Source organism: Mya arenaria, chromosome 6, assembly GCF_026914265.1.
Source record: "Mya arenaria isolate MELC-2E11 chromosome 6, ASM2691426v1".
NCBI lineage: Eukaryota > Metazoa > Mollusca > Bivalvia > Myida > Myidae > Mya > Mya arenaria.
Window position 1 is genome coordinate 82,989,114 of NC_069127.1, and position 144,179 is coordinate 83,133,292.

A 144,179-nucleotide genomic window follows, 5' to 3' on the forward strand; every position below is an offset into this window, starting at 1 on the left:
TTTCACTCAATGGTATTTTATACCATCATTTTATGGCATTATTAATAAATATGCCCACTTTTCATTCAAAGCTGTGTTTGTTTTTCATCTTCATCCATGTATGATACAAGTTTGACATGGCCTATGACTTTGCAACCTTCACCAAAGACATTACACATTTATTGATAGTCTATACAGCACACCAAGGTTTAAGCCAGGTCACTGAAGGTTATATGCTTGAAAACCTCATGTTAGGAAATCTGAGGCATGACCATGTCAGGCTTTTAATCTCTCAGTCAGAATAATAACAAAACCAAAATGAAAGTGCTATATTTAAATGGCTTTTCACAATCTGCAACACAACAAATCCCATACTTTAACTTTTCATTTTATCATCCAAATTTATTTCACATAACTGGTCTTACAAAAATAGCATTTAAAAAGTTAACATTACCTCAAGTTCAACATTGGTAAGGAAACATTTCATTTCAGGACTATCTTGGACAGCACTCTTAAACAACACAACAGTATATAATCTAAGATTTATTTAAATTGCATTTAAATCTGTAAACAAAGTCTTCTTTAAAGTAATATCAACTAAAATACATCCGGTGAGATTCTAAATAGATATAAAAGAATATTTCTGTGATGATTTAATTACAACTGTACCGACTGTTATGAAAATCTCTATTATGTTATGTTCACTTTTTACAATAAATGTAAATAGTTTTGTACATGTAGCTAATGATTAATACAAACATTTGAGGAACTATTGTAATACATTGTATGCAATCTGAATAAATTAAAGTATTCTGTATAAAAATCAAATTACTGGTAAGTACCAGATATTACATCCAAATACAATATTCACATTTAAGAGTGCAAACTTTCAAATGTTACCAGTTATAATCTTGAATGTATAAAAAGGACATATTAAAGTATTCACAATGCTATTTTTATTTGTGTTGCCAATTCGGGCAGGAAGGTGTCGAAATGAATTTGCCCAAAGCCACTTTCACTTGCCCAAAGCCACTTTCACTTGCCCAAAGCCACTTTCACTTGCCCAAAGCCACTTTCACTTGCCAAAACACATTGTTAACATGATTGGATTTTTTCCAATGTCTTTGAAGACAAGATCTGTTTACTATATTTGTATTTTGTTGTTTTTTTCCCATGATAAAAGATGTCCAATCATTCAATGAGGTTGGCAACAGCAATTTGCTATAATGCTAGTATAAAATGTGCTTTGATATTGGCACAAAGCCTTTATTTGTACCATTCTTATTGTCTTTATTCTGATTATTTTTTCCTGTCTGCACTAAATCTTTTAACTTACACAATCAGACAAGCTGATTTGCCCTTATGCAATTTTGTTTGTCCTGAGCTTTGGGCAAGTGGTTTATCTTGAGGATTGGACATTATGTTCATAAAAGGGCAAAGGCGTAAGCTTAAACAACTTTACGATATTACACAGCCAATACATTTAAACATTAATATATGATTGAAAATGAATTTTAAATAAGAAAAAATCTGACTAATATATATATTTGAATACGAACACCGGCCATTATATTTTCATTGTGGGTCTCAGAGTGGCCCTGTGTTAGGGGAAATAAAGGTTCCTTAATGATATTTAGCTCTGGTTAGTAATTCTTTGAAATATAGCACCTGGGTAATAATTTGTTTATTCTTCTTTAACATTTTTTTAATTGTAATCTCCAAGCACAGGCCTGAAAAACACTTAAAATATTGAAATGAAAATATTTTGTAGCAATATTTTCAATTTTGCAACAGGAGATACATGCCAATGCTTGATCATTTCTTTACAGTAGGTCAAAGGGCATAACTTGACATATATTAAGCCCAGAAATATGGGCCTTCTACTCATACAAATAGACTTGTCATTGGCAACATGTGCACTTAATTTCATGTAAACAGCTTGAAATCTTTGAGATTAAAAGCCAAGTGTGAAATCATTTAAAGTGAGTGAGCAACAAATAACAGTCTGAAATATGAATTCTGGATAAAAAGTGAAACCATTGTTGGCTGTCTTTAAATAATTAATTTGATTTTCATATCTTTTTTGTGTGAAGACATGTTCAATGGGCTAAACTTCATTTACTACAGTTTTGCTTGACTTTTAATGATTTCTTCACATTTACTTTTTGATTCAAATCCTTTGTGGTTGAGTTGTCAATGTTTTTTTCTACATTCTACAAACAGTTCATTTCATAATATTAGCTCTTTAGAAAATATTGCCCTTTATAGCCACTATCTTAGGGACTACTTTAAACAACACAATTCAATATCATAATGAGAGAGTTTCACAAAAACCTTTGACCATAAATAAAATCAAAAATACTTCCATGATGCAGCAACCCTGAGCTCATAGAATTTAGCTTCAAATACATAACATTTAATATAATGACTTAACACAAAATCAAGTAAAATAAAAACAAAAATAATAAATCTGCTTAATATCCCCTGATCAAATACCATTTGATTTCATCTCATTAAATTATGTTACATCATAGTTTGCTTCTGTTTGCTTATATCAGCTTCAAAGTCCATTTTGATTTTTTCAAGTAGACTTTTATCTCTGTAGATATCCAAGGCAGTCAGGGCTAGAGCTTTTGCCACATCGAGGGTGTATTTCTGTGCCTTGCTATCACCAGCCACAGCGGTAAAGTCCTTTGAGTGATTACTAACAAACGACCCAATGTGGAACTTTGGGTGAAGACTGGGAATAACGTGTGACACGTTGCCCATGTCTGTCGAGCCCCCCCAAACTTTCTCTTTCTCTCCTCATCTGTTTCGATCGCCGCCCCAACCTCTGCAAAGTTCCTTTCATAGATTTCCGCTAGTGTGTTGTTGGATATAAGGTTGGAGTAGGATTTCTCACTGAACTTGTAATCAACCTAAAATCAGAAAAAAAATCCTTTTCACGGTTCCACATACAAAACACTCGTCACAAGTATGCTTATGTATGTACTGGGGGTATAAAGATACAAAAATGTACCTAATAAGACTCAATGAAGAATTTCTTTTTTATCCATGTTAGTTTTTGTTTTGTTAATGAAACAACAAATTGTACCTCATGAAGTTAAAATGTTTAAAGAATAAAAATCCATAATGATGACACTATATATTTAATCTGCCATATTGTCACTCTATTTTTAATTAAGAGGCTAAATTTCATAGACGCCTACATACAGTGCATCCTGTGGCCAGTGCGGCACCCTCAATACACCCGGTGACCTTCTCTCTGAGTGTAACCATCTCCGGGTCAGTCGGGGTACGCAGGTAATATTCCAGTTCTGTCTCATCAGGGATGATGTTAGGCTGCAGACCACCATTTTTTATGACTCCTGGATTTTTACAAGTTATTTTTTTTATACATCATTTTTAAGCAGATGCCACAAAGTTAACTTTAAAATAATTGAGCATATCTCAATAAGGATACCTTAAAATCAAGTAATTCTTTGTATTTCATTTTAAAGAATGTCTCTTGGTTTAATGCCATTAAATCCACTGATTAATAGCAAAACAGAATTTTACTTGAATATGGCAGATTTTAATCTTGTATTAACTACTTAAAAGACACCCTACCATCACAATGTCCAGATCAAGTTAATATTACCATGCACTCTCCAATCGGGTCTCATCTGTTGTCGGGCGTGTGAGATGTTGGTGTAACATTGTACAGCAGCATCCAGCGCATTGAAGCCATCCCAGGGGTGCGAAGATGCATGGGAGGCCTTGCCATGATACTTGATTGACAATCTGGGAATATCAAACGGCAGATAGAATAGTATATAATTTTATTGTTGGCCTAAGTTTTCATTCTGTACAGATGCATCCAGAGCATTAAGGCTGTCCCGGGGGGGTTCATTGGAGGCCCGGCCATGGTATTTGATTTACAATTTTAAGAATAATTTTTAAGCCAATATATAGATAATATTGTGCAATAGTTCAGTAACTTTCAAATACTCATTCTTGCAGGGATAATTTAAAGCAAACTCTTTTTTTTTAAACTGTGCAATCATGTAAGTGTTTTTTTCTATTCATAAAATTGTTTTGTGAGATATCACATAAGATGCCTCACTTACGGTGTCATCGACACATATCTGGGCCTGGAGAGGTTGAACTGTGATGGATGGGCCATCAGGGCAACATCAACACCTTCAAATGCCCCAAGGCGTAGCAAGTCAGATTTGCCACATAGACCCTCCTCTGCTGGACAGCCAAGAACTGTGAGCTTTGAAATACAAAATCATTTATCGAATGAAAAATTGTTGCAGTATTTTCCAAAGAAATATTTTAAATGGCTGACTGCAGAAATTTTGTTTTATTTTCTCTGGACATGATAATACAGCCCTACTAGTACGCCCCTTTGTCTTTAGATATATAACTGATTACCATGCTTGATTTATGAAATATGTGTATAATAGTTATATGCACACAACACTGTAAATACCAGTTACAAGAGCAGTCTAAGAGACAACGCGCTTAACTTTTTACACCACTTTTAAGATTAAGGATTGCAAAATCTTGAGGAAACATGAAATTAAAGGTCACTGTAAAATTTGATAACATGCAAAACCTTAAACAGGATTTCTAAGAAAAAAGGGCAAAATTTGCATTATATGCAACATATAATAATCATACTTGACAGTAAAAAAGTTTCATTGTAAAAATGTAAAGTCATAAAGTAGTTGCTGAGTTATTGACTTAAATTTGCTTACAATGCTCAACCTTACCCAGAACTTCTTAGTCAAATAGTAAAGGGCAATAACTTGCATTTTATGAGGGATTAATCAAATAGGTTGGATAGTTGGGAACACAGTGGCTTGGATTTTGGAAATAAGATATCGTTATTTTTGTCAATAATTGTGTAGAAACCATCCTCGAGGGTTCATTTCAATCACAAATCAAGCAATAATAAAGCAATATCAAAATGTGTACCTGATACTCCTAGCTATAATCCATTGGATTTTTTTTATTTCTATATATTATTTAATCCAAGCTAATGTGGTAGAGCCTGTGTATTAAGTTTCAATGCAATAATTGATGTATTTGCATATTGCCTTGAATGTGGTTACATACTAAACCTTAACCAGAACTTTTAAGTTGGTTTAAACAATACTTATTTCAAAAGAACATTTAAGGATACACAAGGTTAAAGTATAATCAATAATAAAGGATTTTCTGAGGTAATAATACATGAAAGGTTAACAAGTGATATGTGCACAAAACAAAATAAATCTCGACAGAATTGAGAAAAAAGCTTATTAACTAATTATATTATGCCTTACTTCTGTAGATTTTTAAGTTGAATATATGTATAAATAGAAATTGCACGAAAAACTTAAACTAGCATTTCTAAGAAAAACAAGGGTATTTATATTCATTATATACAACACAGAGTTGTCTTCCTTCATTATTTTAGTCTACTTTAATAGGTGTGATAACGTGGAAGCCTTGTATAAAGTATCATTCTTATACATCCATTGGTTACAGAGATGTGGCCTTGACAGTTACATGATATGTTGCAAGGGTGAGTAGAAATGACTCTCCTTATTCTTTGAAGAGTCAAGCTATAAACTATCCTAATTATATGGTCACACTTGTAGCTACAATAATGAGCGATCAGGGATACTTTTTTATTATTTTGACATTTCATGTGTATCCCTGTAACCAGTCTGCCATAGTCTAAAAATCGTCAAAAGACTCAATGACGGCCATTTAGGTGGACTAGTCACACTTGGTATACATTGTATGTCATTAGATGCATATAGATGTAATACCATGAGTGTATGCTTTGAATTTTTTCAATAACACTTTGTTTATGTTATAAGCCTACAATGGGTGTAGTTTTATGAATGTTGAATGAGCATACAGTTCCAGTGAGATTCTCTTCCTGTGCTGCAATCATGGCTTCCTTTACAGCCAACCCTGCTGCCACACCAACCTCAGCAATCAAATTGTGACCACAGGCATGACCGATGCCAGGCAGGGCATCATATTCACACAAGATGGCAATGTTAGGTCCTGATACCGCATTATCTGTTTTATATGTTGCTCTAAAGGCTGTTGGCAGATTGAATGATTTCTCTACTGTAAACCCTAAGACCTCCAGAAAGTCAGTGAGCTCTGAGTGAGCATGGAACTCGTTGAACGCAAGTTCCGGGTTATTCCATATTGATTGACTTATTCTGTTCAATTCTGCAGAATTTTGATCGATGACATCGCCTACAATAGCCTTTATGTCGTCCATAGTTTAAAAGACCAAAATCTGTAAAAAGGATTATATTTCAATGGTAACTGATACTTCCGCACCGGTTAGATATCAAGCTCTCGATGATCCAGACGTGGAAGTTTTGAAAGGGTAACCATTTTGATTGCATCTCATTTAAATTGCGTTTAGTTAAAGTAATAATTCATTGATATGCATATTTTGTTTATAGCCACACTTTTAAATTAACATGACAGTCTTAGTATCTGACGATTAATCATAGTTTTGTTACAACTCGAATGTAATAAGCTTCTGTAGATAGAGATCACCCTTCCCACTCATATAATATCTTGTGACTCTGTCTCATATACATGTACATGTAAATACTTGTCCTGTTTCACATTCAGACTCTCACTTGTGAAGTGTAAAGACACATATTCATAGACTCAACATGCTTGCCGGAGGTGCTGGTCCAGTTCAGAAAGCCAATGATGATGTCAAGGCAGTCTGTAATGAGGTTTGTACTGTAGTCTGTATATAAAATTAACTGAACATTTTAAAATTATATTTTTTACATATATTTAACAAAATGTGAATATTTACTTGAAGGGGCGATCAAACAGTTTCCTCAGACTAAAATTTTACAATTTAGACAATGACAAAAACTGCTAAAAGTAATTGCATGTTTATTGTATATAATTATACATGTTCAAATGTACAATACATAGTCTTAATATTACTAAGCATATACTGCTCTTAAAACAAAATAGTAACTTATCTATATTTTTAAGGCAAACTATGTTATCTTTTTTTTCCTTTGATCTTTTGCTCCTACTTTTAAGAAATTAGAGGAAAAGTATTTTATGTTTTCCAAGTGACCTCTCCTATTTTTTTATTTATTTAAAATGTCCTTTTAAAAATTCATTGACTGAATTAAAAAAAATTTTTTATACATATAACTTGAAGCATAATACATTCAATAAGAGTTATACAACAGTTCTTATTTGTACAACAATGTTTTTATGTGGTTTGTGTAACTAAATAAATAAAATTAACATATGAAAATACTTTTAGCTAAAGGCAGAAATCCTGCAGAAAGCTGAGAAAGATGCAGTAGAGATTTTCGAAGCGGTCTCGTACAGAAGCCAATTGGTAGCTGGAACTAATCTCTTTGTAAAGGTATTATTTTTAATTGATTCACGTTCTGTACTGATTAAACATTAAATAAATTTATCTCAAGGGTAGGTCGGAAATTTTTACTTTTACTATCTGCTGGCATAAATAATATCAAATTAATATATAAAAGCATACATATATCTATGTAATTTTTAGGTTGTTAAATTTGTACTGATTTTGAGGTACACAAGCAGTGTGTTAAGAGTTTTCAGTTATGCAGATTTTTACAAGTACTTAATATTATTTATATATAGAGAAGAAAAGAGGTGATTTGTTATATCTAGTTATGTGTTTGTTGATTACAAAAATTGTTAAATACTAAATAAGTAAACTCCTTGAGGGGTATATCCCAATTTGGTATACGTGGCTTTATTTTTAACACCTCAGTTCATGTTTTCCTCAGGTGAATTTCATATCAAATTGAATACATGTAACTGCATGTGGAAAATTATATAATAGTTTATTCTGTAATAATGAATTTCTTCCTATTAATGCTGATTTGCCTCTAGAGTCATCATTTCAGAGCTATCTGTCCTGGCAAGTCAAGTCAATATTCGTTTATTGTCTAATCTCATATAACATATCACATGGCACATGTCATTATTTGTAATTCTGAATCATTTTAATGATATTTTGTCTGTACTCATAATCTTCATTTAATTCTTGCAGATCAAAGTGAATTCAAATGGAGAATGTATTCATGCCCGGATCTTCCAGCCCCTGCCATGCAATATAGAGGATGGCGGCAAGTAAGTGTCAGACAAACATTTTCAAATTATAATATTTAATAGTTATCTTGAGCTTGCCTGTTGTATATTATGTCAAGATATTACCAAAGCCTTGGTGTTGTCATTCAAAAACCGTTAATTTTAGCCAGAAGTTTAAAAGCATGGTGAAGACATTGTTATAAAACTTTGAACACAATCATGTTCTAAATGACAATGTGCAAATGTGTAGCAAGTCTTATCTCTCTGGCTAAAATATTGAGTAAATATTTCAGGCTTGCATGGTGGCATAACTCTGTCTTCATATCCTGACTTGAGTTATGCCCCTTGATTTATTGAAAAAAACAAACCCACAAGCATTGACACTTGCAGCACTAGTATCATTGTCATTGCTTCTGATGTAAGATACAGTTGTTCAGACACAGACATCCATTAAAATTAAATGTTAAAATGTATTTTTGAATATTTGCAGAACGGCAGAGCTTCACAGCGTACAGAAAGACAAACAGATGGCAGATGAAGTGGCATACTTTTAGACACTTTGCTAAACGTTTGTCATGATTAATTTTTGAATTATCATGAGGTTAAACATTGATTGTATAAATCCTTTCTAAAAGACAACTTGTCTGACAAAAGATTATAATGATTGCCATTCAACATGCATTTTTTTCCATGGTTTTTATTTATATACCACTACCAGTTATGAAAATTGAATACTGGGCAGCTGTGTCAATTATATCACTTTTTTAAATCCTGCATATGATTTTTTTTTCCTTTTTATTTTGACCAATTATTTTTTATTACTACCGGTATTATACCTGTACATGTAAAGGAAATTTATCATAATTTAATACTGTTATTTTGTTGATGTTGAAACTTACATGTTATGTTTGACTATTTTTTCCTTAACATTAGAAAATTTGAATTATGCCATAAACATTATACAGAATTTGACTGGTAATTCTCCTGTAGTGTTATATGAAATTCTAAAATACTCAAACTTCAGTGTAAAGTGTAGTTTTTATTTTACTGTAATATAAAATAATATGTTATTCAAGGGCAAGTAAAAATCTTGTGCAATGTTTATTTTTGTAGCTTTTTTCATAAGCATACATTTATATAGCTTGTATTTTCACTTTCAAGTTATTTGTAAATGGTATTGAAATAAAATATAGTACATATTGAATTGTTACTATTGTATTAAAGAATATAGTTATGTTTTGATATGTTTAAAAATAATGTTTTGGATAATATAAAAGAAATTTTTATCGACGAGTTGATGCATTATAATGATTGAGAGAGTGTCATGGGCTACGTGTTCCTTTACCAAGAGGCCTGGATATGAACCCAGACAGGAGCAGTTTTCAGTGGTTTTTCAAGTGGACATTTACTTTACGCAAGTGATTATGCACTGATAAGCTAAATTGAATTTGATGAATAGTACAAGTCGTGTGTGTTTTATCTATTTTCATTATTATTTTTCTGATAAAATTAATACATCTGTCCTTGGTTTAAGTAGTTCAGGAAGTTATAGATAGCACTAGAGTAGTTAGGCACTGTCTAAATGAAGGCCTGTGTAAACTTCCTTACATCACCGGATATATTTTATATACCAGCTTTTGTCACTTGTGTATTCTGAACACTAATGTACACTCACTGTCAAGGAGCACATTTTCCTTGTATACTTAGCAAAAACTTTGAAGAACACTTTTTACTTTTAAAGCTGCACTCTCACAGATTGACCGTTTTGACAACTTTTTTTTATTTTTTGCCTTGGAACGAGCCAATTTATGCGAAATGTACAAGAGAACAAGTAGATCAGAATATGAATGTCTTGCACAAGTACACTGATGATGTTGACCAATTTACAAATCCCATTAGCCTAACTGTCAGAGGTCAGCAGCAGAAATGGGTGGACAGTTAGTCAGCAGTACTGACAGGACAGTGAGTCAGCAGGACTGGACAGACAGTAAGCCAGCAGTACTGACAGGACATTGAGTCAGCAGTACTGGACGGACTATTAGTCAGCAGAGTACTGACAGGACAGTTAGTCAGAGTACTAACAGGACAGTGAGTCAGCAGTGTTTGGTGGACAGTTAGTCAGCAGTACTGGGTGGACAGTTAGTCAGCAGGACTGGACAGACAGTAAGTCAGCAGTACTGACAGGACATTGAGTCAGCAGTGTTAGGTGGACAGTTAGTCAGCAGTACTGGGTGGACAGTTTGTCAGCAGTGCTGGGTGGACATTTAGTCAGCAGTACTGGGTGGACAGTGAGTCAGCATGACTGGACAGACAGTAAGTCAGCAGTACTGACAGGACATTGAGTCAGCAGTGTTTGGTGGACAGTTAGTCAGCAGTGCTGGGTGGACAGTTTGTCAGCAGTGCTGGGTGGACATTTAGTCAGCAGTACTGGGTGGACAGTGAGTCAGCAGGACTGGACAGACAGTAAGTCAGCAGTACTGACAGGACAGTGAGTCAGCAGTGTTTGGTGGACAGTTAGTCAGCAGTACTGGGTGGACAGTGAGTCAGCAGGACTGGACAGACAGTAAGTCAGCAGTACTGACAGGACATTGAGTCAGCAGTACACGACGGACTATTAGTCAGCAGAGTACTGACAGGACAGTTAGTCAGAAGTACTAACAGGACAGTGAGTCAGCAGTGTTTGGTGGACAGTTAGTCAGCAGTACTGGGTGGACAGTGAGTCAGCAGGACTGGACAGACAGTAAGTCAGCAGTACTGACAGGACATTGAGTCAGCAGTACTGGACGGACTATTAGTCAGCAGAGTACTGACAGGACAGTTAGTCAGAAGTACTAACAGGACAGTGAGTCAGCAGTGTTTGGTGGACAGTTAGTCAGCAGTACTGGGTGGACAGTGAGTCAGCAGGACTGGACAGACAGTAAGTCAGCAGTACTGACAGGACATTGAGTCAGCAGTACTGAACGGACTATAAGTCAGCAGAGTACTGACAGGACAGTTAGTCAGCAGTACTAACAGGACAGTGAGTCAGCAGTGTTTGGTGGACAGTACGTCAGCAGTGTAGGGGGACAGTTAGTCAGCAATGTTGGGCGGACAGTTATTCAGCAATGTTTGGGGGACAGTCAGTCAGCAGTACTGAGCGGACAGTTAGTCAGCAGTGTTTGGGGGACAGTCAGTCAGCAGTACTGAGTGGACAGTTAGTCAGCAGTGTTTGGGGGACAGTTAGTCAGCAGTGTTTGGCGGACAGTTATTCAGCAGTACTGGGTGGACAGTTAGTCAGCAGTATTGGGTGGACAGTTAGTCAGCAGTGTTTGGGGGACAGTTAGTCAGCAGTGTTTGGCGGACAGTTAGTCAGCAGTACTGGGTGGACAGTTAGTCAGCAGTACTGGGTGGACAGTTAGTCAGCAGTACTGGGTGGACAGTTAGTCAGAGGTACTGGGTGGACAGTTAGTCAGCAGTGTTTGGGGGACAGTTAGTCAGCAGTGTTTGGGGGACAGTTAGTCAGCAGTACTGGGTGGACAGTTAGTCAGCAGTGTTTGGGGGACAGTTAGTCAGCAGTACTGGGTGGACAGTTAGTCAGCAGTACTGGGTGGAAAGTTAGTCAGCAGTACTGGGTGGACAGTAAGCCAGCAGTACTGGGTGGACAGTTAGTCAGAGGTACTGGGTGGACAGTTTGTCAGCAGTACTGGGTGGAAAGTTTGTCAGCAGTACTGGGTGAACAGTTAGTCAGCAGTACTGGGTGGACAGTTAGTCAGCAGTACTGACAGGACAGTGAGTCAGCAGTACTGGGTGGACAGTCAGCAGTGTTTGGGGGACAGTTAGTCAGCAATGTTTGGCGGACAGTTAGTCAGCAGTGTTTGGGGGACAGTTAGTCAGCAGTGTTTGGCGGACAGTTATTCAGCAGTACTGGGTGGACAGTTAGTCAGCAGTACTGGGTGGACAGTTAGTCAGTAGTGTTTGGGGAACAGTTAGTCAGCAATGTTTGGCGGACAGTTAGTCAGCAGTGTTTGGGGGACAGTTAGTCAGCAGTACTGGGTGGACAGTTAGTCAGTAGTGTTTGGGGGACAGTAAGTCAGCAATGTTTGGCGGACAGTTAGTCAGCAGTGTTTTGGGGACAGTTAGTCAGCAGTACTGGGTGGACAGTTAGTCAGCAGTGTTTGGGGGACAGTTAGTCAGCAGTGTTTGGCGGACAGTTAGTCAGCAGTGTTTGGGGAACAGTTAGTCACCAGTACTGGGTGGACAGTTAGTCAGAGGTACTGGGTGGACAGTTAATCAGCAGTGTTTGGTGACAGTTAGTCAGCAGTACTGGGTGGACAGTTAGTCAGCAGTACTGGGTGGACAGTTAGTCATCAGTGTTTGGGGGACAGTTAGTCAGCAATGTTTGGCGGACAGTTATTCAGCAATGTTTGGCGGACAGTTAGTCAGCAGTGTTTGGGGGACAGTTAGTCAACAGTGTTTGGGGGACAGTTAGTCAGCAGTGTTTGGGGGACAGTTAGTCAGCAGTACTGGGTGGACAGTTAGTCAGCAGTGTTTGGGGGACAGTTAGTCAGCAATGTTTTGGGGACAGTTAGTCAGCAGTGTTTGGCGGACAGTTAGTCAGCAGTACTGGGTAGACAGTTAGTAAGCAGTGTTGGGTGGACAGTTAGTCAGCAGAACTGGGCAGACAGTTAGTCAGCAGTACTGGGTGGACAGTTAGTCAGCAGTGTTTGGGGGACAGTTAGTCAGCAGTACTGGGTAGACAGTTAGTCAGCAGTGTTGGGTGGACAGTTAGTCAGCAGTACTGGGTAGACAGTTAGTCAGCAGTGTTGGGTGGACAGTTAGTCAGCAGTGTTTGGGGGACAGTTAGTCAGCAGTGTTTGGGGGACAGTTAGTCAGCAGTACTGGGTGGACAGTTAGTCAGCAGTACTGGGTGGACAGTTAGTCAGCAGTACTGGGTGGACAGTTAGTCAGCAGTACTGGGTGGACAGGTAGTCAGCAGTACTGGGTGGACAGTTAGTCAGCAGTACCGGGTGGACAGTTATTCAGCAATGTTTGGCGGACAGTAAGTCAGCAGTGTTTGGGGGACAGTTAGTCAACAGTGTTTGGGGGACAGTTAGTCAGCAGTGTTTGGGGGACAGTTAGTCAACAGTGTTTGGGGGACAGTTAGTCAACAGTGTTTGGGGGACAGTTAGTCAACAGTGTTTGGGGGACAGTCAGTCAGCAGTGTTTGGGGGACAGTTAGTCAACAGTGTTTGGGGGACAGTCAGTCAGCAGTGTTTGGGGGACAGTTAGTCAACAGTGTTTGGGGGACAGTTAGTCAACAGTGTTTGGGGGACAGTTAGTCAACAGTGTTTGGGGGACAGTTAGTCAGCAGTGTTTGGGGGACAGTTAGTCAACAGTGTTTGGGGGACAGTCAGTCAGCAGTGTTTGGGGGACAGTTAGTCAGCAGTTCTGGGTGGACAGTTAGTCAGCAGTGTTTTGCAGACAGTTAGTCAGCAGTGTTTTGGGGACAGTTAGTCAGCAGTGTTTGGGGGACAGTTATTCAGCAGTACTGGGTGGACAGTTAGTCAGCAGTACTGGGTGGACAGTTAGTCAGCAGTACTGGATGGACTGTTAGTCAGCAGTACTGGGTGGACAGTAAGTCAGCAGTGTTTGGCGGACAGTTAGTCAGCAGTGTTTGGGGGACAGTTAGTCAGCAGTGTTTGGGGGACAGTTAGTCAGCAGTACTGGGTGGACAGTTAGTCAGCAGTACTGGGTGGACAGTTAGTCCGCAGTACTGGGTGGACAGTTTGTCAGCAGTACTTGGTGGACAGTTAGTCAGTAGTGTTTGGGGGACAGTAAGTCAGCAGTACTGGGTGGACAGTTAGTCAGCAGTACTGGGTGGACAGTTAGTCAGCAGTACTGGGTGGACAGTTAGTCAGCAGTGTTTGGGGGACAGTTAGTCAGCAGTGTTTGGGGGACAGTTATTCAGCAGTGTTTTGCAGACAGTTAGTCAGCAGTACTGGGTGGACAGTTAGTCAGCAGTGTTTGGGAGACAGTTATTCAGCAGTGTTTTGCAGACAGTTATTCAGCAGTACTGGGTGGACAGTTAGTCAGCAGTGTTTGGCGGACAGTTAATCAGCAGTGTTTGGGGGACAGTTAGTCAGCAGTGTTTTGCAGACAGTTAGTCAGCAGTGTTTTGGGGACAGTTAGTCAGCAGTGTTTGGGGGACAGTTATTCAGCAGTACTGGGTGGACAGTTAGTCAGCAGTACTGGGTGGACAGTTAGTCAGCAGTACTGGATGGACAGTTAGTCAGCAGTACTGGGTGGACAGTTAGTCAGCAGTGTTTGGCGGACAGTTAGTCAGCAGTGTTTGGGGGACAGTTAGTCAGCAGTGTTTGGGGGACAGTTAGTCAGCAGTACTGGGTGGACAGTTAGTCAGCAGTACTGGGTGGACAGTTAGTCAGCAGTACTGGGTGGACAGTTTGTCAGCAGTACTGGGTGGACAGTTAGTCAGCAGTGTTTGGGGGACAGTTAGTCAGCAGTACTGGGTGGACAGTTAGTCAGCAGTACTGGGTGGACAGTTAGTCAGCAGTACTTGGTGGACAGTTATTCAGCAGTGTTTGGGGGACAGTTAGTCAGCAGTGTTGTGGGGACAGTTATTCAGCAGTGTTTTGCAGACAGTTAGTCAGCAGTACTGGGTGGACAGTTAGTCAGCAGTGTTTGGGAGACAGTTATTCAGCAGTGTTTGGGGGACAGTTATTCAGCAGTACTGGGTGGACAGTTAGTCAGCAGTGTTTGGCGGACAGTTAATCAGCAGTGTTTGGGAGACAGTTATTGAGCAGTACTGGGTGGACAGTTAGTCAGCAGTACTGGGTGGGCAGTTAGTCAGCAGTGTTTTGCAGACAGTTAATCAGCAGTACTGGGTGGACAGTTAGTCAGAGGTACTGGATGGACTGTAAGTCAGCAGTACTAACAAAAGTGGGTCAGCAGTGTACGGTGGACAGTTAATCAGCAGTGTTTGGCGGACAGTTAGTCAGTAGTGTTTGGTGGACAGTTAGTCAGCAGTGTTTGGCGGACAGTAAGTCAGCAGTGTTTGGCGGACAGTTAGTCAGCAGTGTTTTGGGGGACAGTCAGTCAGCATTGTTTGGGGGACAGTTAGTCAGCAGTGTTTGGGGGACAGTTAGTCAGCAGTACTAACAGGACAGTGAGTCAGCAGTATTGGGCTGACAGTTAGTATGCAGTTTTAGGCGGACAGTTAGTCAGCAGTACTGGATGAACAGTTAGTCATCAGTACTGGGTGGACAGTTAGTCAGCAGTTTTTTGGGGACAGTTAGTCAGCAGTGTTTGGGGGACAGTTATTCAGCAGTACTGGGTGGACAGTTAGTCAGCAGTACTGGGTGGACAGTTAGTCAGCAGTGTTTTGCAGACAGTTAATCAGCAGTACTGGGTGGACAGTTAGTCAGAAGTACTGGATGGACTGTAAGTCAGCAGTACTAACACAAGTGGGTCAGCAGTGTACGGTGGACAGTTAGTCAGCAGTGTTTGGCGGACAGTTAGTCAGCAGTGTTTGGGGGACAGTTAGTCAGCAGTGTTTGGGGGACAGTTAGTCAGCAGTGTTTGGGGGACAGTTATTCAGCAATGTTTGGCAGACAGTTAGTCAGCATTGTTTGGGGGACAGTTAGTCAGCAGTGTTTGGGGGACAGTTAGTCAGCAGTACTAACAGGACAGTTAGTATGCAGTTTTAGGCGGACAGTTAGTCAGCAGTACTTGGTGGACAGTTAGTCAGAATTGCTGGGTGGACAGTTAGTCAGCAGTGCTGGGTGGACAGTTAGTCAGCAGTACTTGGTGGACAGTTATTCAGCAGTACTGGGTGGACAGTTAGTCAAAATTGCTGGGTGGACAGTTAGACAGCAGTACTGGATGAACAGTTAGTCAGCAGTACTGGATGGACAAAAATATCTGGTTGTATGCAACAGATTCTTTTGCCCAGTTAGTATGCAGTTTTAGGCGGACAGTTAGACAACAGTACTGGGTGGACAGTTGGGTAGCAGAGTTGGGCGGACAGTTAGTCAGCAGTACTGAGTGGACAGTTAGTCAGCAGTACTGGATGGACAGTTAGTCAGCAGTACTGGGTGGACAGTTAGTCAGCAGTACTGGATGGAGTGTTAGTCAGCCGTACTAACAGGACAGTGAGTCAGCAGGATTGGGCGGACAGTTAGTATGCAGTTTTGGGCTGACAGTTAGTCAGCAGTACTGAGTGGACAGTTAGTCAGCAGTACTGGGTGGGCAGTTAGTCAGCAGTACTGGGTGGACAGTTAGTCAGCAGTACTAACAGGACAGTGAGTCAGCAGTAATGGGCGGACAGTTAGTCAGCAGTGTTTAGCGGACAGTTAGGTAGCAGAGTTGGGCGGACAGTTAGTCAGCAGTACTGGGCGGACAGTAAGTCACCAGTGATGAGTGGACAGTTAGTCAGAATTGCTGGGTGGACAGTTAGTCAGCAGTACTGGATGGACAGTTAGTCAGCAGTACTGGATGGACAGTTTGTCAGCAGTACTAACAGGACAGTGAGTCAGGAGTGTTTGGCTGACAGTTAGTATGCAGTTTTAGGCGGACAGTTAGTCAACAGTACTGGAAAGACAGTTAGTCAGCAGTGTCTGGTGGACAGTAAGTCAGCAGTACTGGGTGGACAGTTAGTCAGCAGTACTGGATGGACTGTTTGTCAGCAGTACTAACAGGACAGTGAGTCAGCAGTGTTGGGCGGACAGTTAGTATGCAGTTTTGGGCGGACAGTTAGTCAACAGTACTGGGTGGACAGTTAGTCAGCAGTGTCTGGCGGACAGTCAGTCAGCAGTACTGGGTGGACAGTTAGTCAGCAGTACTGGATGGACTGTTTGTCAGCAGTACTGACAGGACAGTGAGTCAGCAGTGTTGGGCGGACAGTTAGTATGCAGTTTTGGGCTGACAGTTAGTGAGCAGTACTGAGTGGACAGTTAGTCAGCAGTACTGGGTGGACAGTTAGTCAGCAGTACTGGGTGGACAGTTAGTCAGCAGTACTGGGTGGACAGTTAGTCAGCAGTACTGGGTGGACAGTTAGTCAGCCGTACTGGATGAACAGTTAGTCAGCAGTACTGGATGGACAGTTAGTCAGCAGTACTGGGTGGACAGTTAGTCAGCAGTACTCGATGGAGTGTTAGTCAGCTGTACTAACAGGACAGTGAGTCAGCAGTGTTTGGGGGGCAGTTAGTCAGCAGTACTGGGTGGACAGTTAGTCAGCAGTACTGGGTGGACAGTTAGTCAGCAGTACTCGATGGAGTGTTAGTCAGCCGTACTAACAGGACAGTGAGTCAGCAGTGTTTGGGGGACAGTTAGTCAGCAGTGTTGGGTGGACAGTTAGTCAGCAGTACTGGGGGACAGTTAGTCAGCAGTGTTGGGTGGACAGTTTGTCAGAATTGCTGGGGGGGGGGGGGCAGTTAGTCAACAGTAATGGGTGAACAGTTTGTCAGCAGTAATGGGTAGACAGTTAGTCAGCAGTACTGGACGGACAGTTAGTCAGCAGTGTTGGGTGGACAGTTTGTCAGAATTGCTGGGGGGGGGGGGGGGCAGTTAGTCAACAGTAATGGGTGAACAGTTTGTCAGCAGTAATGGGTAGACAGTTAGTCAGCAGTACTGGACGGACAGTTAGTCAGCAGTGTTGGGCGGACAGTTAAGTCAGCAGTAATGGGTGGACAGTTAAGTCAGCAGTAATGGGTGGACAGTTAGTCCGCAGTACTGGACGGACAGTTAAGTCAGCAGTAATGGGTGGACAGTTAAGTCAGCAGTAATGGGTAGACAGTTAGTCAGCAGTACTGGACGGACAGTTAGTCAGCAGTGTTGGGCGGACAGTTAAGTCAGCAGTAATGGGTGGACAGTTAGTCAGCAGTACTGGGTGGACAGTTAATCAGCAGTAATGGGTGAACAGTTGGTCAGCAGAAATTGGTGGACAGTTAGTCAGCATTGCTGGGTGGACAGTTAGTCAGCAGCACTGAACGGACAGTTAGTCAGCATCATTGGGTGGACAGTTAGTTAGCAGTGTTGGGGGGGACAGTCAGCAGTGTTAGGCAGACAGTTAGTCAGCTGAGTTCGGTGGACAGTTAGTCAGCAGTGTTGGGCAGACAGTTAGTCAGCAGTACTGGACCATCAGACTTATTGTCAGCAGTACTGGGCAAAAAGTTACCCAGCAGTACTAGGTGGACTGAAGTTGGCATTGTTAGTCAGCAGTACTGGGCAGATAGTTGCTCAGCAGTACAAGGCAGAATGTTAGTCAGCGGTGTGGCAGACTGTAAATCAGCAGAACTGAGCTGACTATGAATCAGCAATGTTGGGCAGACAGTACTGGGTGGACAGTTGGCTATACTAGGCAGACTTTTAATCAGCAATACTGTGTCATCTGTATGTCAGCAGTACTGGGTGGACTGTGAATCAGCAGTGTTGGGCAGAATGCAAGTCGGCAGTTATGGGTTGCAGTTAGTAAGCAGTACTTAGTAGATTGTTAGTCAGACTATTAGTCAACAGTACTTGGTGGACGGTAAGTCAGCAGTACTTGGCAGACTGTTAGTCAGCAGTAATTGGTGGACAGTTAGTAAGCAGTGCTGGATGGACAATTAATTAGTAGTACTGGGCAGAATGTAAGTCAGAAGTGTTGGGCAAACTGTAAGTCAGCAGTACTGGGCAGACTGTTAGTCAGCATGATTGGTGGACAGTTAGTAAGTAGTGCTGGATGGACAGTTAATTAGCAGTACTAGGCAGAATGAAAATCAGCAGTATTTGGCAGAGTGTAAGCAAGCAGTATTGGGCAAACTGCAAGTCAGCAGTATTGGGCAAACTGCAAGTCAGCAGTATAGGGCAAAATGTTAGTCAGCAGTACTTGGCAAAATGTTAGCCAGCAGTACTGGGCAAACTGTAAGCCAGCAGTACTGGGCAGAACAGCAGTACTTGGCAAAATGTTAGTCAGCAGTACTTGGCAAAATGTTAGTCAGCAGTACTTGGCAAAATGTTAGTCAGCAGTACTGGGCAAAATGTAATCCAGCAGTACTGGGCAGAGTCAGCAGTACTGGGCAGAATGTTAGCCAGCAGTACTGGGCAAAATGTAAGCCAGCAGTACTGGGCAAACTGTAAGCCAGCAGTACTGGGCAGAATGTTAGCCAGCAGTACCAAGAAGAATGTAAGTCAGCAGTACTGGGCAGAATGTAAGTCAGCAGTCCTGGGCAGAATGTAAGTCAGCAATACTAAGCAGAATGTAAGTCAGCAGTACTGGGCAGAATGTAAGTCAGGAGTCCTGGGCAGAATGTAAGTCAGCAATACTGGGCAGAATGTTAGCCAGCAGTACTGGACAGAATGTAAGTCAGCAGTACTAAGCAGAATGTAAGTCAGCAGTCCTGGGCAGAATGTAAGTCAGCAGTACTGGGCAGAATGTAAGTCAGCAGTCCTGGGCAGAATGTAAGTCAGCAGTACTAAGCAGAATGTAAGTCAGCAGTACTGGGCAGAATGTAAGTCAGGAGTCCTGGGCAGAATGTAAGTCAGCAGTACTGGGCAGAATGTTAGCCAGCAGTACTGGACAGAATGTAAGTCAGCAGTACTAAGCAGAATGTAAGTCAGCAGTCCTGGGCAGAATGTAAGTCAGCAGTACTGGGCAGAATGTAAGTCAGCAGTACTGGGCAGAATGTTAGCCAGCAGTACTGGGCAGAATGTTAGCCAGCAGTACTGGACAGAATGTAAGTCAGCAGTACTAAGCAGAATGTAAGTCAGCAGTACTGGGCAGAATGTAAGCCAGCAGTACTGGACAGAATGTAAGCCAGCAGTACTGGACAGAATGTAAGTCAGCAGTACTGGGCAGAATGTAAGCCAGCAGTACTGGACAGAATGTAAGCCAGCAGTACTAAGCAGAATGTAAGTCAGCAGTCCTTGGCAGAATGTAAGTCAGCAGTACTGGGCAGAATGTAAGCCAGCAGTACTGGGCAGAATGTAAGTCAGCAGTACTGAGCAGAATGTAAGTCAGCAGTACTGGGCAGAATGTAAGTCAGCAGTACTGGGCAGAATGTAAGTCAGCAGTACTGAGCAGAATGTAAGTCAGCAGTCCTTGGCAGAATGTAAGTCAGCAGTACTGGGCAGAATGTAAGTCAGCAGTATTGGGCAGAATCTAAGCCAGCAGTACTGGGCAGAATGTAAGTCAGCAGTACTGGGCGGATGTACGTCAGCAGTACTGGACAGAATGTAAGTCAGCAGTACTGGGCAGAATGTAAGTCAGCAGTACTGAGCAGAATGTAAGTCAGCAGTACTGGGCAGAATGTAAGTCAGCAGTACTGGGCAGAATGTAAGTCAGCAGTACTGAGCAGAATGTAAGTCAGCAGTACTGGGCAGAATGTAAGTCAGCAGTATTGAGAAGAATGTAAGTCAGCAGTACTGGGCAGAATGTAAGTCAGCAGTACTGAGCAAAATGTAAGTCAGCAGTACTGGGCAGAATGTAAGTCAGCAGTACTGGGCAGAATGTAAGTCAGCAGTACTGGGCAGAATGTAAGTCAGCAGTGATGGACAGAATGTAAGTCAGCAGTACTGGGCAGAATGTAAGTCAGCAGTACTGGGCAGAATGTAAGTCAGCAGTACTGGACAGAATGTAAGCCAGCAGTATTGGGCAAACTGCAAGTCAGAAGTACTTAGATGCTGTATAAATATTACAAAAGTGTATGCTAATGCGTTGTCTTTCATTCAATAAAGTGGCATATCTAAATGATTATTAAAGCCGGAGTTTTTGGCCATGCTATAAATGTTGGAATTGTCTCTGGCATTATGTTTATCAGTTTCATTTGAATATCTTTAATGTTTTAAAGGGTATTGCAATCGCTAAAGTTTTGACCACACCACACAAAACCTCTTTCTGTGAAAATTAGACCAGCTAAAAAATATTTATTGGGTACAAAAACAAGGTTGAGAGCTGACACACAAACTGTACTAATATGTAGCCCAAAATGTTTAACCCTTTGCATGCTGGGTAAATTGTCGTCTGCTCAAAAATGTTGTCTCGTTTATTCTAAATTTCTTTCAATTTACTTAAAATTTTCGGGATATATTGACTGAGTGGCAAACAGCTTGGAACCTGACCAGGCGCCGAGTTACTCGGTGTCTGGTCTGGTTCCAAGCTGTTTGCAAAGCCTTTAAAATCGTTATCAGCAGCCTAAGGGTATATACTCCACATCTATTTTGGCTTTGTCCACAAAGGAGTTGAATAAAAAAACAACAAATATTGCAGAAGCTTTATTCAACTAAGTATTTGTGAGGTAAAAAGTTTCCTTAAGTTTCACCTTTTCATACTCTATAGCAAAGGCATTTGAATATACCCAAAATCAACTCCAATCACTTTTATTGTAACATTCAGATTGCATAAAATGCTAAATATAAACTGAGCAGAGCAAATAGTTAAGATGTCAAGATAAGATACTTTGTAATAAAAGCATGCAGTCAATATTAAAGATAGCTTTGAAAAACACACAATTTTTTATTTTACTTATATTAACTGAAGAAGACAGTCATGCTGGTATTTGTTTTGTGTGAAATCCATTCCATTATCAATTCCATTTAACACTGAATAAAATTCAATTTCATATATTGCATTACAATGTCATTTAGATGTAGATTGAGTGATGTTTTTACAATAACAAAAAAACATTTAACAAAACAGAATTACAGTCATTTTAACAAAGAAATATATAGCTTTATATCATAGTCCAATTCATCTGACAAACTGTGTTACTTTTCAAAGATGTAAGATAATTTTTAACAAGGTCAAAACACAACCTAAAATAATAATATAGTCCTGCTATATTATTCAAATAATTTTACGACTACCTTTTAAAGATGAACTTAATTTATAGCACATGAAAACAAAACTCTCCTAAGACATATTTTAATACACTATGTAAGTTGTCTCTACTTTGTCAACAGGGGTCATCTAGTTTTCTCGGACACGAGTAGATCTTGTATTAAGCCAACCAATGGATCATCTGAAACATGACAATACAGTTGTGCGAAAAACAAGTCACTTTGTATAGCTAACAATACAACCCAACTAATTTTGTTCCCATAGCAACTGAGTGTTTGGTCCACATTTTGTTAAAATGACATGCGTAATCTCATCATTGTTAAATACTTAATTTTATAAACAATAGCTTCCAAACTTCGTTGAATATCAAAGGGTCCATTTTTTACAGACCAACAGTCAAACAATTTCTGTTGCCATAGCAACATCATTTTTGTCCCATCAAAAGTAACTGATAATGGGAATAATCGTCCTATTACCCTCTATCTACATACCAAGTTCCATCATCAGAGCTTTTAAACTTCTTAAGTAATGCCAAAATCTCATTTAAGTCACTTTTTTTATTAGGCCACACAAATTACTGTTTTATTCAACAGATTTTGGCCAAGAATTTATTAAGCAAATTGGCAAAATTAAAAACAAAACAGATTTTCATTTTCACAACAACTGAAGTAAAACAATTTTTTCCTATATAAATGATATTTAGAATGATAATCGTGAACAAAAAAAACATTATTCACTGTGTGAGTTAAATGGAATTTGCCATGAAAAATTAATATTATTTTCCTGTTTCATTCTTCTGAAAATTTTCAGACATAATATAACATGTTTTTAAGTTCCTTTATGCTTCACATTAAAGCGTTATATAGCCTCTTTGTAGATTTTGGGAGTAATGATTAAAGCTTCAAAAGCTCTTTATTTAATTTTCTGAAAAAGTTCTTAAACGAATCATCAATTTAATGTGGCTTTAACAAGAAAAAGGTAGAAGCTAAATTTTATGAGATACAAGGAGCTTAATAATACAAATAGTATAGGCTCAATTCGATAGGATCTTATCAACTATGCCAGTCATAGGCATTTTATTTATGGTTCATGAAATTATTATAGGTTAATATGAAATGTTTAAGTTGAAGGAAGTTCTTCAATAACACATTTGACACATAAAAGAATGTTTCAATTGTACTTTATATCTGTGTTTAAAAAATCTGTGTTCTCATCTTCAAATACAAAATTATAATGTTAGCAAAATCTGCTGCCTTCTTTTAAGCAATGTTTGAAAATCTAAGACCATTGGCAAACAATAACATAAAAACCAAACCTGAGATATTTAATGCCGGCTCTTCCAGTTTAGTAGCTAGTAGATCATCAAGCAGTTTTCTCAGCTCCCTAAAGATGACACCTGTCTTTGCATAGGCCTTATACACGATGCGGTCATCTACGGACAGAAGTTGGTCAGTGTGTTGGACGTGAATTTCTCCACCAAACAGTAGCAGTGGGTATGCGGATACCAGCGTGCTGTCCCGCAGGTAAACACGTGTTGACTTCACCTGGAAAAATGACACCAGTAGTTTATTGCAGCTTGATTAATGAAGGCCACAAAAACATTTATCACAGTTAGTGTTGTTTCCCTTATCTTTGTAACAGCACTGGTTGCCATTTTTTTAGACCCGGAGAAAGTGGCTGGGCTCAACCATTGGCCATGCTCAGGTGAGAGGCTAACATCTATATATCTAGACTACCTAACAAATGGGCTTGTGTTGGACCCTAGACTGTCTCTGCTACACACAAATTGCATATTAATGTAGGGACAAAACTTACCTTCGCATGGAAGAGTATCCAGCCATTGGCCTGGAGGTTCCTGTTGAAAGAGGATGGGTGGACATGTGCTAGACCCTACGGAATAAAACTTACCTTCTCATGGAAGAGTATCCAGCCATTGGCCTGGAGGTTCCTGTTGACAGAGGATGGGTGGACGTGTGCCGGACCCTGGGCTGTCTCTGCTACACACACCCTGTGTAATGGTGGTAAAAGGTTAGTCAAGGAATTTAATCAAAATAATTGGCAAGTAGCACAAACAGCTGTAGGCATAAATATATGTCTACCATTGAAGTGTAGTCTGTGTTGATTACTTGAAGAAAAAAACATCATTCCATGTGAAATTGTGATCACAGTATTTCATTTTAGACACTGCTTAAAATACTCAATTATTTAGAAAATGTAAACATTGCATAGATACACTACAACAATCATATTTGTTTCTAAAAACAATAATTTCATCATTTGTTCTTAAGGCCCACCTGTTGTCGGGGTTCACAGCTGCATCCACAGGGGCCTCATAGGTAACCTTGGCAACGTTGGGATACAGGCCCGCAGTCAATATGGCCTTTACCTTGCTTATTGTCCTTTTGTCAAGGTCACGATTTGTTTTATGCTTGGAAATTTGCAAAACTCCATCTTTTTCTAGCTCACCCTTTGGTATATCTGTACTTTGAAGTACTGTTGTGTTTGTGAAACCAATACTGCTGAGTAGTTTTATCAGGTCTGTTTTCACATTCTACAAACAGTATTAAATAGAATTAATATGATCGAAATAAAATAAATGAAAATAAAAAAAATACTCTCATGATATAGGATCTTTAAATGAAGTGGAAGAAGGAAGTGTAGAGTAAATTCAGAAAAAGCTGAAGACTTGCAATCACAGTTTATTGCTGTTACTCATACATACAATTGAGATAGGGATTAGCAGTCGTGGCAGCCACATGGTTTTACTCCAGGCGAAACATTTATTATTTAGAATATAACATGAATATTCAAGTGTGTTTTTTCATGAATTTATCAAACAATGGCCAGCACTTATAATAGACTTTCTCCTTAAGCTTTATATAATGATTCACTTGCCTTTGAAATTTATTATCAGTGTTAAATGCATTGTGATTTTGGTTGATGGCCTAATATCAAGAATAAATTGAGTCTGAGTTACAGTTATATAATTGGTCATGATAGCTGATTGATTTGTATTACCTCTATTTCAAGGAGAGTGTTTCTCTTCAGGAAGTTTCTCTGACAATACGTCATCTCTGCTTGTCTGCCCTTTGACCTTGCCTCTCTCCATCTGCAACAGACAGAACCATGCATCAAGCCAGTCTGAATGACTTCATTGAATCTCCTTAAGTATGTGTTAAATTTAATCAGGTACCAATCTGGAAATATTTTGTAACCTTGATATAGATGTTGCATACATGCCATATCCCCCGGCGGGGGGATAAATCCCCCAGAATTTCGATCAATCCCCCGGTCTCCCGGTGGGAGATTAAAATCCCCCGGAATTTCAAAAAAAAAAAAAATTTAAGAGGGATTTAACATTGGGCAATAATGACAATTTGAAACCACAGTATTTGAGTGAAACTGAATGTAAACAAACAACTCCACAAGGGAGAAATGACTGTATAAATCTCAATGAATATTTTAAAAAAGGTTGATAAATGCCAAAGGAAATTTTAACAACAAGTGATTAATTTATTTGTAGTATTGTTGAAACACTGTGATCATGTGTATTTTGTGAGAAATAAAGGAGGTTTAGAAGGATATAACATTACTCATGGGTTAATGCAAAACAAATGTAACTCAACATTGAAAGAGAATTCATTACAACAGTCCTGCGCTAAGCCTTCAAATAGATAACTATAATAAACCAAAAGTTTTAAATGGTGGATCAAAGAACAGAGAATAATTTGAAGGAAGGACCAGACAAAGATAAAGATACTTCTGCGTTTGTCTATATCTGTGGTGTTCACTGACCCAGAGTAAGCCTTGTAGATGGTCAGTTGGTCAGAGGCTGCGATAGCGAGGGCCTGTTTGGCCGCGTTCACCATGTCCAGCTTCCCGATGGGAACAACAAACGGGGACTTGTCAGTCATACTCGCCGCTATCACTGCCTACAAGACGAATAAATGGGAACAGAGCATGTTATTTTGTACCTAAATTACACACATAATAAATGAATTACAAATCATGTATGTTTCATTATGGAGTTTCACAGCAACTGTAGGTGTTATCACAAACCGATGTTAATCACTGTCACAAACTACATTGACAAAAACAGGAAGAACATATTAAGTGCAGTAGACAAGAGGGGTCCCGTGCCCCCGAAGAACACCTTTTTGTTTTTTGCATGAAGTTACGAAATGATGACTGAAGTTTCATTTTTTCGATGTTCCCTGAATTTTTTTTTTTCCAAAGATGCTTAAAATTCAAGATGGCCGCCATAAAATGAAAATAAACCATTTTTCATAAGCTGCCTCTCAGTTACTCCAGGTAAAATTGATACATTCACTTACATGTTTATCTGATAGCAGAATGTATATGTTTCAATATTCTTACTGTCAATTAATTATATAGTAATAATAATAAAAATAATTACTATGATGATGATTATAATTATTATTGAAAACAATAACAATATAAATAATAATTATAGAAGTAATAATAATATTTCATTTCAGGTCAACTGTGATGAGATTCCAGAGTTATCTTCAAACCAAAAAGAAACTGATACCCGGGTGGTGATCTACTTGAAGTATGCGGCATCACAAGGCTACAATTCAGCAGTGGTAATACCAGACACAGACTTATTGCTAATTCTGCTGCATCATGCACCGTCCATAGATTTGGACATCTACATAGACCTGGGGACCGGAAAGAATCGCAAGTTGATCAATGTATCTGAACTCGCTGACACAAAGATAGAGAGTTCTGCACAATGTGTATTGGCTTGTACGTCTTTACCGGGGAGGATGTCACTAGCAGCTTTAAGGGAAAAGGAAAAATAGGACCTTTAAAGAAACTTTTGGCTAATCCAAAATACCAAGATGTCTTCAGGTAAAGTTTATCATATACAATGTTTGAGAATTAACTTTTAGTTTATATGACTGCTGAATAGCTACATAACATTAAATGCTATGTATGTAAGAGGGATAACAAGTAATTTGTAATGTTATTTTTTAACTAAAACTATTTAAAAAATACTGAACATAGTCATTAAAACAAATAAAACTGCAAAATCATCTTCATTTCAGGAAACTTGGTGATGACTGGTCTTTACACACTTCAATGATTGCAATGCTTGAAGCCTTTACCGGTCTTATGTATGGGTTTGCTAGAGAACAGTCTCTAGACGTTGTTCGGCACAAAATGCTAAAGAAGATGTCTGGTGATGAGGAGCAGCTGAGTACAACGACTAATGTTGATCTGTCCAAGCTTCCACCTTGCAAGTCCAATTTGTTGCCACACATTCAGAGGGTTAATTATCGAGTTGGATTGTACAAGAGGGCAGACCAAGCGAAAGTTGCATCTCCAGAACCATTTCAAGATCAAGGATTAAAAGTTAACGGTGACGGAATTTTGGAGCCAGTGTGGTCTTCTGGTCCCATTCTACCACCATCTCTAGTGGACATAGTTATGGCTGTTGCGAATCATGCAGACACAGATGATGAAGATATTGAAGGAATAGACGATATTATTGAATATGTTGATTGTGATGATGAAGATGATGTGCTGTTAATTAGTAAATGACTACAACAAGTACTTATAAACATGACTGAGATTTGAAGTTTATGAAAAATGTGAGAAAAGAAAATGTAACATTTGCATTGACTCATTGCATTCATTCAAACTTGTTCATGGTAATACAGACTGTGTACATTATTTAATGTCGCGATGAAATGAATACTGTATTTATCATTTATCCTGACATTTTAAGTTGCAAGTTGATACAAAGTTCATTTAGAGGATACTGATTTGTTATTTTATGTAACTTATTTGCATTTTAACAAATATGAATACTTACTGTTGGATCAAATTAAATATTTGTATCTTATATGTAACTGTGGGAACATATCAGAAAAAAGCAAATATGTTAAGATATGTTTTTGTTTAAGAATAATTTCTACTAAAATTACAATGCCAGTAAAAAGTGCAAACAAACATATTAGAGATGATTTTGTAGGTGTGTAAATTATGAATGGAGTAAAATTACCAACTGTCTTTTAACAAAATAGAATAAGTGTAGAGAATATACTGTTGATTTCGGCTAATTATAAAATTTGTCTCATTTTCTATATAGATCTTCTATATTATATATATGACATACCGGTAACTAAATAATCATATACATAAAAAGTATAACAGCATTTTCAGAAACATAACAGCTTCATTGACCAGACCACCTGTAATTATTGGTTTGGTTTGTTTTTTGCATCTTTGATATACAAATATTTGGAGTAGAAAAATACTTTGGGGTCAACTTACCCCACCCATATTGTCTCTAGTGTTAAATGATTAAATGTTGTATTTATTATTCATTTAATTTGTTTCACTTTAGAGTAATGACTACATTTTGTTAACAAAAACTCCTTTCAATTAATATTGAAAAAATATAACAATAAAAGGTTAGTAATCAGAGAAATAAAAAACACGCCATTTTATAACTTTTGTTCACCTTATCTTCAAATCGTATTCATATTATATGTATACCATGTACATTTTGACACTTAAATGGTGAATATAAATCGCATTCAAGACCTCATAAACTGTTCCTTGATTGTATTACAATTATATCTATTTAGTGTTGTCTTCAAACATTAAAATAAGATATCTGGATATTTTAATGAAATATTCGTAAAAGGGTCAATTTACCCAACCCACTTTGGTTCTGTTTTTTTGTTAAAAGTTAGTCATTTTTTTTACTAAAATGTATTCAATTCCAGAGAAAATACTTCAATACTGAAAAATAATCAAAATTTTATACTAATTTCATGAAGAACTAAAAATAATAAATTATGATTCCAGGTGTAATGGAAAAAGAGAGGTTAAAATCAGTATTTTTTCACATTATTTACATATTTTTTTATTTTTCTAACAAAACATGTCTATTTTGACAAATAAAATATTGAAACACTTACATTCCGCTATAAGATAAGCATGTAAGTGCATATATTTATTTTACTTGTATTGAATGAGGCGCATCTTTTTAAAAATGAGTTATTTTCATTTTATGGCGGCCATCTTGGTGGCCATTTTGAATCTAAAGCATCTTTGGAAATTATTTTTTTCTGGGAACATCAAAAAAAAATAAACTTCAGACATCATTTATTCATTTCATGCATCAAACAAAATGGTGTTCTTCGGGGGCACGGGACCCCTCTTGCCTACTAAACTAATTAGTTTGCTGGGTACTGGGTATTTTTATTATCTACTTGTAAATCTTTCCATGTGAAAACTAATCTGAAAAAGACAGTTCTTTTCTGACCTTTTTTGAGTGGAATAATATCAGTAATTCAATAATTTGTTTGAGATAATCCTGCTTTAGCAAACTTGTCACTTTTCAGTTTTGTTTTAAATGCATACCACAGGCTCCAGGCACCCAAACACGGCAGCATACAGCAACATCTTGCCTATCCGTACGTGTACTGGTAGCGCTGCGAGATGGTGTCCCAAGGGAGACAACCGCTCACCCTCCTCACATGCCCCTATGGAGTGTAACAGTGACATGGCACGATTCACCATCTGAGGCTGGGGTGGGTCCAAGGCTTTAGACAAGAACACCTCCGGTTTACCATACTCAGATTTCTGAAAAAAATTGACTATTTTGTATTTGGTTTAGCAATTGTGCAGGAGGGACATTGCACAATTTACAATCAGAGGCTGTGGTGAGTCCTGGGGCTGTATACAATAACAAAAGTAAATCCAACTTAAGTTTAAGTGTAGAAACTGAATGTTTTGGTTGGACGAAAATAGCTGCCAAACGACTGAATGGAAACATTGAGGAATATCTATGGATAAGGGTAAGGCTGCCCCAGGACTTAAGCCATGAATACCTCCAATTTACCATGCTTGGATTTTTGAAAAGTATTCACTGTGTAGTAATTTGTTCAGCAACTTAACCGAAGCACATAATTAGTAAATCCTTTGTCTGTAGGTGTTTTAAGACATAAACAATCTTGGTATGTAAAGAGTTACCAAATTTTACTGCAGATAATAGGCTACCTTAGATAAAAAGCAGGGACAAAATAGTGGGAAATATCCAGAAAACACTCTTAATACTATATTACGCACACAGGAAAAATCGAAACTGAAACAATAGTCCCTTCATACCATCTATAGAACACAGGCAATTTTTTTAACCATATTCTGGAGAAAACAACTGCACACTTTCTACAGATCATAAAATTGGGTAATTTACTATTTCCTCAACAGACCATGATATGAAGGCAGAGTTCCTCTAGTGGCACCCTTAGTAATTCAGGGATTGTGTAGGGCTTCATACCCTCGTACCTGGAAAAATAAACTCTCGGGATAGCAAAATTTCAAATGTTCACACTATACAAGCATTGTGTTAAGGTCAAATATTTTTAAAACCTATCATTAATCATAATAACATCCTCATCAAACTTATCTTTAAAACGGTACATTAATTCACCAACATGCAAACCCATATTTATCATCAAATAATGGTAAATTAACTGCTTATAAATATGGGATCTTGAAAGCAATGTCCAAACCCTCAGACTTGCTAGAATGAAATGTGCTAGCCTATGATCAATCTCCCTCCCAGTGATCTCCCTTGATGAGCAGAGAAAATCTCAGCCACCATTTACAAAAATAACTGGATTTTAGCTATTGAATTTTAAAGAAATTTATTTCATTTTTTTTTAGCTCATTGTAGTCATTGACATATTGTTTTCTTTGAATATTTAAAATATTGAATGTTTCAAATCTAAAATTTATATATGTTTGAAATAAAAAAAATATTTCAAAGTTTTGAACGCAGCAACGTGATTTAAATGACAAACGCATGATTTGTTTGACGGCACTCATAAGCTACAGTAAGGTGAGGTAACCGCTGCATGGAGTATGACCTATATAACCTACATGTGTTTAGTGAAGAGCCTGAAGCAAACTCCACTCTGGACCCTGCCTGCCCGTCCCTGGCGCTGCTTGGCATTGGCACGGCTGATATACACTTCCTCCAGGGCGCTCATCTGGCTGCTCTCTATATATCTGGTGTAGGAGACAAATCAAAATGTCATAAACACTATTTTCCCTGGCGTAAGCACAGCTGATACACAATCCTTCAAGCCTCTCATCTGGCTGCTCTCTATATATATCTCTGGAGGGAGACATGTAAAAATATACTATTTTCCCTAGCGTTGGCATGGCTGAAATGTGACTCCTTGAAGGTTCTCAATTGACTGCTCTCCATATATCTTTGGAGAAAACAAAGTCAGGAAAAGGACTCAAGATTGCGTATGTTTTACATTTAATGAATTTGGGCCCTAAGGTGGGGAGATATATGTAATTTAAAAAAAATATTCTTCTTTGTGTGATAAGTGTATTCATGTAAATATCCTCAAAACTAAAAATATTACATTTCCTTTTTTGGTTGCCAGAGAGTGATTTATATTATGGCATCACAGTATACTTTTCTAGAAAGTAATAATGTCCACGGAATACAGTTGCATCCAGGGACTGTTAATCTGCTTTTACTTATGTTTGCCGATGATATAGCGTTATTGTCAGATACTGTGTACGGTTTGCAAAAACAGTTAAATTTACTTTCAGAATTTTGTGTCACATACAAGTTAAAGGTTAACGAAACTAAAACCAAATTTGTTGTCTTTAAAAAAGGTGGAAGACTCTCAAGAACTGAGAAATGGTTCTATAACACTACTCCTTTAGAAGTGGTCAATAAATTTTGTTATGTAGGACTTACGTTTACACCACAACTTTCATTTAATTGTATGGTACATGAACTTTGCATAAAGGGTAAACGTGTGCTGGTATCATTGTTATGTTCTTTATATAAATGTGGTCAAATGTCAAATGGAGTATTCTTCAAACTTTTTGATGCAAAAATATGCTCACAACTCCTATATGGAGCAGAAGTATGGGGTCTCGGAAAATATGATGACCTCGAAAGGGTTCATATTTATGCATGTAAAAGGTTTATGTGTGCTAAGTTACATACAACAAATGACACTGTTTTAGGGGATTGTGGTAGATACCCAATGTATATAGAATCTTATAAACGTTGTGTTAAATATTGGCTTAAAATACTAAAAATGCCTGATCATAGATTTGTTAAGAAATGCTATATCATGATGTGTAATGATGACCTACATGGTAGAAATAACTGGGTAACAAAATTACGTGTATGTCTGCAATCAATAGGTTTTGGTTACATTTGGGACAACCAAAACGTTTGTTCGGAAATATTTTTTATTAAGTCGTTTACAAATAGATTATATGACATGTTTAAACAAGATTGGCATAGTAAAGTTAGTAATAGTAGAAAATTATGCTCATATTTCGGGTTCAAGTCATCATTTGGATACAAAAAATATTTAGATGTTTTAAATATCAGAAGATTTAGATTTATATATGTATCTTTTAGAACTAGTTCTCACGATTTAGAAATTGAAAAAGGTCGTTATACTGATATCCCAAGGGAACAAAGATTATGCAAAGTATGCCACTTTGAATGTATTGAAAATGAATATCACTTTCTACTTGTTTGTGATTTCTACGAGGATCTGTGATCCCAATATATACCACAGAAATATTATGTTAATCCTAGCATTAACAAGTTTAGAATACTCATGGCATCATCTAATGTTAATATAGTTAAAAATGTATCCACGTATTTGTACCATGCGTTTAATAAAAGAAAAGTTCGACTTGAAGAATGAAATTCTAAAAATTAATACTTATATAAAAACAATATTACTGTATAGTTGTTTCAATGTGTTTCATTGTACTGTTGCACAACATTGTAAATTTATACTGTATGTCTGTATATTGTAATGGGCCGGTGGCCTTATAGCAAATAAACTTTGTCATTGTCATTGTCATTGTCACATAATAAATATTGTAAGGATTGTAAGGAACTTACCTGTTTTCCTTGACCTTGCCTGTGTCAATTACAAACACAACGTCTGGGATAGTAATACCAGTTTCCGCTATGTTGGTTGCCAGAACAACCTTCCTCATGCCTGCAGGGGGCACTGTGAATGCCTGAGCCTGGTCAGCAGAAGACAATGATGAATGAAGAGCTATAACTCTGTATCTGGAATGGAAAAACTATCATCAAGTAGGTGAATACCCCAAGGTCTGGTCAGCAGACAACAACATTGAGTTTAAGGTATAACCTGAATCTGGAATGGAAGAACTACCACTTAAGATGGTGAATATGCTCAGGACTGGTCAGTCCATTTAGGTGTCCTGAATGAACATGGTACTGTTACAAAAACCATGTCTGTTGTTTTTAAGCTGACAAAGAGGAATATTTTTTATATAAGCCACAGTTACGGCCCTTGCTGTACATGTGGATATTGTCTCTGGCAACATGTGTACAACCTTGAATTGTTTTTCAGTTATGGCAGAGATTAAAGTTTTTGCACAACCCCCATGACAAAGACGCCAACACTATGACACAACCTTGATGTTTTCTATGAAAAACAGAAGAGGTAACAAGATACAAGGAATAAAATTTTTTTTTAGTATTTAACATACAGTCATACTTGTTATTTTCTGTGAATCTGCGGTCACTAGTGAGAGTCTCGTACAGCTCAGTGATATCGGACATGCCGGGAAGGAAAATCAGCACGGCCCCCGTCATGTCCGCGTAGTCAGGGGATGTCTCAATGTGGAGTAAAATGTCCTGTGAATGGTAAATTACTCAGATGCTGTGAAAATTGATTAATGTGTTCTAAAATAATAAACTAAAAACAACAAGTATCTTAAAACGAGGTCCTCTGCAGGTATCATTTTAAAAGTATGGTTGCTAAAAATATGACAACCTCCTATGCAGTGATTTCCACTGATAAACAAAACCACGAAGAGAAATAAAAAAGAATACATCAAGGTCCAGGACTGGTCACAGAGTGACCCCATATTTTTCCATATTGTGTACATTCCTGTATAAATACAATTACTCTTACCACAACAAGATCCATGTTTATTCTTTTCATATTCATCCTTGTTACAGTGTTTCGTGTCTTGAGACAGTACTTTTCTGGTGACAAATTGGAATTATCTATCCTGCCTATATCATCTTTACTCCAGACAGCATTTAACTGGGACTGGTTACCTCGCTTTTCAGTTACTGTCAGACTGGCGCTCTCCTCCTGGAGGGGAGAAAATATAGGTTTTATTTGAGAGCCACTGATAGAAGTTACTATTTTGCCAGAAAAAAATGCATTGAGTATATGGCCTTTTGGAATGGAAAATGATAAATGAAATATCAATTATAACCTGGACTAATGTAACTATAGCACAAAGTTTCACTATAGAACTTGATGAAGTCAGTACAAACATTGAAAATATAAAAGATGTAGAGATGGTCAAATTTTAAAATTAATGCCACTAATTCCAGTCAGTGATGAAATCAGACAGACTATGCAATTAAAAGTTAAAATGATGCTTAAATGAATGCTACACAGGCAACATAATAATTATACAGAATAGTGTACTTCATTTCTGTTAAGGTATAGTCATTTAAAATGTAAAACTGAATTTCATTTTCAATACTCAAAATCAGTGGATAAAATAATCAGAGAGAATAATTTTACTTTCTGATTTTCATTTTCATTCCTAACATGTCTTTCCAAACATTGCTGAAACATTTTATGAGACAGACCTGAACGAGTTGTGACTGGTTCAGGGCGTAATGTGAATCATCGTCCAGCACATAACCAGTCTGTTCCACTACATCCTCCACATGGTAAACCTTCAAAAACATTTGATGTAATCGGCATTTATTCATGGGATTTGCTGTGAAAAGGTATATTCCTACTGTAACCAAAGACTACATACATAATGATGTATATATGCAAGATGAGCCACATCGCATGATTTGGGGCCTTCAGACATATATTTGCTTTTACTGTATTTTTTGCATTTATTTTTCAATAAAATGGCATTTCAGGAAGTAAAACTGAAAACTTCATTATGATTTATGTAAGATAAATGTTTACAAGTAAGACCATGCATAGCGCATTTTCAAAACTAAATTTGACACAATATCTCATTACTAAATTAAATTATTTAAATGATTTGCATCACCAACATATAAATATTCCAACTACCGGTAGCTTATAATTTTAGTTGTTATCCTAACACAGAATCTTAAGGGAACATAAAGTTGTTGTTTTGTTGTTGATTTAAACAAAAGGGCCGATTTAAACACACACTATGAATTAAGTCAAAACATATCGGGACGAAAGCCATGGTTTTTATGATGTGCCTATGACAATTCTTTTAAAAAAGAAGCTTGGAAGAAATTAAAACACATTGAAAAATTTACTATTTTGGCATTTTATTTCCATGGTTATTTCATTTGTAATTATTATGCCTGAAGGCCCAAAATTACGTTGATATGTGGGGTCGTATCACTTCAAATCACTTGCTTAAAGACCATATCACATAATTAAGAAGGGTGAGTTCAAGCAACATAATAATTAAGAAGAATATTGTTTCTTATTATGTCCAACAATAAAGGTCCTGCATGACACAATCAACAAGGACATCAAGGCTAGAAAAAATACCTATCATATATTTTATTGTTCATGATAAACATGTGTGCAATTCTTGGGCAGATAGCTCAAGAGCACTTAACAGTCAATTCTTATACAACAGTAAGTTATAAAAGAGCCCTTCATACTTTTCTGTGGCAAAAATTTTGCTGCCTTTTTAAGAGCTCTCCTCGGCAACATAGCAAATCTAAATCTAATATAAACTGTTAAAACCGTGTGGACTTTCTGGAGTTGGGGTTTAACTTATCCCACTCTTTCTACAAGTAAACTAATCCTATTTTATCCCCAAGCATGTTTAAAATGAAGTCCGGTGCTTAGGTATGTAGTTCTTCAATTGTTCTACTGACTAGTTCTCTGCCTACATAACTTGACCAAAAAAAAACAAAAAAAGGTCAATTCACTCACCTGTACAGGGAATGTACGACCAGGTATGTTGATGACAGGGCAATGTTTGAAGTAGGCTGAAAACTTCTGAGCGTCCAGCGTCGCACTCATCAGGATCACCTTGAGGTCTGACCTCTGGTCCAACAGGCGCTTTAGGACGATCAACAGGAAGTCTGACTGTACACTCCTCTCATGCACCTGAATTAGGAATTGATCAACTATAGGCATTGTAAAACTATTAACAGGAAGTCAGACTGGACCCTGAACAAGAACAGGGATTGATTGAGAATAGACATAGAGGAAATATCAGCAGTAAGTTTGACTGTATGCTCCTTTATGTATATAGAAATTTTGACTTAAGATACATATAGGTTGTTGCATAAAATAATTATTAATTATCTACAAAACCTCTTTTTTTCACACAAATCATAACTTCACACTCACTGAGGTCTCATGAAAGGCAAATAAAATTGTTAAGGCCATAATCTCAAAGCATCCTGGAGCAAAGTTAATAACACTATTAAATATTTGAACAAGAGCGCTGCAGAGCCTAACACCAATACTCATCTGTTCTTGTTCTGTTCATTTGAAAAAAGGGGGATAACTCAGCAGTTATTAAAGCAAAAGTTATAGACCTTGATATACATGTGTGTACTGTGTTCCATTTCAAAGTTTCATTTAAATAACTTGACAGTTTTTGAGTGATTAAAAAACGACTAACAACTTATGTTTCATTATATCAATTACAAAGAAATCTCAATATATTTTGTGATTAAATTCTTATAAAAAATACACATAAATAACTCGAGAAGTGAATGAATTTTTCATAAACTGAATGGTTAATTAAATATTTTGTTTTACTTTTTACAAAATATTGAGGCTATTTATTAAGAGGAAATGTTCACCTCATCCACAATGATATGAGATATGTGTGAAAGACTTGTGTCAAGTTGCAGTTTGCGCAGCAGTACGCCCGTTGTACAGTATGTAAGCCGGGTCTTCGGCCCACACTTGGACTCAAATCTGATCTGGTACCCACACAGAGAATCAGGACCTCCTGCAAATATAAGTTGGGTATCAAACATTGCAAACTAATCAGGATTGTTTAAACATCAACTTACTGGTAGATTTTGCCCCAAACAATCTTGGTCTTCTGAGAGATAATCAGGATAATTTCAATACTAATGTATGAGAATGGGCTTAGGATTAATGGATTAATAGCTAAAACAAGTTGAAAAGTACAATCAATTATAAAATGTGATTATGCCATCAATTATCATCGACCTCACTCATAAACATCAGATTTCCAATAACATTTTATCATCATTAAATCCTGTTGTAAAAACTCATATGCAACATATTCTCACCCATTCTGGCTTCTCCCATCTCCTGACTGACCCTTGCAGCGAGACTGGTGGTGGATATACGCCTAGGCTCCGTACACACAATGTTGCAGTTTTCTATACCCTGGCTCAAACAAGCCTTAAAAACATATGTACAATACACTGTCTCAAAACATTGCAGTTGATCCTACTGTGCTACAGTGTATAGCAATGACGTTATTGCGTAGTAAATTGCTAGTTTCATTTTTGTATAATACTAAGTTAGATGTGATGTTGCCGTTTCATTTTCTTTTAAGCTTTTTCATGAAAGTCTATCAATGCTCTGTCAATGAACCAAGTGCCACGTACCTCTAACACAAAATGCGGAACTTGTGTACTCTTCCCACTTCCTGTTTCCCCAGCAACGAGCACCACATTGTGTTGCTGTAGTGATTCTAGGACCGTGTCCTTGTGCTGGTATACAGGTAACTGTTGTCTAATCTCTAGTAGCTCTGTATAGAGTTTAGATTGCTGGTTCCTCATGTATGATTCCTTGACATTCTTAAATGGGATGGCTCTCTTTAAAGAACGGTTGTTTTTCTGATCTGCCCTATCAGGTAAGTCTTCTGCCTGTTGATACAGAGGTCAAGGATGTTAGTAAACAGAATAGTGAAATTATACTCTGATTAAATGGTGTGTATGAATAATATCACAGTATATTTAATACATGAATTCAAATACTAAAGAGAATAATTATGTCAACAAGAACAAAACATATTTAACCTCCTCAAAGTTTTCCCATGATTCCAATACATCATCCTCACTGTCCTTGACCTCTGATCTGCCCTGAACTTTTGATCCCTTGTCTGATATCTGTACACGGGAGAAAAGTTTTGCAAGAAACGTATCCCGGGGCTTGTTTTCTCGTGATTTCTCCTCCTGGGCAGCCTGTTTCTCTTGATCCGCCCATTCCAGCCACACGTCTCGGAAAGGAGGGGGCAGTAGCTGGTACACTGACTGACCTACAAGTTGACCATCAACTGACATCACACCAAACCACCCTGGGCTCATATTCACTTACTTCTTGAGTCTGAGACTCAAACTCATATAAGTGAATTCTTAAATGTCATAAATTAACTTTAAAATAGCTCTTTTTTTTATACAAAATGAGTAAATCATTGTTGAGCATTGTACTTGCAACATAGTTTTACAATTGCAGTCGAAACAGGTTGGCTCGATATTCCAGGGACCAGCCAAAATATTTTATATGAAGATATAGTAAAAAAAAATCGGTCCTTTTAATCCGGTTCAAGCCAACAAGAATATCGAGCCATGCGATATCGAGCCAATGAGTTTTGACTGTAGTACTTTTTTAAGAGATTGTACAATCAAATGAGGATTTCGTCACCTTAGTGCAAGAACTCAATATCTGCTTCAATTTTTATATGCAGTTATTGAGTTAATGCTCTAGGGTTACGATTTGCAGTTTTAGGTCTTGAGTCTCAAACTGGGACTCAGATTTTTATATTCATAAATGTTAAACTGATTAAATGTTTGAAGAAGAACAGAATAAACAATTTCAGGTGGTCTTAAATTGAATAGATTTTACTGATAATCAAATTTTGTAATTGCAGAGAGCAGACATAATCTGATTTTAATGTCATGTTAATTATTAAGCATATTTTCTAAAAGACAACATGCAATTTCTTTGAAAGACAGGAGCAGCACAAGTGAATGCAGATCTTTTTTACCAATCATTAACAATATAGTTTTGCCAAAGTGGTACGACTTTCTAAGTATCTATGTATATTTCAATTTGTGTTTTAAATTTTAATTTCACATCAACAGTTTTCAAGGCACAAAACTTGAGATCTTGCCTTCCAGAACAAATATGGTGAAACAACTGCATTACTTGTTCTTAGTTTTCAATTACAAAAATACAACAGAAAAGCTATCAATAAAGCTGGCTTTTTACATAGTGTTTACCTTTACAGAGATTGTAGAGGGCAAGGGTGGAAGCAAGATGTTCAGCTTCTTTAACATTGTTACACAATATCTCCGGACACAGCTCTAGTCGGCCTTCTTTAGGACGTTCTATACGTACGCTGTATAAAAGAAATACATGAACATGTTTGTGTAAGGCTTAGTTCTTCAACATATTTGTTGTTGTGGTGTATTTTTATGATTCTATCTCATAATCAATGTCTTTCAAAATAAATTGCTTAAGCATGATAAATATATTATCAAAAGAAAGTAGAATTGTTTTTTTTTGTGTGCAATTATTTTCACTTATTCAACTCACATATTTTATTTAAATGCAAATCAGACACTATTATGGTTTCTTAAAAATTGGTAACATTTTTATTTCTTCTAAAATCACATTATTAAATTAAATCTTGTAGTTTGTATCATACAACTTACACACATTTGAAGTGGTTTCCCCGGGCATTTTTCTTTTCATACTTTGGCGGCGGGCTCTTGGGCAGGTGTTTTCTCACCCAGTCAATTAGGAACTGTTTGGGCGACTTGCCCGTCCACTGCTGACGGGTGTACTCAAAACTACGAATGTCTGCTTTCTTCTTGTCCGTTTTCTCAGTTTTTTCTACAATTAAATGTTCATGTATGTATTAGGTTAAATAATAAAAAACAGCTTTTCATTAGAGTCATAATATGATATTTAATATTATAAATTTGATATAGAGTCTATACAGATATTTCATTAACAATTAAATTGATCCCAAAAAACTCTTACAAAATCATGAATGATATGTAAATTTTTCATAATGTTTACAAGACACTCATGGAATCTGTTGCTTTTACAAAAGACACCCTTACCTTAAATTATTAAAGAACAGAATAATGCTCTCTTGTGGTGCATTCTTAGTGGAATTGCAAGCGTCCTCCAGAGCTCGAGATCTGATAAAACATAGAAATAAATCCTCAATTAAATAAAATCCAACCTTTAGGGGCTGGTTTCTCTTCTTCAGCTTGTTGAAATATATCAAGACCCAGATCTTCATCATTGTCTTCCTCCCTTGGGTCACATGACGGTGTTTGATCACATGACTGAACATGTGACTTGTCATGTGACATAGCAGCTGATTCTGCTTGTTGACTGGCAGCTTTGTCGGAGTCAATATCTTGCAGCTTGACTTCAGGATTAAATCTTGGGTCTTTTTCTAAAGAGTCCATTTCTGCAATGGAAAACGTGCATTCAGAGGTTCTATCAGTGTTTTTAGCTTATTGCAGCTGCAAAATAATTTTGTGGCTTACTATTTGGGATTGACATAAATTGTCATTGTGGTGTTTTTTTATATAAAATCGGAGTTAAAAATACTTACCTATAATATACTCCCTGATCTTCTTAGAGACATCCTTCAGCTTGGCTTTGTTTCCTGCTTGTTTGAGCTCGCTGGCCTCGTTCTTAGCATCAAGCAACAAAGCTGTCAGTTCCAGGTAACGCTCATTCTGTGAAACAATATTGCCAGGTTGAAACAGATTGTTACTTGAAGAAATGTTGTACAGACATGTCAAAATTCAGACTTCAATGAGATACATGAGTATTCATATTCATACAGTAAAGTAGAAACATGCATTACCTTTATGATTAGATCTAGTAAAATCAAGAATTAATAGCTATTTAGAATAATTGGATTGGAAGGAAAACTTTTCAAATGTTATTCAAGTTAAAAAATGGCTGTAACTGTTTTGTGACAATTGAAGCAGTATCTACAAGTATAAACCAAAATTACACTATTACGGCTACACTCCAGAATTGTTTATGAACTTACAGGGTCATTTTCACTGTCAGAGTCACCAACACCGGACTCGGAGTCTGAATCCTGTTGGGCATACTGCAAGATCCAGTCCTTGCTGGAGACTTTCACTTCGTCTGGGGCGCTCTCCTGCAGAAGAACACCGACAGTTTACATACAAACCCAATTCAAATCATGCTGTTTAGTATTCTCACTACAATTATATATTTCCCCAAATCAAGCCTTTTCAAAGAAGCATCAAGTCACACAAACCATTAAGTTCACTTCTTCTTCTTTTTTATTTAGCTAGATTGAGACGAAAACTAATAACTTATAGAATCAGACTATTCTGAGTAGAAACCAGCACTGGTGTCCATTATGGAAGACCGTGACAAAGTGTTTCTTGTACTGCCAAAACCCACAACCTCCACAATGTGAGAGGTCGCCAACAGATATCCTCTTGGGAGAGAGGCCAACACCAACACCATTTCATCCTAGTAAAATAAAACCTTTTCCATTTTCTTCTGTGGCAGGGGCTTGGCTGCTGCCTCTTTTTCCACACTGGATTCCAGGACCTGCTGGACAACGTCAAACTTGGGTCTCATTCTATCCTCCTCCTGCTGCATAGCCGCTGAGAAGTTGGACGGCAACTTGTCTGAAGAATGTAAGCTGGGGATTTTTTGTCCATTTTTGACAATTAAAATGTCAATTGATTTTCATTATATTCGTAGAAACTGGATGGGCTCAAGGGAATATTTGCAAAGTGTATCATCTTAGTTAATTCTATATACATTCTATGCTTTTACCTTTATATATATATTTTTGACAATAAAAACTTTTTTTATACAGTTAATAAAATGTAAGCTTTAGAAGCCTTGCCCACAGCATAATAATTTTCATTACATCATACCACTGTTTTAAACCTGCATGTACAAAAAAACAACATACAGAGTGTATTCAGACCATACCATTAGGCAGGTTGAGACAGAGCCAGTCGAGGGCGTCAATGAGGTCTCCTCCATGCAGGATAGTGTTTTCCATGGACTGCTCTATTTGCTTGTGGGTGAACCCTGCATTGCTTAGGTTTGTGTAGATGTCCTGTAACATTACAGTACAGTGTTTAACTTTCTCAAAGCCCAGGGGCTGTGGAGGCATAGACACAAGTGGTATTGGGGACATATGATTGGAGATACAAAAAGATGGAGGAACATACACACATATGGACAGACTCATAGCAAAGGCAAAACAAAATGTGTTCCCTGTAATTGAGGGGACCTTTTTTCCCGTAAGACTGATGACACAGGTTTAAGGCCACACAAACTGTTTTAACCCCTGAGTTAGAAGGTTGAAGTGATACATGCATATCATTGACCACCTACTTAACACTGGTAGGCTTAAAGCCTGCACATGATCACGAGTAATTCAATGAAATGTCTTTCAAACAATAAACCATATTTATTTTATAAGCCTAATAAATCCTTTTCATGACCGCACACTACAAGTACACAGTGACCGTACCACAAGTTTTTTCTGTGTGAGCCTCTTGGAGACCTCCTTATCGAGCGGCCTTTTCTGATTGGCTGTCTGTATAAGGTCCAGCAGCTCTCTCTCTAGCCCCGAGGGCAGGGTAACCTGAAACCATTTTTATAAAATATGATGATATGAGATATATAAGACCATAAAACAATTCTTTCTAAAAACAATTAAAACTGTTTCCTAATAAGTCAATGGCAAAGTTTATAGCTATTAAACTGGGCCTTCAATGTGCAATAAATCCATGTAAAGTGGCTCTGAGATATTGTGAGATTCAAAGCCTTCTATTGAAATACATGACAGAAAGTTTAAAGTGCCATACAACAAATCACCTTTGAAAGGTTTCCCTGTTCTGAGGCAGCTTGTCCATCTTTTGGATTGGACGGAAGGGAGTAGGTTTTCTTCATTGCTAGAAAATATAATTAAAATTATGGTATTCCTAAAATGAGAGAAGTCCTCTCATCAGTCACTCAAGAAGGGGAAAAGAATAAGAAATTGTTTGGTACGTTGATACAGCAAAGAGCTATAATAAAGATTTCAAATAACAATAATTACAAATATCCATAGTATGATAATTTCCTTAATTTACTGTAACAAAACAAGAATACCAAAAATTAATAATAACAATATAATTCAAACATTTACCCTTTTCTTCTTTGACAGTCCTTTGCTCCTTGGACTGTTGTTTTTTCTTACCCATGTTGAGTAGTTTCAAAATTTCTGGAAAATATGGCAAGGGCAAATAATTCATTATTTAAAATCTATAGTTGAGTTGGATTTAGACTATTACAAGCTGTTGAAAGCCTTTTTCATGTAGTAGGGGCAAGGAATACACAATAATTAAACATGTTTTCAGAACGTTACAACATTTATACTCGGAATCATCAGACACATACATAGGTTACATACAACTAATATTGACACATTGACGTAGGTATTAAACCGATATCAACGCAAGCCAACTTCAATTCGGACATACATGGAGGCAGAAATTTCCAGGACTGTGACAGTAACACTTTGTTGTATTTCAATTGAACTTTGTACACTTATTAAACAGTTCATATGAAGTTTATTATATTTGATAAAAAAACAGGAACATGACAAATGCCGCTGTAAGACCTTGTTGGACTGAAAGACATTAATATTTAGGAATTTATCGACATTAAAGAGCAAAGTATGTACAAACTCAAGAAAAAGCTCTCATATAAGTTTGAAATAGAAGTTGGCAGATACAATAATTTTATAGCTGATCATTCGCACCCGCTCAGATCAAGCACCTTGGCAAGTCAATGGAATTTAGTTTGAAAGAAAACAACACTATTTTCATGTATGTTTTTTTTTGCGATAAACAGATTACAGACACAGATTCAGTTATTGGTAGGTTTATTAGTTTGTCATTCCATTCCAAATTATCGGTGAATATCGTTTGCACATGTTTAATAAGTGCATTTTTACTCTGGACAAAAAATGAGATTAGACATCGTCATTTGTGTTCCATGTAGAAAGTATGTGAGTGCTTAGATCAGGGCTTTTTCTGCCCATTTTGGGAAAAAGACCCTAGACATTTTGGGAAATTTTGCGTCGTGAAAATGCGGAAATTGGGAAATTTTACAGTGAAAAGAAAAAGCTGTCTAGTCTCCTGTGAATTAGGAAATGATTTAATGTTAGTTTATTTTCCCTATAAAGGACCCACAATGGCTGAAATATCAATCCTTGGGGTGTAAATATCTATTGCAATAAATCATGACAGATAATATTTCATATCTCTTGAATGTGATGAAAATCAATGATTTCTGAGTTCAATTACCAAAAAAACTTCACATCACATAATTTATTAGGATGTTGAAAATGAACCAGTACAGGTAAAAAGAATTAAAAAAAAAAAAAAAAAAAAAAAAAAAAAAATTTTTTTTTTTTGGATTGGGATTTTTTTCTGAAGATTGGGAAAAATATCTTATATTTTGCTTTGGGAACGGGTCCGATAGTCGGACCCGTGGGTACTATAGAAAAAGCCCTGTTAGATGATGAATATTTGAAGAGCTATGGTTTTTAATGTTGGGTATTCTTAATTATGCTCAACTCTCTATTTGTTAATAACTATCGATAAGGAACAAGAAAGAAACAACACCAAGTGATTGATAGTCAAATGTAATGTTCTAATGTTATGTTGGATTCCTTCACATAAAAAAACGCTACTATTAGTTAGCTACAATAATGAGCGATCAGGGATACTTTTTTTTATTATTTTGACATTTCTTATATGTATACCTGTAACGCTACAACTCTCTACCATTTAACACTGGGTGAAAGAATATATAGTAATATTAGGCATCGATGACGAATAATTACGACATAGTTGTTCAATATATACCCGACAGTGATCTAAACTGGATTTAATTTGTCATAAGAGAGTCGTAATTTTAACATAAATATATTCTTGGTCATGAATACCGTTATACATGTACACAACCTGTCAGATTTGTCCCAGATTTACAGATATCAAGATACTTGATAAACAATCGACACATGTAAGTGTTTTATGATATCTGAACATGTTTTTTTGGCTTAATTACATAAATAACTATGAGTTTAATAGTAGGCAATAATGTTTTCTTAGAAATTTGAATTTATAACGGAGATAATTTCAAAATTGTGGCCGCGAGGATTCTCTGCGCAAGGACCGTTTACTACTTTTTGCTGGGATGGTGGACGTCACGAGTCTGCCATAGTAAACAAAATCGTCAAAAGACTCGTTGACGGCCATTTAGGTGGACTATACTATTAGCCATCCGGAACTGATGTTATCCGAAATTATATACAGAATAGATTTATTGGTGTAATGTATTTATCAGACAATAAAAACAATACATAAAGCTCCCACCTATAAATCAGATAGTGATGAATCTTAAATTGTAGTGTTATTAAAAATAGTACTATATTTTAAAAGAAATAGGCTTATGTTCGCAAAAAAAACATTGAATATGTTCACGGTTTCGTGTAGCCTCCCATTTGAAGAGTTTAAAAAACCCAGAGTAACCTCCCCTTAGTGAACCAAGCGGCGAAAAGAAAGCAACTTATTTTCCCCATTATTTGACGTGTTGCTCAAAATATTTTGCTTTGGTGGAGTTCTGTAAGTTGATTATATACTTATTTTCATTATGCGTTGACTTCTTGCCATAGAATGTTCATGAGCATCGAATAATTGCGAGTGCTAAACGTAGTTTTCGGAACACTTGGTAAGGTTACACACTACTATTACCTTAATTAAAGTTATTGTATATAATATAAATATAATATTTGTATCATGGATTTTGTTCTTTTAAGCTTACAATATGATGAACATAATAAAGTAAATCGCTCTAACCAACTAAGGCTTAAGCTAATTGGGCGTTTGGTTGGCTACCAGACAAATTGGCCCCTTACCAAATTGACCCCTAGTTAAAACGGTTACCTTTTCGGCCCCAATCCTGTAGATGTTTCGGCCCCTGATTACGAAGACGTTTCGGCCCTTATTTTTATTTTGTTTTTTTATTTCAAAGTATAAGAAAAAACATAAAATTTCAATTATTCACATAAAGCTGTACTGTGAGTACCTAAATCGGAACAGTACCTAAATATGGAACACCCATTATAAAAGTGTTTTTTTCCGATCGAGATCAGTTTATTTATGATTTAAATCAATAAAGACGCTTGCTTCAGATACAAGTTCCAAAGAACACGATTCTCCGGTAAATATTTCAAATACTGCGTTCATTTAAAGTTTTTCATGTTCAAATGTCAATACATGGCACGCGGGGGAAAGACTTCATGCTTGCCACAATCATAGCATAATGGTACAGCCAGTATTTTACTGAAATCATTAAATTTTACTGACAAAAATGACAAAAAAAGTCAAGCTGGAAATAACATCAATTAATAATTTACTTAAACAAAACATGGAGCAATAATTTTAAAAGAATACATAAAAAATAAATTACAAATTATAACTGTTCCATATTTAGGTACTCTTGGGACGAAAATGGCAGTCCTTGATTGTGCGGTTAATAAAGTACTTTTCATGAAGATTGGTAGTATCTTGAAAAATGCCATTTATATCAACCAATTGGTCTTGAATCCTAGTATGCTGATGGAAAATTTTGTAGTTGTGGTGCAAGTCTACCAAAAAATATTTCACAAATAGTGCCGAAAGTGTTCCGATTTAGGTACTCACCCAGTATATATATATGCATAAAAAAAATAGATTTAAAAGAAAATATCTTTATACTTGAACACAAATATACATCAGATGATCTGAACAGACATTTATTCATGAGATTTATTTTTATAAAAAAATAAATCTTTAAACTTCAAAAAATCTTGAAATAATATACATAAGCATGCTGATAATATTTACAAGAGGTATAATGATATGTGTTTAATATCAAGTCCACTGTCTAAAACTGTATCAAGCACCTATTGCCCGCCATAGATGGCACCAACATTTCTCAAAAACTCCTTAGTTGACTCTTTCCTTGCTTTGAAGTAATCTTCTATAGGGATGCCTTTTAAGATGGATAATATTTAATGAAAAAAAAAGAAATCTGATAGTTAGAAGATGTTATTTTTTTCGAGACAGACGGTCTTATGGCGAATTGTCACATTCCACACAGGTGTCAGGCGTCGGAATTTGTGACACTTTACAAGCTTACAAGTTTTTTCGTCTACACTCCGGTCACCAAAAAAAGACAAAAAGTACACAGCAACTAAACATCATTATTATACACTACAAATATTGAAATAAGGGTATATTTTTTATGACAATATTGAGAGCAATAGTATACCTCAAATAAGTACATATAATGAATTGATGGTTGAAACATAAAGGCAAATGGAAAAACAGTTAATCATATTTAATCATTTGAATTTGAAATTGTGGCCACCTAGCTTTTAATTTAATCATCTATTATCTTAGATTAATTGACATCAACAAAGCTGTACATCAGATTTAATCATTACCTGTCAGTTATTATTATTTATAATGGTAAAATGACCCAGGAAAGAACCCCGCTAATATAGATCTTTCAATTCATGATAAATTAAGAGTAGCACAGCAAGACATTTAAAAGAAATGGTACTTGACTTTAGAAACGATTTAATATATATACTTGAATTGAGATGTTGTTTATATTACTCAAATCTTCTTTAATCAACTGTGAAGAACATTAACAAATTAAAGACACTTACTCATTCAAACGTCTTTGAATGTCTTTTTCACACACACAACACGAACAGTTTACCTGGCAAAGAATGCATTGTTCAAAGACAAATTTTCTTTGAAGTCTTTATTGATCAATTAATATTTCACAGTCACAAAATACATCCTTACATTTTTTAACATTTTATATTAAAATAAGGGTTTAAATTTAGAATTTAATGATTTTTTTTATCAATGTATTTCATAAATATTTGATTTGTCTATTTGTGCATTTATAGATCTCATTTACAACTTCTTTTGAAATAAAATTTGACAAAATATATTGTTTCTTAATATATTCAAAATAAAAAATAAAATAAAATTAAGGGGCCGAAATGTCTCTGTTTAAAATCAGTAAGGGGCCGAAACGTCTCGAGTCAATTTAATTAAGGGGACGAAATGGCAGGGCCGAAACGTCTTAGGGGCCGATTTGGTAGTAGGCCGATTTGTCTCGCTCCCGTTTGGTTCATACCCCCACACATACATTATTTCTTTGTTTTCAGTGGTTGCAGTTTTCAGTGGTTGCAATTTGACTATGGGTGACATGGATGCAGTCAAATCTATTCCAGGATATGAAGCTATCCTGAAATCAGTCCTGAAGAACCAGATAAAAACATTGGTAAATGCTTGCTGAAAGGCCTTTCAGCTTGTGCATTACTTTCTATTCTATTAGGCCATGAACACACTACTCTTTACTGTTTTCAAAATGTTGAAATAACAAAGAGTGTGTAATAAGTAATTAGCTTTTAGCTTGACTATACAAAGATAAAGGAGGGCTTTACTACTCTCGTCAGCATCTGTGTCGGCGCCTGTTTAAAGTTGTTGTTTTTGACAGGCACATATTAAATCATTAAAGCATTTATTTCTTAGACAAAGCAGTTTTTAAGTTGAACGAGCTCTATAACAGCTTTTATGTCACTCGACTGATGCTTGTGAAACTTCTTTCAGTTTTTTTGAGAAATACCAGTATTAAAGACTCAATGGGTTTTTCTTTTTCGGCTTTGTACATGAACATGCTGTTCTACTGTGGGTCTAAGTATTCCACCAGCCAAGTAGGCCAGTGCTTCAAAAATTGCTAAGACTTTGTGTTACTTGATGAAATGTTTAACAAAGTATCTCTGAACTTAACATTGTCATTACATTTTCCTCAGGTTGACCAGCTTTATGAACAGACAGGGGAGGAAGTGGTTTTATTGACGGCAAGTCTGAAGGATGGCACGTTCTCCAATCTTGGCTCCCAGTCTGGAAAAAACTTTCTTGAGAACCATAGCAAACTTAAGACTGAGTTTTATGGATATTGTGTTAATGGTAAGAGCTTCTATATTTAAATATAATTATGTACAGCACTACACCTTACATGTGTGTATTTAAGTGATTCGTTTACTGAAATTGGAACTTGGGATAAGAGCCAGCTAGTTTATTATAAAACATGTTGAAAAATCTTGGTGTGATATTTGCATTGAGAACTTTGATTCGTCCAAGATTGCTAAACATTATTGACATGCACATGCAGAGATGCATGGCACATGCAGAGATCCATGGCACATGCAGAGATCCATGTGAGATTCATTATACTTATATAAATTACTAAAATATGTATTATGTTTAACTGCTTCACCTGCAAAATAAATATTGTGTAACTTTTAATCCAGAACAAAAGAAGCATCCCCCTTCAGCAAAGAGAAAGCAGGATACAAAGTTGTCCCCCATCGCCATCAAGAAAGTCAAAGTCAACACACCGGGCACTCCAGTACAACCAGTGGTTTGTGATTTAGTTGTAATCATTCATTTGTTTTAACAATAACATAAAAAATGATCTATTTATATGCTTGGAGGATTGGAATACCTTTATGTTTTGTTTTTATTTCTTATTTAGGGAAATAGGTGTCCAAATAATGCAATTTTGTTCTAAAATTAAAAGTTTGGATTTGTTTTTGTTTCAATATATGCAGTATTTTGAAAATCTCACAAATCTAAGTGAACGTTAATTACTTCATGACATGGAACAAATATTTCAAATGAAATTAATAAAGTTTGTCATAATTTTCAGGCCAAGAAAACTCCACAGATTATCATTTTGCCAACATCAGCATCCAAGCCCATCTCCACCCCAACAATACAGACCCAGATGACCTCCACCCCAATAATACAGACCCAGGTGACCTCCACCCCAATAATACAGACCCAGATTCAGAGTTCACACAGTACAGCTAAGCCTGGCACCTCTGTACAGGTCATGGGTGGGGCTACACAAGGGGCAGGTGCTCAAGATCCAAAGACCTTTATCTATTTTGAGCAAGAGGGAGCTAATTTTGTTGTTCACCAGGTAAGCCTGTATTCTTGGGCCGTTCTCTTTGTTATATGCAAGGAAAGTTGTGAAATTGGATCATGAAACTGTTCATTTTACCAAAAGCTGTAATCATAGAGTATATTTCAGTCAGTCTATTTTTTTCACCAAGGCTTACTTGTGTCAGGAGTAAAAGGTAGCATATAGTTGGTGAAACAGAAAGTTATAAAATCATGTGTTTTTTTTTAAATTCATCTCTCAATTAATTAAATGGTTATTGAAATACTTCAACTTGATGCCAAATATTGTGTAGACAGCATTATATCATTCCAAGGTTAATTTATCTATATCTAAGTATAGTAGGGTTTAAACTGTCTCAAATAGTAATAATAGTAACTGACCAGCTACTAATTATTCTACTTAAAAAATCACTTATTTTCAAAATTTGAATCGGCTCAGTTGAAATGTCCATTTTGGCAGGCTTATTGAGAACACTGTCTAAGTAGTGCACTTCATTAAGAAATGTATGATGGGTCAGTGTGAAAATTCAGCATCATCATTGGTAGTTGTAATTTCTGCATTCAGGGTGAAGGTGAAGAGGAGTATGGAGATTTTGGAGAGGAGTTTGAAGATGAGGGTGAGGAGGAGGAGGAGGTGTCTGTTACAACTGGGGTCACAACCCCCGGCAAAAGTAAGGGTCACGTTTGTTTTTTAACTTTTCTGTTTTTCATAGAAATTTGAGTATTCATTTAGCCTTGCTGTTATAGCTGCTGCTGTCCTAGGGTGCTCTTTTCCCTAGTCAAACTAATTGATTTTTGCTTCATTGTGACAAACTTTCATAGCTTAGTATGTTTGAATATTAAAACAAATACAAGTGTCCAGTAGATAGAGATGCCACTACATGTCCCAATTGGAGGTTTAACCGTAGGACTATTGGTGACATGGACACATGAACCAAGATACCTAATCGCATTTATGAAGAATAATGACCAATAATATTTCCAAATTCACACACCTGCATCGCAAGCTTGGAAAAATTAAATGTCGCTAAAAGCTTACCTAATACTTACACCTTGCCAAGTACTTGCTTTTCTGTTCATTTATGACTAAACACCTTGCCCATCGCCATCAAGAAAGTCAAAGTAACCACACCAGGCACTGCAGTACAACCAGTGCCTGTTTCTGCCACATGTTCTATATGTTTTTTAATATACACATATACCTTTGTCATCAGCAATTAAGTTATTCAATCACTTTAAGATAATTATGCCCCCCCTTCGAAGAAGAGGGGTATATTGCTTTGCACATGTCGGTAGGTCGGTCCGTCCGTCGGTAGACCAAAGCTTGTCCGAGTGATAACAATTCCTGGACATATGGTCATCAAACTTCACATGAAGATAGGGCCTGACAAGTAGATGACCCCTATTGATTTTAGGGACCATCGGGTCAAAGGTCAAGGTCACAGTGACCTTAAATGGTAAAAGGATTTTAAAGCTTGTCCGAGTGATTAATCAACAATGCCTAGACCTATGGTCATCAAAGTTGACATGGAGGCTGGGCCTGACCAGTAGATGACCCCTATTGATTTAAGGGGTCATTGGGTCAAAGGTCAAGGTAACATTGAGCTTGTATGATAAAAGGTTGTCCGATTGGTAATTTAACAATGCCTGCGCCTATGTCCCTCAATCTTGACTTGGTGGTTGGGTCTGAACAGAAGATGACCCCCTATTGATTTTGCAGGTCACCGGACCAAAGATCAAGGTCACAGTGACCTTGAATGATAAAAGTTGTCCGATTGATAACTCAACAATGCCTGCACCCATGGCCCTCAAACTTGACTTGAAGGTTCGGCCTGACCAGTAGATGACCCTTTTTGGTCACATTGACCTTGAATGATAAAAGGTTGTCCAAGTGATAAATGCCTGCACCCATGGTCCTTAAACTTGACTTGGAGGTTGGGCCAGACCAGTAGATGACCCCTATTTAATTTGGGGTCATTAGGTCAAAGGTCACAGTGACCTTGAAGCCAACTCCACAATTCCTGGACTTATGGTCATCCAACTTGACATTAAGGTTGGGTCTGACCAGTAGATGACCGATGTTGATTTTGCGTTTCATCGGGTCAAAGGTCAAGGTCACAGTGACCTTTAACAGGTAAAAGTAAATAAAGCTTCTCCCAGTGACAACTCGACAATGCCTGCACCCATGGCCCTCAAACTTGACTAAAGTGTTGGGCCTGACATGTAGATGAGCCCTTTTAATTTAAGGGGTCATCGGGTCAGAGGTCAAGGTCACAGTGACCTTTAAACTTGGAGGTCCATGAATATTTCATTCAATTGTCCAAATAATCCTGACAATATGGCACTCAGGGGGGGGCATAATGTTTGACAAACATCTCTTGTTACTGTAGGTTCTATACAGAGTTACAGATAAGTTTTCCAATTATTTGAGTATTACTCCACACTTTTGAAAAACTTATCTCACATTACAAATGAGTATTTCAAGTTTCTATTACGCCTTTTCTTATGCGTTTTGTTACTCATCGATTTTTGAACAATTGCGTTTTCTATGATTTTAATTGCACATTTACGCAAATACGCAGCTTATCTGTAACTCTGCTATACATGTATTTTGAGGTATAGATATTTTGTGTGAAAAGCGGGTTGCACAAGTAAATCTTACCTTAATATCTCTAAAATGTTTATACTCAGCTGAAAGTAACTGATGCCATTTGAGTCAGCGTCCTGAACAGAGCAAGGAGAAGGATTAACCAATCAGAATTAATTATATCAAAACAAGTTACCATTTAAGAATGGAGGTCACATTGATATTAAGTCCATTCTGAGAATAAATGTTCAACCATATGTCTAATTAAACAATAACATGTCCTAATGAAGTCCTGGTCTTTGCCATAATTTTTAGCTCGACTATTCGAAGAATAAGGAGAGCTATCCTAGTCACCCGAGCGTCGGCGTCGGCGTAACCACTTATGTTAAAGTTTTTGTAAGAGTTTTGTACCAACTCAAATATTTTCAAAGACCATCGACATATGGCTTTGAAACTTTGCACACTTGTTCACCATCATGCCCCCAACCCATACACAGGAGGAGGTAACTCTATCAAGCATTTTGACAAAATTATGCCCCTTTTTCGACTTAGAATTTAAGTTAAAGTTTGCGTACCACCTCAAATATTTTCCATTCAATTTATGTAAATATCTCAGCACATCATGTATTGCATTGAAATCTAATCTAACAAAACTTTTCAATCCATACACCGAAAAACGGCGGAATAGTCGAGCGCGCTGTCTCTAGAACTCAAGCAAACAACATGTTTTGTTTCTACTTGTGTTACCAGTGAATTTCATTCTATTTTATAAATGTATTTTTGTGCATAAATAATAGTGAATGGACAATTCAGGATTCATGCATGGATAGAATTTCGAGACTTTTACTACTTTTCATGTTGTAATTTGGCAAGACACAATAAAGTGTTAACCTGATTGGGCTACCATCCGGAATTTGCCCTTGTCTGAATTCTTATCATCAGTCTTTGGCAAGATCTTAGATATTTTTAGGTGAAAAGGATTTTGTTCTGGAATAGCAGTGTGCCAAATAAACGGTAGCTGGATCACACAAGGCGATGAAAAAATGATCCGGGCTGTAAAAAAATCCTTTAAAATAGCCCTACTGGCGATAAAATCATAGGGCTTCTTAAAAATGTTGGGTCATAATTTACCTTAACACCGTTTATCGACTTCCAGATACTTTCTCATCAGTACAGATGTTTTCTGATTCAGTGATCTCCCTTGTCACCAATACTTAAGAATCGTGTTGCTAACAGCAGAAGCAGCATATGTCGACAGGACCTCCACTACCACCCTCCCACCTCCATACACCAACATCCCCGACCCCTTGCAATATAGGTTGACAGACTGATATCTCACATTTTAGCTCACCTGAGCACGTAGCTTTTCCAATCGCACACCGTCCGGCCAGCTGGTGTCTGGCTGTCAACAATTGCATCAAACGAAATCTCCTTAATCGCTTGGCCAATTTAGATTCAACTTTTGATTTCCTTGGATGGTGTCCTTTCAAAATTGTTAAAAGAAATGAATTTCATGCAAAGTAAAAACTTTCAAAATGTTCTTGACAAAACCATGAGGCCTATGGCTTAGATATTCTTTTCTGAAACCGCTTGGCCCCGACCTTTGATATTTGGTATGTAGCATCATGCAGTGGTCCTCCACCAAGTTTGTTAAAATTATGCCACTAGGGATAAAACTGGCCAGGCTCTGGAGGTCACAAGTTTCCTTCAGAATTAAAAAGGGAAATTATTGAGAACCTTCTTTTCTCAAAACCCATTGACAAGACCTTTGATATTTTTTATGTTGCTTTATATAATGGCTCTCCACTAAGTTTGTTCAAATTATGCCTCTGTAGTCAAAGCAAGCCCCACCCCTTTTGACTTATTTTTGAAGCTACAGCATTGAAATTTGGACCATGTGTTTGGTTTTGAAAACAAATATCAATGTTGAGCTTGGATGACCTTGACTGTGACCTTTTGACCTTCTTTCATATTTTGAAGCTGATTTTATGAAATTTGGACCATGAGTGTAGTTTTGAAAACAAATATCAATGTTGTCCTCTGAGGACCTATACCTTGACATTTTGACCTGTTTTCTTATTTATGAAGCTACAGCAATAAAATTTGGACCATGTGTACGGTTATGAAAACAAATATCAATGTGATGCTTGGATGACCACAACCACTACATCATAAACAATTCTTGATCGTAGTTTATTCCCTTATTGCATTGCTATAAACCAATAAACTCAATTATTTTCATAAAAATAACAGGTTTAAATCTTTCACTCAGGTGCGCGATTTAGGGCCATCATGGCCCTCTTGTTTTAATCATCCCTTCTGAATCTGATCAAACATCTCCACACCATCACAAACTTACCTTCATTTCCCCTGTGTGATTTCAGGTAAGGTTGATGGGGAAATGAAGGCTCACTTTAATCTGCATGAGTCCATAGAGAACAAGTCCTTCTACCTTTGTGACGACTGTGGGCGCATCTATAAAGAGAAGAAATCGTACATCAGTCACATGATGGCCAACCATCAGGAGGGAGGGGATGTTCTGAAAATTCGCCAACCTATTGTGTGTCAGGCTTGTGGGATGACATTTAAGACTCCTTACACACTCAGGCGACACAAGGAAAGAAAAGGGCACTAAATTAACAGTGTGTTATCTTAACACAACTGTTTAAGAAAATGGAATGAATTTCTCTGACACATCACTTGTACATAAGTGTTCAAACACAGTTTATGTATCATTTCGTGAATCATTTGTAAGATAAGGGGTCAAAAATAAATTAGTATGAACTGAACAATATCTCATTTTTTCACCATTTCTTCTAAAACTCCTCACGACATAAACACACAAGTTCCACAGCATTTTAAATGAACATTAAAACAAAACATCTTTGAATCTTATCAGACAGCTTCACACCATCACTGACTTGCCTTCATTTCCCCTGTGTAATTTCAGGTAAGGTCCAAGGGGAAATGAAGGCTCACTTTAATCTGCATGAGTCCATAGAGAACAAGTCCTTCTACCTTTGTGACGACTGTGGGCGCATCTATAAGGAGAAGAAATCGTACATCAGTCACATGATGGCCAACCATCAGAAGGAAGAAGATGAGTTGAAAATACGCCAACCTATTGTGTGTCAGACTTGTGGGATGACATTTGCGACTACTTCCACTCTCAAACGACATAAAAAGAGAAAAGGGCACTGAATTTGTAGCATGTAATTCGTGATATGGACAAGTTTGTTTCTGTATTTGCAAATCCCATTTATCTTAAATTACGGAATAAGTAACTTAATGAAAAGACAGAACATGTCGAAGACTGTGATTAAAAATTTGTCTTGAAAAAAACAAATTCTCTTCCACGACAAAAGCGATTTTAGGGTGTTATTTTTTTTTGCTGAAATGTGTTCTCAACGTGATGGGCTTTTGGGTTTTGTTAACAATGTTGCATTTAAAAAAAAAATCCGCGTCCATCCAACCTTCAAGAGAATATTTCTCAGCACGATATTCAGGATCAGTGTGAACATGGGACTGTCACCTCGGGTCAAAACTAGGTCACACCATTCTGAGTATGGTCAGCAACATTAACTTTTTCCTCTATAAACATACGTCCTGTTGCAAATTTGAATTTGTCGATTGAAAAATCGGGCTTTAATGCATTTTCCGAATTAACCTCTTATTTCAACCAAGGCTGACACTTAATAATAAGCAATATTAGGGAATGTCAGAAAGCAGGTTTTTATGATCTAGATTAAAAAAGAAATCTTGAATACATAGCCCCTGCTCAATGTATGAATAATACTGGTATCTCTTTGGTACCCTTCATCTCTTATACAGCTTCTCCCTACTCAATGGCACCCATTTCCAAGGTGCTCATCTCACTGAATAATCATTTTTGTTACTTAAAAATAAAGAGGTATCTGTAGTAACATCACAAAAGTTTTAAATGTTCTCAACTTTGTTATAATCTGTTATACTGGCTGAAGTTCAATACACACAAATGTGTAGCATAATCAAATGTGACCTTAAAATCATTTCAATTTACGACTTAGATTTTTTAAGACTGAAATGGGCCAAGGCTTGAATTGTAAGATTGCAGAATGTAAGGCTGAAGATTGTAACATTCTTGCGTAACACCATTTTTGGCTTAAGCTGTGTTTCAATAAAAATATTGTAAGGACATGTATCGCATAGATGCTTCATGTAGCTTACGGTTAAACCCGAGCACTCTTAAGCAGCGTATGGTTTACGACTAAGATATCTCATTGAAAGGGGGCCCAGAGGATTATTAATTTAGAAAAAAATCCACACTTCTGGCCCCAATGAATTATCTTCCATGTCTCTGCACCGACACTGACTTCACGTGTCTTACCTTCATTCCCCGTGTGTGATTTCAGAAAGGTTCCGTGGGGGAATGGAGGGCCACTTTAACCTGCATGAGTCCATACAAAGCAAGTCCTTCTACCTTTGTGACGACTGTGGGCGCATCTATAAACAAAAGAATGACTACATCAGTCACATGATGGAAAACCATAAGCAGGGAGAGGATGTGTTGAAAACACGCCAACCCATCGTGTGTCAGACTTGTGGGATGACATTTAAGACTCCTTACACGCTCTTGCAACATAAAGAAAGAAAAGGGCACTGAATTTACAGTGTGAAATCACAACTGGAAATGGAATGACTTTCTCTGTGACAGCACTTGTAAATAATGTCTTTGAACACATTTTTTATGAATCAAGTCTGAGGGTTTATTCTTTTTAATATCTGCCCCTCAAATGATAAAGAAGTTAAAATCAAGTTAAAAAACTGTGAAGAGTACTGTGGAATAACAGTTTTAAGTTAGGTTGGCTAGTATGGACGTTCCCCTGGATGATACCTTGTCCCCTTGTGTCATTTCAGAGGAGCAATATCATCAGGAGGGGAACGTCCCACTGCCCCCCGGCCCTACTCGCTTTTCCTGCCCTACCTACTCATGTGATGTTTGCGGAAAACTGTTCCGGCTGAAACGTGACCTCGAGAGGCATCAACCCATTCACTTTGATGATAGGCCGTTTCAGTGTAGTGACTGTGAGTTAACATTCAAGACGAAACATTTACAGATGGTCCATAGCCGAAGGATGCATGGCCAGGCCTCCGAATCCCAGACCATCACCGTTATTCATGATATGAACCTGCAGGAATGAAACTTGATAAAAGACTTGCTATTATTATGGCACTGATTATGGAAATATTTTTAAGTGCCGTCTTTATTGTCATCGTGGAAACATGTACCGTAGGTGATGCTTTCGAATGCTGTTTTGGAAATTGAATATTATGCTTGATTAAGTTACTTTGTTGAAGGAAAAAATGGATACAAATCTATAACATTGACAAAGGACATCTGATCTTTAATTTCTCACTTATTTGTGATTGTTTTGAATTGTTATGATGTTGTACAAAATGTAAATGAATGGTTTTCATTTACATTTCAAATAAAGAATGAACAAATTAAGGAGTTATTTGCTTAAATGAAATATTATGTAGTAAATAATGATTTACCGAACAACAAAGTTTTATCCCAATTTAATTACAAGACCTACCATGCTACTTAAGTAGGTAGTGGTGCAAATTTAAATAAAACATGCATTTCAAAAGTTGCCTGTATCATACTGACATGTGCAATGAGTAAGCTAAACTCAGCAAACGAACTGAGTGGCCAAAAGGTGGTCAGCTGTAGAATTGAACACAGTTACCGATACACTATTCTTATCTTCTTGGTTGGCGGATCCATGGTATAATGGTCTAGTGGTTAGACAATTGACTTTGACCCATGGGTGACCAGTTCAACCCCCCATTGATCATGATGGTCTTTCGGAACATCAATGCGCACATTAAAAAACCATGGCAGCTCTAATTATCCCCCGCCTTGAAAAAGCGAGGGGATATAGTAATGGTAGGCGCGCTTCCATGCGTGCGTGTGTGCGTCTGTCCGTCCCACATTCATTTCTTTGCATCTCCTCTTACATTTCTCATGTGATTTCTACCAAACTTTCACAGATTGATGATCATAAAGTGAAGCAGCGCATATTGTCAGGCTTTCCGAATTCGACCATTTTTGAAAGAGTTATTGCCCTTTGCTTATTTTACATATAAAATTGGTTTCTACGCAACTCCTCTTACGTTTTTTATGCGATTTCTACCAAACTTTCACAGATTGATGATCATAAAGTGAAGCAGCGCATATTGTCTGGCTTTTGAGATTTGACCATTTTTGAAAGAGTTATTGCACTTTGATTATTTTACATTTAAAATTGGTTTCTTCACAAATCCTCTTAACATTTTTCATGCGATTTCTACCAAACTTTCACAGATTAATGACTATATTGTGATGCAGCGCATATTGTTAGGCTTTTGCGATTTGACCATGTTTGAAAGAGTTATAGCCCTTTGTTTATTTTACATTTAAAATTGGTTTCTTCGCAACTCCTCTTACGTTTTTCATGCGATTTCTACCAAACTTTCCCAGATTGATGACTTTATAGTGACGCAGTGCATATTGTCGGGCTTTCGCGATTCGGCCATTTTTGAAAGAGTTATAGCCCTTTTTTTTACATTTAAAATTGGTTTCTTCACAACTCCTCTTACGTTTATGAATATATAGTGACGCAGGGCATATTGTCAGGCTTTTGCAATTTGACCCTTTTTGAAAGAGGTATTGCCCTTTCTTAATTTTACGCATTTCTTATGTTCCTGAGAAACTACCCTTACCATTGATTGGCTTTCGTTACAAAAAATGCCCCCATGAGGCGGGGGATATAGCTGTCTGTGACCGCTCTTGTCCTTGTTAATTCTGTCGGCACAATACCCAACAATCTTACCAATACACTCACTGAGGCCAACTCTCATGGATAGTCACTTGACATCATAAGAGTTCGCCCCTACACCATTGTTACATCATGAAGGACCAGGCCTGGGCCTGCTCAAGGGGAATTTATCCGTCGAATGGGACTTTAAGAAAAATTAAGACAAGTCTTAATCAAACAAAGTAGTGTTGTTCTGATGATCAGACACAATGAGGCTTCATATCTATTGCTGTAAGTGCATATTATAACAAATTTGAGGATGGTGTTTAAACATTCAATCAATATTTTGCTGGATTTTTCATCGAAAATTTACGGGTTTTAGAATGGCGAAAACCGGGCGGGAGGGTGGGCGTTAAAAATTCTGCGTTTAAATTTTCATTTTATGTAATAAAATCAAGAGTTTTTATCCAATGGTTATCAAACTTGGTCAGACCTTTATAATATGGGTCAACCCGGGTCAAAATCTAGGTCAAAGGGTCAAATCTTAGGAAAAATATTTCCACGTCATAAATTCAACATTTTTGTCATTTGTCTGCATAATATCTTGCTTATTTTTTTATATAGGTCTTCCCGGGTCAAATTCTAGGTCACTATGTCAAATCTTAGGAAAATCTTTTCACATCATAAATTCAACAATTTTTGTGAAATCTTTATGAAACTTGGTCAAAATATTTGTTTGCATAATATCTTGAAAGTTCTTTAATATGGGTCATCCCCAGTCAAAATCTAGGTCACAAGGTCAAATCTTAGGAGAAAGAATTTCACAGTCATAAAAATTCATTAATCAGGGGCGTAACTGAGCCGTTTTGAAATGTACTACCTTGCCGGGGGGGGGGGGGTTCCAGGGGCATGCCCCCCCCCGGAAATGTTTTTAGAGAAGGAAGCGATTTACTGGCATTTCGTGACTTTCCAGAAGCTATAATGACATATTTGGTTGAAATAAAAATCAAAACAGATAGGTTAAATGTTAATATATTGTTACTCTGACGCACAGTACATTTTATAAAACATGACTGATTTCATAAAATTTCCTTATTGTGTCTTTCACAAGGGACAGTAAGCTTTAAACCTTGAACACAAACGCAAGGCGTCTGTTTTGTTGGTAAGCAATCTTGTCGACAACGTGCTCAGCACTGACTTTTCTCTCTATACACATTCATGAGACAGTGTCGTATGCTTGGGTAAAGGGCTTTGCTTGCAACCGTAATTAATTCCGCTAGAGACGCCGGGGCAACTGGACAGTCAACCGCCAACGACGTGTCCGTCCACCACATACGCCAGCGCTCACACTCGCGCACAAAAATGGTTTCATCCAGATCAAGGCATGCGTGGAAGGCTTGGTACATGTCATCGATACTCTCCCGGGGAAGACCGTCATTCTGAATCTGCAAAAATTGCCAGTGTTGCGACCTATGTTTCTTTATTTATTAAATAAAGCAGTTTACTATAAATCATATACCAGATTTTGTAAACAAATCAAAGGATGTATATATGTATGTCAAAAGATATCTTTAATGAAAGAAGCTTTTGGGCACAGAATTTACCATGGCCCTGCATCAAGCGTGTTTCTAATTCTGCCAGCAAGTGGTTGACGAAAGGCATACACATGTTTCTCTTCCAAAATGCAGACGTGTTGACTGGGGCGTTTGGTCGATTTTGTTGACGACCATAACGTCTGGGAGCGGTGGGTATGACGTCTACGCCACCAACAATGTCGATCGCATTCTGAAACAGGCTGTTCCAGTCTTCATCGTCATTTCTCTCTGCCTGAAAGTATTAGGATTCATATGGTGCTGCGGGCATTGAAATAAATTATTATGTATATAATCAGTTAATGCTTACACGTTTGTGCTGAATTTTTAATATTTATCATGAAAAATGGTAAATAAAATTTACCTGAAGAAGAACCATAACGACCCGTGTGCCGTTAGCTGCACGAAGCAAGTCACAGTCTTTCGCCTGTAGCATGTTAGACAGTGGAACTAGGGCTGACAGAATATGTTCCATGGCCACCAGGTTCACAATGAATTCGAAATTCGTAACTGACAATTTGTATATCCCCTTCATCGGCAAGACTCGGTCGAGAGTCGTTACCAGGGTCCTACAGGATAAAGAAAAGTATGTCCGTACCAGTATGGTGTTTTGTTAACAATAAAACAACATTTACGCAATGATTTCATTTTCGACATAATCAAGATTGTGTTATACTTATATGATACAAGGAATGTGTGCAATGCATCCGCACATGCTGACTAGCGAGTCTCACAAATAGATCGGAGCTGCGTCCGTTCTACCATGCCTTCCTTTCTGACATCATCTTCTGCAAGCGTTTCTTGGAATTGAAGTAAACATTTTGCGGAGTAGTTAAAGGCGAATGCCACCTGATGCGTACTCATAATGTTTCCAGCATAAACCTCTTTGGGGCGAGGTTCAAACAATGCGCCTTGCAAAATCATATACAGTACCATACCAGGTACAGTACTGACTGTTTCCTTTAAAATAATGCCTGTGTACAATCCCCTAGCATGGAAAAAAATATATTCATAACAAAACATCCAATACTCGGTACAGATGGCAATAAATGAACGATACATCGGTGCCTAACTTTAGTTACTTAGTATACAAATCCGACGTACATGTAAACCTTATTTCATGAAATATTTGTATATCTATATACAGTGCCGAGCAGTTATTTAAAACATACAAACCTTGAGGGGAAAGAACATCAATGTGCCTCGTCCAATGAAGTGGACAATAGGTCAAACTTCTGGGCATCAGTCAAAGGCTGAATACTGCTAGTAAAACATCCTGATATGGCGGATAAACACATGAGGATGCCATTTTGAAATGGCTGATTACTGGAATAACCTCAGTGTACTTATATAGATGATGTCAAAAGCGTGACATCATTGAAGGTATAGTTAGAATTAAAAAAGCGGTAACATTTTGTTATCACTCTTCTGCAGACTGACTAGGAAGTGATAAATTCGAAACAGAGTTCTGACAAACCACAGAGTCAGTACATATGTGCATAGCCCCCTAAGCCTCTGGTTTTTATAACTGCTTTCAAAGTTTAAGCCTTTCTCCATTTCTGATAATGGAATCGAATTGTACGCACGGGCGTACCGGAGTACGCCTAGTTACGCCCCTGTTAATATTTGTCAAATCTTTATGAAACTTGGTCAAAATATTTGTCTACATGTTGTCTTAAACATTTGTGAATATGGGTCACCTCAGATCACCACTGACCACAAAGCTGTCTGGATTGCCTTTTAAGTGTTTACCATTATCATTTAAGGTTAACCATTTCATATAATCATGCTTACACAATGCTTACCAAACCTATCTTTATCAGTCAACAACTAAATTCAATTGCTATTTTATAAACACAAGTCCCAATCATGAATTTCATATCTACCCATATTTAAAAAAAAAATTTTTTTTATTAACATTAAGACTATTTGTGTACATGAAATCTTAGATGATAAAGTGTGTCATTTAGGGTCAAAAACAAGGTCTCTGGGACAGATCTTATTGGAAAAGTTGATGTATTTATAAAATGTTCATTTTTCCTCACACAAATGGAATAGTTTCTGTTGATCAGGTTATTTGTATGAACAATATCTCCGATAAGTATAGATATGGGTCTTTTTGGTTAAAAATACTAGGTCACTTACTCAAATCCTAGGCTTGCAAAATTGCATCATCAAATAAAAAACCCGGCTTTAATGCGGCGTTGCCGCCTTGTTTTTACTTAAGAAAGCAGAAAAAAGAAGGGTTTATTTAAAAGATGGTTAAGCAGAACTGAAAAATTAACCTATCACACCATAATCAAAACTTTGAGCCATAATAATTGTGTAAATATCTGAAAAGTCACCTTTTTCTTTCTGCTTTCACTTCAGGGCAAGAAAGTCTGCCCCCTTCCTTGCCTGGAACTGTCCTTGGGAGGCCTGCATCAATAGTTACTTGTCCCGAATGCAACAAACTGTTCCGAAGACGTACAGAATTTGAACAACATTACAGATCCCATACAAAAAGTCAACCATATTTATGCAAAGAGTGTGATAAAAGATTCAAATATCATAGCGGATTTTTTGCTCACATGAGAACTATCCATGGTGTACATGTCAGTACGAAATTTGTGGACGGAAAAGCAATGGTGTTTAGGAGGTAGTGACATAAAAACTTGTTACATCAGTTGGGCTTAAACTTTTACGAGTGTATGACTTGAGTGTGATTGGAATAAAAAGCCAGTTTTTCTTATACAGCGGTGTGTTTTGACCCCAAAAGTACCCCCAAGAACCCATGGCCGAAATGGTTTCAGCCCTCCAGTTGCCAGGTCAATCACATCCCTGAATATTGTTCTAGTTCACTTTTCAGGCATAACAAGTTTTGATATACTGGAATTGGCAAATATTTTTGGCTTATCTGGAGTGTATCTATTTGTTGTATAAAAGATGTACGAGTAGCTCCATCTTCATGTAAACATCCAAAAAACTGTAGGGTAACACATTTTATTTGACATTGATAACATTGTTCACATTGTTAACCAAGTAAATTCATGGTCTTTAATCTTCTTGACTTTTCTTGAAACTGTGTTAAACAATTGCTTTTACTTGTGGTACTTAAAAACAATCAATTATCAAAGCTTTGAGTTGTCAAGCTTTAAGCCTTAGGTTCACAATGGAAGTTCTTTAGCCCCTTTTTGGTACATGAGACTAGCTCATGTTTTCATAATTTTCCAGGTATAGCATCTGAAAACACTTACAAATATTTTGCTCTTTGATACCGAAATTGCAGAAAAAAAATGCAATCCAAGATTGAAAAAAAAAACAAGTTGTAGTGGGGAGCAAACCCATGCTGGTACAGTGAAGAAAAAACTAGAAAACCGATATTTTATGCACATGCCCACAGCGACTCCTACTAAGCTGATGGATTTTTAGAAAAAAAAAGAGATATTTTAAAAACATTGCTAACACCATATGATAATGTCAATCAACCAATCACACTACAGCCTTGTTGAATCCAGTTAGTAAGGCATTTCAAAATTGTGGACTGCATAGACACTATTTGAGCATATATCATCATTTCTTGAAGGGTTCCAGCTGTCAGTATCTTATTTTAAACACTCCTAATTTCGTAATATGAAAAGTGCATTTTACAAACAATGAACGAGTCCATTTAAGGAATATCTGGAGCTCAAATGGATATTGCACAGTACACTGAAAATTGTGGCATTGTACTAACAAAATAGTTAATTGACCAGTTTTCATATAGTGAAACCTGGTTATTAGAATGAAAAACGCCGGGCGGCGTCAAACTCACCTATGAAACTGAATAATTTCAATAAGGGTTGACATATCTTGACCAAACTTGGTCTAAAGGAAGAGTTTATGGATACCTTTTATGGGATTGTGTTTGGGGTCCCTAGAGTCATGGTCAAGGTCACTGTTACTTAAAATAGAAAAATGGTTGAAACTGAGTAACTTTAGTAAGGGTTGACATATCTTGACCCAACTTGGTATAAAGGAAGAGTTTATGGATACCTTTCATGGGATTGCCTTTGGGGTCCCTAGAGTCAAGGTCAAGGTCACTGTTACTAAAAATAGAAAAACAGTTGAAACTGAATAACTTTAGTCAGGGTTGACATATCTTGACCCAACTTGGTATAAAGGAAGAGTTTATGGATACCTTTCATGGGATTGCCTTTGGGGTCCCTAGGGTCAAGGTCACTGTTACTTAAAATAGAAGAATGATTGAAACTGAATAACTTTAGTCAGGGTTCACATATCTTGACCAAACTTGGTATATAGGAAGAGTTAAGGAGACCTTTCATGGGATCCATATAGGGCTTCTAGGGTCAAGGTCAAGGCCACTGTAACTAAAAATAGAATAATGGTTGAAACTGAATAACTGTAGTCAGGGATCACATATCTTGACCAAGTTCCTTTAAAATCATTTTCATTTTCCAGCACCAGAGTTTGATGATTTACTAAAATCACCAATAATAACAATATCTATATGTGCCATGACAAAGTAACATAATTATCTTTTTTTAATTGATTGACCTTTCCCTTTAATATTTATTTCCACTCTTATGTATGCTTCCTGTGTTCTGTGTATATTCTCTAACCAATTTGGCATGTTCATATACATACACACAACACACAACAAATCAACTTTATTATAATTCTCACAACACAGGCTGAAGTTCTTCTGTCAATCATTGAAAACCTGGTTTCGTCGCATTGCGGTGTTTCTTGTCATTAATTGATATGATGGATTGTGGAAGAAAATGAAGGTGTATTAGGTTCACAAGGGGGTGGGGGTTACAATCTCACAGTGCACATAGTATAGGTATGAAGCCCCATGACTCTGACTAAAATATTTGAGTTATGCCCTTTGTCACTTAAAATATTGACAAGGGTCCATTTATGGTGCTCTTGTTTGAATCACAACAAAAAAATTCACTGGTGCACAGCTTCATGATTCTATTATATTCATATTACTTATTCTGATGTTGCAGTGAATTTTTTTGTTTAACAGAGCCTGGAAACAAGAGATCGAGGGAATACAGGTACAAGTACAAGCCCAAAGGCAAGCCGATCACCGAAGCCGTTGCCCCTCCAGCTCCCGCGGCAACCATCAGCCCATCCATGCAAAAACGACTCAGCAAGCTGCAGACCAGCAAACTTTGCTGTGAATTATGTGGGAAAGTGTTTGTGCGGCCGGACCACCTCAAGAGCCACATGACCATGCATTCCGGTGAATCCCCGTTCGCATGTAAGCATTGTGGGATCAGTTACCGCCGACAAAACAACCTTGACATTCATGTGCGCCAACATCACAGTCATTTGTTGGATGATATTGAGGAAATTTAATAGCTTTGTAGCATTGTTGTGGGAACTGGGGAGAGTTATAAGCATGGTATTTTCTTTCTATGCTTCTTTACAACATTTGACTGGAAAAAAATTGAACATTGGAGTTCAAATCTTCCTTAGTTTTATAGCAATTGTAGGTTGCATTATACCAAATCACAAGTTGACATTGTCATGTAGTGATTTAAGATTTGTCAGAGAAAATGAGCGTTATGTAGAAAACAGAAACCTTTTCTCATCTTATGTGAAGGATTTGGTCTCATAAGCTGACAAATATAGCTATTTGAAAATTCTCCTTTAATTCTGTAGGTCAAGATCAGTTTGTTTTTTCATATCCATCCCCTGGTTAAACAATGTTCTTTTTCTGGATGATATGATGCTTCTACTGGACTCGTTTTTGCTGTCTATGTCAGTTTTTTTTATTTGAAACTATAAACTTATGTTTTTTTTTCAGATTGCATGTTGTTTTGTTGACATAAATGAGTTTATATGAAGTGAACAGGGTTGGAATTTTGACTGACAAACTTGCAAAATGGGACCGATATTTGAAAATTCTTGCGTCATTGGGTAATTGAACTCTTCTTAACTTACTTCCTATCCTTCAAAGATAGCTTAGACCAATAACAAATCCTACTCCCAGATGAAAGTAAGCAAAAATATGACAGAAATTAAATAAAATCATCATGTATTGCAGTTTTATATGTTGAATAAACAAAATAAATGAAATCACACTGTGTGTGGGTCTTGTCATTTTGGGAGTAAGCTCAAAAGGCACTCTCAAAAAATTAAGGTGTCTTGGAAATTTAATTTTAACCCTAGTGACCAACAATATATTTTTGAAAGTTTAAGACCTTTCTAAGGTCAAAGAATATTTTTTTTTGTGAGAAAAGTAAAAATCTAAATTTAGGGCAATATTTTTATCTTGACATACCTTAGTGCACTGTACATGTATATTATGTATATATATGACTTTTTTAACAAATTTCAGAAGGTACTTCTGCAACATTGTTATAATGAAATTTGTACAGTTTATTCTGTGGTGTATTTGGAAATATTACCAGTTACTTTGTATTAAATATTATTTTATCATTTTACGAATTGAAGAGATGAGAGATATTGGCTAAAAATAAATAAAATATTTTAATTTTACTTCAGTTGATAAACTTTGGCTTTGTTAATGTTGATATACTGACAATTGTGAGATTAAATCTGATACCATTATGACAGGTCAACTGTTATTCATTTGTGTGTACTGTTTTCTTGTTATTGAATAATGCTTTATCTTTACAGGCCCAAATTTCTCGAAACTTTTGACTGTACAGGCTTAATTATTATGTCTCCCCCATTCATGGGGAGACATATTGTTTTTGCCCTGTCCGTCAGCCAGTCAGTCTGTCAGTCTATACATCACACTTCGTTTCCACTCAATAACTATAGAACACTTAGACCCAAGAGCTTCATACTTGGTATGCTGGTTGGTCATGACTAGTAGATGAACCCTATTGATTTTGTGATCAGTAGGTCAAAGGTCAAGGTCGCCGTGAACTTGAGGTGAAAAAACGGTTTCTGTTCAATAACTGAAGATCCTTTGGGTCCGGGAACTTCATACTTGGTATGCTAGTTGTTCATGACTAGTAGATGACCCCTATTCTTTTTGAGATCAAAAAGTCAAAGGTCAAGGTCCCGGTTACCTTCAGGTAAAAAAAACGATATGTTGGCGGTGACCTTAAGCTTAAAAATGGTTGTTGCATAATAACTAAAGATCGCTTGTACCCAGGAACTTCATACTTGGTATACTAGTTGGTCATGACTAGTAGATGACTCCTATTGATTTTGAAATCAGTAGGTCAAAGGTCAAGGTCACTGTGACCTTGAGGTGAAGAAATGGCTCAGCTCAATAACTAAAGAATGCTTGCACCCAGGAACTTCATACTTGGTATGCTAGTTGGTCATGACTAGTAGATGAACCCTATTGATTTTGAGATCAGTAGGTCAAAGGTCAAGGTCGCCGTGACCTTAAGGTGAAGAAACGGTTACCACTCTGTAACTAAAGAACGCTTGCACCCAGGAACTTCATACTTGGTTTGCAAGTTGGTCATGACTAATAGATGACCCCTATTGATATTGTGATCAGTCCGTCAGTTAGTCAGTCCGTCAGTCTGTATGTCACACTTAGTTTCTGCTCAATAAATAAAGAACGCTTGCTACCAGGAACTTCTTACTTGGTATGCTAGTTGGTCATGACTACAAGATGACCCCTATTGATTTTCATGTCCATCATTTATTTTTTCTCAGCTATGACCACACAATAGGGGATACTAGTGCTTTTTCAAAAAAGCAATCTCTAGTTTTATTTCAATTAGAGAAAAATAAATACTTTAACTTGTGTAATGTGCGAGACCAAAGACGCAACAGGTCGCTTCAAAGAAAAGCATGCTTGACCCTGAAGGGGTCCACTGGTCTTTATATACAGTAAATTCTCAATCCACTCGGAGCCTGGCTTTGCTAATTTGCATATTACCAAACAAGTACATCAACATACTATGAACGTACTTCCAGAATGTTAAACTATGAACGCACATCTGCCTACAGCGGGCGGTTACACTTGATTTTGATAAATGAAAAATTATACTTATGATTAACATAAAGATATCTTCAATTAAGTCTGAAAAATATTTAAACGGGTAATTGCAAATTATAGAAAATTGAGAAAAGTGAGATTAGCTTAATCCTGTTATAAGGGACTTAAGAAGTTTCGAGAAAATGAGGCTAGGAGTTCTATAGTTCAGGATCAAACCAAACGATTTTTTTTAAGATAGGAAATTTGCATTAAAAATAGCAGGTACCTAATATTGAATATAAATGACTTTGGAAACAAGTTCAAAAGGGTTCTGAGCCCATTTACCTTGCTTTAGGCACGAATCCCTCATAGTCGATCAGACCACCTGGTATTTTTCAGGATTTAAATTTAACAGCTGTTAGAATTGTCAAAAACTATTATGTACATTCTTGTGTTTGTTTTGGAATAAATACTGTAAGCACTGATAGCAGTTCGTTATTTGTGTAAGACACAATGTGTTAAATGTAAGAGTCAGTCGGACTATTCTCATTTAAACTTTAGGAGCCTGATTTAACATGAAGGACAGAAGCGCATGACATAAACATTCATTGTCAAAGTAAGAGAAGTATGTAAAGCTCACTTTAACTTGTTAGAAGGTTTTGAAGTTTTCAGGAATTCAACAATACTTATATATCCAAAATAGCATTCATAGTAACTGTCCTCTTTTTCCTGACCTAGAATTATGACAGGGTCCCAAGATCCAAAATCTACGAGTTTGCACCAGAATCCAGGAGTCTCGGACTCCCTTTATGTGCCAAACCCAATTTATACATATCTCAACTCTATTCCCTATTGTGTACCTGATTTCAAACAAGAGGAGAGGATGTATTTTAAAAGTGTTTAAATATCTATTTTCACATAACATGTAAACTATTTACATAATTAAGCCAAAGAGATGATTGCCAATTTTATCCAAATAGTCCAAATCATCACCCACTGGGGTCAACCATGGGTAGCATTGATATGCTGAGATGTTCAACATTGTTTTGGGACGACTGTACTTGTTATCATACGGAACATATGACTGCCGTAAGTGATAAAATAAGGTTGTGACTTCATCAATGATAAATATTTTTAAGCAATTTAAATCTCTTGAGTGAAGATATGTGTATTAAAACGTGACTTTTAATTTTGTAAAGCGGAGTACATACATCCTGGTTTCTTACCTGTGACATAAGCATTGAGGACTGACATACTTTTCCTTACAGAAGGAATTAAATGAAGTGCATGTCTATTTACACAACATGGTTTTTAAATAAAGGGTTGTGCAATGGGTACAATTCTCTATGAATTTTAAAAGATACAGGCATTCATAGAAATGACCTAAGCAATAATAAGAAGACATTACATAAAGCTGTTCCTAATTATAAGCAATAGACAAAACATCATTAAAATCAGGAATGCTTAACCATAAGCAAAACACAGGAGCCAGAATGCTAATGTAATCTGTGTGACAATAAAATACTTGACCATCCTTTAGAAAAAAAATGTAAATGCCATTATCAAGAAACACAAGTGTCTGAATCTGAATGTAATCTCTCTGAAGATGCGTTTTGACGATGTTCTCGATGAGATTGGAGGATTCGGGCGATACCAGAAGTGGGTGTTTTTCCTCACCCTGGGGCCAAATCTGTTGGCTGGGTTTATCATGCTCAACCCAGTCTTCCTCCTAGGTATACCAGAACATAGGTAAGTGATATATGGCAGTTCTTTGAATGTTATTGATAATGTAGTCATTTCAAGTAAATAATGAAAAAAATAACAGCAGGCTTTTTCATTTAGGATGATTTTTTTCAGGGACATATAAACAGATGCTCTTATTCAAAGAAGTTAGGGTATATTGCTTTGCACATGTTGGTCGGGAGACAAAATCTTGTCCCAGTTGATAACTCAAAAAAGCTGGTAGGGAGGTTGGTAATGGCCAACAGATGACCTCTATTAATTTTAAGGTAAGTAGGTCAAACATGGTCAAAGTGACCTTGAATACAAAAAGCTTGTTCAATTAAGAATTATAGAATGCTTTGACCTATGGTATTCAAACTTGGTAGAGAGGTTGGTCATGACCAGCAGATGACCCCTATTGATTTTGATGTCATGGTTCTGGTGGCTTTGAACACAAAAAGCATTTCCTATTGACAACAAGAGTGTGCTTGGCCATAAGGTCCTCAAACTTAGTAGGACGGTTTTTTCGTGACTGCAGATGACCCTTTATGATTTTGAGGTCAGTAGCTCAAAGGCCACAGTGACCTTGAAAATAAACGCCTAGTCCTATAAATATAAAGAGAACACTTGGATGTATGATTGTCAAACTTGTTATAAACATATTGATTACCACTTCTGTTGACCTAGAAGCAGCTATATGTTTATCTATATGACTTGCATTGCTTTCTGTCATAACTTTATACTTTTTATTCGTTTAACTAATTCACTGCTGTCTGGAGGACCCGCATACATGTTTTACTGGGAACTATAACTCATCCACTTCCAACATTTAGAACTACTATCCTCAAACTTGTTTCTCTTTTATTATTGAAGATGAATATTTATAACACAGGTGTGCCATACCTAACTGTGAGAACGACACTTTTGAGGTACAAAGCCCCACCCACCAGGAATCGATTGATGAGTATATCCCACTCTCCAATACTAAAGGCCTTAAGTATGACAGATGTCACATCTTGCTGCCTAGTGGAAACATCTCCATGACCACTGAGGGGTTTGTACACAGATATTCATCACACAAATATAAATGGAAAAGTACTATGCAACTGGTCCCAAATATATACATATCGTAGCATTCTGTTATAATACATGTAATACCAAATGTAAAGTAAACAGCCATCAACATAATTTTCTTATTTCAGAAAATAAGACTGGTAAGCCACAAACTGCAAAATAAGTCCTATAAGTCAGTTTATACGTGTACTTGAAAGTTATTATATTTTAAGAATAGTTTATGAAATAGATTAATTTTGTAAACTCAATTCCAGCGCCCTCCTTCCAAATGACAGCCTTAGAGAGGCCTGTTCCAAGTGGGTGTATGACCTGTCTGTCTTCACAGACACATTTGCTTCAGAGGTATATTGGCTTCTTGATAAACCATGAAGAATAAAATGCTGGTTTAAATGTGCACTAAATCATCTAATTTTTAATTCATTATTAGCTTGTCTGTTTATCAAAAGACTGGGTATAGTAATAGCTATAGGCGTTGTGCAAAAACTTAAACCCTTAACTATAATCCAAAAATTGTTCATTATGATCAACTGAAACTTGAAACATACGTTGCTAGAGGCAAGAGCACATTATGTACATCAGGGCCTATAACTCTGACTTTATATTTGTTGTGTAATGCCCATTGTTCGAAACTAAACCAGCAGACAACCCATGGTGTTTGCCTAGTGGCGCTATTGTTCATTTTGTAACATGATGAATAGACAATTGCTGAGAGATGCTTCACTTAATTGGATTGGTGGTGGTGGTAGTGGTGGTGGTGGTGGTGGCAGCCATTGTAGCAATGATGCTGATTATAATGTTGGTGAAAAATTAAATTTAAAATGGTCTATTATATTATCAGTATTGTAGAAATCCTGGGCATTCTACCACTTGGACAAACACAAGTGCTTACATCAGCTAGAAAAGTGAAAGAAATAGGGGGAGATTGTTAATTTTGTTGCCTGTGCTTAAAATCAAATCTTTTAGCTGTACCCAAGGTAGTTGAAGTAGCAGAAACAGGAGCAGTTTATATACTGTGCTTGTAGTTCCTCTTGATGTTTATTTCCAGCATAACCTGGTCTGTGATAAGGAGATCCAGGTTGCTAATGCGGAGATGATCTTCTACGGTGGCATGTTGGTTGGTTCTCTCGCCTCAGGAATATTTGCTGATGTGTAAGTTACTGAATGTTTGTTCAAGGGCTCTTCACATCTATAACAGTTACTATTGTCTCATGCTTTGGACCTGCCATTCCCAGAAAAGAAATGCTAGTCTGGTGAATGGAGAGTCTTTCTACTTTTTCAGTTCTTTCAAAAAGAAAAGAAAATGTAATATCTGTCAATTTAAAAAAAACAGAAATTTCTTTTCTTTTAGCATGAGGGTCCAAAAGTAATAATTTTCATTTTTACTTTATTCTTCTCTATCCAGATATGGTCGTAAGCCAGTCATGTATGTCTCCCTAGTGATAATGGTGATCTCCAACATCGGACTGGCCTGGGTACACGCATACTGGCTCTTTGTGATAGTAGAGTTTATTCTTGGAGCCTCTGTGATAGCCACCTTCATGCCTGGCTATATCATTTGTGAGTATGGCTTATCATAAGCATTCTATTAGAGGCTTGAAACACTCGTTTTTTTTTTAGAACTCTGTGCGCTTAATAAGAACTATATTTTCCCCCATTTAGCATCTTTTTTAAATCTGTTAAATTTAAAGATCAGTAATGTGTAGAGTGATAAGTATCAAATACTGACAACACTTTCATCACCTAGATAAGACAGAGTCAAAAGCCTGTGATTGACCAATCAGCGATCAGTATCTGTTACAGTGTATGTGCATACACCCCCTTGTGTGTTCAATACAATAATCCACTGAACACATGGCTTCAATATATGAGTACACAACTTTCTGCTAAAATGAGAAATGGTTCTCTCTGTTATCAATGGAGGTGTTGTTAAACGTAATTATACCATTCAGTATGGGTGACTGAGGCATTAGTTACATTAGCTTCTAAACTTTTTCTCAGCCCTAGAACTGACAAGCTCGAGCAAGCGTGCATGGCCGGGGGTGATATCTGACTTCCCGTACGTGCTGGGCCTGATACTGATGGCAGTAGTGGCCTACATTGTCAGGGAATGGTTCAAGCTACAGCTGTACACATCCTTACCTGGCCTGTTGTTTCTCTCCTACTGGTGGCAAGTATATAGAAGGTTTTAGGACCCAGTGACATTTTGACAAAAGAAATGTGTTAAAAGATCATTTTTAATGAATAACATGTTTTACATGAACTGTAGTATTGTTATACCACACTCTAATACTGTTGAATACTTCTGTATTGAAAACAGATAACGCTAAGACGTTTAACTTCAGTTTACGAATTTGGCACTGCCATCCCAATGCCATCTTCTGTCATTTTATGCCTTTGCATATCAGTACATGGATTGTGTGACACTATTAGTTCTGTTTTGATAAACAAGATACCTTAGGTTGATGCCTGACTACCCAAGCCAGTTTCCGATGAAGTGCCACAAGCTGCTCACAGGAACATGAAACAAGCCCTGACTAAATTGTTCTTACAATCCCAGGTTGATACCAGAATCTCCCCGTTGGCTGCTAACCAAGGGCCGTGTTGCAGAGGCCAAGGTGATCATTGAGAAAGCCGCCCGCTGGAATAAAACTGTGCTGCCTAAACAGTTCTTTAAGAGGTATTTAACATCAGACAACCATCATTATTATACCCCCCAAAACAAAGTTTGGGGGGGGGGGGTATACTGGAATCGGGTTGTCCGTCTGTCTGTCTGTCCGTCTGTCCGTCCGTTTTTTTTTGTCCGGGATTCATCTTTGTCGTTATTGAACAAATCTTTTTCAAACTTTCAAATATTAATGACCATGATGTAAACCTGTGCCTCCGTGGATTTGGTCAGAGTCGCATGATCCTGAGTGGAGTTGTGGCCCCTTAATGAGTTAAATTGGGCAAAATTAGCTTTGTCCAGGATTCTTCTTTGAAGCTATTGAGCAAATCTTTTTCAAACTTTCAAATATTAATGGCCATGATGTAAACCTTTGCCTCCATGAATTTGGTGGGAGTCACATGATCCTGAGTGGAGTTGTGGCCCCTTAATGAGTTAAATTGGGTAAAATTAGTTTTGTTCGTCCTACTCCTTCGTCATTTTTGAATGAATCTTTTTCAAACTTTTAGCCATGGTGAGAACATTTGCCCCTGTGATTGTGGTTGGAATCACATGATCATGTCTCCAATTATGGCCCCTGAATAAGTTAAAATAGGCAAAAATTATACAGCTTTGTCTAGCCTAATCCTTGGTCATTTTTTCTCATTTTTTCTATAAATCTTTTTCAAACTTTCAGATGTCAATGACCATGATATGAACTGTTGAATATATGATTTGGTGCACCTGTATTAATCAGAATGTTTGCATGGCCTTAAAAAGACCTTTAATTGATTTTGTCCTTAAAAAGACCATCAAAAGTCCTGAAGTTAGGTGCATACAGGCCTTAAATTTGTTACAATATTCGCTTTGGTGGCCTACTCCTTTGTGCCAGGGCAAACAACCTAGACAGGGAAGGGTTGGGGGGTATTCGTTAGCCTTTGGCTTACAGTTCTAGTTGTATTCATTTCTAAGACTAAGCAGTGTATATTCGAGCACATTTTCCTACGACAGCTCTTGTTATATGCAATAGTTCCACACGTAGTATGCAGTCAAACTTAAGGCATACCGATGTATTATTTTCAATATGAAAGGCATTGATTTTCGTCATTTTACAGTAAGTGTATGGATGACATGGACACCGACAAGACGGCCAGTTTCTTACAGCTGTTCTCATCCAAGAAGATGTGTAAAACAACTGTAATAGTGTTTGTGAACTGGTAGGTACCTTGTGATATTGTGGGTACTTTGTTATTCATATATATTGTAATATCTATGTTTGGGTTTAAGGGAAGCTGTAGAAGACAGTCAATATCAAGAATAAACTCAAAAAATGTAACACCAATGTCTTATAGTTCATGCTGAGTGTATTTATATGTATGTATATTGTACTTTTGTTGTAATTAAAGCATACTTACAAATTCCCTCTTTGCATGGCTTACTTTACTGTTTTAAGCTTCATTCTATTGACTGCTTGGAAGTGATATAAGTTCGTTGACAAGACACCAGCATAATTATTTTGTGTACAAGTGGCATATATATATATATATACATTTTCTTTTGAAGAAACATATTCTGCATTCTTGATGGATATGTGCCTACACTCCAGGCAAACTGTTAATGAAATCATGATATTCAATGCAGGGTAATGATTTGTTTTGGACAGCTCAAACAACAAACATCAAACATTTATCTCTATTTGCAGGACAATTGTTGCTATGACATACTTCGGGCTGGCCCTGAACTCAGACAACCTGGCGGGAAACCTTTACCTTAATTTTGGCCTGTCGGCGGCGGTGGAGATCCCAGCATACTTTCTCGTGATATACCTGGTGGACCGGATTGGCCGACGTTGGCTCTTCACAGGCTCAATGTTGGTAGGGGGCCTGGCCTGTGCCTCCACCGTGCTGGCTATAGAGTATGAACCGGGAGGTATGTACCTGTGTGGTGTAGTGGATAAATTTATTGGAGGTACATCTAATATTATATTAGTTAATTATTGTTAGTCTTCTGTCACAAGTGAAAACCAGGGGTGGTAGTCAATATCCAACTTAAGATAATCTTTGATTCATCTTAATGTTTTGGTCATCTATTAATAAAAAGTTATTCGATTAGCTACTTCATTATAAGATCCAATTAAGACCAATACTGAATTCTGGCCCAGCTAACATGTTACTATGCCTCCGAAGGTGGGCATATTAAAATCGCACCGTCCGTCCGTCCGTCCGGCCGGCTCTGCAACTTTCCCTTGTATGGACAGATTTTAAAATAACTTGCCACATGTGTTACACATACCAAGACGACGTGTGGCGTGCAAGACTCGTGTCCCTACCTCAAAGGTCAAGGTCACACTTGGTGTTTATTCACAATGGAGTGCTGCATATAAGGACATAAAGTATAGGTTGTCGTGTCCGGGCTGTAACTTTCTCTTGTATGGACAGATTTTAAAATAACTTGCCACATGTGTACCACATACCAAGACGACTTGTCGCGTGCAAGACCCGTGTCCCTACCTCAAAGGTCAAGGTCACACTTAGTGTTTATTCACAACAGGACAGATTTTAAAATAACTTGATACATGTGTTCCGCATACGAAGACGACGTGTCCTGTGCAAGACCCATGTCCCTACCTCTAAGGTGAAAGATACACTAAGTGTTTATTCACAAGGGAATTCTGAATATAAGGACATAACAGTGTAGGTTGTCAAGTATGGGTGGTATTTTTTTATGTTCAAAGGAAATTTAAAATAACTTGCCATATGTATTTGACACATAAAGTCAAGATCAACTTTTCATGTACTGACCTTGTTCGTAGGTCAATGTCACATTCGGGGGCATTCGTCACATACTGTGACAGCTCTTGTTTTTAAAAAATGGCTTACACACTATTTTATTTTTCAAATGGCTATTGTCTAGATGCATGAACTCAACTTCTACACACTACACATACTTGGATAATGTAGAACTACATGTTAAAAAGTAGTTCAAATTTGCACATACACTAGAGTCTCTCTGTTTATTATGTGATCAAGCAATGTACAATGTGATCAAGCAATGTACAATGTGATCAAGCAATGTACAATGTGATCAAGCAATGTACAATGTGATCAAGCAATGTACAATGTGATCAAGCAATGTACAATGTGATCAAGCAATGGACAATGTGATCAAGCAATGTCCATTAAATATATCCCCTTTAATGGACTGGTTGACGTTTTACAGAGTTAGGCATGAAAAAATATATTCATGTGAAATGTGAACAAAATGCTTGGCACCATGATTAAACATCATCCAGAGCTATAATAAGAGCTCTATTGTTAACAATTATTTCAAAAGGTGACAGAAAAATGCTATATTTTGCCAAAATAATGTTAGTAATGCTATTGAAATTCTAATTATTTTGGAACAAAATTTAAACAAATCATGTTGCAAACATAAAATCTGTGAGTGAGTCGCTTTAAAACGTTGCATGAATCCCTGTAGGAGGTGACGCCATAGTGGTTGCCCTTGCGATGTTGGGCAAACTCTTCATCACAGCAGCGTACAGTACAGCGCACATTCACAGTGCTGAGCTATTTCCCACGGTTATTAGGAATGCTGGAATGGGAGGGGCATCACTATTTGCTAGTCTGGGTACAATGGTCGCTCCATACATAGTCACAGAGGTATGTGTTGTATATTGTCAGGCTGAAAACATTTTAACCCTTTACTTCATGTAAAACCAAGCCATATCAGGCTGCCAGTGTATGGCTTATCAGTTCAGATCAGTTCCCCTACTTAATAGGAGATTATTGGTTATTATTGGAATTTTGACCCTCATGTATAACAAACCTATTTTCTTAGTATTTCTTTTAGTTTAATCAATAAGTCGTCAATGTAAAGCTTTTAAAGAATTATATTTTCAATCCAGTGTTATAAATTTTATGTTTTTATTTAAATTATTTCCACATGATATTTATAAACAAACAGAAAAACATGTCAAATTTGATGAAAATGAAATTTTATTACACTTTTATTATATAACTTAACACAAATTATTAAATTTATTGGAGTTATATTTTTTACTAAAGCATTACGAATACTATTCACAATACCTTTTTAGAGTTACAATTGTTCTTACTTATGTATCTGTTTTCTTATATTTTGATAAAATACATATTTGAACATTTGTGGTTAGATAAGACTCTTTCGTCTCAGGATAATGTTTCATCTATTGGTGTTCTGTAAACGTTACTGAAAAAAAATAGACCCGTTTGTCTCATTTCATGTGCAATATTCTAATACCTTTCTAAAAAAAAGAGCAGTTGGACACCGAACTCTGGAGTTACATGTAGCTTGGGTGGCACTTATGTCCTGATGGTGTTTGGGGCCTTCATATTAATTTATGCATGGGATCTGCAAACTCATATTGTATATATCTATTGGTAGGGAGAGCAGCTTGGCGGTATATGGGGTGAGGCATTCCCACTCGTGGTGTTTGGGGCCCTTGCATTTCTGACAGGTATCCTGTCCCTGGCTCTGCCGGAGACTCTCGGGAAAAATCTACCAGAGACGGTTGAGGATGGGGAACGGTTTGGAAGGTAAGTGTATGACACATGTAGCTCCACAAAGTCATACACTCTGTAGGCCTTGGACTCAACTGAACATTATTTCCATAAAAGTTAAACATGACCCCTAGTGTCAGTGAATTTTACCATACAAAGTATTCAGCTGTTCTATTACTTTATATCTGCGGTGGCATATATAAATGACATTGTCCATCTGTGTGTCTGTCTGTTACAACCTTGTCTCAGCCATTACATTAATATTATATATGGGATTCAATTAAACTTTTCCATGGGAAGGCGTGTCTTGCATAAAATATGTGCTCTTATCTCACAGGTCAAGGTTACATTTAGAGATCAATGTTGTTCTTTATAGCAATACTTTATGTTTCAGCCACAATGGTGTTAACATTAATGGGAATTAAATTAAACTTCAAAATCTGTGCTATTTCTCAAAGGTCAAGGTCACACTTGGAGATTAATGTTGTACAATATAGGTTTCATAGGAATACTTAATGTTTCAGCCAAAGCTTTGTTATATTAATAGGAATATAATTAAACTTCGCATAATTGTAAAGCACTGGGTAAGTGTGTTGTACATAAGAGTTGTCCTGTCATCTGATTGCTTTTTGAGGTCATGTTGCACACTATAAATTTTATAGCAACACAGTATGTCTAAGCAATTAATATGAATGAAAATTTACAGTTTTGTCAAGCTCCATTGGAAGGTGTGTCAATTTGAATTTGTGCTCCCATATCATAGGTCAAGGCCATCCCATATCATAGGTCAAGGCCATCCCATATCATAGGTCAAGGCCATACATGTACTTGTAGATCAATGTTGCACAATATGTTTAAACAGTACTTTGTATATCAGTTATCAAGTTTTACCTGTTAACAGGAATTTAGTCAGTCGTCATAGATTTGTAGAACTTCATGCATTTGAATAAATTTGTTAAGCTAAATGGCTTTTTAATCTAACTTTTTTATTCAACATAATTATATGTTATAATATACAAATATGTCCAACAAGACCAATTGGGGTCATTTGTGTCAGCAGTTGTTATCCCACGGAAAGGTAAGTGGATATAGTAATGGTTTGTGTGTTTATGTGTGTACCGGTATGTGTGTGTGTGTCCAGGCAATCTTGTCAAGAGCATACCCGGTAACTTGAAAAGTCTTCAAACTATCACACAGATAGACCTCATTAAAGAAAAGAGAAGTGCACAGGAACCATAACTCTGGGTGCAGTATTTATTGACCAGGTTTTCACATAGTGAAACCAGGTTCTTAGAATGACCTACGTCATTGTGTAGGTGGACACACTTCTTCAAACTAACCTTTCAAACTGAATATCTTAGGTTACAGTTGACATTTTGTGATCAAATTTGGATTGTTGAAACCTTTCATAGTATTGCGTTTTGGGCCTTAGGGTCAAGGTGACTGTTACTAAAAATAGAAAACTTAGTATATAGAAAGAGTTTATGGAGACCTTTCTTGTGATTGTGTTTATCTGTATATCTTTAGTTACAGTTCTTTTATAATACCTAAACCTTTAACATACATACTACACGCAACAAACCAGCCTAGATATAATCGACCAACCTCCCTACCAAGTTTGGTGATCCTAGGTCATGCGGTTTTCCAGTTATCGATCGGAAACGAAGTGTGACGTACGGACGGACTGACGGACTGACGGACTGACGGACTACCGGACTGACGGACAGGGCAAAAACAATATGTCTCCCCCAGAGAGGGGGAGACATAATTCTCACAGCACAGACTAAAGTTATTCGGTCAATCATTGAAAACCTGGTTTCGTTGTATTGTGGCATTTCTTGTTTAGATATTGCCCCTTGTTAATGTTCATTTTTGTCCGGAGCATAACTTGAGAATTCTTTGAGGGCTTGACTTCAAACTTCATTTACAGATATTGGGGAGAAGTGTAGTGCTTAAGAACCATAACTCTGGATGCAGTATTTCTTTTAGTAATTGCCATTTGTTAATTTCCAAACATAATTTTTGTCCAGAGCATAAATTGAAAGTGCTTGAGGTATTGACTTCAAATTTCATATAAAGATGGATCTTATTAAGGAGAAATGCAGTGCATAATTTTGTCCAGACTTATAACTTTATAAGTCTTTAAGGTATTGACTGCAAACTTCATATGAAGATAGATCTGATGGAGGAAACGTGAAGTACACAGAAAGCATAACTCTGGGTGTAGTTGATTTTTTAGTTATTGCCTTTTGTGAATTTTCATACTATATTTTTTGTCCGGAGCATGACTCGAAAAGACTTAGAGGTATTTACTTCAAACTTCATATACAGGTAGATCTCATTTAGGAGTAGTGCAGCACACACAAGTCACAACTCTTGTAGCAGTATTATTTGAGTTATTGTCCATTGTTTAATTGTAAACCTTTGTGGTAAGGCAAGAGTTTATACTGTATTTGATTTAGTGGGGATATGGCAGTCTGTGACTGGAGAAATTTAATCATGTAAATAATCAGTTTTCTCATAAACAATGTACTCATATATCTCAAATACTTAGATTTCTCTTAAAAAAAAAGAAGTAATGCATCAATAATGTGGTGATTCTCTCTTCAGAACTGGGGCGTTTAATCTGGTGCGAAGTTTACGCCTCCACAAGAGTGGTGACTACGAGAGGATTGGGGACCATTCCTATCAGGCTTCCATCAAGGAGGACTCTGAACATGAACTCTTAGTTTCACAGGACAATAGCTTCAAGTCCTGATATTGTCTGGGTGTACAAGCATTGAATTGTTTGTGCAGTTTTCCGTGACTGTGATATGGATAATATTATTAATGTTAATAATCTCTGTGTAGAACTATTTATTAATTTTTTATTAAGTAGGCCAGTAATGCTTTAAAATTTGTCAATTTTGTAAATATAGGATTATACTGACAACAAATCACATGACAAAATAGTAATCTTAAAGGTTTTTCATGGTCATATGTGTACATGACCTTGACCTCCATATTTGTTCATGGTCCTTTTCTTGGAGCAGCAGAAATATTTCATGACGTTTTTTTTTTAATTTTGAACAATATTTGTTCAGTACAATTTTTTGCCAAAACGTGAGGCATTTTTGTTCAAACAATGAACACTGCAACAAGTTGTTAATCATTGTTTCTATGGTAAAATGTTAACAGCATTCATTATTTATCTTCTAATGAGTTGTAAAATAGATTGTTATATTTTGAATGTTACAGTTAGTTTACCTCATCTGATTTGCTGAAAAATAAAACACAAGATTTAAGTGGTTGTATCTTTTTTTTTAAAAAGAAATAATATATACATGGCATACAACTAACTCATTGCATTTGTGAGTCAACAATCAAAGGTAAGTTATACAATAAAAAGTCATATTATTCTATGAAAGCATATGTGTATACTCTCTAACTTGTGGTTAAATTTTCACAACAAAAAGATAAACAAGAGTGCAAAGAGCCAATGCCAACATCACTTGTCTGTCATTATATAGTCAAAAAATGGTTATAACTCAAAGATTATAACAGCCAGAGTCGTGGCTTTGCTAAACATGTGCGTTTTGTCTCTGGCAAGATGTGTACCAAGTTTACTTTTATATCTTAAATGTTTTTATTGTGACTAAGGTTAAAGTTTTTGTATACTAGATGAGGCTGCTGATCACAATAAAGCTATGATAATACTTTGAGTTTTAAGTTGGATAAACAGATGAGCAAAAATCACATGGATGTCTACAATAAGCATATATTTCAGTAAGCACTAGTCAGCTGGGTATTTATTACTTTAGAACATAAAGTTACCTAAAACCTAGACCACCACAAAAATAACTAATTTCAACTGTAAACTATAATCGATGGGAGGTAAAATATGGATTACAACTTCTCTTGATAATTACCAAGTACAAATAAATATAAAAGAACACATTAAATCCAATTCCACAATGCTAGTATATATATATATATATGTTTCTCCATTGGTTTATAAAAGTGGTTTGGCATGGTTTCCATACACAAGTTTCTACTATTGAGCCAGTATCACAAGGACCTAGGTTTGTACACATGAACAAGAGAGTCCCAGCCACAGTCCACAATCTGTCCCGGCCTGTGCAGGTTAAAGTCCAGGCCATACACAAACTCCGTGTGATGTTCTGTAATCTCCATGGCATGCGGCTGACGTACATCCCAGGTCCTATAATTTCAAGAAATTACTTGGCCATAATATATGGTTGATTCATGTCTTTATAGAAGTTGGGGACAGTTTTCACTCTTTTTAATCTTGTTTCATATATATCAGAGTTGTGCTATTTGATTACCCAGTGGGCAGATAACTGGAGGCCACATATTTATCATTAAAGTTACAAGTATACATGTCTGTGACATATGATATACATTATATATAAGAACTCTGCAGGTGAAGGAAAATGTTTGGGCTTAACTGCAATATTTATTAAAGCCAGAGTTATGGGCCTTGATGCACTCATGTATACTGTCTCTTCTAACATGTGTATAAGATTTCTGTGAATATCTTGAAACTGTTTTAGAATTATGGCCAAGGTTAAATTGTAAACACAATGACCACTTCTCCAAGTCAATTACAATACCTTAACTTTAAAAAAAAGTATCAAAAAGGAAATTGCCAATGTGAGAAAGTTTCAGGTAAAATAAGATTAACATGACAGTTAAATAAAGACAACCAAAAGTAATATGTGTATGAGAACATATGAAAACACGAACATACCTCACAGTGAAGTCATAGGAACATGAGGCCAGTGTGTTTCCATTAAATGGAGAGGTCTGAAAAGGTACAAACACAAAGTTAACATACACATGATACATGTACATACCATCTAGGGTAATTAAAAAACTTGACTGTATGGAAAGCAGAAAGTTGCAGTTCCACAAATCTTTACCATGATGATGTCTGTCACAGCATATAATGATATTACAAGAAAGATTCATGATTTAGTATAAGACATGTATTATTGGCTACATGGGTCATCATCTAACTAAAAATCTAAAATAGAATTAAATTGCAAGAGATATTGTGCCACTACATATAATTCATTTTCAATATATTTATAGTGTATTACCTTTACTCTGCGGACAGCAAACCTATGTCCAGTCATCTCACATAGAGGCTTGTTGTAATTACGTATGTCCCAGCCCCTAATACTGCAATCTACCGAACCAGAGTATAATATATTCTGAAAACAACAACAAGTAAATGTACCATTATGTAGATCAACTGCCAAGTAAGATTACTGCAACCAATATGCTCTTACAGCCACATTCACAAACTTTGTACTACATAAGTTGTGCATGTCTAGATTAAAATCAGACAGCAGTCAATTGTATAAAACTTGTAAAATCTTACAACTTATTAAGGTGTTTTATATACTATTGCATGCAGCAGCCAACTGTATAACACTGGTAAAGTTATCCAAAAGTTACCTTTTGGCTTGTTTGCGAATAAAGGCCATTTGATTGGTAAACAGAAATTATTGGATAAATATTGACCAACCAATGACTAGTTTGGCCAACTTTATCTCCAAACCAAAGACTGAACCAGTTTTATACAAGTGGCAGCTGTAGCTGATTGGATATGTTGTCCGCAAATTATGGTCTAGTTTGCACATTTAAATAATATGATTGGTTAGTAATAAACACTGAATAAATATTGACCAATCATGAACATTTTGGTTAACTTCAACCAAACCATAGAATATACCAGTTTTATACAAATGGCTGCTGGTGTATAAGACAGTTGAGGTTTTTATATCATCAAAGAAGTCAAGATGCTGATTTCTGGGAATAGAAAACATTCTGCACTTTGTAATGACCACCAAATGCAACTGAGAAAAAGAAACCAGCAATAAACTTAAAACAACAATATTTATCTTCTTACAGTTTTACAAAAGTAATTTCAAATAAGTGTTGTGAAAAATTAACAAACTGGAAAAAAGAATTACATTTATAAATTATCTTCTTGGTATTTTATTTTACTTTTAAAAGAAACCTTAACTTTACCGAAGACCCCAGATCAGCAAAGTTTTGTTGTATACAAAATGATATTTTTTCAGTATATTCCACAGAAATCTGCTTTCCCTCGAATTCTATAAATATTTTGTTTATACTTAAAGTTATATATATGGAAAAAATAAAAATTATTGAGCATTCTAAACAAATGCATGCTTAAAGTATCATAGGGTAAAAATACCATATCTCTAACAATGAAGTACCGGTATTGCATTTAAAATACCTATTCATGTATCAATTTGAATTTTATTTATGAATACAACCATGATTTAAATAAGCTGTCTTTATTTTAGTTTGAAAAGATAACTAAACTTGACCAGCTGGTATAGTACATGTACCTGGTCATACTTGTTCCAATCACATGTGAGCACCTCCCCTTCATGGGCCTGTATCGTACACTGTGGCTGGGGTGTCCGTCTGTCCCATACTCGCAATGTCTTGTCTCCTAAAATATGACCGGAATGGACACAATTCAGTATAATACGGTGATACTGGTACATGTATGCCTATTGCTCCTTACACAGATAATAAAACAATGGGCCAATTATTCAGAACTCAAAACTGTGTTAAAGTTTACAACTAGATTAACAACATTGTTGTTAACTTTTAAAGATAAAATGTTTTTAGACATGCTCAAGTACTTAAATAAAACAAGTACAACCGAATAGGGTCTCAATTGTTTTTGGAAAATAAGTAGTATATCCATGAAACTTCCGGAGCAGAAATGATTTGAAAGTTAACAATAATAATGATGATAACAACGTTAATTTAAACAAAATTCTAAACAAGAAGCCCATAATAGTATTAAATATATGCAGTCATGTGATATCATCTAATATTGACTGAATAATCGGCTTGAATCAACTTGCAATACAATATTTAGATTTAAATGTATGAGTGACATTCATACAAAAAATCCAAAACGTATATGAAATTAACACATTGAATTAAATTTTTATTAACGCACGTACATGTATCCAAAGCATTCTAATGATGTTGTGCTTTAGTATAGATATCATCACTAATACTTTGTTAATCAGTCTGTGTTATAACTTTATGAGATATATGGTTTGTTACTATGACATATATATATGCACGAATAAATCTATCTATCTAAATTGTTCTATGACTTCTTCTATTGGTTTACTTGTACTCTACATATAAACATAAGGGTATCATAAAGAAGGTTTTCATGAAACAACAAGTACTTTTTAACCAGAAATACTGAGACATTATTGTGCTTACAATACCTGATGCTGTAGCAAAGCATCCTGGTAACCGTGGTGACCAGATGGCACTGTAAACAATTCCAGAATGCCCTGTGAATGTGGCCACGGAGTGGGGACTGTCTAGAGACCACTGTAGATTAAACATTTGTATGTACATAAACCTGCATTCTCACAAATATACCGTTTTTAAAACTTTTTTTATGTTTTGTAATGGAACGAGCAAATTTTTGCATTATTAAAAAAGTTGTAAAAACATTCAATCTGTGAGAGTGCAGCTTTAATGCCTACATTTACACTTATCTGTTATACAACACTCTGTGTCTGAAATTTGTGATTATTCACACATTGATAATGAAATATTATCATGCATTTTTTTTATAACATAAAATGTGTTTTAAGAAATCTTTTGTATAATCTCTCAACAAATTCTTTAAAATGGCAAAAAATGTCTTGTATTTAGTGACTGTATCAACAAGATGTGCAGTTAGCGCAGTGGTTTGAGCACTCACTCTTCGCCTAGGCAACGTTGGTACGATTCCCAGCCTGGGCGCATGTGAATTTGTTTTTTGTCACAAAGACGGAGAAATGGGTTTCCTCCGGAAACTCCAGTTTCCCCAACAACACAAGATTACACTCTCACACAACATCGTGCCAACAAGAATGGCTAGTATATTGTTGTTATTATTTTTCGATGTTAAAAAAATAAATAAACTAAACAAGCAAAGCAACAAACATGTTTGAATAGAATATAGCTTCAAAATATAAAACCAAGGGAGTCTAAGTATCAAAGAGACCCTTACCAACTTAATAGTGGAATCCCAGGAAGCCGTTAGAATAAAATTTTCTGCTCTTGTTGGACTCCAATCAACAGAACTGACCTGAATAAAGAACAATTGCATTTAACAACACTTCATTTTCCAATTATCACTTGATTGCATTTTAAAGTTTTGGAGTTTTACAGTAGGCATGGGGGTTGGATTGAGTAATATAGTATTGTAATAGTAACAAAGAAGATATCTTCAAACTTCAAACTTCAAAGTTTATTGACAAATCGGCATATAACAATACCTTTGGCCATTAAACATATTTAACATTGTACAGACGGCCGAATGATATTTTTTACAACACAATTACATATATAGTTATAAGGAGTACATGTTTTTAAAGAACATATAGATAGATATTAAGCAAAAGTTAAGAAGCAGGTATATTATCAAGCTGTTCTTGTCTATTTAGCATAGCATGATGAATGTATTTAGAAACATTTCTAATTGTTTTTGATTTTTCACACGACATTAACTTAATAAACTTTTGAATAGTCGGGAATGCTACATTTATACAATATTTTAGTCTTAAATTACGATAAAGTGGGCAGCATAAAATAAAATGGTATTCGGATTCTACTACTCTCAAATTACAACATTTACAAAGTCTAGCATTTCTATCAATATTTAGATATCTGCCCGTTTCAATTTCCAAAGAGTGAGAACACAAACGTAATTTCGACATTTCTTTTCTAATATAATCATTATTAATAATATCAATATATTTTTCAAATTTAAGCTCACTTTTAAATAGTCTATAAAAATCTAGTTTTGATTGGCTAGCTACAGTTGTGTTCCACTCCTGTTTATACTGGTCATACAATCTTTGTTTAAACAGAGGTAAGTAATTAACATCATTATTGAAAGCTGTGAAGGTATCACTGAATCCCATGTTGTCTAACAATGTTTTTAAAGCAAAAACCCAAGAATTATTTCTATTTAAGTGTACAACTTGTAACTGTTCTGAATGAAACATATATATAGGGTTATCAGTATTTTTCATTATTTTTAACCAATACCTTAGTGCACGTTTCTTACATTTAACAAACAATGGATATCTACCCAGTTCTCCAAGAACTGCTGCACTAGAAGTCTGAGGTTTGACACCCAGCAGGTGTTTGCAAAATTTAAGATGTAATCTATCAACTTCTTTATAATTATATATGCCCCATATTTCAGAGCCATACATCAGAATGGGGGAAATGAGTGAATCAAATAGTTTTAGTTTATATTTAACATCAAGATGAACTTTGCTAAATATAGACAATAGACTATGATAGGCTTTAAGTGCTTGTTCATGCAATGTTTGTACAACATATTTCATATTCCCAGTGTAATAGAATTTAATTCCAAGATATGTAAACGAGTCAACAAGGTCAATGATTTCATCGTTCACTGTCCACACAAACATGTGTCTGGATTTACGTTTTTCAAATATACACATTTTTTGGTCTTATTTACATTAATTTTCAGACCCCATTTATGAGAATAAGTATACACATTATCTAATAATGCTTGCAAGCTATTGGGGTCCGTAGTGAAAAGAGCAATATCATCTGCAAACAGCAACATATATACAGACAACAATTCTATATCTTTATCATTGATAAATAAAATAAATAATAATGGAGAAAGTGGTTCACCTTGTTTTACACCAAGAGAAACATCAAAAAAACAGATATTTCCATATTTCTACAGTTGCGTACACAAGATTTGACATTCATATATATTGATTTGATCATTCTTAACATTTTGCAACTCACCAGATTTTAATAGTTTTATCCATAAAGCCTCGTGATTAACTGTATCAAACGCCTTTTCATAATCAATGAAGGCACAATACAGTTTTGATTTATTCATTAAAACCTTCTGAATAATACTATGCAATATAAATATACAATCTGAAGTGCTGTGGTTATCTCTAAATCCGAATTGTGTGTCATTAAAAATATTTCCATAATCACACCAATCATTTATTCTATTACGTAGAGTAAGAGAAAATATTTTAGCCATTATATTGACAAGAGTGATACCACAATAGTTGGAGGGATCGGTTCTATCTCCTTTCTTAAATTGGAACAATTATGCCCTTTGTCCAAGACTCAGGGTAATTCGCCCGTATCATAAATATGGTTAAATAATTGAACTTAATATGGTGCAATAAAAAAATCAGCAACATTGTTTGTGATATCAGCACTTTTATGTCTGTTTAACATGGATATAGTTTTGCATATTTCCTCAACGGAAAACGGACAATCTAACATTTCAATATTCACTTCTTCATTTGAATAATCATCATCCTCATCACCAAAAGTGCTAGGATGCGGGGAATTAGATACATTCGTAAAATGATCAAAAAATTCATTGATTTCTATCTCAATAGGATTAGCACTTTTTGCCTTTTTATATTTCTTAATATGTTTCCAGAATTTACGTAGATTTTGTTTACTTAACAAAGATAACGTATGTTTTTCTTTGTTGTAAAAATCATACTTTGCAGACCGTTTAGTTTTACAATACAATCTGCGAGCATTTAAAAATATAATCTTATTTTCAGCAGTCGGGTTTGAATTAAATAAACGTTTACATCTGTAGAACTCATCTTTATATCGTTTACAGTTACCATTGAACCAGCCCGACTTTTTAACTTTTTTAGGTTTAGATGGGTTATTATAGAATTGTCGACCATGGAGACGGGACGAAATATCAAATATAATATCTGACATGTTATCTATACATGTCCTAACATTTATAGTATTTGAAAGTAAATCATTTACTAATTTATCAAAGTGAATTTTGCTATTGTCTAAAGCATCATTCAAAAAGTCTACGTTACAATTTTCCCATACAATTTTATCGTACACAACATCTTGGACATTATTACACATACTGTTATAGTTCAACTGTAACGTAAACGAAATAGGACAATGGTCCGAAAATTCTGATAACTGTTAAACAACCATGTTATCAAACAACGAATACAGATTACTATTGCATATAACATAGTCAACAACACTTGCTGATACATTATTTATTACGGATTAAATTATAGCAAGTAAAATGCCCAGGTTCAATACGACCATTCATAATATATAAACTAGATTGCTTGCACAGTGATAATAATTTATTTCCAAAATTATTTGACGATTCATCAAATGATTGTCGTAACGGTAAACCAACGGGTACGTCATTATCGTCAGGCAAATTAACATAACGGTGAAGATTAATATTTTCAACAAAATCTAATCTTTGACCTACTCTAGCATTTAAGTCACCACAAACTATAATATCACCTAATTGGGAATAAAGACGGATATCATCTTCAAGCTTATCAAAAAAATCGAACTCAAATAATGGAGAATCTCGTTTTTTATATTCACTAGAATCCTCAGGCGGTATATAGCAACAACATATATATATATATATCATTTAATGATCCAAAATACGTTTTTTTGAGCTTTATCCAAACAATTCCTTTTTCATCTAAATAAATTAGCTCTATATGACCACTAAATTTAGTTTTATAATATATGACGACACCCCCACTGTAACGTTTGGCTTTTTTATTATATTTTGGTCTCGGACAGGAGAAAACTTCGTAATTTTCTATATTAACATTTTTGTGTTTATGATTCCAAGTTTCAGTAAGGAACAATACGTCATACTTTAATATAATATTTAGAAAGTCATTATCATCAAGTTTTGAACATAAACCGTTCACATTCCAAACTAGAAAGATAAGTTGCTTCTCACAGCTGTCCTACGCTGTATCCGTGTTGCTCTGGGTACCGTCTTGGAGTCCCGGAGCTTGATTCCGGTCCGCCAGAGTCCCTGGGTCCGTGTCGGGGTGTGCCGCCAGTCCCGGGTTGGGCGCGTTATACTGAACAGCGGCCGCACGTGGAGCACTATTACTAGACGGCGGTGGAGGGTATCCCGCTTGGCGGGCAGCAGCCTGGTTCCTGGGATGCCGCGGCGGGAGTTCCGGTACTGGGCCTGGGGGGAGATGATCAGCTGTGAACCTCTGGTTATCGATATATAGAGTATCATATGCTAAGACAGTTTGTTTATGCGCGTTACGGGCCTGCACGAGATATGGAATCAACTTCCTACGGCGCACTTGGACTGCTTTCGGGAACTGATCGCTGACTTTGATTGGAAGGGTTTGACCATGGTGTGAGAACGCCTGCTTATCGCGTACACGTTGTTTCACCTCCATCTTGTCACCATAGAAGTGAAACTTAGCGACTATAGGACGAGTTTTACCCCCTTCGAATTTGCCGGTACGATGTACTTGTTCAAATTTGATTCGTGTCTCTGCATCATGAATTTCAAAGTCATTCTTGCAAAAATGAATTACCTTAGCTTGGCAATTCTCAGATATACGCGCCTCACGGGTTGTTTCTTCTGGCACATTGAAAAAAGCAGATTGTCACGCATTAAACGAGATTGGCTGTCAATAACATCGTTGCGTAAAATATCATTATTATTTCGTTCAAAATTTTATCATTTCGCGATTTTTCAGCTTTAAGTATTTTTTCAAACTGTTCATGACTCTTTCTTAAATCTTCGCAAACTTGGCTGTCGTACGATCTACTAGCTTCCATTTCCGTAACTTTCTCATCCACGCTTTTAACTCTAGTTTCTAAAGACGTCACTCGATGTGAAATACTTGTAATGTTCGATTCAATTTTGTCTAATTTGTTCAATTTTGACTCCCTATTTTTCTGACAAGTTTCAATAATTGACAGTTTATCCGCAATGGACTGTAACAGAGAGTTCTCTACGGACGGCTGAACAGCGTATGATGGCGACTGTTGGAGTGGCGTCGACAATGTACCGAGTGGTGCATATTGAACGGGCCCCCCATTGATGAACTGCATAGTGGGTGTTCCTTGACCCACCGTATTTAACGGTGGTGGCGTCGTCATGGTATCAGTTGGACGCTTTTCCGGTTGGCTAGAAGTAGAACCTGGTGAAGCCTCGTCCTTAGGGCGTTTCTTCCCTTTACCCATAAATGACTTTAACAACTGGATCCACAGCGGGCTAACTTGATCAGAGATCAAAGAACGTGTTCCGTTAGCCTGGACAGGCGCCGAAATAACATTAATATCCAATCACTGAAGATTAACGAGCCTGCCCACAGGGTCTTACCAACAAAAGCTAACAGTAATCCGTGACAGCCCTTGAGAAGTTATCACTCAGATGGTATGGCTGTTACTATTATTGTACTATGTTGAAGATCGAAAAAAAACAAAAAACAACAAAGAACTTTCAGAAAACACATCAAATCATACAGTTTATTCAATTTTGCAACATCATTAGTCACTACGTTTTGAGAAGGCACTGAGCTGATATGATATATCCAAGTTTCATAACAATCCATTCACCTTTAGCACTATTAAAACCTAAAATACTCGAGAGCGAAAAAAACATGACCGACTGTATATCACGTGGCTAAGATACCCATAAGATATCAAAGGAATGATGTCTGCACATGCTTGCAGTTTCTCGAATGTATTTAAGTTATTATTAAATAACTTAACTTATTTACCACTTTACAGCACTGCAATGTTCAAGCTATTAATTGTTTTTACTGTTAGAATCATATTCTTTCATTGCCAATATTTTTGGTTCAAAAGTTGCTTTATAGCAAGATATGTCATAAGCTGAGTAAAAGGTTTTTGAGAAACAGAGACCAGAAAAACATGAGTCTATACAAACCTCTTTGCTGTGTTCCTTAAATGCTTTTAAAGGTCCCTGAAATGGAAATAAGGCATATATCACAAGTATTTTAATTTTAGTATAGTATACAGACATTATTCGAATACAGCTATCAACTTAAACATTTCTTTTGTCAGTTTCGAAGAATTTACATGCTATATTATCCTTCAAAGCTATTTGCAAGTAGAAACATTTCATTTATTAAAAAATATAAATCTTTTAAAACAAACCTTTGGATTTGTAACATCGTACACAAGCAACGAGCCATCTCCGGCACCTACAACGACAACATTTTCGTTGTTCTCAGACCAAGCAGCATCAAACAAACCATCATTCCACTCGTAAATCTTCACTGGCTGAATTCCTGACGACAGAATGTCAAACACGAACAATGTGCCTCTGCCTGGAAGTAAAGATATGTATTATCTAAACTGTCACAGGAGAAAATAAACAGTAATTGGAAAGCGATATAACAAAAACAAGTAGTTCCGTATGTTACCTTTCTGCACAGCCCAGTGCTTTGTTAAATCATTAACATATGAAGGATTCAGGCAATGATCAATGTTTTGAAAACAATTTTTTTTATTTTATTTTATTTATAATGTTTCATTAGATTTGTATCAACTGCACAGTTCATCGAATTTCCTTCCATGAATGGAAATGCAATTTATGTTAGAGTTTGATATAAAATATGAACATAAAATTAAAAGAACAATGTACATGCAGTTTAAAGAAAAATGAATACAATCCCATATGGTTCTCAAACTTGCAGCTTACGCTATGCCAGTGATATAACCACTGAGCTATCCACAACTGTTGATACATGACTTTTTACCATGTTTGAAAGTGATTCTTTTTCTCATCTATAGGTTAACTCGCATATCAGAGAGGTAACAAGGAATGCTGGGCTCAAAAAGGATAAAAACTATTGTGCAGATAAATGACAGTGCTGTTCACTTATACAGTACGCTCTTTATTGAGCTTGTCTGTGACAACTATGTCTACTACAATCCTCGCGATTGAAATTATTCGCTCTCACCCAAGCAAGCATTTGTAATTTCAATTTTTTTTTGAATGTTCTAGTACTTAAATAATTGCAATAAATATATTTTATATAATAATGTATTGATTAACAGATTTTGGTTCACTGTTTAAAAAGAATGAATATAGCTTTTGCATTTATTGACAATGTATGCATTAGAATTATGTTTGTAACACTGGAGAGAGGAGAGAAGTCATGTTTAACCCAACGAATAGCCCGATGTTGAACCATTTTAATTTTATTGGTGTTTGATTTTGTGTGTGGGTGCCAAATTGTGCTTGCATATTCAAACTGTGGACGGACAAGGGTTTTGTAAGCTAAAGTCCTGACACTTTCTGTTTTTGTTTTTATATTTCTTTTAATGAAGTTGAGAGGATTATTTCCATTGTATACCTGCTATTCCATAATATTGAGATGTAGCACATACAAAACGATCAGGCAGATATGGGGAAAACTTAACAGAGTAACCGTGACGATCTTTTGTTTTAAATGAAAGCGTCATTTCATTTCAATGATTGTTTACTTTCTGATGTCATTATTCAGCATGAGCAGAAAAAAACGTAAACATGCACTTTGACCTTCAATGTCGTAAACTTTGACGTATCGGTTAAACATAATAGTTTAGCTTTAGCTAGCTTTATTAAGGATATTTGTTATAAATTATATACATGCATATTGAAACCTTATTATTTTACTGTAAACAGCCCAAAGCTAATATATAGTTTTTATTAATAATCTATTACAAGGTTATCTTCAACTATTATTTTATTCCTCATTCGGAACTCCTCGGTCAACCTCGGATGTATTTGGACGGATTACATACAAAAAGTGGTACGTTTAAGTCCGCTGCAAGTAGATCGCGTAGTAATTTTATTTAGCAGTTAAACTTTGTGACATTACTCTTGGGATTCTTAAATATGTTTGCAATAAAACAATTCAATGGCAATCAATTTAAACTTAGATCAATAAATACAACTCTAAAACACTACGTTTAATTAATGATATAATTCAAAATTTTACGAACTACTTCAACTGATGTACCTGCATACATCCGAGGTTGTTTTCGATAAAATGGCCGAGGAGCTCCGAATGTTTATTCCTACGCGGGAGACTTCCATTCGAAACCCCCGAATTGGGAGATTTCGTTATAAATTTTAATGACAGAAAAAACTGGAAACAATTATTATTGTCATGAATTTAATGATAGTATATTACACATCAGCTATAAGGTTCTAAGTCAATAGTCAGGTGCAGTTTCTCAATATCTGTCAACTAGAATGGAATGATGTTATATTAGACAAAGTACTAAATACTAAATTGTTTATGAACAACTCTTATAGGTGTATTGTTTGTTTCTAATGTCCCAACAGCTACCACAGCAACATCCGCCGCTAGGCTATATAGGATTTATTTAATGCCAGTGCAACTTGGTTGGCATCCCCTTTAAGATTTTCGAACATTTAAGAAGAATCAGGCGCAACTCAAAAAGATTGTCAAGTGTTATCGTATATTGCAATGCCTACAAATAATTGCAATCTATAGAGAAATAAATTGGAAATTGCTATAATGATGGTCTCCAAATAGACACGGACATGATGTTATAATAGTGATTCCATCACAACCAAACACTTACCGTATGAGATGTTTGGTTGGAGAAGGCTATACATTCACAATAGTTCGGCAAAATATTTTTACTCCCCCTCTATCATCATGTATACCATTTCAATAGTCAAACAGCCCTGATATCGGTATTCTGTTTTCAAATGAGACTTTCGAAATTCTATGTTTGGCTACAAGTATGCGATGTTTATTTTGACATGATCCGCTGACATTATCATGCCATGCACTTTTACATATGCATGTAGATAAGTTTATCATAAAGACAAAAGGGAAATTTCATTTAAGTATGTGTAATGAACTTTCCTACAGTTAACATAAAATCACGATAAACGTTGGTGTAGATCCGCAGTGCTTGCGAACAGAACTTGAATTAATTGTGGAACAACCTATCAAGAGGAATTGACCCATGTTCTTAGTGAATTCCACTCCAATTCAGATAAAAAAAAGCTATTATGAATAACCCGAGAGTCATTTTTAGCGACACTTTATCCTCTCCGATCAAACCTTTGCTGGACACAGAACAAACTATCGAAATTTTGAAATGTTGTTTTATATTCGCTTCACATTATTTAAACAAATAAACATATTTATGTTTGTTCGAATATAGTTTATAATTTTATGTAAAATAATACGGGATCTATAGATCAAGGTTACATTTTGCTGTTTCTTACTGGCTTCAATAACTATGCAGCTTTTATATGTACATGTTTATGCTACTGCACCAAGAGCGATTTCCGGAGTATACCACGATTAAAGTTTCAATTTTTTTTGGCAATATCGGCAATACATAAGCTTTCGCTATGAACAATACACATAGGATGCGATAGAAATGAAAAGGTGTCAAATACAAAAAAAACACACACTTACATATAATTATTATATGACGCTGGAACTGAATAATTATTTACTTTATTGTACTATCTAACTATGAAGCAACTGCATCAATGCTGACAGAACGTCGTAGAAAAACATTGTAAATCTATTTATAAACATATCTTATATTGTTTGTGTAAAACAAGCCTACATGTATTCGGGATATTACATGAATTGTATATATTATATTGTAGACGTAAATCATTATAAAAAGGACAAGCAAGCAATAATGAAATTCAGATTCAACCATATTAGTACTGCATAGTTTACATTTTCGTTCTAAATGTGCAACATTATTGAACCTTCCAACTTCAATTTCAAGAGAGTGAGAACATCGTCGCAATCTCGATAATGCGATTCAATATGTATAATTCATATTTAAATCAACATACTTTTCTGCCCGTCTTTTCAAATTCAAATTTAACTTTAATTGTTTATAATAATTTAACTTCGGTTGTGAATGAATAGCATCAGTCCAGTGTTGTACATATTGATCGTGAAGGTGTTGTCTTAATGCTTTAACACAAGAATTGTTAATTTGATCAGTATACCAAACATTACTCAAACCAATGGTGTCTAACATATTCCTTACATATTTAGACCAGTTATCCTTAGCGTTGCAGTAAACAAAAGCAACACCATTAACTTGTTCACAATATATACTATTTACTTTAGTAAGCGAAGTTGGGGAAGATTTAATTTTGCACCAAAATTTAAGTGTTCTGATTTTACATAACAAAGTTTATTGAAATCGTCCTAGCTCTCCAAGTACAGCAGCATTAGAAGTTGAGAGCATATAAATATACGTATAATAATTTGTAAACAACCTCCTGCTTCTGCAAGTTTCTTGTATATCGTTTGCCTCTCTGTGGTGGACCACGTTTGTTTAGTGTATTATTATGGCAGTAAAATATACGAGATTTACCCACAGAATTTAAGCAATACAAACTTACAGCCTACAACCATTGTGTATAATTAAAATACCTAAAAATGTATAATGTATATGTTACCGTTTGTACTGTTCAATTATATATAATTATAATCAGAAACGGGGTGAATAAAGTCGTTGACATAAGTTGAGTTGGGTTATAATAACCATCTGTAAAGTTCTTTAATGTCATGATTTCCAGAAGACATTTGTATTCATAAAACAAAGCGCTAATATTCGTTTATGGAGGTCAGCATATTTTAAACAAATGTTGGAACCGTTTGATTCGTAACAGTAAATAAATTAATTAAGTTCATAATTGATATCAACTAATACTTTTTTATTATTATTTCGAAACGAACCCGTGCTACGGTGCATTTTATTTCTTAGGCGTTTGTGATCATGAAAAAAATCGCCACATACATATTATTGCTGGTAGTTAATTGTATTTCAAGGCTGTAATAGTTAAAACATTCGTTTCATATGTATTTATACATGTATGTGATAATCATTGTGTTCTCACTAAAGTTTTGCGGAAATCAGTAGGGATCGAAATAAACTCAGAGGTAGAATTTGAATGGTACATCCATCGAAATATCCCAATACTGTTGAACTGTTTTGACACTGCCGATCTAACGTGAGTTACCTTTCTCATTTACGGGGAGGTCACTGCGTTATAGATCGACCGCTTGCCCGTGTGACAATCGATCAAACCCGGTTTATATTATATTTTAATCAAGTATATGCAAGCTACCGTAAAGTGTAAAAATGCCCGCCATCACAAACAACAAATGTAACTTCAAATTATAAGACGACTTTAAAACAAAATGGACTTTTTTCTACCGTCAGACATCGCCAGAGTTGTACTTAGTAAGATAAACACCATTTTTCGTTCATGTTTTTTCAGAGAAGCTTTTCCAGATAGTAAGTCTGTAAAGTTTTGACAATATTTTTTTCGTTTATGTTGTACTTATAGCCGTCTCTTTGACCCCTGATATATGAACTATAAATGCTTTCTTATCACTGGAAGTGAAAGTGACGTATAATGGTTGTTCCATCTGGTTATCTTGGGAATTCGGACTGGTGTGTTATTCCATGTGTAAAACTTTTGTTTGGCTTTAACAGGTTACCTGAGAGACAACAGTTATTACAAGACATACACCTGCTTTATGAAAGAATGTTCCCTGCTACAAGAATATTATGCATTGATAAAGATGGGCCGAAATCCACAACTGACACATCTACCTCAGCTAACTCTCCTGCTAGATGAATGGGGACGATTAAAACAAAAGGGTAAACAAGTACAATTTATCTTTTATTAAACCAATTTAATGCAGGAAAAACATTTTGGTTACCCATTACATTCGTGATACATCAAAAGGGCATAGCTTTTGATTTACTGAACTTTCACTATATTTATTTTCGCCTTCACTTGATTGTTTCCGTTTGTAAAGTTTTTCGTTCTGGCCAGATATTATGGGCAGATGGTTGGGCTAGTCCAAATAATTGTACGTTGGCGGATTTTTTTTAGATTTTTGATATGGCAAATCCTTCACGTACAAATTGTTTTGTACGAAAAGTGGGTAGTTATTCCGATCAGGATTCCGGGTTAAAGCATATAGAGTCTATAAAATATCATAAAAACAAGAAATATTACCAGATAGTGTTATTTTATATTAGTTCCGTACACACAAAATAAATATCCAACTTATAATTATGAGTTTGACGGCTTTTTTTCATTTCATTTTGTCAAAACAGAACGATATATACATGAAGGGCACCTGCAAGGCTTCAGGGCACAGTTTTAAATCGCTCGGAACATTTCGGCCATGGCCGAGTTGTTACGATTGTACAACGAGGTCTATCTCGAAGCTGTGTCGGAGAAGGCCGAGTTATTACGATTGTATCGAGTTGTTCCCCTTCGCATAATTGTTTTCTGTGTCAGTCAACTTTCGTTTTATTCGAAAGGTAAACAACTAGTTTTAATGCATTAAATGCTTGTTTAGTGCAAAATAACATTTCACTTACATGGTAAAATATGAATATAACTCTTTATGATCAATTTCAACCATAAAATACTTCACTTAAAACAATTTCAATATTTTTAAAACACCCCCGTTTTTTGCACATTCCCGTTTAGACGTTAGGGATTGGAAGAATCCCGTATAACACGTCTATTATTTTAGACTAATGGTTGGGCAGAAAATTATCATGCATAACAGTTTTTTAAAATTAAGAAAAAATGTTTTAACTGAATGGTCTTCTGACTTGAGTGACAGCAGAGGTATTGAGGTGTAATGACACAGATTATGTGAAACAGTTTTGTAGAAACCAAGAAGACATATTAAAAAATTGATAGAAATGCCAATGATGACATTTGGTGATGGTTTTTGACAATTTCAAGGAGTTTTAAAAGGATTGGGGGACGGATACCCCAAAAGTTTCCCAATTTGCATACAAAGAATGGTGGTCCTAAAGAACTTCACCTTGAGGATGCCAGACCATGCACCACTGTCTTGGATCAATTGAACTGTTATGAGGCCAAAATTTCTGGGAACTTGGTTGAGGAGACCAACTGCTTGGCTGAACATTGCGTTGAACATCCTATTACCTGATTTGCTACAAAGTGGACTTAGTTGATATAGATTGTCATACCTTTTTACAGATTTGGAATATTTTCATAATTCTTTCTTTATTTATAAAGATAGATAAATTTAGAAACTTTCATTTTCATTTTCCATTACATGCTATTAGAAAAGTTTTTATTTATAATATTTTGCTTTGAAATTAGTTTTGAAATAGTTAATAATATTATTAATTAATTTGGTTATATTCACTTGTTTAACTTGCAATAACTAATGTATTAAGAATACATTATCATGTGCAGGTTTTTATTTCCTTTCCAAATATGTCAGCTACATATGGTATTTTACAAATGATAAAGACAGCACAAGGGTCATATACTGCCAGATGGTTTATCAGTTATTGGAATATACGCAAATATACAACGTATCATATCTTAGTGGGTCTCAGAATGAAATGGGTTAAAAATAATGTTTTTTAATAAATGGAAGTTTACACTGAGATTATCATGATAATGATTCTATGTTGCTAATACTTCAATTTGATTATTTGTTATTTTAACTTCAATTTGATTATTTGTTATTTTAAACCGCATTTCTATGATAAAGTGACACAAGGAAGCCAGTAATCATGATACCCTGTATACAGTGACAAATATCTCAAATCAGGGACTATTTGTATCAATGAACACTTTCTTAGTTTTATGGTTGAAACAATTAGGATGTAATCAGTGTACCTCAGGGTATCTGCTTAAGTATGTAACTAAAATGACACAAAAGGGCTGTCACAGGTGTCAATCAATTTGCTTGTTAAGCTTGTAATATTGTCATGATAATTTTATTTCCATGATTTATAGATTTCTTTCAATCATGAAAATTCTTTTTATTTTCATGAATTGTTCATGTAAGTATTTTTGAAAGAGTAATATTAAGTCCATATCTATTTTGTCACTCAATGAAGTCAGTAAGACTAAATTTCATTTGAAAAATACAGTTATAAATGATAAATTGATAATGTATTTTTATTTTGCATCATAATGACATTAATCAATTTAAGATTGACAGGCAGTTGTGATTTTTATTGCAGAGAAATCTTCCAGAGATTCCTACTGCAGCCAGCTGAGTACCGGTAGTTCCCCTGATGGCACTCTAGTAGGCGACAATGATGTCACCAAGTCTCAGAGAAAATCACCTCTTAAGAAAAACAGAACTCTTTCTGGTGGTAAAAAAGTTCAACCTGGCAGCAGTGATAAGTGTAACAATAGGGCAGAAACACAGATATGTCAGTTAGACAGGGGTGACCAAAAAACTACTAATCATTCCCCAAGGAAGCATGAAGCTCACTTCACATTGCCAAAGAAAGTTTTGTTTTCACCTAAAAGACCTTCAGTCTCTTCGGGGACTAGCAGCTCAAAAAGAAGCCCTGAAAAAAGAAATTCTGACTGTAAGAAATCTGACTCAAGCCTTTCAGTGAGATTGCAGTCATGCACCCCTGCTAAATCATATGAAACATCTGGAGCTGACAGTTGCCCAAGCAAGACTAGTGCTTCTCCTCATGACAATGTTAACACGCGTTCAAGTTTAAATGTTAGTGTTAAAGATTCACCCACTGTTAATGATGTTAATTTGTTAAGAACTTCTAACCACACAGTAAAAGTGGATGCCCATGATGATGTTTCCAAAGATTCCAAACAGGTTTCAAAAGATGTCAAAAGAGACACGTCACCTGTTAAGTCTTCTAGACGTGTGGAAAATAATGGTATGTTTAGTACACATCTACTTGCACTACATTTAATGCTAATTATGTGATTATGTTAAGCTGATATCTGTGAAGAATTAATTTTGCCTAGGACAGTTTTAAATTTCCCATATTCTAAATGTTAAGATGTTAATTCAGGAATACATGTAATTTAAATGAATCGTAGTTCTATAAAGGCTTTGCATTATCAAACTTTTTACTGGTTTATCCAATCAAACTGTCAAAATCAAATGCTGTAAAAAATGTCATGAATTTTTTATAACATGTTTTTCCTATGTAGATTCAACTAAAACGGTCATTGCCACCCCTGAGAAGTCGGATACCCACCGAGTGTTGTTGGACAGTCACATGGTCACACCAATAAAACTCTTAATGGACCACGAGGCCTCGACAAGGTCACCTCGCAGGAAAAAGTATGCACAGTCACAGATGTTGCAGAGTATTACTGAGTCAAACTACTTACATAGTCTCTGGATTTTAGATATGTTCAACAATAAATTAAAATAGAAATTATGTCATGTATAAAACTAATAGGTTACATTTTTGAGGTTTGAGCTTTTGACGATTGTCTTTATTTCCAATTACATAGCATGTGACCTTATATCTTCAGAAGTTCATTCATGCAACAAAAATTAAGGCTGTACTTTGGTTGTTTCATAATGACTATGTAGATGACTGTGTAAAGTGCAAGTAGTTCTATGTACATAATTAATCACAACTATTTTTTTAGGCCGAAGACTCCTAGAAAAAGAGCGAGTGACCTGTCTCCGGTAGAGGCCTCCCACAGCATCAAGCATATAGAGGAACAGCCAGTATGTACTGTTGTGTTTCACATATGCAATAATCCTATGTGTGTAATGTGGATGGAATGTTCTGTTAAAGTGATGAAGTCTAACTGCGAACTTGTTGGATCATAGGTGACAGTTCATTTTGTTATAGAAGAATTAGGAGTCTGTTAGCTATAAGTAACGTTTCAAAGTTTTCATTTGAAATGAAGCAATATTTCTTTAAAAACTGAGTATTGATAAGATTTTGTAAGTTAAGCATTTGTTTTCCAGATATTCCAGCAAATCCTGAGTGACACAAGACTGCACGAGAAAATTGCGCAGACCTGTAATTCTGTTGTCACCAAAAGTATGTGTACACAATAGCCTAATTAGTACTGCTTATATATTAATTGTAAATACCATCAATTTTTCATTGTAAAAGATGACTGTTACTGCATTTTGCGAGTGTAAGTGCTAAATTCAAGTCTTGAAATATTGACCAATCAATAAACATTTCAGCTAACTTTGACCCAACCAGAGAATTTACTGGTTTTATATAATTGGAACTTGTATTTCAGAAACCAATAATAATAGTTTAATTGTTAATCCAAGTTTATTTTCTGACTTAAAGGTGTGTTCAAGAAAGGTCCAGTTGCCATGGAGACAGAGTCACGGTCGGAGGTGAAGGACACAGAACACAAACTGACCGCGGAGGAACTCGAGACCATCACAGCCTCACGCTCACTGGAGGAAATACTCGAAATAGTAGGCCACACTCTACACTTGCAGTACTAGTTTTGTTTTATTATCAATTATAATCAAAAATTGATGAAAAGATATAGTGATTTTGTCTTTATAGTTGGAAAAATATTATTGTGAGCCATTTTAGATAACTTTTGGAGTATTTCTTACCTTTAAAAATTGATACTGGCTTTTAGATTCTCAACTTTGAAATTAAAGTAATTAATCAATAGTACATGAATGAAAATGACATATCAGACATGCCAGACAAAAACATTATAAAATGTATGTTCGATCTCCAATAAATCAATAGTAAAATTTTGGACCCATTTCCAACACAAGGTTTTACATAACATGAAACAACTAACAAACAAAAATGGTTTCGGGTAATCCGACCCTACCTAATCAATGCCACGGACCCTAGTTTTAAAAAAAAGTCCTCCAGCCATAAAAATAGTTTTGTTTAAACTGTCATCAACTTATGAAGGAGAATAAAACTTAATAACAACAGCAATATTTGAGTGACATTTGCAAGAAAAAGTGCTTTTTGTTAGAAAAAGATCTTGACAAAGTATATTTGGTAGTATATTATTTCATTGTTAAATCATTAAGTCAGTACTCAATAAAAAAATAATAATATAATTCTTAACTTGTAATTTGAAATAAATACATTAATATTTAATCAACAAGTATGCTCATGAAGTAACAAGCTACTCCAATGTTTGCATTATCTGTGATAAGCAGGTTTGACAAATTCATGTACAGGATTGTTTATAACTTTCAGACCATGCTGGAAGTAGCTAGGCCTACTTCTATTGAGAAAGCATGCAAAATAAATCTGGAACACCTTGACCATGTTCCAGGTTCCACAGAAAGGTAGTTTTCTTGAAGTTAAGTTTGGTTTGTTGTTTTTTTCAGGGTGCCAACTTCGAAACTAAAGTCCTGCACGAGAAATTGGACATGAGCGACCCAGTTTACGAGTCTTTGTTTAAGTTGTTTGGTACAGGTGAGTTGAGGTCTTATCCCTATAGTTTCTGATGTTCTACAGTCAGACCGTGTTATCTCGAACTCGCATGGCTTGAATTTGCTTGACCTGGATGTAGAGGACTGATTTCTTTATACTGAAGGTAAACAATCCAACTTGGCTTGAGTTGTCAGAGGCTTGAGTTGTCAGAGGCTTGAGTTGTCAGAGGCTTGAGTTGTCCGAGGCTTGAGTTGTCCGAGGCTTGAGTTGTCCGAGGCTTGAGGTATTTTTTCGCCGGTCTCTGAGGGTTAAGCCAGCAGGGTTTGACTGTATCTCAGAATACCAGCAATAAACTAAGAACACAAACTATGATGCTGGTGGTCATTGTTGTACATCACAATTGTATTAAATGTTTTGTTTAATGATTGTGCATGTGTCATTTGAAGTTTGTTGTGTTTGTTTGCTTTTTATTTATTATTTCTGCAGAATGAACAGAATTTTGCCACATGTTTTCGGGTTTTCCAAATATATTCAGATTAAATTAAGTTTAAATTCAATTCAATATTATATCTTGTTTAATTGATGTTTAGACATTTGTTTTAGAGGAATTATGTTCGTCTAGTTCACTCAAAAAACAACAAAACCTCCATCATTTTTTTTGAATGAGCTGAAGGTCAAATGCTCAGTTATAGTAGAAATATTGCAACCAGTAACAATAGATATTTCACACAATTTTTACAGATCGAGCAACATTCATGGAAGGCTTTAAGAAGGAGCGATCTGAGGCCGAGATGAAAGCTGAGATTGAGGAGCTGGAGCGGAGTATTCATGGTAATGTCTTATGTATGTGAAATATACAGCTAGATGTCTGTATGAAAGGAGTTCAATGTCAGTCTTGATTGTTTATAACATTGAATAATAAAATATTGAACTACAATGACAACCATTTAAAAATATTAAGTAACTGTGCAGAAAACATTTACTGTGAAATCATTTATATTCGTTAGCATGAAATTTCGTGGTTTGCCGAAAAAATACAATTTCTTTGATACTTGAATTATTGGTTTTTCGTTTTGAAAAAAATAATAATCGAAACTACGATTGTCTAGATTGTCTGCATTACCTCCACACGCTGGTCCGTGATTTCCATCTTCTACGTCACTCGGCTTATGGCTCTCGCTAAAGTGGTATGACATGCCAATTAGTGCATATACCCATGTCAATTATCGATTTAATTGGAAATTAAGGTCATAAAAGAATATGTACCCTGATCATAAATTGACAATTGAATAGGCAAAGCCATTGAATGCCAGTTAAGAATTTCGCAGACTTTGAAAACACAAAGAAGGATATTTGAGTAAATAATCCCTAAAGATTGCTGATGTCTACAAATCCAATCACTTTTGAATATCATCTCATTTCAATATTTATTCACACGTTTTTGTTTAATAAGTATATTAAAAGCTATATTTTGTACATTGTCACGTTGGAAAATAAGTAACCTCCAATGTAATCGATTAATCATTTCATTAAAGAAAAAAATCCAGAACCGACACTCATCACTCACATCTCGAACTTGGAGATTTTCATTAACAGCACATGTTTAGGCACGTGCTTCAGTTTTTTGGTTCATAAAACACATAAAAATGATTCGGTTTATTATTTGTTAAAGGCTGATATAATATATTAACAAAACAATGATAGCAAGAAATACAGTGAGACGGATATTAACGCTGTATACTGTGGCCTCTATAACGAATAAACTAGACTATGTACAAGTTCATAACACGGCATTTGAAAAAGTGAATAAAAGGTTTATATTTGTGGGATCTTGAATTCGTGGATCACCCAACCCAGGAAAACCACGAACATTAATGCCCCACGAACATAACGATTTCACAGTAATAGCGAAATATGTACAATTATACATATGACAGTAATCTTTAGAATACTTTCTCTTACTGTGCAAAATTGTACATTTATTTGCTTGATGTAGTTTTATTTTAAAACAGATTTGGTTGTGCATGGTCACATAGACATATATGTTAATTTATAATCATATGAAAAGTTTAAATTGAAACAAGAAAATATTTCATTATCTGAAGTATTTTAGTTTTTGAAGGCAGCAGGGTACACTTGCTGGTCTCCATGAGGGTAGAATGGTGCTACCAAAATGGGACACTGTGCAGCATCCCTCCATATATCTAGCTTTAAACCTAAAACTTGATCCTTGAACTATTGCAGTCATTTATATAAGCGTATAGATCAACAGATCAATTTGCTTGTTTCACTACAAGTACAGTTGATATCTCTTGGCTCGATTTCCTTGTTGGCTTGGACTGGATGTCAAGGACTTTGTTGTACCCTTTGTAAGCATTCCTAATTGGCTAAATATTTGTTAGGCTCGAAGTATTTTGCTTGGTCCCTGGGATATCGAGCCAACATGGTTTTACTGAACATGAATTTAAAACCCTGCATATATGACTAAGGTTCTCCTTGGTTTATCATAACAGCAGTACAACTGTGTTTACAGAGATCCATGAGGAGTGTGCGAGTATGGCGGCTAACTCCCCCCACTACCTGGGTTCACAGGAGGACTTGTTCTCCCCTGCACCCTCCTTCCCACTTGAGGGTATACAGAGGCAACATGAAGGACTGGTCACCTCAACACCCTGTGCAAGCTCTGCACCCATCAACTTCACACCAATGCTCAGAGGAAATGAGTTGGGTAGTAGCCCGATACATTCTGCTGGGTCCAGTGGGAAAAATCTCAGTAGCACACCAGCCACCCAGCCGTTCAGCCCTACTGGGCAGACAACCCAGTCTAGTGGAGCATCACAGTCACATTCTCCTGGGTACCAGTCTGAGAACCCCTATTTACATAGCAATCCTGCTACACCCATCTCCCAGGACCTGCTCCACTCTGAACCTTCCACTCCCATGCAGCTCTCCAGTCCCAGCTCTAACCAGCAGCTTCATTCGACTCCCCATGGACCATCCAGTGTGAGGCTACATTCCCACGCATCTTCACCCATCCATCCACAACATGCCACCATTTCTAGCAAAAACATCCCATCCAACTGCAGTCCGCTGGTAAAAGCTGACATCCATCCAGGCAGTCCTATCATGAGGCAGACAAACGGGCCACATGTAAGGAAAACCATTCTGCAGCCGGGGGATAGTAGTCAGTCGTATTTTAGCTCCTACAGACCAAAACAGACTACAACCAACACGAAAACTATCTCAGATTTTCATCTTCTAAACCCCCAAGGTACATTTTATACTATTTCTTAAGACTTATACAATACCATATCTAATGCTAGCAAAAATGACCTTGTGATCTTATATTTACTAATAAAAATAGGCGAATGACTATAAAAGTATGTTTCCATTCAGTTATTTAGGATTCTGCCATCACATATACATGTACTCGAAGTCTTAAGAAACGTTCAGATAACTGGTCCTCAGACAGGCTATGTTAAACAACCCTGGTACAGAGTAACACCTTTATTTCAGATTCAGGTTATCTGAACCTGTTGAGTGATGCGGCGGACCTATGTACAGTTGACACCGCGTCCCTGGCTCCTGAAGGGTCCGCGTATACCAGCACCTGCTCCACCATAGAGAACACTATTGGTAAGTAGTCAGGTGACTATCACTGTATTCCTTTTGATAAAGAAAGTTATGAAACAGAAAGTTTCATAAAATTAATTTCATTAATGCAGAGGGTAATTTTGTGTTCAGTACGCTGAACTTGTCAATGTTGAAAAGTTTGATAGTAGATGGTGCTTATGTAATTGTTTCTTAATAAGTCATTTATCCCAATACATGTATCCTCACCTTGTTAAGTTTGCTTTGGGATCGGTAGATGGTACTCTTATATTTGTTTCTTAATAAATCATTATCCGAAACCTTATGTTGTTTTTAGATTGCATCAGCTTGCCTCGTCCCAACACCACGACTGTCGGGGCCCGGGCTCATGGGCAAGGAAAGGGCAAGAAGGGAAAACTGCGCAAAAATGGGAAAAAAGGTGTGATATAAGTTTGAAAAAGGTCATTTAATTGTGTTCCTCCTAGGATATGCGGCAGAAACTTGATAAAAATCGCAAATAAACTAAATTTTGTATAAATTACAATGTAAGATGGTTGTGACTGTACTCAAGTACTGCCGCATTTGAATTGCTACATTGCATAAAAATATTGACACAATTTACATTGTGACAGGCCTGGACCGATGGAGATTTAAAAAATTTGGAAGCCCTGTTGTGTATGGTGACATTAGTGATGACAAGAAAGTAACTCAAAACAATTTAACAATTTCACCTTGTACAGATAAAAGTGCCACATGTTTTATAGTTAATAAAAAGATAGGGTCAGGAAACAAAAATAGTGTCAATTGGGTAACCAGAACCACAGATCTTTTTTTTTATGGCCTTAAGTTCATTTCCTTATTTTGCAGGGTCCAAGAAGAATCGATCATTCTCCACACTTAAGAGCCTCCTGTCTAAGCCTCAGACGGAGATGAGCACACAGCAGAATGTCCTCAAACCTGCATTTGTACCCCTGCAGATGACACCGAAGAAACTTGAGCATGCTATACAAAGCAATCAGAGTATTACCATACTGTCTCCTGGCGGCTCTAAGATCGATGTTCCTATCTTGGGCTGTCAAGATGCTGCTGAACAACAGGGCAATGCTAGCCTTGCTAAAACAGATCTGAACAATGCCAACACTATTAATATGTGGAATCAGAATTTAAATTCCTGTACACAGTACACCATTATGCAAAATGGTAATGTGATTACAACTAATGCTACTATTAACCTAGTGCCAACAGTTACTCCAGTTGTTAATCAGAATATTGAAAACACTGAATCGGGTTTGGATGCAAATGGTAAAAAGAAAAGAGGAAGGAAGAAAAAGTCAGATGATTCCAATTCACCGAATAAAAACCAGAATCCACAAAGTCAGGGCACTAAGAACTCACCAAATGGAAATATTTCTCAATCAAAAGAATTTGAATTTGATATGAGTGAAAAACTTATTGCAACTCCAATTACTCACAATAATGTTTTTGATAGGGCCCATGTGAGAAGCTTAGACTTTGGACCCTTAGCCATTCAGGATAATTTGGGTAGCTTCCGGAAGATCTGCCCAAAACCCCGGGAACAAGTAACTCCACAAGTCATTATTGTCCATGCAAGTAATCTGATGCCAGCTACATGTCAACAGAATTTTACTCCCACAAATGCAATATCTAGTACTAAGGCTATTTCACAACTTGGAAGTATTAAGCCAATGGAAACTGGTGATAATGCTGAAGCAGTTGATCCAGAAGAAACAAATTTAAATAAAACTGAACTCATTGTTGAAAGAGATGGAGAAAAGGAGAAAAATAACCCAAGTGAAAAAGCTGAATATGGCACTGATGAAAAACAAGACAATAATGAAGATGACGAGATGTCACCATCTTCCAGAAATTTAAGATCAGTGAAAAAGCCAGATATAAAGAAAATAGAAAATTCGGCCAACAGTAAAGATACAACCACTTTTAAGCCCAAGCTTGTTGTGTCGAAAGCAAAGAAAGTCACTAAGTCCATCAAAAATAGAAAATCAGAAGACAGATTACTAGTCAAACTTCCTGTACATAACAAGGACAGCACAGAAACAGATAAAAGCAGAAGTCCAAAAAAGAGGAGTTTGAATCTGTTCAAGAAGAAAAGTGAACTGGACCAAAGCAGCAGTCCACAGGATGATGATGTACCTCTAGCTACTCTGCAAAAGAAGATAAGAGCAGATAGTCATTGTGATACAAAGGATGATGAAGAAGAAAGTCTCATTCCTGTCGTAGAGCCTTGCACACCAAAGAAGGCTTCACCAGAAAAAGTGGAGTTCACTCCAAGCAAGGAGGAAATGTTAGAAAAGGTTGGATTAACACCAACCAAGAGCCTGTCTGAGACAGTCCTGTCGCCTAGGAGAGCTAGTATACAAGAAATGTTACATGACTGGCAAAAGAAGATTACACCTAATACAAGAAGCAAGCAGAAAAAGCTTGAAGAATTGATGAAATCCCCCTTAACTCCTCCAAGGCGAAGATCTCTGTTTAAGTCTCCAACAAAAAATACGGAGAATTTAGATCGGAAAGGAATTGAAAATGATGAGAAATCCAATTGTAAAGCATCTGAATATGAAGAGAAACCTAATGCAGGTAAGACCGCACAGAAAACAGCAAAGAGGGTGAACAGTATTATAGATAAACTGTACAGACATAATCCAAGTATGGTATTAGGAACAAACAATGAAGAAATCATAGACACTGAACATAAAACAGATCCAAAGAAAAAAGTGAACAGAAAGAAAAACAGCTGCAGTGTGTCTTCTGAAAAGCCAGTAGTGAAGGAAATTGAGATAAAGGATGAAATGAAAGATGTAACTGTGAAAGAAGTTAATAATAAAGTTTCTACTGAAGTGAAGGCTAAACATGTACATTTTACTGATGATTACTCAGAGACACAATCTGAACAACAGACATTATATGTCAAATTGTTTGGTTACGAGTCAGAAAACGAGGAAAATATTGAAGTTCCTGACAGAGAGGAATTGGAAAAAAGCATTAGTAATTTGGTAGATATTATGGAAACAGAAAGTATGAATCCCCAGATAAATGATGCTGAATATGAAAACAATACAAACCTTGACTGCCTAACTGTTGAACATTCGTTACACAATGAAATGATAGTTACTGCAGAGGTACATCGATCTGCAGATGAAAATTGTGATGGTTCGGCTTTGCAGTGTGTCAGAGTTCCTGGCGAAGATGAAAATTCTGAACATTCAATGAATAAACAAGAACCTAATGATCAGATCTTGACTCATTTAGAATCTGAGGATCCATTACCCCCATCTGTAGCTGTTCCTCAATCTGATCAACATGTGGACATTGAACAAAGGCCAAGTGACATAGCACCGGTGTTGACTTGCCGAGTAGATGTCACAGACACTACTGTAGAGAAAAGTTCCACTCATAAGAAGAAGAAAAAACACAAGCACAAACATCGGCATGAAAGGAGTAAGGATAAAGGTTCTAAAGAAAATGATAGTGAAAATGGTGACGTTAAGAAGCCGAAAGAAAGACATAGTGCAGATGGAAGTGTGACGTCAGGGGGGAGCCATCATAAGAAGCACAAACATAAACATCGTCACAGGGAAAAAACTGGAGAAGACGGACATAAACACAAACATCGAGACTCCGGGGAACATCGGCACAGTCACAAGAAAAAAAAGAGAAAGAGGGAGGAGTCACCTGGAGTGGAGGTATTTTCATTTATCAGTAAACTTCTTCAGCTGCATTTTATAGGGTACATTTAGAATTACAATCAAATTTTTGGCATGGAACATTTTGTGGATTTTTGATTCTAGGTACATTATTCGACAATTCATAAATTCTACTACCAATATCATGTACATGTACCAGAGCATGGAGGGTTGAAATTTCTAGAGATTAAAAGCCTTTGAGTTTGACAAATATACTCCTCACAAATTGGTGACACTTGTGGCTATGTATAATTGGTTACTCCTTTATGTTAATTGGTTACATACTAAACTATACATCTTTCCGCATACAAATGACAAATAGGTCTAACATATTTTACTGTTGGCATCTCAACAAGGTTTTGAGGCAGTATTGTATAGTCAGTCTGCATTTCGTTCCATCCGTTGGTGCAAGATTCAATTTTTGCAAGATTATAGAAAGGTACATTCTTTATAATGGATTTGTTTCATTGTTTCAGGCTAAGCGACCCAAGTTAGAAGGAGATATAAGTCAGGAAAGTCTGGCAGATCTGAACGTCGACGAAGTTCTCTCCAAGCTCTACAACTCCTGAACCAATACTGAAGCAGCGTAAAATACATGTAGATTTACAAACATGTAGATAGACAGTATAAAAACTCAGGAAACACATTAGTTCAATCGCAATAGCTGACATAAACAATATGAAGAAACAATTTTCATGCATTTAAATGTCAACCCAGTTATAATTTTAGTCTTAATTTTTAGCTCGACTTTTCAAAGAATAAGGAGAGCTATCCTAGTCACCGGAGCATCGGCGTTACCACTTATGTTTAAGTTTGCTTACCACCTCAAATATTTTCAAAGTCCATTGACATCAGGCTTTGAAACTTCAGACACTTGTTCAACATCATGCCCCAAACCTGTACACAGGAGGAGGTCACTGTATCAAGCATTTTGACAGAATTATGCCCCTTTTTCGACTTAGGATTTATGTTAAAGTTTGCGTACCACCTCAAATACTTTCAAATTCAATTTATGTACATATCGCAGCACATCATGATTTGCATTGAAATCTTATCTAGCAGTGATTCATACATGGTTCGCCAAAACTTTTCAGTCCATACACTGAAGTGTGGAGTAGTTGAGCGAGCTGTCTCTATGTTTTGAACACTGACATCAGGTTTTTTTATTTTATCATTTAATCAAACTAACCTACTTCTATGAGCTCATGTATTTAAGCTTGATACTTAGAAAGTAATAAATCAAATACATTAAGGTCAATACTCTTTGTAACAGTGAACATAATGGGTTTTTATACACTTAAAGATGCACTCTTACTCCCAAATAATATTAACCACAATTATTAATTTTGTTTTAATATTCCAAAAAGAAGGATGAATAAATGTTGAAAACAATGGTTCTTATGAAGGATACCAATTTAATTTGGAAGAAATGAGCTTAAAACATGGTATTTTAACCTTATGAGACTATAGTAGACCACAGTAAATCTTTTAGCATTCACCAATCATTTAATACTTTTGCGCTTTCTGCTATTAAATACACGGTTACAATCTTGTTATGAGTAATTAATATTTTCCATAAATGCAATTTAGTAAGTAGTTTTATCAGTCAAAATTTACGTTTGTTATGCATGTGTATGTATTGATTTTGAATAAGACTGTCACTTTCACTATATACAATTATACATAGATCATGTAACTAATTTTAAAGTAAAGATACTAAGTTTTATTGTACGTGTTTTATTAACATTTAATTCATGTTTAAAAGGTACATACTTATCCTTGCATGTGTAACGGAGCTCTGTTTGAGTAACATCATGAATTCCTTTGATTACGTACAAGGATAAGTCTTGTGTGTTCTTGGCAAACATTCATATGGAACTTTTTCTTAAGTCAGTGGAAGGACTTGGTGCCAGACAAACTCTACTCCATATAAATATAGAAGGAGCTATGTCCATCTTACACCAAGCCCTGAATTATGGAAACTTAATGTGAATTATGAGTAGACGAATGACTTTCTTTTTTGTTTATAAGAAAATAACCCTAGTGTTGCTCATTTTAAAGCTGAGCAACATTTTAAAGCTGTATTTTTTCTGTAAATATTGTTAAATGCGAAGATAACTGTTGTTGTGTACAGGATGTAAATACTTCTTATTTATTTTATAGCTTATTGTTGTTACCAATGTTGTGTTCTCAGTTCTTGAGCAAAAAAGGTGAACAATTCTTCAGCAGCGAATTGTAGAAAACTGATTTTCCTTGGTTTAGTCAAAAGTTAGCCAAAATGTTTATTGATCGTTCTGTAAGTATCTAATAGTTACAAGTGACCAAACAAATCATTTAAATGTGCAAACAAGCCCAAAAAAAACACTTTTGGAAAGCTTATCAAGATCTGTATCACTGGCAGCTTGTCAATATTTTCTGGGGGGGTTTTATGCTCCATTTCTTTCTTAAACTTGATGTCTATTTCTTTATTTTCTTGCTTTCTGTTTATTTCTGACAGTTATAATGCATGTAGAGATTTTATATGTAAATTTAATATGTATTCTTAAGTTTGAAGATGCACTGACTACTTGTTTAAGAGTTTTGATTTGAATTCCAGTAAATAAATATATGCATTGTACTGAGTTCTGTTACTTATTTTTAATTGTCTGTGTTTCTGGGGGAAAAAAAGTTGAGGTAGTGCCGAGGCCTTGGTTCTGTAGAGCTTTTAACATAATCCCAGTAACATAGGTCAACAACGTCTTTAATAATAATTGTGGAGGTATGCCCCTTAGTAATCTGAGAATTCTTGCAAAAGCATCAACCTAAGTTGACTTTTATATGGTACTAGGCATATGTGTAGTCATGATTTAAATGTTGAATGCAAATTGTTTGCTTGCAATCCTCGTTAAGAATTCTGAAAGTTATCTCGAGAATATCACACTGAAACACAGTTCATAGTGTTTCCAGCTTATTAAACCCTTATGTATTTTTATAATAAACCAAAAAATGGGTCAATGCAGAGACACTGGAAAGTGAATGCCACTATTGTCTGAAAACGCTACCGGGTACCAGCAGGTTTTTATTGGAGTCACCGTTTGGTCGGTTTTTCGGTTGGTCCGTTGCAATTTACCTTGTCCGTAGCATCACTTAAAAACTAATGGATGGAATTGGATTAAACTTCATACAATGATAGAGCATAATGAGAGGAAGTGCCGTGTACAATAACCGTAACTCTATTCTTGCTTATTACTGAGTTATTGCCCTTTGTTACTTTTTTTTTGTCCGGAGTATAACTTGAAAAGTACTGGATGGAATTCATTGAAACTTCATACAATAGTAAAGGATAATGAGAGGAAGTGCATTGTCCATAACTCTACTTTAGCTTATTACTGAGTTATTGCCCTTTATTTGTTGTTTTTGCTGTCAATTTTTTTTCCAGATATTAACTTGTAAACTACTAGATGGAATTTATTAAAACTTCATACAATGGTAAAGCACAATGAGAGGAAGTGCAGTGCACAAGAACCATAACTCTATTTCCGCTTATTACAGAGTTACTGCCCTTGGTTACTTTTTTCTTGTCTGGAGCATAACTTGAAAACTAGATGAAATTTAATAAAACTTAATACAGTGCTAGATCATACTGAGAGGGAGTGCAGTGTACAGGAACCACAATGCTATTTCAGCTAATTACAGAGTTACTGCCCTTTGTTACTTTTTCTTGTCTGGAGCATAACTTGAAATTATTGGATGGAATTTAATAAAACTTCATACAGTGATAGATTATAATGAGAGGGAGTGCAGTGTTCATGAACCTCAATTCTGTTTCAGCCAATTACAGAGTTATTGCCCTTTGTTACTTTTTCTTGTCCGGAGCATAACTTAAAAACTATTGGTTGGAATTTAATAAAACTTAATACAGTGCTTGATTATACTGAAAGGGAGTGCAGTGTACAGGAACCGCAATTCTATTTCAGCTAATTACAGAGTTACTGCCCTTTGTTACTTTTTTCCTCGGGAGCATAACTTGAAAACTATTGGATGGAATTTAATAAATCTTCATACAGTGATAGATCATAATGAGAGATAGTGTAGTGTACAGGAGCCGCAACTCTGTTTCAGCCAATTACAGAGTTATTGCCCTTTGTTACTTTTTTCTTGTCCGGAGCATAACTTGAAAACTACCGGATGGAATGTAATAAAACTTTATACAATGGTACAGCACAATGAGAAGGAGCTACCGGATGGAATGTAATAAAACTTTATACAATGGTACAGCACAATGAGAAGGAGTTCAGTGTACATGAATCACTACACGATTTTAGGAAATTACAGAGTTATTGCCTTTTTCTGTGTGTTTTTTTTTTGTCAAACTTTTGACCGGACAGTAACTTGAAAACTAGTAGATGGAATAGCATATAACTTCATACAATGATAAATCATAATGAAAGGTGGCATTCGGGGGTATTAATCACCTTCAGTGATAGCTCTAGTTTTCAGATATTTTTTAATTCAAAACCATGTATTTTTCAGATATTTTTGAATAACTATACCTGCATGTTTTTCTTTCTAGGGTAATAAATCAATGATACTAGAATGGAAACTATTGTTTAAAAATACATAAAATTGATATTTGCAAGAATTATTAAGGACTGTTCCAGTTAATCAAGACCCCCGGGGGGAAGGCAGTTATTAACCAGGTTTTCACGTAGTGAAACCTGGTTATTAGAATGACGAACGTTGTTGTTCGGGCGGGCGGGTGTCAAACTCACCTATGAAACTGAATAACTTTAGTAAGGGTTGACATAATTATCTTGAACCAAACTTGGGTCTATAGAAAGAGTTTATGGGTACCTTTCATGGGATTGCGTTTGGGGTCCCTAGGGTCAAGGTCACTGTTACAAAAAATAGAAAAACGGTTGAAACTGAATAACTTTAGTTAGGGTTGACATATCTTGACCAAACTCGGTCTATAAGAAGAGTTTATGGAAACCTTTCATGGGATTGCGTTTCGAGTCCCTAGGGTCAAGGTCAAGGTCACTGTAACTATAAATAGAAAAACAGTTGAAACTGAATAACACTTGACCCAACTTGGTATAAAGGAAGAGTTTATGGATACCTTTCCGCCCCACCAGGGGTTATGTTTAAATGGAATAGCCCTTACCCAAATATTGACCAAAGGTGCACAATTTTCACAAACCTGATGAAAGTAAACTAGACAATGTATCATGAAAAATGTCTTTGGCCTTTATCTTCTGGTTTTGTCAAGAAGAATAAGTTTCTATATAAGTCAGCAATGAACACCAGGGCAGAGCCATGCCTTACCCAAAGGTAGGCCTAATAATTGATGCTACAGGCAAAATACCTAGGCTCTGTCTTTCAATTTTGTACAGGTTCCATCACATCTGGACTACTTGAAAGATTTCGAAATGAGCCACATTGGATGGCTTAAATAAACCTTCAAGGCAACTGTTTGTCCACTTATATTTCCTCATCCAATAAAAGAATTAAACAAGAGCTGTCACAGTATGTGACGAATGCCCCCGAATGTGACATTGACCTACGAACAAGGTCAGTACATGAAAAGTTGATCTTGCCTTTACGTGTCAAATACATATGGCAAGTTATTTTAAATTGCCTCTGAACATAAAAAAAACCCACCCATACTTGACAACCTACACTGTTATGTCCTTATATTCAGAATTCCCTTGTGAATAAACACTTAGTGTGTCTTTCACCTGTCCTTATATTCAGAATTCCCTTGTGGTAGGGACATTGGTCTTGCACACGACATGTTGTCTTCGTATGTGAAACACATGTAGCAAGTGATTTTAAAATCTGTCCATTCAAGGGAAAGTAACAGCCCTGACACGACAACCTATACTCTATGTCCTTATATGCAGCACTCCATTGTGAATAAACACTAAGTGTGACCTTGACCTTTGAGGTAGGGACACGGGTTTTGCACGCGACACGTCATCTTGGTATATAGAACACATGTGGCAAGTTATTTTAAAATCTGTCCATACAAGGGAAAGTTACAGCCCGGACACGACAACCTATACTCTATGTCCTTATATGCAGCACTCCATTGTAAATAAACACTAAGTGTGACCTTGACCTTTGAGGTAGGGACACGGGTCTTGCACGCGACACGTCGTCTTGGTATGTGGAACACATGTGTCAAGTTATTTTAAAATCTGTCCATACAAGAGAAAGTTACAGCCCCGACACGACAACCTATACTCTATGTCCTTATATGCAGCACTCCATTGTGAATAAACACTAAGTGTGACCTTGACCTTTGAGGCAGGGACACGGGTCTTGCACACGACACGTCGTCTTGTTATGTGGAACACATGTGGCAAGTTATTTTAAAATCTGTCCATACAAGGGAAAGTTACAGCCCGGACACGACAACCTGTACTCTATGTCCTTATATGCAGCACTCTATTGTGAATAAACACTAAGTGTGACCTTGACCTTTGAGGTAGGGACACGGGTCTTGCACGCGACACGTCGTCTTGGTATGTGGTACACATGTGGCAAGTTATTTTAAAATCTGTCCATTCAAGAGAAAGTTACAGCCCGGACACGACTACCTACGGTATATGTCCTTATATGCAGCACTCCATTGTGAATAAACACTAAGTGTGACCTTAACCTTTGAGGTAGGGACACGAGTCTTGCACGCCACACGTCGTCTTGGTATGTGGAACACATGTGGCAAGTTATTTTAAAATCTGTCCATACAAGGGAAAGTTACAGAGCCGGACGGACGGACGGTGCGATTTTAATATGCCCACCTTCGGGGGCATAAAAACAAGAGGGCCATGATGGCCCTAAATCGCTCACCTGAGTAAAAGAGTTTTACCTTTGTTATCAATATAGCTTGTTTCTCAAAGAATAGTGAACAAGAGCTGTCACAGTATGTGACGAATACCCGAATGTGACATTGACCTATGAACAAGTACATAAAAAGTTTATCTTGCCTTTGCGTTCAAATACATATGGCAAGTTATTTTAAATTGCCTCTGAACATAAAAATACCACCCATACTTGACAGCCTACACTCTTATGTCCTCATATTCAGCATTCCATTGTGAATAAACACTTAGTGTATCTTTCACCTTAAAGGTAGGGACATGGGTCTTTGCACATGACACGTTGTCTTGGCAAGTCATTTTAAAATCTGTCCATACATGAGAAAGTTACAGCACGGACACGACAGCCTATACTCCATGTACTTATATGCAGCACTCCATTGTGAATAAACACGTGACCTTCAACTTAGAGCTAAGGACACGGGTCTTGCACACGACATGTCGTTTTGGTATTTTGAACACATGTGGCAAGTTATATTGATATCTGTCCGTACAAGAGAAAGTTACAGCATGGATACGAGTTATTGAGCCAGACACACGGACAGACAGACAGACTGTGCGATTTTAATATGCCCACCTTCGGGGGCATAAAAACATACTGGTCAAACATGTTGCCTGGATAATCACTGACAGGACTTATCACAGTTGCCTGCACACTGACAGGACTTGTCGCAGTTTCCTGCACACTGACAGGATTTGGTAATTGACTGCACACTGACAGGATTTTGTTCAGTTGTCTGCACACTGACAGGACTTGATGATTGACTGCACACTGACAGCACTTGGTACAGATACCTGCACACTGACAGGACTTTTTTCAGTTGCCTGCACACTGACAGCACTTGGTACAGATACCTGCACACTGACAGGACTTTTTTCAGTTGCCTGCACACTGACAGGACTTTGTTCAAATGCCTGCACACTGCGAAAACTAAGTTAAATTGCTTGCACACTGAAAAACCTTTTAGTATAGATACACAAACAACAAACAATGCACCATCCAATAAAATCAATAAACTGCCTTAAGCTCTAAAAATCAAATATCAGATCACATTCAACACCTTCAACTAATATTATCACATTTACCCATCTAGGACAACATCACATTCCTTCTAATATTTATAAAAAAAATAATCTTTATATAGGTTATTAGTGAATAACACTATCCACACAGGAGATAAGATTGTAGCATCTGCATGAACAATAATCTACATGAAGTTCAATGGAAAAGTCTGATTATTAAATTTATTATTAAGTAAAAAAAATGAAATTTCTTCTAAAGAATAAAGAGTATAATGATTATTTGAATCTATGAACCTAAAAAAAAGAACAATAATTACCTCAAAAGTGACTATGTTGAAGACTTAATAAAATTTAAAATCTATTCCCTTGTTACTAAAAATAAAGTAGTGGAATCTCCAACAAAAAGGGAGACCATATAGCAAGACTTGCTGCCCTTGCTTCAAGAGTAAACTTTACATAACTATCAGATTTTAACAAAATGTATTTATAATGAACTTGTAGCCAACAGGCTGAGGCCAATTTTCTCCAGGGGCATAATTTGAATAAACATGGTAGATAACCAATTGACAATGTTACACACCAAATATTTAAGCACTAGGCTTCATAGTATTTGCCAAAAAAAGTTTTGTAATTTTTCCTTTAGGTTGCCATGGCAACCAGAGTTCTACATGGAATTCATTTCTTTGAACATTTTGAAAAAGCATCAACAAAGGATCATTCCTATGAAGTTTCATTAAAATTGTCCAAGCGGTTTAGGAGAAGAAGATGATTATAACCAATTGCTGACGCCGAATGACGGACGCCGGACATAGACTGATCACAATAGCTCACCATGAGCACTTTGTGCTCAGGTGAGCTAAAAGCAAGCAAGGCCAACTGCTTGAAGGATTTCAAGTTTGGAATTTTTGTTATTCCTAACTTAAATATCTCAACATTTTCATATACATCTTGCTGTATCTAAATTGGATAACATTGACCTTTTTCTAACCCAACACCAAGATTTGATACCAGGAAAACAAGTCCAAACTGCAAAATGTGGGCACATATTACCACTGGCCAAGGTGGGTGTATAAAACCATTTGTCTTCAACTAACTTTAATGCACTTTAACAAAAGGGCATTATACATAGATTTATACATGAATTGCACACAATGTATATAACATGTAAATTATAATAAAAATAATTTATTTCTGGAAAGTTAAACAAAGTGTTAAATGTTTCAAGTTAAAATAATTTGTCATATCATTAACAATATCCAACGGATACTCAAACATAACAAACGTGAAGCATAAATTTGTTACTCATATTTCTTTCTTTCTCTTGGGTCTTGTGGTCTCCAACACATGATAATCACAGCAGCCAATGAGAATCCAGCACCCATAATGCTTGGGCCTGATGATGTCACTTCCTGTGAAATCCCAGCAACCAATGGGGCGAGCATTCTGGCCACCGACATACAGCTTTGCTGAAAGCCCATCAAAATTCCGATGTCTTTTTTATTTCCTCTTTCTAACATTAATTTTGTGGCAGCAACTCTTGTGATTGTTGTTGCAAAACATAATGGTACAAGAAACAATGTGTACAACCACAAACTTGGTGACACTGAAAGACTTATCATGGTAAAAACTTGCATGATTGCCAAATGCAACACTAGTTTTGCATTGCTTGTATAATAACTTGATATGTACCCTGTGAATAATCCAACAAAAGCAGACACTATCCCATTAAATGATATGATGTAACCATTTGTTATCGGTGAAGTTTCAAATTTCTGCACAAGTACCAGGGAAAAGTTACTTCTGTAAATAATAACGGAGGCACCAAGTAGAAATTTGATAAAGTACAAATCCCAAAGGTCTTTCCAGTTCATGTCTTTAGCTGCTTGCCAAAATGTTTTTGAGTTAAAGTTGATTTCATCCGACTGAAGAGCTTTCAGTGAAGTTGAGGATGCCAGACTTTTCTTCATTTCATGGTGAGCCTTTTCAGTTGGAACTATCAGCCATACGAGAACTGGAAAATACAAGTTACTATCAGGGGTATCTATTATAATTAAGTTGATTGATTGTGTTTATAAATAAGAACATGGCAAAGTTATTCAGTTTCAACTGTTTTTCTCTTTTTGTAACAGTGACCTTGACCCTAGGGCCCTATTCATAATCCCATGAAAGGTCTCCATAAACTCTTCCTATGTACCAAGCTTGGTCAAGATATGTGAACCCTGACTAATGTTATTCAGTTTCAACCATTTTTCTATTTTTAGTAACAGTGACCTTGACCCTAATGACCCCAAATGCAATCACATAAAAGGTCTCCATAACCTCTTCCTTTATACCAAGTTTGGTCAAGATATGTGAACCCTTACTAAAGTTATTCAGTTTCATTTTATTTTTTTTTAGTAACAGTGACCTTGACCTTGACCCTAGGGACCCCAAACGCAATCCCATGAAAAGTATCCATAAACTCTTCCTATAGACCAAGTTTGGTCAAGATATGTCAACCCTTACTGAAATTACTGTTTCATAGGTGAGTTTGACGCCGCACAGCCGCCCGAACAACGAAGTTCGTCATTCTAATAACCATGTGAAAACCTGGTTAAAAATCAGCAACCAATCGAAAAAAAACTATTAAGTTGTCCACAGGTAATCTTAAGGCTAGTTTTTACATTAAATTATTTGATTGGTTTATATCAATTATTGGATGAATAATGACCAATCAATAAACATGTTTGCTAACTTTAATCAAACCAAAAAATAACCAGCTTTGTTCAATGGCTGCATAAGTAATTGTATTTGTATAGAATTATAAACAAACCAAAGTTAATAAAGAATATGAGCCCTGCCAGCAGGGCCACAAGATAAAATCCTCCTTTCCTCTCTGCAACATGGCCCCCCACAACCGGCCCGACAATAAACCCCACACTGGACACGGCATTGAAGTTGCCTATCACTGCTGCCTGCTCAGAGTCGGTGATAATGTCAGCCAGGTAGGCTTTACTGATGTTTTGGCTGTGTTTGAAAATACCTGAAAGATGAACTAGGTGACAACACTGTGCTGATCACAAAAACAGTAAGTAAGATAAAAATATAGATGTAAAAAGAGCAAGGCCATCATCGTAAATGACGCATGCTCTCTGAAGAAGTATTAAGAAGAATCGAAGCTGGTTGGCTTGAAATGATAAAATATTGCGCCAAGTTGTTCACAGTCCCTCCAAAGTTGAAGGGCAGACAAAGCGTCAATTTTCTATGTTTTTTGTATGCACCACATAGTTACATCAGATATACACATGTATAATGACTAATGCATCCGACAACAAGATGAATCTCACCAAGAGGGAGCCTGGCAATGAACATGAGAGAGACAGAGGTTGCCATGGCAAATATGGAGTATCCTCCAGCAGACATGAACAGGCACACAAGCAAGGCAAACCTGCGCCCTGCCACATCACTCCACTGTCCCTGTAAGGAAAACATAAAATTATTTAATCTTTATCTTATGCAACACTGGAAAAAATACATGTAGATTGGCCACTATTGTAAAGTCCAGTCAAGCATGACATTCTTTGAGAAAATATTGTTTTTTTACAACTTTTTAATCTATCTACATGTACTATCATATTCATTAAATTTGTTTTTTTAGAACATAATTAGCAACTAGATTATTACCATGTTAATTTAAGACATCATAAGAGTCCACATCATGGCAAGATTTCTTTGACTTGGATTACTATGAATTTGAAACATAAAGAGGCATTATACTAACAACAAGAGGGCTTGTAAACAGCTGCAATGCACCGTACACGGATCCTGAAAAGCAAAAAAGATATATGTTTGTAAACCCACTCACATTACAACAGTGTTTAAAAAGTTCTATATATAATTCTATATAATAATATAATGTATGATTAGAAACAATTTAAATTGACTACAAATTAGAAATTCCACGACTTATATGGAAAATACTCTTTTAAAAAAAAACCTCCTAAAATGGTAAAATTTAAAGCTGGTGTAAAATATTCAGTACAACATGTACATGATTATTCATGTAACACTTTAAAGATCCAAAATGACACATTTCTTCGAAAATTCAGGAAATATGAACTAGAATGGTGAATTTAAACTAGAATTCTGCAAATTGTATTTGTCACCAGCATAGAACACCCTGTTTGGGAATGGAAAATAAATAAACAACACTAATTAATGTAACTGGTGTGTAACAATTGAAGTTAGTTCAAACATAGAAGGAAACCTGTGTGATCACTGATGAGGCTGTTCATTGAAAGCAATCTAAATATTATATGCCTATAAACATTCCCATCACATTTGGTTAGGAATGGTTAAAAATGCTTAAATTAAGAAGTGAACAAAGCGCATTCTGAGTTCTGACCATTTATAGGTCATAGATTTCTGGTTGTTTATCAAAAATGGTCATAATATTATACCTTTTACCATTGTCATTCCATTTGGGTAAGAATTGCTTGAGAAAAGAGAGCTAAGTATGGTCATTTTTTACAATAAAACCACCATAACTCCAAAGTGAACAGTGCAATTTATTGATCAAACTGATCCATAAATTATGCCACTTAACTTTGTAAACAAATTTGGTAAAGACTGGATAAAAATGATCAAATAAGAGAGTTGACAAAGTGAAACTGGTCAAAATTTGAAAAAAAATCAAGGACCGTAACTCAATAGTGCGATTCTACTATTGCTAAAACTTGGTTTAGAAATTATGCCCAGAAACACTTTAACCAAGCTTGATTTAGTTGGATAAGAAATGCTTGAGTAAAATAGGGGCAAAGTAAATATGTTAAAAAAAATGAAAATTTTAGCGAAATAACTCAAATATGATTAGAAAGATCTTGTTTGAGAAATTATGCCCCTGAAGATTGTAACAAAGTTTGGTAAAGATTAGATAAGTAACGCTTGAGCTAAAGAGCAGACAACGTTAATTTGGTTAAATCTTGACAAATAAATCACGTTACTCCTGATTGAATTCATAATCTGGCTGTTAATTCAATTCATTTGAGTTTTGACGCCCTTAATTTTTTAACAATAACCAAGTTTGGGAAAGATTGGAGAAAAAATGCTAGAGGGTAGTAAGAGGGCTGACAAAGAGAGAATGGTAAAAGTTTAACTAATGAAGGGTCATATATCTGGAGTGAATAGTGTGATCAGGTTGCTGACAAACAAAGTCAAGCTACTGTGCCAATTAACATTGTGACCAAATGCTTAGGTTAGAGAGCAGGCATGAAAGCACACAATGGCCTGACAACATGATTTTTACACAACTTGCGGCAAGCAACATAACAGAATGTTGAATCTACAATTATATAAATCACACAAGTATCCTATTTTTTAAATAAAATTAAAATATTGTTTCTGCTTTCTATCATACCAAGTATTCCAGAAACAGTTGGTGAAGCGCCTAGATCTCTTGCATGGCTCGTGATCAGTGGTAAAATCATGCTCACCCCAAACAGATCCTGGAGGTAAGAACAAAAAGTATGTTAATCTTTGAATATGTGTGAACACTACTACCATGTGTACCTCTAAAAATGTTATATAAAAGCCAAAATAAAACTAGGTGTTGCGAGGTGAAGCATCATATTAGTAAGTTACTGCCTCGTAATTTAAGGCCTTATTTCACTTTTTGTTAGTGTTGAAAGAAAAAGAAAGATTGCTGCTCGATTGCATACTACATGTTAGTGTTTGAGATCTTAGTTAAAACCCCAAGTTGCCCTAGACCTTTATTCAAACCTTTAAAGTCGATCAAGGCCCATATTATTATTATTATTATTATTATTATTATTATTATTATTATTATTATTATTATTATTATATACCATATTTCTATAGCACTCTTTTCATACATAAAGTATGTTCAAAAGTGCTTTACAATGTAACATAAAACAATAGACAAACTAAAATGCTTATAACAATATTAAAGCTAGTCAATTAAAACAAAGTGTTTATGCATAGTACATATGTACAAAATTTAGTTAGTGAAAACCAATAAAATTTAAAGATAAAGTAACAACAAGCAGTTAAATCCCGGATAGATCCATGCACTCGGAAATAAAATAATAAAACACTTATCGTCCATAATACTGTATAAAATAGTGGGTTTTCAGAGCCTTCTTAAAACTTTGCAAGGTGTTACAGTCTCTGATGTCAGATGGGAGGGCATTCCATAACTTAGCTGATGCTGACTGGAAACTTCTGTCACCATAACGCGCCGTCCGACATTTAGGCACAACTAACGTCAGTGACTTATTTTTCTACCTCAGATTTCTGGATGCTCTGTATATTTCTAACATGTCCACAATGTACGCAGGCGATTGGTCATGGAGCGTTTTAAATGTGTGTGTTAGAATTTTGTACTCTACTCTGCATTGCACAGGGAGCCAATGTAGTTCCTGTAGCACGGGGGTTATATGGTCGTACTTTGCTGTCCTCGTAACAATTCTAGCTGCCGTATTTTGAACAGTTTGTAGTTTGTTTAATATCTGCTTTGGAACACCGTACAGGAGAGCATTGCAGTAGTCTATGCGAGATGTAACAAGAGAGTTTACCAGAGATTTGGTTGCGTTCAGTGTTAGATAAGGTCTTATATGGCCAATGTGTCGCAATTGTGCGTAAGAATTTCTACAAACACTATTGACGTGTTGATCCAGCTTCATGTTTGAGTCAAGATAAGCGCCCAGATTCCTAACACTTGGTGATTGTTTAATTACAGAGCCATCGACGGTGACGGAGACATTTGAAACTGTTTTTGAGTTGTGCTCAGATGAAAATATGATTAATTCTGTTTTGTCCGCATTTAACTTTAACATGTTGTTGTTCATCCATTTCACTATGTCATTCAGACAGTGTTCAATGCGATTGACAGATTCTTCAATTGAAATTGTGTTTAATGGTTTGAACGATAAGTATAATTGCGAACCATCCGCATAGAAATGGTTGTCCAATTCATGGTTTCTAAAAATATCTCCAACAGGCTTTGTGTACATTGTATAGTTTTTGGGGCCAAGAACAGACCCTTGGGGTACGCTGTACTTCATCAGCACTGGGTCCGAGAGTTCACCATTAATGGCTACTGTTATATTTTGTATTTAAGATAAATGGAGTTATGTTAACCTAATAAATAGGTGGCCATCAACAATTGTGTGAAGTATGAAGTCAAATATGGAGTAAATAATGAAAATCTCAGCTTGCCCTAACCCTTAAACTGGACACATGTGACTTAAAACTTTAACCTAGGTCAATCAGTAGCCATATCATTTGTATTTTGGATGATTTGGAGTTATGTAACCCAACTTTGTAATTGTCCAGTGATTGTGTGATTGTCCAGAACAAATGTGAAAAATATGAAGTGAATAGTGAAGGGTATTGGGATTTATTAATATAATTGCCAACTTGTACCAGACGCCGACGCTGGGGCGAGTAGTAAAGCACTCCTTATTCTTTGAATAGTTAAATAAAATTTAATACAATTGTAATTATTTAGCATTAGTAACAATTCCCCGATCAGTATTCATAAGCCTGGGGATATTTTTGTTAAAAAAGATAAATAAAGATAAAATGGGGAGGAGCGTGGCCAAGCAGGTGTGACCTGGGAGGTCACCAGGTATGACCAGGTACATGTAGGGTAGTGAGATACACGGTTATGTAAAAAAATCAAAATGAAGCCATTAACCAATTAATTAATCACACTTACTGTGTAAATTAAAAGTATATTTTAAATAAAATAATTTTTAAAACGTACCAAAAACCCAGATATGTAAATAACGATGATTGCATTTTTCCTAATCATGGGCGCGGCCATGTTGGATTTAACGGTTACATTACACTATATCTACAATGGGTTCTTATTCAAGCCGTCGGCTATGAAATATGTAAAAGGTTGTCGGGTGGCGTGATTCACCTTTTACATATTTCATGAGATGAAAAAAGAAACCAATTAAAATCCCTGAACATATCTTGCGTCGGCCTGTCCATCCATGAAAGTGTCCACGGGTTGGTTTGTAGCGACGATCGATCTCTGGCAGCTGGTTCCACAGACAAATATTTAGCTATGATATGGATTTTATCTACAGAAATGGAACATGATTTGTATGTTGCGACCACGTCTGGTGAGTCAAGCTGGGTGGAGTAACATCACCACCAGTTAGTTGTCTAACCTTCTTTTTTGAAGAGGGTCCCAAGTGTATACTAAATGTACTGCAGGGTACGTTTGGCAAAATGAAGTGTTTTCGGGGGGGGGGGGGCATATGTTTATAGATTGACCTATTTCCAATGTTTAAGAGAACATTTTTAGAGCGTTGTAATTCCCAGTGTATAAAACGGAGCTTTCATAAATGATCACGTTAACGTCTTGTTAACACATTTAAACTGTACAAGGGCATCGGACAAAATATATTTGTTAAATATAGTGTTTGATTTTAATCGTTTATTCCCTTTTTAAAGTGTACTTCACTGTCTTATTCTGTCATTTCTGTAAGTTGATAAGAGTGAGGTTGTGCACACAAAGTAGTTTACCCCCCCAGTAAATTTACATTTTACTGACCGTTCCAAGGCGGTACCTTACAACCCTTGATAAACACCCCTAGTTTGTCTTATATGTAGTATACATGTATATGTAGTGTATTGTTTGTGGAGTTTTGTGCTGCTGTTCCATGTTTCTGGTTTGTGATTGTTTGTTTCTGTGTTCTATGTCTTTAGCATTGACTCTGTGTCATTAAATGGAGTTTATGTTTAAACTTTCGACTACTGTACTAGTTTCTGTAGTTTTTCATATACATATTGAAACAACTGCATTTTGACGGTTTCATTTGTATGAATGAAAACGTTCTAATGCTAGTTAATAAATTGACCAGCTACTTGTATTCACATATAAAAATAATATGGACAATGTTCATCAATATTAAAAAAAAATACTATCATTAGACCAGACAACTTTTTTTTCCTGCGTTACTTTTATTTAACCCGTATGACATTACATACAAATAATAAACATACGTAGAAGTGTTTTGGATAACCATACATATAAACATTAATAGTTGGATAACCATACATATGAAGATTAATAATTAATACCCCTAAGTACAAAATACTTCTAAACTACACTATAGATTTAAAAGACCAACACATTTGAAGACGTTTAGAAGTTTTCATTATGTATGAATTCTTAAATTTCATGAAATTTAATAATTATTAAAATATTTAAAAAAAAAAAATTTTTAAATGAATAAATAATTCTTAGGAAAATTTGATAACAACAGTTATTTACTTTAAATTTCTGGCAAAAAGTTGGTTATCAATTATAGATAACTAAGTAACACATTTTCACTATAACAAACAAAAAACAATTGTGAAAATATCAAAAAATGGAAGAAAAAAGGATCAACCAAATAAAAACATTTGAAAAAAGTGATGAAACGAAAAGAAATAATAGTCATAAAAAATAACAAAAAAATAACACTGTATGAAAGTTTGTTTTTAGTATTTTTCGGGTTTAAAGTAAATGTAGTTCAAATGAAGAGTCTTACAAATGTCCAATTATTTATATCTTTATCTGAAAAGTTTGTGGTGGCATAAATTTTCCATGCCAGACTTAAGCTATTTTAAAAAGTATTGTTGTTGGAGTAATCTTTTTTCTTTTACAAAGGAAAATCAGTTTCTTATACTCTAAAAACAGAATATCTAATTTGAAACTATTATTTCCAGATCCTAATATAACACATCTACTATCTATGTCAATATTTGAATCAACAGTATTTAATGTTTGTATTATATACTGAAGTAAAGGTTGTACCTTAGTACAATCCCAAAACAGATGGTTTAAACTATCTTCACAGCATTTGCAAAAAGAACAAAGGTTACTATCAGATAGATTCATTTTAAACAATAGTGAATTAGTTGGCAATAATCTATGAATAATTCTTGTCTGCAACCATTGAATATAAGTGTCTTTAGTACACTTAAACACATTTATAACTATAAATATTCTTCCAGTTAAAATCTGTGTTCTCATATAACATAATCCATTTTTGTTGACTGGTTGGTTTATCATTATTGTAACATAGTGTTTTGTAAACAAACTTATTAACATTTTGTTTGGTCAATATTGGATGCATGTAACAATTCATACAAGGGTTATTTGCCTCAGTAAAGTTAACATCATTTAAATGAATATTTTCTTTTTGTACATATAAAACAATGGCAGACCTAAGTCCAATATAATGTAAGAAGTTTATTTTTTGACCAATTTTCAATTCTAGTGTATTCACATCTGTATAAAGTTTTCATAAAAACATAATTTCCAGTTTTGACAAATAAATGATTGAAAAATATTGACAAGACAACTTACCAGAGCTTAATGTTGACACAGATTGATCGTTCTGTAGGTGCCATCGTTTCAGAATTATTTTTGTCAGAATTTTCCACTGCACTGAAAAGGGCTGAATAATTAAAAATAATCTGATCCGTTTCTAGAATCTCGATTTGAAAACCTCTATTAGTTGGCTCTGTGACAAACAGGTTCCTTCTAATGTCAATTTCAATGCTTGTAATATAATCAAACAGGGATTCTAAACTCTCAGCGACTGAATTTTGATGCAAAATTGCCATCCAGGCCACTCAGCATTTGATTTAGTGTCTTGGAATGTTCACTCAGTACATGCGATTCCCTGCAAATCCATCACACATTTGAATGAAAAGCAACGCGTTGGGTTAGTTGAAATATTACATACCGAAGAAACATAACGAGCTTAATGTTTTTTGTGGGCGATATTTTGAACTTGATTTGATAACTGTTGAAAGGCGCATTGTTGACCCTAAACAGATAGGACACCCTGGTGACGGACGCTATTGGACAGAAATTAAATGGATTCTGGAAACAATGCGCACAGAGCATTTCGGGGCAAAGTAGGTAAAACATAAAACAATGAATGTTGCCCCATTGACGCAAAAAAGTCATGTTAATACCCTTTCTCGCTTAAAAAAGTGCACTTTTTGCATATTTGAATCAGGTATACCATTTTACATTTGGATATAATAATTTTGTTCTTAAATAAATAAAACGATTTTTGCATAGCGTCATGTTAATGTAAATACCCAAGTGTTTGCGCTAAAATTAAAAAATAAAGATCAATTTGGGTGTTAATTAATAAGAAATATATTTGAGGAAAAAAATCGTCCGAAATAAGACTGATGACTTTTTAAGATCAATTTAAGGTTTAAAGATATTGTTGTGGAATTCAAGGTTAATTGTGTTAGTTCTTGCAGCTTTTTAATATTAAGCTTTTTGATCAACCATCAACAATTAATGAATTCATCGGTAAAGATCAAACTAAAGATTTAAATTTCATGACATTATGCAATGTTTTGGAGAAGATATGTGATATTTTCCTTTCTTGGACAAGTATGGAGAGACAAGTTCTTACATTAATTAATCGATTTCTTCCAAATAACATCTTAGATTGTATGCGAATATTGGTCCCAATTGTATGAAGTATGCTTTTTCACTTAGCTTAATGACTAACTTAAACTTGTTTTAACGAAATATTTTTATTCAGATTATTATAACAATTATTTACTTTAAACGCCTTTAACTTTTTTTAACATGGGAATATTACAAAAAAAGGTAAGCCTTATTCTGTAATTCAATGACCCCAAAATGACTCTACTCGGGGCCTAGTAATGCAAGTGACTTTGCCTTCGTTAATATGTGTGCTTATTTGATTTAAAATACTTCCATAACAGTCGTGTTTGATACAAAATATAAAAACAGAGATTACCATTTTCATGTGAGCAACCTTTCTAGACATGTCAATTGAACTTCAACACTTCTTATGATTGCTTCTATAAGGATGAGTTCTTAGTGAGTATTCTTTGCATAAAAATGTGTCCCCTAATTGAAGATGGCTAACATTGACATGCCTATTTGTTAAGCATTGCGGATGAAATATATGTTTCTTTGCATATATAGCCTTTGTATAACGCTTTTATGTGCACGAACAAAAACGAACATACATCATGAACCAAAAGGTGTTTACCACCTAAAAGCTCCATAACACAGTTCTAAATAATCGTTTATAAGTGAGCGAAGCTGGCAGTGTAGTGCTGATTTGTGCTACTATAAACACTTAACAAGAGCAACGCACTTTAAAATACGAGGGGGTGTATACTGACAATGATGATGACGGTGACAGGTGACAGTGACGATGATGATGATGATGATGATGATGATGATCTTCATCTTTATTCACTGAATCTCTCTAGAATGTGTACATTTTGAGTGCTACTGCAGTTTTTAAAGCGTTTAGTTCAAGACAGTCCAACGAATATCTAAGTGATTTTCCATAAAGCAATATTTTAAGGTACATGTGTTGTATAATGTTTTTTTTTTCAATACTGGTGTGTTTTTACAAACATAATGAAAATCTACAGTTAAATATTTGTACTCATCTTTTTTATAATTCACCATCTATTCGCTGTCTGGGATGCTACCTTAATATTAGCCTTAATACAAGTCTTTCATTGCAAGCTTATGTTTATATCTATTATCTGGAGCAGAGATCTATCCGGTGTACAAAATACAACATATTAACCCATTCGTATCTAATATCACATTAATATGAAATCGAATACACACAGATGAATAATTGATAATAAATAGTGAAGTTAATGGTATGGACAATATTTGGAAAAAGAAATACAAGTATTGTAGGCTTCTTTAACACATAACATGTATCTTGGTGTCGTATAAAACAAAACAAAAATAGAAGAGTAAGGACCCCCACCCCTCCTCCAAAAGACACACCACGTCTTAGTATTTGAACGCTGCAATTGCCCAAATTGACGTTGCAATTTGTTGACGTCCAGGGCAAAACCGCATTATATGTGACGCTTTCACCTTGATATGTGACATTCGTGTTTACACATGTTAGTGTATTATCATTACATTTGACAAAATTGTCATTCCCTACGCTGGGGTCAACATTACATGTTTTAGTTTTACCATGCTGTATGACACTTTTCTTCATACATGTGAAGACATTTATTATGTTACGGTCTTATCATTATAGTACATTATATGTGACAGAATCACCATTTCATGTGTTGAAGTAAACATTACGGGTACTAGAGTCACCCTGATTTGTGATACCACCTATGCATGTGACGGTTTCATAATGTACGTGCCAGAAATGTCATTTTGTGTGGTGGGAACAACAGTACGTGTGATAGTTTTACCCTGATGTATGACACTTTTATTTATGCATGTGGTGAAACTAACATATGTTTTATCATTATATGTGACAGAAAAGTCTTTAGTGTGGTGCCACCCACACCGTTGCGTAATATATATTGTTTTTCGACATACTATAAAATAACACAACATTGATAACATAAAATGGGCATTTGGAAGTCCATATAACGCTTTTAAAACACGCGCACGTTGGTTTCTTTATCATATCACACTATTGCAAATAAAAACCCAATTAAATCTAAAACAGCAGTCACGGAATAATTTGATATTAGGTTTGATAACTACAAAGGAAACTGCAGGAATATAAAACTGTTCATTATGTCGAATGTTTTACACAACGGAGAATACATAATCCGAGCTTATAATATCTAAATAAGTGAAAACATGTTTGATTGTTTTCAATATATTTGAACATCTAAAACCAACCAGCACATTTTTTTTGCTTTCAAAATGCCACTTTTTATTTGAACCTTGAAATTTATGGTCAATTCCTTTGATTATAAAGTTGACCTTTTCTGCAATCATGTAAGTCGGAGCATTTATGTTTCTGGGAGTAAAATTGGGTAAAACAGAGGCATCCATTTTTATATGAAAAACTACAGAAACAAGCTCAGTAGCCAACAGTTTGAACATAAACCCCATTTAATTGCACAGGGGTAAACGCAAAAGACATAGAACACAAAAACAATAAATCACAAGCAAGAAACATGGAACAAAATTGCAAAATTCCACATACAACACAGTGCAGGTATACTATATAAAAAACTAAGTATGTTTATGTTTAGGTATGTTTAACATTGAAGGCTCCTGATGCCGTCCATACGCACCTTGGGACTGATGATAGAGTTGGAATCATTTCGTGAACCACCAAGTGATTTATCTCTGACGCTTAGCATTCATTTGCCAACGTTATCATGTTTATTCAACTTCCTGCGTAACTCAGCAACACTATAAATTCCTCTAATCATATCCGCAGCCTTTTCTGCAATCATGATTGTCGGAGCATTTGTGTTACCAGAAGTAACATGGGGCATGACAGAGGCATCCACCACTCGGAGGTTCCTGATGCCTTTCACACGCAACTGGGGATCGACCACTGAAGTTTTATCGTTTAGTGAACCCATTCTGCAGGTTGAGGTCGGATGATACAGAGTCGCAGCAAAGTGTTGAATAAAGCACTTGAGCTGTTCGTCTGACAGAAATTCATTGTGACTACAATGAGGCACGTTTAATCGGCTGAAATCCGCTCCTATTTCGGCAAATGGTTTTGTTTTGAGCAGTTCTATACCCTTTCTTATGGCTTCTATCATTTTCCGAACATCTTCCTCGAGATCAAAATAATTAGGATCAATATTTGGATAATCGAAAGGGTCATTACTTTTCAACGATACACTTCCTTTACTTTTTGGGTGAAGTAATATTGTCGCCATAAGAAGTCCGTCAGTCCATGTTTCAGGAAATAACCCTTCAGATTCATATCCTAAAACCCTCGCGTTCTCAGATATTGGTAATGCTGCCATTAGATGAAACTGTAGATCAGGATACCTGGTTTCACATGTTGATGATTTTATAAAAGCTGTCCCAGGTAACAATGGTGCTGATAGGGGTCCTTCACCGAATACCATATATTGAGCAATTGATGAAATAGACTCCGCTTTAGGTCCAGTAAATCCTTCAGAGGAATTTATTGTCGTCGGAATAAAAGAGTAAATGTGATCTTCCATGTTTAGTCCAACAGGTAAATCCAAAATAACCGGTATATTAAATTTTTCTAAATGCTGCTTCGGGCCAACGCCAGACAACATCAGAATGTGCGGAGAACCAATGACGCCTGCACAAAGAATTACCTCTTTATTTGCAGAAACAACATGCTTTCTATTGTTTTTAATGAATGCAACGCCCTTTGCTAACTTCTTTTCGATTATGACCGTTGTAACATGCGCGTTGACGACTACATGTAGATTCGTTCGGCCCATTGCTGGTCGTAAGAATGCAACCACCGTGCTTACACGTGTACCATGTTTTACATTAATTTGACTTTCTGCAAAACCGATCTGTTCTTTACCATTGTAATCGATCTCTTTGAATCCTAGCTGTTTTCCTGCGTTAACAAAACGTTTCCCTAATGGAGAGTCTGACTTTTTCGTTACCGCGAGTGGTCCTCCGGAATTATGGTATCTTGAATTCTTGAGATCATCCACACGCATGTCTTCAGATTTCAGGAAGTATGAAAGAATATCTTCATACCCCCAGCCGTCGCATCCTAGCTCTTTCCATTCATCAAAATCATGCCTACAACGAAAATATAACTGACAATCTAGGCCATATACAATATATAGGTGAACTAGTTAAATATTGTTTAACCTCAATTTTCAAAAAAATTAGTTGTCAACCAATAGTTTTTGCAGCATTAATTAAATTAGATACTTTTATGCTTCAAACAATGCCTTATTGATGTTCTGTTTTAAGTTGTAAGACTGATTATTTTACCCTCAGTTAAACGTCTCATATATGTACACTTTATATACAACAAAACAAAGTATGCGGTATGAATATCCAATTCTTTTTACTACAAAATTCTTTAAGCGACGTTTTAAACATTGTTTTATATAGACATACCGACTTTCCATTCATCAAAATCATGCCTATGATGGATATAATTGATAATGTTGGACATTTATTAGTGTATTATTGAACTAGTTACAGTTAGTCCGCGAAATTCCAAAACTTTAATTGTCGACGAATAATTCTGTTTTCGCTGTAGTTTGATTTTCTATTTTTAGATGTTAGATTGACTATTTTCCTAAGGTTAATCGTATCATTTATGTATATTTAATTTACAACATTTCATAGTACACGATATGTATGTTACAGTGTCCGATTACAGGTACTTGACGAACCATGTAATTTATTTGGGATTTACACTTTGTCTGTTTAAGTCACTACTATTGCATTCTTTAAAGCAATGTTTCAAATTATTTTTTTTCAAGTTTTATATAGACATACCGACTCCCTCTGACATATTGCAATGCGTTCAGATTATTGGATCCTCCAATGCCTTTCCCTCGTGGCCAGAAGTGTCGGTTCTCACCACCTAATTGGGAGAATCCGGAGTTTTTCTGTGGTGTTGTATGATAAGCCCAGTCCCACGCTGTGTTAAAGACTGCCGGCGATGCAACCGGAATAGATATGTTGATGTTTCCGGTTTCCTCCCCACCCGCCTCAAGTAGCAGGACCCTAATTTCCGGGTCTTCCGACAGTCTGGATGCAAGCACGCATCCGGCGGAACCACCGCCAACAATTATATAATCATATGTTGAGTTTACATTATCCACTGTAAGTTTTGTTTGTTTCATAGACGTATATCTGTATGCTATAAACGCAATAACAGCAAGAAATAAGGAAATTCGCGTTGCACCTGTAAGCTCCATTGTATGCACTGTTTATGTGTACGCGATAACGGGTACACCTTAACATTAGTTCAAATACAATTACTCAAGTGTGAATGTTGTTCAAGCGTGGCTCATCGAATAAATCTTTAAAATGAACATGTGAGTGCCGGTTAGGTGGTTGAGAGGACGGGTTATTTAACGCTCATGAATGTCCCTCTCTAAAGGTACAAGGTACAGGCTCAAATCCAGTCGACTTTGTTCTTTCCTTTTCAATCAAGTATTTATAAAACAGGAAATGTTGGTAGTAATGAACCTCTTCTTAATGGCTTAAATTAATGTGCATGCTTCGTTTTTGAAATGATGTTTTACACAAATCGAAAAAAGTCATTTAAAAGTGATAGAATATTGCGATGTTATACTAATTTCATTGACTGGTATTCAATGTTAAGTTTATGACCAATACACCTTTTTGACATCTTAATCAATTCAACTTTGCCCTGTATAACTACATAAACTCTGCAATTGAATATGTATGTTTCTATTGATAGATTACATATGATAATCCCACTGGCTATAAACGGATAAGTCCCTCGTTATCAACACTTTTTAAGCGTACTGTATTATTTCCCGACGATATATTAAGTCTCATTTACGTAATTACTTTATCCAGGAGTGTTGGGATAAGAGTGAGGTTGTGCACACAAACTGGTTTAAACATTTACATTTTACTGACAGTTCCAAGGCGGTACCTAACAATTTTTGATTAACATACCTATTTTTTATACATATTATGTATGCACTGTGCTGTTTGTGGAGTTTTGTGCTGTTCTTCTATGTTTATTGTTTGTGATTTTATGTTATGTGTCTTTGGCGTTTACCCAGTGTCACTAAACCGGGTTTATGTTTAAACGTTTTGCTACTGAGCTTGTTTCTGTAGCTTTTTGCAAACATATTCATACAGGCAATACCAGCTCATTAAATTATTATTTCATTAAATAAATAAAATTGCAGTAAACATTAGTATCCTTCGAAGTGTGTTGTAGTGTTAATAGTTGTCGAGTTTCAATAAGATAAGAGTGATGTTGTGCACACAAACCGTTTAAAACCCCCAGTAAATTTACATTTGACTGACCGTTTCAAGGCGGTACCTTACACTCCTTGATAAACATACCTAGTTTATATTTATGTAATATGTTTGTGGAGTTTTTGTGCCCTTATTCCATGTTTCTTGTTTGTGATCTTTCGTTTTTGTGTTCTATGTCTTTCACGTTTACCCTGTGCCACATGTTTGTGGAGTTTTGTGCTGTTCCATGTTTCTTGTTTATGATTTTTTGTTTATGTGTTTTATGTCTTTCCCATTAACCCTGTGTCATTAAACGGGGTTTATGTTTAAACTTTCGGCTACTAAGCTTGTTTTTGTAGTTTTTCACATTAATATTAATGTTACACTACTGATAGTGTGTGTATGTCACCGGCGGAGAACAAATATGGCGCAAACATCAGACAATATCTGCGGAGAACCAATTATGAGTGTATGGCACCGGTTCGAATCCCGTATAGGTTTTTCTTATTTGAGACAAAATAATGATTTCAGACTATTTCTTATTGCAATATTTAGTGAATAAATTATTGCATCAATAAAAATCAACAAACAAAAACAAGCATTGAAAAAAATCATCAACTATCTGCGGAGATCCAATGGCGCCAATATCAGACAATATCGGCGGAGAAAAATTATAGCGCCAATATCAGACAATATCGGCGGATAAAATTATGGCGCCAACATCAGACAATATCGGCGGATGACCAATCATGGCGCCAACATCAGACAATATCGGCGGATCACCAATTATGGCGCCAACATCAGACAATATCGGCGGAGAAAAAATATGGCGCCAACATCAGACAACATCGCGGATAACCAATCATGGCGCCAACATCAGACAACATCGACGGATCACCAATTATGGCGCTAACATCAGACAATATCGGCGGAAAACAAATACGGCGCCAACATCAGACAACATCGGCGGATAACCAATCATGGCGCCAACATCAAACAACATCGGCGGATAACCAGTCATGGCGCCAACATCACAACAACATCAGACACTATCGTAGGAGAACCAATGGCGCCATAATCGGCAATATCGGCGGAAAACCAAATGGGACAAGCATCAGACAGTATTTGCGGAGAACCAATGGCGCCTGCTGAAATAATGATATCACATTCAACAGAAGTATTGTTGTCCTACACGAAGGCAATGCTCATTGCTGCCACTTTCATTTTCAGTACAAGCATTATATAACATGACCTCAAACTAACTGCAACACAATTTCTTCCAACTGGGTTATTTTCTTAAGTATGTCCTGTATAACATATTAAAAGTCCTAAATGAAGGTATCAAAGTCGGGGGAAGTATTCAAAAGTACGGAAATCGGTGGTGGTATTTCCCCCGTTGCCACCCATGTTGAAAAGGTGATTTTTGCATATCTGCTTGTCTGATGCCCAAATAAATGGTTCAGTACTATCAACTATCTACCAGAAACTTTGGTTAATATGAGATATGAATTCGGATGCAGCTCCTTCTTTTACACTTGTTTGATTTAATATTTAAAAATATTAGCATGAGAAAAAAGATTTTCATAGCACTATTAATAGGCAGAAATGTAAGTTCATAACTTCATTATTTAATACTTTAAGCTGTTGTTACAATATTTTTCTAGCTTCTTGCCATTGCGTTATATTTGAAAGATAGATTAGTCCTTACAACACATTGTATAATTTGTGTCCGTATATTTGCATAGCCTGACTTTTCGGATACATTTTCTAATAATAGCCTCATTTTTAACCTTTAATTAAGTTGTTGTTCACTTGCATTTTAATGGGCAACTAATAGTTGTATGGTTTTTTATTATAATTTCTTAATGATTTTGCAAGATTTTGATACAAACTTTTTACTTTGCAAATTATTTAAATGACCTATTATTTTTATAATTTTTGAAAGAAAAGTTACATTGACTTCTATATACAATGTTATACTTTTTTATTGCAACATTGTCAAAATTGTCATTTTGGATGATGCAGTACCTGGCAACTCAACTAGAATTCGGAAAATAAACTTAGAATGGTCCAATGTTAACTGATACAAACAGTTACTGTATGAATTATCATGTTTTATACGAAATCTACTCGGATGTATGTGCAGTAAAGGTGCAAGGTTCAGGTGGAGCATCCAGATGGCTACCTGAGGTTTTAAAAGGGAAAGAGTGGTCAGAAGAAGTGATCAACTATGATCTGGCCTCTCAATAAATCTGGTTATCGAGCAGGTATTGATGAATAGTAATAAGACCAGTGATGGCTTCACAAGAGGGTGAGGGATGACAGAGCAGCAGCGTGTATTATGGCTCCTTGCTATGCCACCTTGTGCTGAAGTCAACAATGCCATGCTAGAGCTAACAGGAGTCAACTACAACACTGGCGACTCATGACATATGCAAGACAAGCACGTGACATGAATGGGCAAACACATAGTTCTGAACCATCTCCTTGATAGAAACTTCTTACATACACATATTACTATGAATGTTGACAAAGAGAAAACCATCCGGAACGCCATCTTGGCTAGGATGGATATACAAACCATTGCTGAGTCCACATTCAAGAAGAAGGATAAGGCAACCACCTTGAGCTCTCAATTCTCAGTGAAGATTGGTGGCGAAGCAGTACAGGTAGATCCGCGACTTCTTTTTCAGCGGTTCACAGTTGCTGCAAAAGCTTCAGTGTTCAAGTATGGGCTATGCAGTAATCCACCAGCACTGTTTGACACCTCACTGCTGCTTCGACAGCCACATAAACTAGTGCTAGTATATGCCACATGGGCCCTCCTCACACCTGACCTTCCAGTGATCACAGGCCAAGTTCAGTATGTGCTGGATGGTGGTGCACATGTTCAGAGCATCCCATGTACACGTGGATCCATTTGTACATTCAATTGTTTAGTTCAGCTTCCATTTTTTGTAACAATTAGTTTGTTGTTTTATAAAAATGTGACATATCATATATATACCTATTTACCACTACATTTTATATAGTGTAACGACCTACGCAGTCAATGCAATCGTTTCTTAAAAGTCAGGGTGATGTTGAAACACAACGAACAACGAGTTGAACGTTTAACGGTTTATAGTGTGTTCTTGTATCTTCGAATCATGAACATCAAACAAATGTATAGTTATCAGATAACAGTTTCAGTTGCATGGGCTCTCAAATTTTCTATAGTTGGTTACAAATAATTATCTGTCGTTAAATGAACTTGTACCTTATGTGAGGTCAAACTACAAGACCTATCGAATTTATGTAAGGTCAAACTACTAGACCAATCAGATTTAAGGGTACTCTCAAACCCTACCAAGGTCTCCGACCTCAAAAGTCAAGCTCAGATAAACGAGTGTTCTCTAACCCAAACGAGCTATCCAATACTAGCTCAGATCCCGAAAGGAACGCTGTTTATATAGAGAACAGGAGATGCCCACGTGATCCAAACTGACCAATGGCGGCCGGACCAGTGAAACGTTCGACTAATCATCGGAGGACCTGTGAAACGCTGACCAATCACCGATGGCCGGAAGAACGCCCTGACAGAACAGAAGAACCTGGGCTGTCAGGCAGCCATGACAGTTTGATTACAATATTGAAACTTCAAGACATAAAATCAAGCAATAACGAAGTGGCTCAAAATATAAATGATTATTGTGGGACGACTATTAATAAATAATATTTATCTTATTAAGAAGATGATAAAACAGGTATACTTATCAGAAGTGGTGGAGAGGACGGGTTATTTAACGCCGCTCATGAATATGTAGTTACAGGCTTTAATCCAGTCGACTTAGTATTTTCCTTTTATTTTCAATTGAGAAAAAGTATTTTCCTTTTATTTTCAATTGAGAAATAAGTATGAAACAGAAAAATAATATGAAATGTTCCTAGTAATGAACCTCTTTTTTTAATGGATTAAACTTAAGTGAATTCTTTGTCTTTTTTTATAAATATTTGTCTTTCACAAATCGAAAACATCAATTAAAAGTGATAAAATATTGCAAATATAAATAATAATTCCATTTTGCTTGTATGCAATGAAATGATTTTAATAAATGCAATACACACTTTACAAACAAAATATACCTTCACATGGTTCGTTCCACATACAATTAGAAACGAAATAGTTTATCTCATTGTCTTATGACATAAACATCTAACTTCTAAACAGTGCTGTAAGAAGTATACAAGACGGGGATTTGGGTCACATTTATATACTTTCTGATGAACAAAAAAGGAGGTTGGATGTGAGCCTAAAGCAGGATGAGTTGATATGGACAATATAGATATACATGGACAAAGAGAGCGTCCATGTGCATTCACCAGTAATAATACTGAAAAGGGTTGAACGATTAAAAACACGATTAAAAAACTGATACGTTCCAGAAATACCGATTTCAAAACCACTATTAAATGGCTCTGTGACGAACAGGTACATTCGAATTTCAGTGCCAATGCTACAGAGTATACAATAGAGCCGTATGTATGGACAACTACAACGTTTCAACCTGATATTTCGCCTGCACTTCTATCCCAGAAATCTCCAGAAAGGGTCGAGGAATTAAAAGTTGGCATGATAATCTGCTTAACAATCACCTTTGCAAACCATTTGGCATGTTGGTACATTCAAAATGTGTGGAGAACATATTCGTTCAGAAAATTCAGAGGTATTCAGAAACGCACGGTGTGTCGAAAACTTTGCAACGTAGGGTATGTATGAATTGCCGAGGAAAGGGTCAACAGTTTGAGGGAATATATTCAAACGGGGATTCAGAGACTGAACTTTGCTGTAACACTGCCGGACAACTCAACATTTGATTTAGTTTCTTGGACTGTTCACTCAGTACATGATATTCCCTGCAAATCCATCATATATTCGAAGAAAAAGCAACGCGCTGGGTTAGTTGAGATACTATATACCGAAGAAATATAACGATCACAATGTTTTTGAAGGCGATATTTTGAACTTTACGTAAATTAACATTTTACTGATCGTTCCAAGGCAGTTCATAACAATTCTTGATAAACATCCCTAGTTTTTTATATAGTAGATATTTACTGTGTTGTTTGTTGGGTTTTGTGCTGTTGTTCCGTGTTTCTGGTTTGTGAATCTTTGTTATTGTGTTTTATGTCTTTGGTGTTAACCTTGTGCCATTAAACTGGGTAAATGTTTGAACTTTCGACTACGAGTTGTTTCTGTAGTTTTTCATATAAATGCTTTGAAAACTGTTGAAATGAATTTTTTTTACCATGAACAGATATGAAACCCTCGTGACGGAAGCTATTGTACAAAAATTAAATGGATTCTGGAAGCAATACAAAGCATTTCGGGGCAAAATAGTTAAAAAGTAAAACGAAGTATGTTGTCCCGTTGACGCAAAAAGTCATGTTTACACAGTTTCTCAAAAAGTGCACTTTTACATATTTGAATCAAGCACACCATTTTACATTTGGATATCAAAAAAAAATTCTTGAAGAAATAAAAGGATATTTTGCCTTGCGTCATGTAAGTGTACTCACCATAGTGTTTGTGCTAAAATTTCAAATTAAAGATCAATTTGAGTCTTAAATAATTAGAAATATATTTGAGAAAAAATACATCCGAAATAAGACTGATGACTTTTTAAGATCGTTTCATGGTTTAAAGATATTTTTTTTAAATTAAAGGTAAATTGTGTACGTTCTTGCAGCTTTTTGACCATTTTACATTTGGATATAAAAAAAAATTTGAAGAAATAAAATGATATTTTGCATTGCGTCATGTTAGTGTACCTACCATAGTGTTTGCGCTAAAATTTCAAATTAAAGATCAATTGGAGTCTTAAATAATTAGAAATATACTTGGGAAAAAACACATCCGAAATAAGACTGATGACTTTTTAAGATCTTATCATGGTTTAAAGATATTGTTTTTAAATTAAAGGTAAATTGTGTACGTTCTTGCAGCTTTTTAATATTAAGCTTTTTGATCAACCATCAGCCATTAATGAATTTCCCGATAAAGATCAAACTTTTTTCATGACATTATACAATGTTTTAATGTAGAAGATATATTCAGGTATGTGATATTTTCCTTCTTGGACAAGTATTGAGTGACAAGTTCTTACATTAATAATTCGATTTCTTCAAAATAACATCTTAGATTGTATGCGAATATTGGTCCCAATTGTATGAAATATGTTATTTCACTAAGCTTAATAACTAACTTAAACTTGAGTAATCGAAATAAAAAAAATTCAGATTATTATAACCATTATTTACTTTAAACGCCTTAACTCTTTTTAACATGAGAATATTACAAAAATATACAATAATAATAAATAAAATATTGGGGTAGCTTGATTCTGTAATACAATGACTTAAAATAGTTCGAGTAATTTGGACCAGGTAATTCAAGTGACTTTGTCCCTTGTTTATATGATGTGTGTGCTTATTTGATCAATACTTATGTGACAAACTACAGAAACAAATTTAATCAGTCAATCTCTGTGTAATATCGAAGTAAATCAAATAACTTGTTTTGTTTCATCCATACTGGATTTGACCTTCTTTTAAATTGACCTGGACCTTCGTCTTTGATGATTCATATCGTTTCAAACACTGTTCGTTGCCTTGTGCTACTTCCATCGTGAAAACACGTGTGGGAATAATACACTCAAGTGCACAAACAAAATCGATCATATATAACGAACCAAAAGGTGTTTACCACCTAAAAGCTCCATAACACAGTTCTAAATAATAGTTTATAAGTGAGAGAAGCTGGTGTGTTAGCGGTGATTTGAGCTACTTTGGACACTGAACACGAGCAATGCACTATAAAAAAAATCGAGGGTGTGTATAATGGCAATGCTGATGACGATGTTCTATTGATCATGCTCAAAATTATTAAATCATTCATACCCCCCCCCCACACACACACACCCACACACACTCAACAACATGTATAATACACGTGCCCGCTACTTGAGCCTTTTGATATGTTTGCGTTGTTTATTTTTCTTATAATTCGTGAGCCTATAAAAGCTTGTTAATAAAACATGAACATGCCATTTTCAACGTTCTGTTCTTTATTCACAGGCTTTCTCTCTTTAACATGTGTACATTTGGAGTTCCACTGCAGTTTTTAAATCATTTATTTCTAGACATCCAAACGCAAATCTAAGTGATTTCACCAAGCAATATTTTAAAGTAAATTGTACATGTATTGTATAAAAATGTTCCATTTTATCGATATTGATGTCTTTTAACA

General features: G+C 36.0%; 9 protein-coding genes across 18 annotated transcripts; 4 read left to right on the plus strand and 5 right to left on the minus strand.

The window, feature by feature from the left end:
* Positions 1 to 509: 509 nt before the first annotated feature.
* On the minus strand, positions 510 to 6,565 carry LOC128238829 (xaa-Arg dipeptidase-like). The gene is given in 6 exon segments (XM_052955096.1): positions 510 to 2,763; positions 2,766 to 2,897; positions 3,193 to 3,347; positions 3,620 to 3,762; positions 4,089 to 4,237; positions 5,879 to 6,565. Coding segments are annotated over 6 exon segments (1,218 nt in total). The 5' UTR covers positions 6,257 to 6,565; the 3' UTR covers positions 510 to 2,502.
* On the plus strand, positions 6,232 to 9,296 carry LOC128238830 (cystatin-B-like). The gene is made up of 5 exons (XM_052955097.1): positions 6,232 to 6,367; positions 6,622 to 6,731; positions 7,289 to 7,393; positions 8,060 to 8,139; positions 8,588 to 9,296. The coding sequence occupies exons 2-5, from the start codon at positions 6,666 to 6,668 to the stop codon at positions 8,649 to 8,651; spliced, it is 315 nt and encodes a 104-aa protein (XP_052811057.1). The 5' UTR covers positions 6,232 to 6,367; positions 6,622 to 6,665; the 3' UTR covers positions 8,652 to 9,296.
* A 12,033-nt stretch (positions 9,297 to 21,329) lies between these two features.
* On the minus strand, positions 21,330 to 45,485 carry LOC128236587 (ATP-dependent RNA helicase DHX29-like). The gene is made up of 29 exons (XM_052951556.1): positions 45,369 to 45,485; positions 43,133 to 43,207; positions 42,820 to 42,896; positions 42,473 to 42,586; positions 41,923 to 42,052; positions 41,464 to 41,609; positions 40,991 to 41,104; positions 40,541 to 40,667; positions 40,160 to 40,393; positions 39,621 to 39,801; positions 39,186 to 39,304; positions 37,983 to 38,221; positions 37,569 to 37,829; positions 37,245 to 37,359; positions 36,783 to 36,934; positions 35,899 to 36,075; positions 34,599 to 34,688; positions 33,901 to 34,086; positions 33,481 to 33,620; positions 32,853 to 33,026; positions 30,833 to 30,961; positions 30,160 to 30,235; positions 29,309 to 29,530; positions 25,703 to 25,839; positions 24,926 to 25,016; positions 24,202 to 24,458; positions 23,816 to 23,915; positions 23,223 to 23,451; positions 21,330 to 22,088 (listed from the first exon to the last, which is right to left on the minus strand). The coding sequence occupies exons 2-29, from the start codon at positions 43,185 to 43,187 to the stop codon at positions 22,033 to 22,035; spliced, it is 4,128 nt and encodes a 1,375-aa protein (XP_052807516.1). The 5' UTR covers positions 43,188 to 43,207; positions 45,369 to 45,485; the 3' UTR covers positions 21,330 to 22,032.
* A 28-nt stretch (positions 45,486 to 45,513) lies between these two features.
* On the plus strand, positions 45,514 to 69,374 carry LOC128238589 (B-cell lymphoma 6 protein-like). Of its 9 annotated transcripts, none has more exons than XR_008261733.1 (8): positions 45,514 to 45,617; positions 48,224 to 48,339; positions 48,872 to 49,028; positions 49,373 to 49,482; positions 49,771 to 50,046; positions 50,593 to 50,698; positions 57,006 to 57,312; positions 57,511 to 57,646. XR_008261733.1 is itself a non-coding variant. In XM_052954661.1 (7 exons), the coding sequence occupies exons 2-7, from the start codon at positions 48,256 to 48,258 to the stop codon at positions 66,332 to 66,334; spliced, it is 1,068 nt and encodes a 355-aa protein (XP_052810621.1). In that variant the 5' UTR covers positions 45,514 to 45,617; positions 48,224 to 48,255; the 3' UTR covers positions 66,335 to 69,374. The 9 variants fall into 9 exon arrangements, 7 of the variants coding, with proteins under 7 accessions (XP_052810621.1, XP_052810624.1, XP_052810623.1 ...); XR_008261732.1 differs by lacking the exon at positions 57,511 to 57,646 and adding an exon at positions 55,565 to 56,182 and having other exon boundaries at positions 57,006 to 57,141; XM_052954661.1 differs by lacking the exons at positions 57,006 to 57,312; positions 57,511 to 57,646 and adding an exon at positions 66,000 to 69,374.
* A 353-nt stretch (positions 69,375 to 69,727) lies between these two features.
* LOC128239456 (organic cation transporter protein-like) lies at positions 69,728 to 82,038 on the plus strand. 2 transcript variants are annotated; one of them, XM_052956092.1, is made up of 13 exons: positions 69,728 to 69,980; positions 70,498 to 70,640; positions 71,506 to 71,667; positions 71,942 to 72,029; positions 72,733 to 72,836; positions 73,090 to 73,244; positions 73,686 to 73,854; positions 74,245 to 74,364; positions 75,444 to 75,545; positions 76,031 to 76,257; positions 77,809 to 77,990; positions 78,754 to 78,905; positions 81,480 to 82,038. In XM_052956092.1, exons 1-13 carry the CDS (start codon positions 69,900 to 69,902, stop codon positions 81,625 to 81,627), a joined length of 1,833 nt encoding a protein of 610 aa, XP_052812052.1. In that variant the 5' UTR covers positions 69,728 to 69,899; the 3' UTR covers positions 81,628 to 82,038. The 2 variants fall into 2 exon arrangements, with proteins under 2 accessions (XP_052812052.1, XP_052812053.1); XM_052956093.1 differs by lacking the exons at positions 69,728 to 69,980; positions 70,498 to 70,640 and adding an exon at positions 70,846 to 70,900 and having other exon boundaries at positions 81,480 to 82,037.
* A 110-nt stretch (positions 82,039 to 82,148) lies between these two features.
* LOC128239457 (peroxisomal targeting signal 2 receptor-like) lies at positions 82,149 to 94,295 on the minus strand. The gene is made up of 9 exons (XM_052956095.1): positions 94,127 to 94,295; positions 92,922 to 93,094; positions 92,692 to 92,727; positions 86,947 to 87,024; positions 86,168 to 86,276; positions 85,256 to 85,362; positions 83,972 to 84,085; positions 83,620 to 83,675; positions 82,149 to 83,070 (listed from the first exon to the last, which is right to left on the minus strand). The coding sequence occupies exons 1-9, from the start codon at positions 94,233 to 94,235 to the stop codon at positions 82,917 to 82,919; spliced, it is 936 nt and encodes a 311-aa protein (XP_052812055.1). The 5' UTR covers positions 94,236 to 94,295; the 3' UTR covers positions 82,149 to 82,916.
* Positions 94,296 to 97,909: 3,614 nt separating this feature from the next.
* Positions 97,910 to 113,870, plus strand: LOC128236382 (uncharacterized). The gene is made up of 14 exons (XM_052951230.1): positions 97,910 to 98,024; positions 98,280 to 98,447; positions 100,824 to 101,495; positions 101,776 to 101,908; positions 102,226 to 102,307; positions 102,554 to 102,629; positions 102,894 to 103,027; positions 103,922 to 104,009; positions 104,709 to 104,798; positions 106,501 to 107,238; positions 107,484 to 107,603; positions 107,896 to 107,997; positions 108,426 to 111,280; positions 111,757 to 113,870. Exons 1-14 carry the CDS (start codon positions 97,982 to 97,984, stop codon positions 111,847 to 111,849), a joined length of 5,394 nt encoding a protein of 1,797 aa, XP_052807190.1. The 5' UTR covers positions 97,910 to 97,981; the 3' UTR covers positions 111,850 to 113,870.
* A 6,411-nt stretch (positions 113,871 to 120,281) lies between these two features.
* LOC128238901 (major facilitator superfamily domain-containing protein 9-like) lies at positions 120,282 to 126,997 on the minus strand. Its single transcript, XM_052955211.1, has 6 exons — positions 126,932 to 126,997; positions 124,562 to 124,649; positions 122,927 to 122,970; positions 122,493 to 122,622; positions 121,979 to 122,188; positions 120,282 to 121,177 (listed from the first exon to the last, which is right to left on the minus strand). Exons 1-6 carry the CDS (start codon positions 126,989 to 126,991, stop codon positions 120,465 to 120,467), a joined length of 1,245 nt encoding a protein of 414 aa, XP_052811171.1. The 5' UTR covers positions 126,992 to 126,997; the 3' UTR covers positions 120,282 to 120,464.
* Positions 126,998 to 132,162: 5,165 nt separating this feature from the next.
* Positions 132,163 to 135,867, minus strand: LOC128238103 (alcohol dehydrogenase [acceptor]-like). The gene is made up of 2 exons (XM_052953677.1): positions 135,443 to 135,867; positions 132,163 to 134,728 (listed from the first exon to the last, which is right to left on the minus strand). Exons 1-2 carry the CDS (start codon positions 135,865 to 135,867, stop codon positions 133,333 to 133,335), a joined length of 1,821 nt encoding a protein of 606 aa, XP_052809637.1. The 3' UTR covers positions 132,163 to 133,332.
* Positions 135,868 to 144,179: the final 8,312 nt, after the last annotated feature.

Bases quoted from the DNA above. Each gene is read 5' to 3' on its own strand.
- LOC128238830 (XM_052955097.1), top strand. From the start codon at position 6,666: ATGCTTGCCGGAGGTGCTGGTCCAGTTCAGAAAGCCAATGATGATGTC. The intron at 6,732-7,288 runs GTTTGTACTGTA...AAATACTTTTAG, and splicing joins TCAAGGCAGTCTGTAATGAG to CTAAAGGCAGAAATCCTGCA. The intron at 8,140-8,587 runs GTAAGTGTCAGA...GAATATTTGCAG, and splicing joins AATATAGAGGATGGCGGCAA to AACGGCAGAGCTTCACAGCG.
- LOC128236587 (XM_052951556.1), bottom strand. From the start codon at position 43,187: ATGGGTAAGAAAAAACAACAGTCCAAGGAGCAAAGGACTGTCAAAGAA. The intron at 39,802-40,159 runs GTTGGATTTTAT...ATTTAATTGTAG, and splicing joins AGAGAAACCAGCCCCTAAAG to AAAAAACTGAGAAAACGGAC. The intron at 38,222-39,185 runs GTAAACACTATG...GTCAACTTGTAG, and splicing joins CCTCTACAATCTCTGTAAAG to GTCAGTCAGTGTACCAGCTA.
- LOC128238589 (XM_052954661.1), top strand. From the start codon at position 48,256: ATGGGTGACATGGATGCAGTCAAATCTATTCCAGGATATGAAGCTATC. The intron at 48,340-48,871 runs GTAAATGCTTGC...CATTTTCCTCAG, and splicing joins AGAACCAGATAAAAACATTG to GTTGACCAGCTTTATGAACA. The intron at 50,699-65,999 runs GTAAGGGTCACG...TTTGTTTAACAG, and splicing joins GGTCACAACCCCCGGCAAAA to AGCCTGGAAACAAGAGATCG.
- LOC128239456 (XM_052956092.1), top strand. From the start codon at position 69,900: ATGGGTAGCATTGATATGCTGAGATGTTCAACATTGTTTTGGGACGAC. The intron at 69,981-70,497 runs GTAAGTGATAAA...ATCTCTCTGAAG, and splicing joins ATACGGAACATATGACTGCC to ATGCGTTTTGACGATGTTCT. The intron at 72,030-72,732 runs GTATATTGGCTT...GTTTATTTCCAG, and splicing joins CAGACACATTTGCTTCAGAG to CATAACCTGGTCTGTGATAA.
- LOC128239457 (XM_052956095.1), bottom strand. From the start codon at position 94,235: ATGACGCTTTCATTTAAAACAAAAGATCGTCACGGTTACTCTGTTAAG. The intron at 87,025-92,691 runs GTTTGTATAGAC...TTCTTTATTCAG, and splicing joins TTAAGGAACACAGCAAAGAG to GTCAGTTCTGTTGATTGGAG. The intron at 83,676-83,971 runs GTAATACACTAT...GTACCTTTTCAG, and splicing joins TTGCTGTCCGCAGAGTAAAG to ACCTCTCCATTTAATGGAAA.
- LOC128236382 (XM_052951230.1), top strand. From the start codon at position 97,982: ATGGACTTTTTTCTACCGTCAGACATCGCCAGAGTTGTACTTA. The intron at 102,308-102,553 runs GTATGTACTGTT...TTTGTTTTCCAG, and splicing joins AGCATATAGAGGAACAGCCA to ATATTCCAGCAAATCCTGAG. The intron at 102,630-102,893 runs GTATGTGTACAC...TCTGACTTAAAG, and splicing joins TAATTCTGTTGTCACCAAAA to GTGTGTTCAAGAAAGGTCCA.
- LOC128238901 (XM_052955211.1), bottom strand. From the start codon at position 126,991: ATGGCCGCGCCCATGATTAGGAAAAATGCAATCATCGTTATTTACATA. The intron at 122,623-122,926 runs GTTAGTATAATG...TTTTCCTTACAG, and splicing joins TGTTTACAAGCCCTCTTGTT to GGACAGTGGAGTGATGTGGC. The intron at 121,178-121,978 runs GTTTGTTTATAA...TGTATTTTCCAG, and splicing joins CATATTCTTTATTAACTTTG to TTCTCGTATGGCTGATAGTT.
- LOC128238103 (XM_052953677.1), bottom strand. From the start codon at position 135,867: ATGGAGCTTACAGGTGCAACGCGAATTTCCTTATTTCTTGCTGTTATT. The intron at 134,729-135,442 runs GTATGTCTATAT...TTTTCGTTGTAG, and splicing joins CAATATGTCAGAGGGAGTCG to GCATGATTTTGATGAATGGA.